Source organism: Rhododendron vialii, chromosome 12a, assembly GCF_030253575.1.
Source record: "Rhododendron vialii isolate Sample 1 chromosome 12a, ASM3025357v1".
Taxonomy (NCBI): domain Eukaryota; kingdom Viridiplantae; phylum Streptophyta; class Magnoliopsida; order Ericales; family Ericaceae; genus Rhododendron; species Rhododendron vialii.
Genome location: NC_080568.1, coordinates 28,810,439 through 28,945,000, shown reverse-complemented (window position 1 = coordinate 28,945,000; position 134,562 = coordinate 28,810,439). Strand labels below are relative to the sequence as shown.

The following is a 134,562-nucleotide window of genomic DNA, read 5'->3' as shown; positions in this document are numbered from 1 at the left end:
AATATGAGCTAACGGAAGGTTCAGAAACACCTGATACCGGAACGTAATCCACCAGTCCAATCTTGCTTGTAGCACAGCAGTCTTCCTTTGAGATCATTCTTGATTCCACGGAAAGGAACAAATGTCTCTTCCATGACAACTCAAAATAAGGCAAACAAGGAGGAATTCACAAAAACAAAACCAGGACAAGATGCGACTGACACAAACGACACTAAACTCAGGTAAAGGTTCAAGGGACTTGAGAGGCCTACAATGGTAACTAGATTTGCATAACCCAAACTTAAGAAAGAAAGTCTGGGGGCAGAAACACGACCACTAACTGAGGAGTTCAATGTTTATGAAGGATATTGACCCCAAATGAGGCTCATGAATTGATACGTATACAGTTAGCAAATTCACATTTCAATGGAGTTATGAGGTCAAAAAAATTCAGTTAGTTATCACTGTAAAACAGGTAAAGCCAATTTGATTCCCTGCAACATTTGTGACTACTTGATTTCCATTGTATAAGAAAATGAAACTAACGAACTGAATTCATTAGTTGATTAGTATAGTGAAACACTAACGGCATAAACAGACACTCTCCATTTGCTCAGATCTCTCAACTACAAGTTGGCTTAGCAAAGATCAGATCCATCACCTCTCCCCTTTTGCTTACATAATTGAAAGGCCTTCTACTCATGAACTAATTCCTACCAAAGGCACTAAAAAAAGAAGTAAATGCTAAAGAGGATAAAAATAACTACATGGTCTGAATTGATATGCCAAAATTCGAGGAAAATAAGAGCTGAAGATTCAGAAACCAAGAAAGCAAGAAATTAGCGGATACCCATTATCCCAAATAGGATTTCATCTGCTTCAGAACAAGTTCAAAGAAATGGGTATGAATGGAACACAAGAAAACCCTCCAATAAACTACATGAAAATGTGCACAAATATCTGTCCAGGATTAGAATCACAAAGTTCATGGATGGAACAAAGAGACTAGCGAGAACCCATTGATTAAAATCCAAGCGGAAATGTTTCAGATCAGTTGAGAACAAATGGGCATTGATCAAAATGGAGACAAACCTAATCCAAACTTACATTATTTAACAAAAGACCCTTTTTTGGGAAGCTAAAGGTTCGACTACTACATATATAACCTTGATGTATACGACAGAAATAAAGAGAAGTTTCAAATGTAGACGGAAGGTTGAACGAGACTCCAAGTGAGCCAAGCAAAGGAATGCAGAGAGAGAGAAAGAGAAAGAGAACCTCAAGAAAACAAACTGAGGAGTGGAGCGGAGGGATGCTACGCGTGAATGAGATAGTGTGTGCTGAGTAAGTATAAATAAAGTAAAGAAATTGATTTTGGTACTCCACTTTTAGTTATTAGCCCTCTACTTTTTGTCTTTTTTTACTATTTAAAATTACTTCAATATCTTTTAAAGTAGATGAAAATTAACAAAATAAAGGGTAATATGCTAATTTCATATAAGACTGAGACAAAAGGTAAAGTGTTAATGGCTGAATGTAGAGTGCCAAAATCACTCTCTATTAATTAATCTCAGGCTGATGACAAACAAACAAATAATGGACCAGAGAGAGAGAGAGTACGGACGATAAACTATTTATGGGTTCTTTGGAGTAGTTTAATTTATTTAGTTGAGTTTTATTAGCAGAAGGATTGATCCCCAGATAGAGATATTGGAAGGTGCAGAGAAATAGAGGTGTAAAAGTGTGTGATGCAACTGAAAGCTTTCTTTTCTGTTGTGTAACACAGAAAATGAGAGGGATCTGAAAAGGACTCCAAAGTGGTTAATGAACTTTATGAGCCAGTGAAATTTGGTTTTGCAACAACATTTTCCTTCTCAGTTGAGGTGTCCAATCCCCCATTGGTGCAGTATCTCAAAAAGAAAATGCTGCGTATCGCCATACCTAACATGTCATTTTCATTTCCTTGGTGATTATTAGTAGTAGCAAACGAAGAAGCAGATAAAGTCTGTGTAATTGATGGGAGATGGTAAATGTCTTTTTATCCCACTTTTAATTTTACATAAACCTAAGGATGATGTGAAAGATAAGGATGTTTCTGTTTTCATCCTCCATCAACCAACGACCCGCTCTATCACAATGTATTAGCGACACTTTCGTCGGGCGCCTTTCTCAGAGTAACAAGAAGAAGCGAACAATACCTGAATTACGATCGAACGAGACAATTTATGTGTTTGAGTTGCTATTACACTCGCAGATCGAGAGATCTCGCTTGTCAAGTCTAGGACAAAGTGTATGGATATCTTTGTGTGACCGTAATAAGAATTGACTCCATGATCAGCCGAGCGTGCATGGGTGGCGAGCTGAGCTAATGGATTATAACCTATTACTTGTGGACCATCAACATGTAAATGGTCGGCAAAATAGTCAAGCCAACTGATGATTGAAGGCTGAAACAGTCAATTACTCATTAAAATTTAACCACTTGGATGTTTCCACCAAGGAAAAAGGGTAAAAATTTAGGCCTTTTTTTTCAAGTCGTTCACACTGATCAACAAGTTTCAGCATTTTATTATCTCGTTTATACTAACAAAAAAGTTGTTAGCAACAACTTCTTTCTCAATAATTTTTTCACTCACATACACGTTTACAATTTATTTACTAGTGAAAACAACTCGGCATTTCTCAGCAACTTATTCACTACTGTAAAGTTTTTCATTAGTAGAAACACCCCAAGTCTATAATCATTTAACCATAGTCTAAACAGTCAATTATTACTCACTAATTTAACCACGTCTATAACCATTTGGACGGGTAAATCACAAAATTTATGGGTCGGCTTTGGTCCAGATAAAATTTCTCTAACCCACCTTAACTCGACCCAACATGCATGTTCATATGTAAAATAATAATGGCCACTATGATATTACCATATCAATGCTAAGGTGCGCCCAGAACCGAAAACCCTATTATTCAGGGTGCACTACAAAAGTGTGTAAGGTGTATCACAGTCGTAACTCTTCTTCGAAAAAATTTCATTTGAATTCAGATCGTTAAAAACACTGATGGACGACTGAGATTTGCCCTGCAGAATCTCCGAGTCCGGTGCGCCCTATCACACTTTATTACCCCCACCTATCAACAAGGGAAATTCCAAACCTTGTATGAACTGTATGTATGTGTGGTCTATGTTGGCTTCTTCTTCTTCTTCTTTTTATTGGGTCGACGTTGGCTATTAGCTACTGGTATAATACTATTGGGTTCATGATTTCTTCTACTAGCGAAATTTTTTTTTTATCAATTCGCTTAAACTGTCTAACCCGATGAATTGAAATTGCCAAAAAAATTCAATCAACCTATTGTTTTTTAAAGGCCGGTGAGTTGGCAACGAGTTTAAAAACAATCAACCCGCCAAATACAATTTGATTGAAAAAATACACGATTAACCCGTCTGACCAACCCACGCACACCTCAACGGACACGGAAATGGGGTGTGGACAGAATCACTCTGACGTCAATTGTCTTTATTTAGCGCAACGATTCTAGGTTCAATGTACTAATTTAACTTATTAGTAGTAATCTTTTGTAACAGCCTGACACCTTTTTGACGTATGAAAGGGAAAGATTTAGGTCAATGATCTTTTTGTCCGTGGTTAGTATAATAACTGATCCTCTAACGTGATGTAAGATCATCGGGGGTCAAGATGAGAGAGAGAGAGAGAGAGAGAGGAGAGAGAGAGCATATCCCAGCGCATATTAGATGAAGATAAAGATGGAGATGAAAAGGGTCTCTTTCGCTTTGAACCTTGAACTGTTAAATTCAATGCTTCCATCCGTACAGTCTTACTTTTGCCTGTGTTTTTCCGTTCCAAAAAGGGTAAGGCTGAGTTTTTACTGTTTACTCTATTTTTCATGATCATTTTTTTTAAACCTTTTGTTAGTTTTTCATCAATTCGTTTTTGTGTATTATTGCTTATCTCGACGAGAAAATTTTAAAAAGTAATATTATGAAAAAAAATTTAAAAATTCCATAATAGTACAGATTGTTGATTTCATGAGATACTTAATAAAGATTCAAGGAATTATTCTTGACCTAAATTTATACAAAGTGCTAGTGAATTTTAATACTCCAGTTACCGCGATACTCAATCTACATTGACTCAATTTAGGATATAATATTTTACGAGTGTGAATATAAATTGACTCGATTTAGAGTCGTGTTTTAATTTTTATTAACGCATGTTTGCTGTATACATAGACAGACGTGTCATTTTATGAACAAATGTGTTTTTTCCTCTCTGGTGACTATTCGGAAAGTCACCAATTAGTCAATGTATATCACATCTTTCATTCATTGTGAGAGTAGATTTTCTTAAGTTTTCAGTGAGTAAGAAAATTTTCATTTGAGAGAGTATGAACACAAATTTAGCTTGACAGAATTATCGATTATAATATTGCTTTTGTGGGCGTTCAATTAAATAATGCCTAAAAATATACGTCCATGCAAACCGTGAGCTAGTAGCACATAACAAACTTGGCATACATGCACACTACAAGATTCATACTAGTATTGTGGCACAAAAAAACATTTTTGTTTGCTAAGTCTTAACACACACAATTAAAACACTAGTTACTAAACCCTTTGTGGATGCGGCCCCGTTCCAATTTACCCCCTTAAAAAATAAGTATATATTTACAATTTTTAATTTTAAAAATAATAGGCTTACTAAAATAAAAAAAAATATACAATATGGATCTATCAAACTCTGCAAAAAAAAAATTGAAAATTTATTTTCCTAAACTCATTATTTTTAAATTTAAAAATAATTTTTTAAGTACTTATTATGAAATATGGAACGGGGTTAGTACACAATGCAACATTCGTCATGATCTTCAATTTGTTTTCTATCGATTTTCGGGTTTTCGATTCTAAAAAGAGTCTTTCGACTCTTTACGTTTCTTTACTTGATTAAGTTTCTAACCAATAACATGAGTGGCGGTTAACGCATCCAATATTTAAAATGGAAAATCAAAAGTACTACTACTCCATAAAATTGCCAAACGTGATGCAATATGCAATGTTCTTCCATGCATGCTCAAAGCCCAAGGCCAAAGGGGATAACAAACTTTATTATCATATTCTCATTGTCGGCTACTGCTTCTCTCATCCATAAATATAAAATGGTGGAATTATATCTCTTCGTGTGCCGACTTTTAGTGAGAGATTCTGCACGCTTTTTGCGTATAGACTTCTGTGATATATATCTCTAATTGCTCTACTTTTATTGTCAATTTTGTTTTCTTATTCTTCATATTCCATTTGGGGAAGGGAATTTTCAAGTTGACAATGTGAAGTACCTCATAACACAAGATTAGATTATAATTAATGCCCCAACTAAGCTTCCTTAAGTGAGAGAGAGAGGAAAAATACTACTATCTAGCTAAAAGTGAATTTTATGTCGGCCCAGTAAATTCTACAATGTAAATACTAAAATGAAAATAGTAAATTGCAGTATTTGTTCACGTAGCTTTACTGAGATTCCACGCGAGAATTTCATCAATTTTAACGCTTTTTTCATGTGAAATACATATGAGCTTATTTGGGCTGATGAACGAACCAAATAGCTCAAAGTCGAGCTCATGTTCACTCATTGAAAACTTGTTTGAGATCAAGTTGTTATATAAACAAATCAAGTTCGAAATTGTTTTGAAACTCGTTAATCTTTCAAACCACGCTTGAACATACTCATCTCGTTCGACTTACGATGTTTTCAAAATACAAGCTACTTGAGGTCGTTAAAGATTGACTTGCCTCGTAAGCAAACCACGGTTGAATATATTTTTATAGCTCACTCGTTGAGTTTTGAAACCAAGCTTAAAATATCAACTCGTTTGTCAGCCCTAAGCTAATTGAAGATGACAGAAGGACTATACTGAAAACGGAAAGAAATATACGATTTAAATTGATGAAATGAAAATGATGGTGACCAAAGGAAAATCTCACTAAAACTACAAGGGCCCAATATATAGTAGTGTACATTTTATTTTTAAATAAGGTCCGGAGGTGTGCATGCAATAGTTTATCCACTTTCGTCACAACCCATTAACTTGGTTATTTTCAAATTTTACAGTCTGTCTCGTTTGCCTTGTCTTGGCTTGGCTACCTAATTAAGATACCGATGCATTCCATTTGTTGCCATGTTGTTATATATTTTCTATTTGGATCCCAGCTTCTCTGCAATTAGACTGTAATCTCATCTCGACCGTTTATCTTAACAATCAATGGTTTGAATTAAAAAAAAGAAGAAGATTATTCTTTGAAAGAAACTACTCCTCCCGATAAGATCAGTCTTTCAACAAAATGTTGTTATTAAAAACACTATATTGAATGTCTGAGATTACATACGTTGCTCTCTGCAGGTCAAACATGGACGACATAGAAGCCAGACTTTGATCTATTCTAATGTGTGGCTTAAAAGTGATCTAAATGCTGGACTTTTTGTGAGTACGTTGTATCTTATTTTCTATTTGTTGCCCAAAGGGGCATGCGGGTATATCTTAACATATCCATATACTTATTTAATAGTATTTATATAGGTAAATAAATACATATACAGATATTATCTATCCACCTTCCTCCAACTTGAGATATTTTTTGCCACACTTTTTTGGCATGATGATGAGAGCAAAAAGCATAATATATATATGCTTTGGTTGGTTGGTTGTATTTGCTTTATACAATTATTGACTGGTTTAATAATCAAAGAAGGGGTGGGGGGGTGTGGGAGTTAAATAGATAAGAGGGTGTGTGGGAGTTAAATAGATAATGATTGAAACACATATTTATATATGTATTGATATGATCATAAAATTTAAAAGGTTTTAAAAGCCCTCTGCTTTGGTGCATAAGACAATTAGGTTAATTTCTCAATAAGGAATGTCCGTACATAATGCTTTTGCATTGTTAGGTTGTATTTAGAGAGCATCTCCAGTCATCCCAAGCCATTTTGCTTAGGAAAATGCCAATTTCTATTTGACTAGTCACCAAATGGATGAAGCACCCAACATCCTAGCCATTTAAGCTATACAATACACAAAACTATACTTATACACATTACACACATCTATATCAAGTCTGACATCCACTGATTGACATACACCCACCGTCGTTTGATTTTAAACCGCCGGTGAATGTGTGTATTTGACCTCGCCAAAAACCGGTCAATAATGATCAATTCTACGAAATTAAGGATTAAGGATCAATCTGGAAAATATAACAGTATGTGAATATAGAGGCCTTTTTACGTGAATGAGAGTTTTTAATTATTTAGCAATAGTGAAAGTAATTTGCGGATAAAAAAAAAAAAGTAGTAGTTTTGAGAAGTCAAAAGTTGCAGAAAGTTGCAGTGTATATACATGCATGAAAATAAAGGCCTCTCAAAATTGAAGGCCCTATTGCCTAGTGCTTGAGCCGGTCTGAATTCATGAGTTGCTATATGAATTGATTTGATGTTTATTTAATTTCTATAAACTGAGGAACCTTTTGTACTCATTAATTTCCAAGGTTACCTTTATTTATTGACAAAGAAACATTTTATCAAGAATATGAAAAAAGGGTACATCGAGGGAGTGGGAAGATCTCGAAAAATGCCTCTAGACAAACAAAAAGCCCACTAAAAGGTAAGGGAGATACTTACAATAATTTAGGTAAGGGAATCGAATTAATGATGTCCATGAATAAACAAAAAAGCCCACTAAAATAATATAGGGTCCATGTTTATGGATATGTTAGGTAGTAAATTATAAAAGTTTCTCCCTATATATTTAAAAAAAAAAAAGCAACAAGGAAAAAGAAAAGAAGTACTGGTATTTTTTTTGTAATTAGGACCCTACTAGCTATAAGATGAATTAATTATTTTGCATAGCAAAACAAAAGATGCAGTTATTAAGTTGCCTGAAAAGGCCTCGATCATCTATTTCCATATCTGAGTTCAGAAAAAGAAAAGGTCACTTTAATAAACTTATAAAAGAAACACTTCTACCTAAATCAGAGTAATTATACAATACTCCTACTCCAGGAGTATTGAATAATTTTCGCCTAAATCAAAACGCGCTCTCTCTCTCTCTCTCTCTTTGAGTTTGCTTGTTGGATTTAATTGCTGAAGCAAAAAGGTAAGGAGGAAAGACGAAAACTAAGGTGCAAATTTTCTGAAAAAATACAAATCAGTTTTCGTTTTGTTGGTTGTAAAATTTAAGTTGTACACCAATATATCAATTCTATTTTTCTCTCATTTTTCGTTTTCCTTTCCACTTTTTCCAAACAAGCATAATTTAAATCAGTAGAAGCAATATTTTCGAAGTTTAGATATAATTTTATGTCATTTTAAATAAATCTAGTAGTCAGTATATAGTAACATGCATGCACTCCTTGCACTGGACAATTCCAGCTCTTCATTGGTTGGATAATGAATTATTTTGAAACCTGCTCTGACTTACTATTTTGGAAACAAGAGCAAGATAGATTTGAATATTAATTGCATCCAACAAAAAAATTATGTGAATAATTGCAAGACCAAACTTTATATTATAAGCCTTCAAATGTTGATGTCCAGAAGATTATTGCTCAATTTTAGAAGAGATACATTGTGTTTGATTCCCTCTTTACTCAGACATGTAGAGTGGTTGACAGAGTTTATAATAACCCAACACTTGGCAATTTAAAAACTTATCTACTCTTATGTATATGTATGGGTTGTTAGTATAAAAGTATGGCCGGTAAACGAACCAAGGTAATCGAGTTTGCTCATTAAAAGATTCTCCGAGATTTGTAATTTATTATACATGAAACAATCCTGCTGGCGCGCGTGAATATGTTTTGAAGCAGCTTGTTAGCCTTCAAACCATGCTTACCACTCGGCTAATCATTTTCAGGTAGTGATGTCTATGAAATTTAAGCTACTCGATGTCAATCCCTGATTAGCTTGATTAAAGCTCATTTTAAATCAACTCATCTGATAAAACTTGTGAGCGTCCATATTTTTTAAGCTCTTTAAATTTGACGAGACTAGCATTCCCTTAATTACATAAGATCGATGAACTTAGCGAATGAGATGGTGTCTCCTATCTATACACGAGACCCACATCTCATATCTTTTTTAAAAAAATTATTTAGGTTTTTACGATTTTTGGTTGCCACAACATTGCTAAATAGTATCAAGGTTGGCCCTGACCACATTAGTTTCACCAGACACTAATTTTCACACAATTGCCCATTTAATGATGCTTCATCAAATTCTGTAGTAGGATACTTCAATGATGGTTACTTTATACAACCCGACATTTCTTGTACCAATTTGGGGTGGTCATGTCCTAGCTAGTAGCATGAGCATCTATTGTACACTTGCAAAGCCAAACAAATTGAAGTACCGGGAGAGAAAATAGAGCAATGTTCATTATGTGGTCTTCGGGTACCGTCAAGTAGTATTCCAACACCCTCAACACCGCATATTCTTGTGATTCATATACGTACGCGTACCTAGTGACGGATCTCACAAAAAATGTGATGGGGTATGGGCACTACAAATAGTGCCTCTCGTGAGGAGCACTCAATGATTTTTTTTTTTTTTTTTTTTTCTGTTTTGGAAACAAGATACGAGAAGACGTAAAGGACCCCCATTGCAAGTTGCATCAGTAGTTATGCAGACCTTGGAGAAGACATAAAGGGCTCTCCCATTGCAAGTTGCATCAGTAGTTTTCCAGACCTTGGAAAGTGACAGGGTACCAATTCTCCAAGGAAGAAACGCATGGAAAGTAACCCGGTCGGAGTTTAAAATTAGACGCAGAACAATTTTAGGATCGTGTTTTTCAATAAGTCAGTGCGTCCGAACTAACTTATGCACACCTCGATCAAATAAGTGTTTCATGCGTTTGTTTTCAAGTAATTATAAAATCCAGAGAGAAATTACTTTTGCTATATAGCTTGGTTCAGTTCCAAGAAGCTTTTCAATCCCCTTTTTTCGAGAGATTTTTCCAAAAACTCCCATGCGGCAAAAATTCAATATTCCGAGAAATTAAAATTCAAGAAAAATTAGTCTGGTCCTTAGGTAAAACTCCTTTGATTGACCTGGACGCGGGGGCTGCTGTCCCCAAGCCCAATTTTGGGGCCCACTCCGGTCTCGTTTCGATGATCTGAATCGTTTACTTTGTAGAGCTCATCGAGTAGAACTATTATGCAAAAAATCAGCTTAATTGGATATCATTAAGTACCTGATCGGAGCCCATATAACTTTTAATCCATGGGTTAGAGTGGATTTGATCCAGTGTTTCGGATCCATTGTTTTTAAGATTAAAAGGCTCCGATTAGGTACTTAATGATATCCAATTAAGCTGATTTTATGCAGAGTTGTTCTACTCGACGAGTTCTACAAAGTGAACAATTCAGATCATCGGAGCGAGACCGAGGTGGGTCCCAAAATGGAGTGCAGCAGCGCCCCTCCCTCCTATTGATCTATAGCGTTACCATCAAACTGGCTTGATCAAAGCAATTATAACCATAGTACAACAAATAATGAGATGTAGGTAAGGTGGCTAGAGGATAAGGTGTGCCAGCATAGGGTCGGTCAACTATTATTAATGTACTTTTTGAAATAATGCACACAATAGTTTTGATGTGATTGTGTCTTTTGCAATCATGCAGTGCAAGAATTCCTAAAATCAAACAAAATAGCTTTTCAAATTGCAAGATGCTAAGAACCATGCAACAATTCCTGAAAGATGTTATACTCTACTTGCTAGCGACCTAGATGATCTATGGCCATGGGAAAAATAGGGATAAAGACAAGACACTTAATGCAAACAAATTGACATACGCGATGGATTTTGTAAGAATGAGGATACACCTAGATCGTGAATTCAATAAACAAGGTAGAAACGAAAGTGTACTTTTGTGACAATATGACAGGGGTGGAGCCAGGATTCAGAAACGAGAGTAGCACCGTCATTTATTCATACAAGTATGTAAATAACATTTTTTTGAATTCAATTTTTATGTCAATACACACTCATTATAATCCATAAAGACATATGCAATAAAAATACTAAATTTGTTGAAAAAAATTTAATGTCCAAATGTGTTACGTTCCTCTTCATGTTAGTGGGAAAAAATACAGACCATGTGGGGAAAAATATAAAACTTTTGGGAAAAAAAATGTCACAAACGTGTTACGTTCCTCTCCAATTAGTGAAAAAAAGACCATGTGGGAATTTATGCAAAAAGAAACATGCAATAAAAATACAAAAAAAATGATGTCCAAATGAGTTAAATTTAATTCCTCTCAATTAGTGAGAAAAAAAATACAAACTATGAGGGAATTTATGTATAAAGTTCAAATATGAGAGAGAGAGGGGGGTTTGAAATGAGAAAAATTTTAAAGTGCAAACACCAAGTTTCAAACCCTTGTGGAACTGTACCCAAAGCCAAAGGTATGTGACATTGAGTACAATCTACATACTTTTTTATTTAATCCTTTCTTAGTATTTTATTTTATTTTATTTTTGTATTTTTGGAACGGGGGTGGCATGTGCCACCTCACCCCCATACTAGCTCCGCCCCTAACAATATGTTCGTAATAATATTCCTTTGTTTTATGTAGTATATCTTGTATACTCGCGCTTTCTCTTTACCTCTCTCGTGATGCGACGAGGTTATTTTTAAAGCTTGCATGATGCAGTCAAATAGGACGTTTGAAAGGAGCACAACATGAGGAAAACGTGAGCAGTGAGCTGAGAGAGGTGGGGGAAAGTTGAAACAAGAAAGAAACAGGGCTAATTGGAGCTCTGTTTTTTTTGTCTACAGATCATGGGCCTGGCCTTGAAAGGAAACTCACGGGCCATGATATTTGAAGGTGTTCTCTTTAAAATATGGGCCCAACAAGGTCAACCACTTCGAACTCTGTCTTCCCATGCCTTTGCAGCTCATTGGCTCAACCAGTTACGTTGGCACTCTGATAGACAGGCCCAAGGAGGAAGTTGCATTCCGTCCATTTCAAAATTACCGGCCCAGCAAGGACTGTGTTGTGGTCTATGTGGTAAGTTTGCTGAAGTTGCTGTATTCAGTCCACTGGTGCCGAAATTTATTGTCGGTGTGGATAGAGCTTGAAGCTCGTGTTTATGATTTTGGTATAAGATTGTCTCTTTGTGTATAAATGTTATGTACAAAGAAAATTTATCAAAAAAGTGTTCCGAAAAAAGCAATTAGTGATTGAGATTCCCTTTGATAATTGGATCCCACACATCAAAGGTGAATCTCAACCACTTGTTACTCTTTTCGGAGCATTTTTTGGGTAAGTTTTCTTTGTCCCTATCATTTCAGTATTGGATATCGTTAGGGTTTGAGTTTGGTTGTAGCTCTTTATCTCTATCCTTGGATGGAAATCTGTAAGTGCCGGATGATTTTTATTGAATGTAATATCTGCTTCTGTTAAAAATAAAAAAAATCCATTCGATGAGGGCTAAAGAATTTAATTCCAACATTAGAGGGAGGGGTGAGGAAAAAAAAAACTGTCAAACAGTCTATATAAAACAAGCAAAGGCCAAATTGGTTCGGATTTATAGTAGTATAATTTGGTCTTGGTTTGAAAAATGAAAAATAAAAAGTCGAATCAACTGTTATGGTTTGAGATTTTATACCGACGATTCGGGTTCTAATCCAATTCAAACTGCTATTTTATATACTACTATATACTACATTTAATGGAAAGCTTAGTTTTTACTAGTAGTTTTATGCAAATCTTTGTTGCTTCGAATGCTTTGTACTCATGTTATCTCAATTCGAAGTAAAACCGTGGTTGAAAATTAAAATCCAACAAGTCTAATCGTTTTGATTGATACGGTTTCGTGTTTTTTTTCCCAGATTAATTTCATTCTTAAGATCTTCCATCCATAAAGAGTTGTTTTTGGTTCTTGGTTTATCACGCAACCGAACCAATATTTTAGCGGTGCTATATTCACTGCTTTGTTTCATCGCTCTTTTTGCTGTAGCGCTAAATCTCACCGTTCGTCTTGACAATCAATAGTTTGATTTTAAAAAATTTTTCCAAAATAAATTTCTGGAGAAACTTTTTATAATTCGAATCATCCAAAACACTTTTTAAACAACGAAGTCGAGAGCAGGAACAACAGCGAGAACAGAGAGGTGGGCAGACTTTCTGTCCCGTTCTTGATCACCTTTATCTAAGGTATAATCCACATGCACGTGTCAACTCATTGCGCGCTCTCTCACTCTCTCTCTCTCCAACCGCCTTCGTCCTCCCATCACACACTGACACACGCACGCACACGACGGGGAGTCTATATATATCCACACGTACGCGTACACCCTCACAAAATACCCAAAACTCGTATCATCAACCGAAAATGCTGAGGCTCACCTCGAAGAAGCTCCTAGGATTAGGGGGGGCCCGATCCCCTGCATCAGCGTCGAAGCTCATCCTGCCGCGGCTCTACCACGAGAGGGTCGTCGACCACTACAACAACCCCCGCAACGTGGGGTCCTTCGACAAGAACGATCCCGCGGTCGGCACGGGCCTCGTCGGCGCCCCGGCGTGCGGCGACGTGATGAAGCTCCAGATTAGGATCGACGAGGAGACCGGGAAGATCATCGATGCCTGTTTCAAGACCTTCGGGTGTGGGTCCGCTATTGCATCTTCATCCGTAGGTCAGTTTCGTTTTTTTTAAGGGAAAACTGTGCTGTTATCTATTCGATGCGTTTGTGTGTTATGCGAATTTGTTTTTGGACTTGTTTGGTTGGGGGAGTAATAGTGAGGGAATTTAGAATTCTAATGGGGTGACGAATTTCATTGGACTAATGATGGTTTGATTATACGGTCAACCAAACATGCCCTTAGTAGGGAAAAGGTTTTTTTTTTTTTTCTTGTTGACAGCTAAGGTGTTCGGGCTAGCTTGCGCGCACCTCGACTAATCGTGGAGGCCAATCTCACCGCCCACTTACAGAAAGCCCAATTAAAGTCAGAGCAAAATTAAAGTCAGAGCAAAGCTTCATATGTACCGGTCCAAAGGAGTTTATAGCACCTCAAACATGAAATCTTAGCGAGGGAGCAAGCACTTAACTCTCAGGTCTTCACTAGGCCAAACCATTGGGGTTAATTTGGGGAAAAGTAAGTGAGCGTTTAAGCAATTATTATGTTTTACTTTTAATTTGGGGTTGGTGGGTTGGGTAGTCATTTCCAGGAAATTTTCTATCTTGAAATGTTGGGTTTTTGCAGTCTGGAATATGGTCAAGAAAAAGGTTTTTTTTTTTAATAAATGATAATGCCAAAACAATCTTGTTTGTGCCACAAAAGTTTTATGCACTACCGTTTTGGCATTAGCAACACTTTTTTTTTTTTTAATTTCCTAAATTTTGTGGAGAACGTCACCTGTGTTGTTTTGTTTTCTTGCCTTTGTATGTTGGGGTTTTTTCTCACCATTGTCGAAAGGTTTTCTAGAATTTGTTAGATTATCTATGGATGGTTTTCTTGGTTGTTTGCATGGGCATCATTATCAAGTTCAAGTAATTGTGGAGGAATGTAGTTTTTTCACAAATGTTACTCAAACCTGATCTCAAATTGCTGCGATGGCAGATTTAAAAGAACTGAGAAGGTTAAATGAATTGTTGGCTGCCATGGATTTTTTTCGGGGAAGCTATTTATTGTACATCGGATGTGCTAATTTGGCACACTGGGTAGTTTGTATGATGCATTGAAGCTAATAATATCTCAGGGGGTTGAATGCCCAGTTTATTATGGGATGCAGGCAGTCCTTAGGATGTCCTCCAGATACTGTAATCCACACATTTTCGTATTTGGTGTTGATTGTAAACCTCAGGGAGTTCAAAGCTAACTTGTGGTTGCTTATAAGAAGACACCTTACATTTTAAAATTGTGTATTCTCTTTCTATCATATAATAGTGCAATCCAGATTTGTTTGTGCCTATATATTTCGCAAGATGATATTGAATTGCTCTTGGTTGTTGATTGCGCTTGATCTGACATTTTTTTGGGCAAACTGAGGTTTACCCTGACAGAGAAACTGTGACGTTCCCAAGTTGCAATGATAATTATATTTACCTTATGTTTCTGATTTTCAGCTACTGAATGGGTGAAGGGGAAGCAGATGGAAGAGGTCCTGGATATTAAGAACACGTAAGTTTCATTCCCTACCTAATTTGCACACCCAGCTACCCCCTCACATAACAGAACACAGTTATTTAATTGTGTGATATGTTTGGAGCGGTTCCCAATACTGTGCTCGTAGAATTTATGTGCTTTAAATATGTGAAGCACCGTTTAAGGTTGAGAGAGAGAGAGAGAGATTCAACGGTCATACTTTTTTGTGAAATGATCCTTTTGTTTTAATTTTATTCTCTCTTTTTTTGTTCTAAAAGAAACACTTCTATATGTCCATACCTTTGGTTTTCTAAAATTTAGTTCCACGCATTGGTTTTCCAGAAACGGTTAAAATGCCTGCCATGCTTAAAGTATATAATAATATATGAAGTAACGAATGAACAGTGCATCGGCAAAGGGAGCGAGGCACTGTTGCAATTGGTCCTCTCACTGGCTACTTTAGCCAAAAGTGAAGTTTAGGGGAAGAGATTTTCTGAAGGAATTTCGGCTAAAGGACACGTGCTTCTTGATGGTTGCCCAGCTGGGGTCAACACCTATGCTATGAGGGTCCAGAGCAACCAACTGTCATAGGTCAAAGGCTACTTAAGGGCCTGAGGCTGAGGTCAGCTGGTAAGGGGATATGTGGAGGGTTATTAGAGCATCAACACCAGCATAGGCAAACATGCAAAATTAGCTACTTTGACTAGGAAAAGGCCTAAAAGGGAGCTGCACCAGATTTGCTTAAAGGGGCGGTAAAATACATCCGTGAATAGCACGTCGCTACCTTTACCGTAGCACTGTTCACTAGGTTCCCAATTTTCTATTTTTTTTCCTCCCCTTTTCTCTCCCTCTCTCCCAATTTGCAATCTGGATTCTAGTGAAAGGATTGGAAAAATGTATATTTTAATTGGTGTTAGGTAAAATAAATTGTGTTGGTGTAGTTGTGAAAGAAAAAATTGATAGCTAAAATAGAATTGTGAACTGTTTACGAGGTAGTATACCTACCGACCGGTAAACTTGCTCTTAGTGGTTACACAAAAGGGAAAGTATAGCCACGTGAGGTCTAGGCCCTAGTCCTGAGACCTGAGGGTCTAGTATCAAAGTCAGTGATATGTGGGGCTTCATATCATGCGACCTCGGGGACTGCATGAGTGTCATGTTCCTTCAATCTGAGGTTTTAGTGGGTTGGTATGATATGGGTCCCGATAAAGCTGAGCCCTTGGTCAGCAAGTCTTCCTCTCTCTCTAGACTTGATTGAAGGTTAACTCCTAACGGGAGTTTGGGCCTTCAGACGATCCCTTGGATACTAAGCCACTGACCTCAGGAGTGGTCGTCCTTCAGCAAAAGCCTTTGGGGCTATCCTTCAGCTGTGACGACCCTCGCTCCTGAGAACTCCTTTGATCATGATGACCTTCACTACTGAAGTCACCCTTTCTCCTTCAGCCCTTAAGATTTGGGCCATGTACACCGACAAAGAAATCCGTAAGTTATCGGATTGCTAAAGCTTTGACTAAATATCTTCGTGTTGAAACTAAATCCGTGATTTTATGGCTTGCCATAGTAGCACCGCTGAACCTTTTACAGAATGCATATTACACGAGTCTTGTGACCATTGTAGGTTGGATTGAGGTCCAATGATTTTCATCTCACAATACACGAGTCTTACGCACATTGGCTTTCCGAATATGATGTGATGTGATACGACTTATTGTTCATAGACGCATCTCTTGTGGAAAATATATGGTGGAATATTGGTTTTTTGTTGGACTGGAGTGATATTCCACAACTCTTACACTTTTAGATTGTAGCTGAAGGTGTGCCATCAGCTTAAATGGGCTTGTGTACCTTGAAGGTATCGTAAATAGCTGTATCAAATCAGAAATGAGGTATCATCTGTATTCCTGTGAAGAAAGAAACATGAGAAAGGTGATATGCCTTTAGCCTTGTCCATAAAAGTTCCAAATAGAAACCAGCACTCACTTATCGCATTTGTATGCTTGACCTGGTGGGCCAATGAACTACATATAATAGTATTGAAAATGTCAAAATTGAATAACATGTGGAACTGACTTGGGCATTCAAAGTAGAAAGATCGGCTAAGAAAGGAGGACAAATACTCAGTGTTTAGGCTGATAGCGTACTGTATAGATAAGTAGGGATAGATAATAATTACTAGACGAGGTAGAGTAAAGATCATGTGAATGACCTTGATCTACTTAGTAGGTTATATTGAATCCTAGAATGGCCAATTGGCCACTGGGATTACAACTAAACCACACTGGGCTAAGAATGTTTCGGTGTGCAAGTGAATGGGTGCACGTTCATATGTGATGAAAACTTTTTCAGATTTTCTTAAGAACTCAATATGGCAAATAAAAAGCTGAATTCGAGTTCTACTGGGGATTGTGCTATTCAACTTCTATGTGAAAAATGAGTTGGATTTCGGTTTTTTACTTGCCTGTTTTTTTTTTTTTTGCGCCTTCTGTTTAACAGAAACACCATTCTGGTAGAGTTAAAAATCCATTACTCTACACCATCTTTGATTTATGCAAGGACAAGAAGTCTCATTTGGAAATACGGGATTTCTTTTTCCGGTGATGCCATGGCTTTTGGAATAGCCATCGAGTCCCATATTGCAGTGGGGTTCGTTTGTGGAAGACTGGAAGTTCGTTAGTTTTTGCATCGTTTTAATTTTGATAAGTATACTGTTTGGAGGATGTTATCTGTTAAATGCTTGGAATCAGTGGTTTTGCTTCTCCGTTCGTCTGCTTCGAAACTGCAGTGATACTTGATTATACTGCAGGGAGATTGCAAAACATCTTTCTCTCCCACCGGTGAAGCTACACTGCAGCATGCTCGCCGAGGATGCAATTAAGGCTGCTGTCAAAGATTACAATTCCAAGCAAAAATCAGGTGCTAATACAGAGGCTACTACACCCGCTGAGAAGGTGGCTAATGCTTGATGATGTTTCTGATGATAATCCAGGGAGTGCGGTTGAAGCAAGTCTTTGACCTTGACACCTCGCGGTGTTAATAAAACGAAGTATTCTATGTAGAAGTACTGTGAATAACTTTTGGTTTTTTCTTTGCTGTAAGTTTGATTTGCCACTCTAAAGATGCTTTCCTATGTCATGTAAGTATATTAAAGCATCTTCAATGAGGGTGTCATCTTGTGTTGTACTATTTAGCTTTACTTTGTGGTATAAGTTTGGCTACATTTACTAAAATCGCGCACGAATAATTGCACATGTGAGTGGCGGGGGTGTGTATACCCACTCCATAGTGTATGTTTGCGAACTAAGTATATTTTGCAATGCTTTCAAAATATATTTTGTCGTCTATCCTTTCTTGCACAAATGTACTGTAAAATGAAGGAAAAATAATGGCCAATGACATGTTTTAATAATTAATATCCGTCAAGGACATTTTCAGCATTAACAAATGTTCTTAGTTTGTCCTTGACAGGTATTAATTATCAAAACACGTCGGCTATCATTTTCCCTAAAACGAAATCCTACAATAAAGAAAAACCATGTTTTATCAATGCACTGACTTTGGAACAAACAAAAAGTCTTACGTCCCGCAGGCTAAGGCACAGTGGCTCAGGATGTTGCGACCTTAATAAATGGATTTGGTTCTGAGTTTGAAATTGTGATTCTGATTGTTCATTGCGCAGGCTTTGACGTGCAAAAAAACTCTTGTGAAAACTAAAAATGATTTGCCATCTGTAAACTAACTAGTGAGCGAATCATACTAGTATTTGTTTTGAAGAAATGAAGGACAAGTGCGGTTTTAAAAATACATTGTTCAGATAATTTGGTTTCTCATTAAAAAAGTTATCTATATCCACTCAACTACTTGATTTTGATAGAGATATTTTACATCAAGATAAATGAAGTGAGTGGCACAAATTACATATTTAGAAGGCATCTTCTTTCTTCTCATAAAAGCCCAACAATTGGATTTAGATAATCATAAGCTTAATGCTTTCCTCCATTGAAGTATTGTTATTAGGACAATACTGATAGGATCCGTTCACTTATCGCCATATTAATACGTTAATGTACGTTAATCATGCATTAAAATAATATAATTGTCTAACAAAACATAGCTACACCAAACATCATCTTTAGTTTTTGAAAAAACAAACGAATGCGACGAAATTACGTGGCTATAATTAATGTGTCCATACCTTCTTTTTTCCTGTGAAAACCGTACTTATAAGGTTTAACGTAAATCATCGAAATGCAAAAAGGCTAACATTAAATCCGTCTAGGTTTTACAAGGATGAAACTGAATCGAAAAAAATTCCAGGGAGAGAACTTCTGGTATTTCATGAGGACAAAGGTAAACTTTACTAGTATTTCACACGAGTAGTATGATATTGAAACTACGATAAATTATTTCGTGTCACATGGTGTTCCAATACCCTGACCTACCACACATTTTTATGGGTCATGAGATCTCTTTGTGAGACTTGACCTCTCGCCCGGGCTTGTTACTTTCATCGCCTAACCTATTTGCAAATAGTCTTACTGTTGCTTCCAAGATTAAGTGTATGGATTCTACAAAAATGTGTGATAGAGAAGAGTATTGCAATACCGGTGCCCATGTGGTGGTGCTTAAAACCAGTTTTATTTGCATTGCTCGTTATGGAATGTGAATTGATATTTACACTCCCTTTTTTGTAATTCAAATTTTTTTAAAAATATTTAATTAGTGTTTGAAGTGTATGTATTTTTTTTTTGCTAAGAGACAAAAAAAAGGAACGCGGATAACAAAAAGAGGGTTGATAGGATATATGAAAATAGTCAATGAAAGGGAGTGAATTTGGGCCATTGATTTTCCACTCATGGACCATTTTCATGTATCCCTAACAAAAGTGTCTAGAAAGGAGTGAATTTGGGTCATTGATTTTCTTGGACACTTTCATAGACCATTTTCATATATCACATTTTCCAAACAAAAGTGTCCATGAAAGGGAGTGAACCTGGGCCATTAATTTTCTATTCATGGATACTTTCTTGGATCATTTTCTTCTATCATCACATTTTTCTTAAAAATAGGGAGCGTCAATGTTAATTTCCTACGCAATATGGACTATTCTTGTCACTTAATTTTTAGTATGAATCTAGACACAGTGACGTCTAAATTCAAGATAAAGCGGACAGAAAAAGATCATCAAAATACAGACCTTTTGGTAGAGTAGTACGTTCCAATAGCAGTAGTTCGTCTTCAGCAGTGCCATCTCCGTAAACTTCACGCTCGCCCACCGCGTCTCTCCCCATTCCGCCACCACACCCAGCAAACCACCAAAAAGTACTGCTAGTACTTGCACTCAAACCCATATCAATACATCAACATTGCAAATTCCCAAGCAAATCAATCATCTCCACCTCGAAATCCTCGCACTTTTACGTCGTAATTGTTGTTGGTTTCTTTTCTCGCTGCATTCAGTTCACCCAATTACGGAGCAACTCTTTTGTACCCTTTGTACAATCCACGGTTGATCTAAACACGTGGGTATTGTTTTCTTTCACTTTATTCTGTCTTCTGCGTAAATGGCGATCGTTTAAAGCCGATTTTGTTGGTGGGTTTTGGTTTACTCGACTGGAAAAACAACCAAAAGGGAAAAAATGTCAATTCTTTTGTTGTGAAGTACATAACTTCCATTCAATTTCGTTGAAATTCTTTTTGGATCTTGTTGGATTTTTTTCCTTTTCCAAAACCCCCCTAATTCCAATATTTTTTGGGGGTCCTAATAGGAGCTTTATTTTACAGTTTCTGGTTACTTGTTCTTGTTTATCATCTGGGTTATTTTATTACGAAATACTGTTTTTTTCAAACTGACCAAGTTGGACCTTTGACCGGGCAGAAAGAGATAGGGGTTTGGTAGAAATTTGGAGTAATGGCCAGTCTAACAGAGGGCCACCCACCAATTGGAATTGATGATATAAACGATGAAAGTAAGCACAAGAAATTGAACACGGATGTTGTAGAGAGAGAAAGTGGAGAGAGAGAGATGGGGCACTCGATTCACAGGTCTGGGTCTCGGCCGCAGCTGGACCTCAGCAAGGCAGCTATTCAAGGGAATTTTGAGGAGAAGGATCCCACAATTCTGTTGCCTAACCAGTCTGATGATATATCTCACTTGGCTTTGGATATTGGAGGTGAATTGAGCTTTTTCTGAATTTTGTTGTTAAGTTGTGGTACTGCTTGATGGGAATTGTGGTTGCTTCTTTCCTTTCCTATTTCAAATGATGCTGGTGGATTGCTCATTTAGTAATTCAGAATTCAGCTTTCTTAAATATATTCAGCATACATTTGTTTTGGTTTTTGATTGTTATGCCTGTAATTTACTATATGATGGGTTTGACTTTTGATCAATTGTTTCATTCATCTCATTCAATTAACTCTTTGAGAGCTTTTGTGAACTTTGTAATTCTTTTGATTTTGTTGTTAAGTTGTGGTACTGTGTGATGGGAATTGAGTTTGCTTCTTTCTTTTTGCTATTTCCACAAGATCCTGCTGGAGGATCATGTGATTTTCTTTGTTCATTCAGTGATGTAGAATTCAGCTTTCTTAAATTATTCAGCATGCATTTGTTTTTCTTTTTCTTTTTGGTTTTTATGCCTGTAATTAACTATATGATGGGGTTGACTTTTGATTAGCTGTTTCATTTGTTTCCTTAAATTGATTCTTGACACTATTGACACTATTTCCATATCTTTTGGGGAGGTGGAGAATTGGGAAGTGGTGATCTGATGTATGCATGTACTCGTTCTGGCCCCTTGGTCCATTTAAGTTATTACGAAGACATCATCATTAAATTTTGTACAATGTGACTTTTGTTTAGTACCCTTGAGAAAGAAAGGAGACATCATCGTCGCATTTTGGACTTTTTAAACCTCTATTAGTTTGAAAAGGAAAAAGAAAGAGTAAAACAGTAAAAAGTACCAACTTTTTTGCATTGACTCTTCGCGAGGGACATTCTTTCTGGACACCGTATAGTGCAAAAATGGACCAATAATTGGGGACAGAGGGAGTAAATTCTATTTATGCATGCCACCTCTGTCTGTATGTCGATGATCTTTTGTACCTTAAATCAGGTTTCATTTTGCCCAACTCACTCCCAGAGTCTTCATGTGATCAGCTATTTCTTCTGCTTGGCCATTTCAAGCACTATTGTGAATTCAATTTCCAATATGGATTATTAGGTTACCTTGTTCAGCATTTCACCGCCTGAAAGTGATTGAAATGTCCCGATTTTCAGATTTTGCCTCTTTCTTCTTCTTCTTATAAATGGAAGTGTCTGTTCTTGTTAATTGTCCTCGACCTGTGATGCAATCCTTGCAGCTTATGTTTGATTCTAGGTGGCCTCGACCTGTGACGCAATCCTTGCAGCTTATGTTTGATTCTAGGTGGATGACAAAGATATTAGTCTAATTTCTTTCCATTTTTAGAAGTTTCATCTTTGTCTTGAGGCCATTTATTTTCATTGGGAATGACTCATTACCTATTTATTACTTTGTGCTATATTGTTTGTCCTTTTTGATTTGGCAATTGCATTTTGATTACAGAGCGGCATTATATTAGAAGCAATGGGCATTTTCTTTCTATGGATGCATGATACTTTCGGACTAAGTTCTAACAGTCTTTCTTAGCTATTTGCTTTACTTTGGCTGTTTTCTTGTTAATGCCATGTAATCAACCCGGAATTGATTACTTATCTACTATTAGTCATATAGTGGATGCATAATGGGAGAAAAAAAAAGGGACATAGTAGTCCTTACAAATCAGAGAAATTGATAGCAAAATGATGCCGCTAGATTGTGTATGACAGTGGGGTTTGAAATGCTTGTGACTGAGAAGCATATAGCATGGGGAATGCACTGAGTAGTCCTTTAGAACAACCAGAAGAGCACGTCCACTCGTGTGCCCATAAAGAGTCATGTTGTGGGGACTTGGTAAACAAATCGTTGCCTCATAACAGGCGTGAACTCAGTTTACCACTGTTGTGACTTTGTTATCATCATGATCCACCAGTCTTCTTTGTGTTTTGTAGCTAAGAGTTGTCATTTTAAACTTAGAACGATAATTTGGAGCTAAGTCTTGTGATTATGGATGGTTTTTCAGGGTCGCTTATCAAGTTAGTTTATTTTTCAAGGCATGAGGACCGATCAGTTAATGACAGGAGAAAGAAGTCTATCAAGGAAATATTTGGTGTTTCTAATGGTAATAGGAGGAGCTACCCTATTCTAGGAGGAAGGCTGCATTTTGTGAAGTTTGAGACGGCCAAGATCAATGAGTGCTTGGACTTTATTTCTTCCAAGCAGCTTCACCGTGGCGGTATACCTATTTCCCAGTTTGACCGTTTTTGTTTAATTTCTGTGTTCTTGTTTGAGCACAATCCACTGTGTTGTCAAATCTTACTTATGGTTCTCCGATATTAATACGTTTTTGAGTTGAGAGTTCAGAGAAAAACAGATTTATTCTTGCCGAGTTTGTTGCTGATTTGGTCATGGGATGGACAGGGTTGGATGCACGCCATTGGAATTCTGATGCCCCAGACAATGAAAATGCAGTGATTAAGGTAAGTTTTGTCTTGCATTTTTGTGTGCAAGAGAGGCTTTGGGGTAATACTCACTCATTTATCTCAATGGAATTTTGTGTGCTCTGGTGCATTTCGTTATATTAATTAGTTAAAGTTTGTGAGAAGGCTACAGGTGGTGGAGCATTCAAATTTGCAGACCTCTTCAAAGAAAGGCTTGGGGTTAGTATAGATAAGGAAGATGAAATGGGTTGCCTCGTGTCTGGTGCAAATTTCTTGCTCAAGGTGCAATCCTCATACATGCTTTTTCTTGTTTTATGTTATAATTAGTGTTTGCATGTATTATGGAATGGACTTCTGGTGTAGTTAGCTACTTAATGTTCTCATTGTTTTTTTATGGACCTATGTTAACGGTGTTTCTCCCGTTGTATGATGATTTTCAAAAGCTTTGGACTTTTCAATTTTTCCGTTTGGTGTTGCTTCATTGGTCTCATTATGTATTCGTTTTTCATTTGAGAGCATGACGTGCTTCGCGATTAATTAATGTTTGTTTGGTTTGCTTTTTCATCTCATGTTAGATCTCCCACATTACTATGGTTGTGGATGTGGGAGTATGGGATTATAAAAAGAAAAAGGGTGTCTATTAGATTGTAAAATGATGGTATCATGAGAATGAGCTGAAAATGGTCATCTACCATGTGCACATGCATAAATGGGTACTGACCTTTTTTTCGCCATATAATATTGGTTTGTGTTGACAGGTTTTCGTCAGAATTTTGCCAGTCTGCTTCTCCTTAAAACTGGAATTCCAAATAGAAGCTAACTTAATTTTCCAATTGAATTTATGAATTCTGAATTGGGGAGATGGAGGAGAAAACCGATGCTTTTGATGCTGCTGCTACTACTCTCTCTAACCAAACCAAACCAAGCTTTGAGTCCCACTCAATTGGGATTGGCAACATGAATCCATTTTTTTCATTGAGCTCTCTCGAGGACATTGTGTTCCATGATATTTAAAAAACCTAGGTCCTTTAGAACTACTGCCTGTAAAGTCAATTTTGGTCCGCCCCTTCCCTCAGTGTTACCCTTTACCCCGTCCATATTAGTTCTCCTAGCTACCAAATCGGCCAATCTATGACACTTCCAGCCCACCTTACTCTATATTCTCTACAAATCATCTTATTCGCATGTTGAACTACTCTCTCTCTCTCTCTCTCTCTCTGTACGTGTGTGTGTGTAGATAAATAGATAGATACACGTGTTGTGGGTGTGTCCTGTCTGTCGATGTTTAAATTATAAATGTTGGTATATCTCGATGGGAAGTATCACAAGTTTTGTTTTGCTTGGTTTACCTGCTATGCTGGAAAGACAAAAACTAGGTTAGAAAAGGCAATATCTGCTTAATGTCATCAAGTTTTAAAAGAAAGTCTGTCTTTAAGCTTGATTTGGTGGTAGAGATTCAGCTTATACAGCATTGCCCTATTGATGTTGCATAAGAGAGTAGTAGGAACTGACAACTATTAACAAACTGTCATTATTTGCTTATAAAATTTGCAAATGTTTGGAAACACACGCTGATGTCATCAACTACCTTAGGAATTTTAATCTTCAATGTATCATGTGCAATTACTTCCTCCACTATATCACTATGCTTGCCAAAATCTTATGCTCTGGGGGTGCTTTGTGTAGGCAATTCGTCATGAAGCTTTTACTCACATGGAGGGTCAAAAAGAGTTTGTGCAGATTGACACAAATGATTTATTTCCGTATCTTCTGGTTAATATCGGATCTGGTGTTAGTATGATCAAGGTACCACCTCTCTTAATTTATTATGGCATTGTAATTTTTTCTGACCTATAGCAGATGTATCGTATTTTTTTCCCCCCTTATTGAGGAACTTCTAGATGTTTTAATTTTGCACTGGGATAGGTTGATGGGGACGGGAAGTTTCAGAGGGTCAGTGGGACTAATGTCGGTGGTGGTACATATTGGGGCTTGGGAAAACTGCTAACCAAATGCAAGAGGTTTGTTCTATTTTCGGTTTAATTTCTTATTGTTGCTCAATTTCTTAGTCTGAATGTAAGGTTTTAATAAAGGTTTCTGAGTTGCTTTTTTTGTTGTTGTTGTTGTTGTAATTATTATCTAGTTTTGATGAATTGCTGGAGCTTAGTCAACGAGGAGATAACAGAACCATAGACATGCTTGTTGGTGACATCTATGGCGGTATGGATTACTCCAAGGTATATGTTTTTGTATGTCAGAAGTCTCGGTTAGAAAGCAATCTACCAGTTTGGTATGTACCTTGGGGTTTTAGAATGACAGTTTTATAAGCACTGATTGTGTTCTTTACACGTTTTTGCCGCTTCCGTGTCTCACATTTGAAGTTAGCCACAAGTCTGTTTCTGACATTTCCTTAGAGTGATTGAATACCTTTTACCTGACAAATTATCACAGATTGGTCTCTCTGCATCGACAATTGCTTCTAGTTTTGGCAAAGCAATTTCTGAGAACAAGAATCTTGAAGACTACAGACCTGAAGATATTTCCCTGTCACTCTTGCGAATGATTTCATACAATATTGGACAGGTGAGTTGTTTGAAGATGCTATTTTCATCATGCAATATGCTGAGATGAATCGTCAGGATTGTTTGTTTGCAAAAATTTAGACAACCCCATTCAAATCATTTTTCGCTTCTTATTATTGTATTCTTGTATAGAGGCGAAGTTAGTCTGGGACAACATAATGTAGTTTTTGGAATGGGGAGAAGCTTAGAGAAAGAGTGGATGACTGGTATTGGGTAAATTAATCATGAATTTAATAAATGCACCGAGTATTGAATAAAGGTCATGAGACAGGGTTACAGACTGTGAATTCCCTAAAATTTGGTACTTGTCAGATTTCCAAAGGTCTGTGTTAGAACAAAGCTAGGAGTATGTTATTCATTGTAATTTTTTTAATCATCACATTGTCATGAATTGTTTCTCTGGGATTTTTATTAGTTATTTCAAATTAGAGTCTAGAGTACAGACTCTAATTTGTTCGTCTCTTTGTCAGCACTGGACATTCTCTGTTGTAATAGTTTGCCATTGTGGTAGGGCTGTAAATGAACTGAGCCGTTCGTGAACTGTTCGAGGCTCGACTCGGTAAAGGCTCGTTCGAGTTCGATTCGTCTACTAAATGAACCGAACCTGAACCTCAATTTTAGGCTCGTTTCATAAATGAGCCGACATGAACGCAGCAGTATTCGGCTCGATTAGGCTCGCGAACTTGAAGTATATGTGTATCATGGGGATTTTATATAGTTATATAGTAAAAATTTTAAAACTTGTACAAGTCTAAACGTTTACAATTACTAAAAATTTACTTATGTATATGTTTTTATCTTTTTATATGTATATGAGCATATTTATGTACATAATGAAAATTTTATTTGCAGTTTTAGACCTGTATAAGAACATAAAAATATGATATTATTGAATCGTTAAGGCTCGTAAACAAGCTCGAGTTCGACCCAAACGTGAGCAAGCTCGGTTCGAGTTCGGCTCGTCATAAATTTCATTGAGTTCGGCTTGAGCTCGAGTTCGCTAAAAAACTTAACGAATGAATCTGAGTATTCTAATATTCGGCTCGATTCGGCTCGTTTACAGCCCTACATTGTGGTAAGATACATATAGTACTAGGTCTGCCTCAGACATATTCTTATATCGATTTTGCGATCAGGCTCTAAGTTATTTTCTTAGTGATCTTGTGTTATTTTCTGCACAGGACATTATTCTAGAGACTAGTAAGTGTTGTTGCACTGTTGCCCTTTGTACTATGCCTGAAGCTCAATGTCTGATTTATGTATGCAATTTAATATACGTTCGGTGTAAATGAGCATGAAACTTTTCTAAGTTAGAGGACGACGTGGCAGGATTATATGCTTCAAATATCAGTCATGGCATTGTTATTACATTTTAACATTTTTGTCTCCACGTACAAAATTTTGTATGTAATATTACTTGTATTGATGATTCATTTATGAAAGGAGGAAAATTTGGCAGATTTACTGGAAGCTGCTTATATGATGCTTCTGACACAGGTTTTCTTTTTTGTAGATAGCTTACTTAAATGCTCTGCGTTTTGGGCTTAAGCGAATTTTTTTTGGAGGATTCTTTATAAGGGGTCATGCTTATACGATGGATACAATCTCTTTCGCTGTTCAATTCTGGTAGCAACTAAGAATCATAATAATTAAATAATTTTGGCTCAGACTCTCACTGTATTTTCAATGATTTATGATTTAGATAGTGACTCTGAATTTGAACTTCTTCTTTGTTCAGGTCGAAGGGAGATGCACAAGCAATGTTTTTAAGGCATGAAGGGTTTTTAGGAGCTTTAGGTGCATTCATGAGCTACGAAAAGCATGGTTTGGATGACTTGATGGTCCATCATTTGGTAGAAAGGTTTCCAATGGGTGCGCCATACACCGGAGGAAAGATTCATGGTCCACCACTGGGGGATTTAAATGAAAAGGCAAGTATAATGCTGAATGATTAAAAAATGAGGCTGACCTTAATTATTTACTCATTGGAATTATTAAGTTTGAATTGCTTTTATGCAACCCACAATTGGTCTTCGAGTATGAATACACGGGGATACCAGACAGCCGGTGTGAAAGGGAACAAAGAAAAGATATAGATGGGACTAAAAGGAATCCTATCAATCTTTGTTCAACTTAGTTTTTGTATTCAATATCAGAGTGCCTTTCCATAATACAACAACAACATAACATAACCCATCTAGTCCCCAATCATTGGGGGTATGGACGGGAGATGATTAGAGACCGACCTAACCTTTGGCAATATATGCACAAAGTGGCTGCTCTTAGAATACCACTAAAACAGTGGCCCCCCTAAACCTCCAAGAACCGAGAAGCTACAAGGACGTTTTGTTGTAAAACCATGCCCCCAAATCAAAGCCAAATGGCATTAGGAGGGCAGGCCTAGAGACCCAAATCAATTTATGTGCACATTACCATGCTTCCTTCATCGATAGTCCAGAGCATCGGTATGCACAATAGTGCCTTTCCATAATAGCTGGCCTAAAATCTATAGCCTATAGGCTAACTCTAAGTAGAGATACAAAAATCGAACTTTACGTTAATCATATCCTAATTAAGAAATATATCTAACTTAATCAATATATGTGATTGCTAAATGTAATTGCTGAACTAAACTCCTACTCCTTGAAAAATCTTCGGCCATATCCTTCCCAGTTCCCCTCACATGGTATTTGGGTTGAATGTTGACCCGACCAAATCTAGTCTAGTGAGGAGATTTGTTTTTCTTCATCTTTCAAAGTTTCTTGGTGCTTGATTTTTTTTTTTTTTATGTTTGTCAGGGTAATCATATTTGGGGTTCTCCTTTGTGTTGACTATTTAGCCGGAATGAATTAGTAGGAACTCGTTCTAGTTGGATATCAGACATGGCTGGTTCAAACTTGAGTCGAGATACTTGGGTCCAATACTCCAATTTCTCAAACATGATTAGGGTCAAACATGATTAGGGTCGATCCATTGCAAGCTCCATGAAATGTGCAGCAACTTGCTAGCTTTCAAGCAGTGGGGTTCAAACAGAAAGTATATGACCTATTAATTTGATTTTTGTTCAACTGATATAGAGAAGCCTTTCTCTTGTGTCAGCAGCATAGATCCATTCCTCCAGTTGATTCTATTCAAACTCGTAACCTCAGTTAAGTTGAAGGTTATGTAATCCTTATTTTTTCCACCTGTGTTCTCCTCGGTCATCTTCTATTTATTTCATGAGCCTCCACGCCGCTCAAATCACTCCTCTATTAATGATGTGGTTGAGGTGCATTCAACTCGAACAATTGGGCTTAACCAACTGGATAGTTCTCACATAGAAATACAATACAGTAGCTTCTTAATGGCAATATACTGACCATATTTAAGATTTTTTTGCTGGATTTTCAAATTTGGTGTCTTAGAAATTTCGTTAGGTAATCAACAATAATTCTATTTTGGGTTGAATTATATCTAATGATCTATCACTGAAGTCAAATGTTGGAGACTCATACAAAAATTGACAATAATTCCATTTCATGTTGAAACTTGTGTGTTGTGTCATTAATGTGGTTGAAGTGGAGTTGGAAGACGAGCTCAAAGATTTTTGTTTTCTTCCCTGAACCTGCAATTTTTTATTTCTCATCTCCAAAAATTCTTGCAGGAGACTGTGCTGAACGTACAGAATTTTTGTTTTTTTGTTTTTTTTTGTTTTTGGAGCAGGATGAAAGCAAATTTAAGACGTCACTTCTTATACGATACTGTTAGAAGTAAAAGCAAAACTGCTTCATATTAACGATTCTTTGGTAGGCATGCTTCATTATAATTCTTATTGACAATCGTTCATGCCTGAAAACAGAATATGTTCCTTAAGCACATGTTCTTAAAGCAACCATATTGGCATATATTCCATAAAGTGGGGATTGTGATAGCAACATATCATAGATGGAACTTTGAAACTTATTGACTGAAAGAACCCCAAAAGTTGGACCCTGCCATTAGAAAAATCGTCTTATGAGAGATAACTTAGTAGTTAGTACATATTGTCAAGGTGCGCAAGTCTTGTGCCTAAATTGTTTTGAGCGAGCTTTTTTGGTCAAATACCAAGCCAAATTTTATTTTCTACATCTGTAATGCAGTTTTGGTGTTTAATCTTTGTAAACTGATCCGTTGTATTGTTGTATAAGTATTTGTCTCAAGCAGTTTTAAATGTTCGCATGTTCCATTTTTTTCTAAGTTATACTCTTGTGCACCATTTTGATTTGAATGTTTTGCTAGTAAATTATGTTGTGTCGAAACCTATTAAAGAACCTTCGGTCAAATCACATAGGTGCATAATTGAGAAGGATATGTACCTATTGAGATTTTGGGTAGCTGGGTGATGCCCATAATAGTCCAGGTGTATTCCTCTCATATTTTCTAAGGTTTGCGGACAAGGAAGCAGATTAAGCTAATAACTACATATCATGCTTGAGAGTTACTCTCCGGTTCTGAAAACCCAAGAGTGTTCATTAACTTAATTCAGTGTGAGTTTGCACTACAAACTTAGTTTCCCCTAGGAAATGGCATCCTTTGTCTTTCCATGCATGTATTTCTAGAGTTATGATGCCCTCCTAAGGATAATCTTAGTGTAACTGCTGCACCTGATTGCAGATATCATGGATGGAAAAGTTTGTGCGGAAGGGAACTGAGATTACTGCACCTGTTCCAATGGCTCCACCAGGAACCACTGGCCTTGGTGGTTTTGAAGTCCCATCATCCAAGGGAGATACTTTGCGTTCCGATGCAAGTAACCTCAACGTCGGTGTTCTCCATCTTGTACCCACTTTGGAGGTGTTTCCATTATTGGCAGACCCAAAAACGTATGCAAAATTTTGAAACAGCGTTGTTTTCTTTTCCTCCATACGTGGTATTGTTCAATGTGTCATCTAGTGTTCCTTCTGCGTAAATCAGGTTGTTTGGAGTTTATATCCAATTTCTCGTGTCGAGTCACCTTTTCTCATTTTCTGATTATTGGATTAGTGGTGAGGCGTTAGTCTTAAAGGTTCTCATAAAGTTCTTGTTTCTCTTCATGATAGCAGTCATCTTCAAGTTGTTGAATCAGGTTTTTTGTTGCATTGCTGCATTTTCTGTGCATCTCTTTCTCTACGAAGAAGTGATAATCCTCCAGTCACTCGACCTACTGATACAATTCAATCACTAGCCAGAAACAAATGAATTTTTTTTCTCAAATTCTTTATTTATTCAGTGCTTATTATGGTGAGCTTAAGCGTGCTTTTAACTTTTTTGTTCTTTATTTTTGGAACTGTTTGCTGTAATAAACTTGAAATTGCTCATATCTGCGAAATGCTTGAATTTGCAATGATTGACTATACCTTGGTAAGCATTTCAATATGTAAAACAAAAGTCAATTATCAAATAGAGCTCATCATGCTATAGTCTAATGTCTATTGATCTCCTTTCTACAGATATGAACCCAACACTATAGATCTTGCTGATCACGGTGAGCTAGAGTGAGTTGATGGATGTTATTTTCGTTTAGTTTATGATATTTATATGTAGTTGTCAGTAAGAGCATCACAATTATAGTATTTCCGAATTTATTGCGGTTGTCCACTTCGTTGTAGGTATTGGTTCACTGTGCTGTCAGAGCATTTGCCAGACCTTGTTGATAAGGTAAACCATGAAATTTTTATTATCCTGGAACCACCCTTGCAGTTACAAGTTCTCTGTTCCTCATCATATCAATCAACATCAGTTTGTGATCAAAAAGTTATTAATGAGTGAACTCTCTGGTTTTAATCATGGACTACAATGGAACCTGATTGCATAATCAAGACATTCAAACTCGAGGAAAAAAAAAGTCAAGTGCAGCAGCAGTTGGCTTTGGAATTTTAAAGTCAAGATTCTTAGTTTCATCTCTTTCTAACAACTACTAGGCAATCAGGCTAAGCATAATGGTTTAATTGATTGTGTAGAATATATGGCAAGCAAACAAATGGAAGGCAACATAGTGATATGAAGTCGAGGTCCTAAATGCGCTAGCCATTTTTTCATGTCATCGTTGATTTATTATCAACATGCCATGCGTTTTTGAATTGTCACGTATTTGTTAACAAAATAAACAAGATATTTTTCAAGATTATAATGGTAAGAATTTTGATAATTATGTAGGCAGTAGCAAGTGAAGGTGGAACCGAAGATGCCAAACGGAGGGGTGATGCATTTGCTCGTGCATTTTCTGCTCACCTGGCAAGGTATCTACAAACTGATAAGCATTATTGCATATCCTTGGTTAGATTTGAGATCTTGCTTTTGTAGAAAATGCTAACCTGGGAAAAGTAGTGTACAAATTCACATGGGGGAGAGTAAGGGAAGTACATAAATGGAACGACTTTGAACTTTTCCTTCGCAAAGTGCCTAAATCTTTAGATGGGTCTGCAGCCTTCTGGGCAATTTCTAGCAGATAAATTCTATTACGTTGACTTTGCCATGAATTTGTTGGTTTGTCTTAGAGAATTGTCATACCTGTGATGTCTTTTAGTTTTGCATGGTGGTGATCTAGCCTAATTTGACTCATTTAACAATCTCCAAGTCTAGGTGCTTACTGCTTGCCTCGTTAGTGTTGTTTGTCAACCTTACTCAAGAAATCCTCATCATGGATGTTTTGTCATTTTGATGGTTTTAAAACTTTCACCTGTTATAGGTCATGATTTTGTGCTTAAATACTAACTTATAAAGCTATCTATTAAATACTGGTCGCTGGTGAAAAAGATTGGAACCACGAGACCCTTTCTGTTGCTTCCACTGGTGAATGGTGATAAGTCTGGAGAAATAGTTTTTGGACAACTCAAATGAGGTATAAAGTTGTTCACTTCCTCAAAAACTCTGTTTTGTGAAATAGGTTGATGGAGGAGCCTGCTGCATATGGAAAGTTGGGGCTGGCCAATCTGTTGGAACTAAGGGAAGAGTGCTTGAGGGAGTTCCAATTTGTTGATGCCTATAGAAGCATAAAACAAAGGTATCCACCTATAACCATATAACTATTTCTTTGTGTTTGTACCATCAGTAGTAACCACATGTAACTTGTCTCAGTAGACAACTGATCTTTTCTTTCTGTTTGTACTATCATTAGTAACCTCATATAACTTGTCTCAGCAGACAAACTGACATTATTTTTGGATCTAGCTTGGTTATTAAGTACTCAGACTGGAGCTTCTATAGAATCTATGCATTCAGTTACCCACTAACATGCACACATGTTTTTATTAACACCCTTTCACTGCTATTTTTCTCTTTTCCATGGCATGTGATAGGGAAAATGAGGCATCTCTTGCCGTACTACCTGACCTGCTAATGGAGCTTGATAGTATGAATGAGGTACATATAATGTTGCTGAGATCAATAAAAGATAGTTGCAGAAGTGCTCATTCGGGTTTTTTTTTCCATCCTTAGTTTGTACCCTTTGGCACTAAGGGTCATCATTTGGCCCGAAGGCCCGCGGCCCGCCCTAAGCCCGCCCGGCCCATCGGGCTTTTACCCGGCCCATAGTTTGTAATGGGCGGGCTCGGGCCTATAAATTTTTACTCGGCCCGCCTGTGGTACCCGTCCAAAAGCCCGCCCACGGGCCCGCGCATTAGCCCCAAATCCCACAAAATCCTTTCTTTTTTCCCTTTCTCAAGGAAATTTAAGCCCGCCCGGTGGCCCGCCCGGTTTTTGGCCCGCTAGCCCGTCAATTGGGCTAGCCCGCAGGCCGGGTTTGGGCTTCAATTTATAGTAGGTAGCCCGGCCCGCAAAAAAGAAAAAGCCCGATCGGCCCGGCCCGTGGGCGGGCTTGGGTAGTACATTGGCGGGCTGGCCCGGCCCGGCCCGATGATGACCCTTATTTGGCACCCTCTCCCTTATTCTGCTAATTGTCTTCAGCATTCCTTTATCTGCAGGAAGCAAGGCTGCTTACACTAATTGAAGGTGTTCTTGCTGCAAACATCTTTGATTGGGGGTCTCGTGCCTGTGTTGATCTCTACCATAAAGGAACAATTATTGAAATATATAGAATGAGTCGCAACAAGATGCAAAGACCTTGGCGGGTAGGTCAACTGGAAAGAAATCAATATAATTGGAGGATATTCTATTGTAAGAAACTAGCTATAAAGCTTTTGTTCGTGCATTTCAGGTCGATGATTTTGATCTTTTTAAAGAGAGAGTATTAGGGTCGGGGGAAAAGAAACCCCACCCACATAAAAGAGCATTGCTCTTTGTGGACAACGCTGGTGCTGACGTAGTCCTGGGAATGCTTCCGCTAGCACGGGAGCTCCTCCGACGGGGAACTGAAGTAAATTTTTTTTCCCACAGTGCTAATGAAATGGTTCTGAATCTTTCAATTAAAGTTTGACTTGTTACCAATTTGTTGATATCTGATTTGATGAAGTTGTATTGCTATGTGCAAAAGACTCATAGGAAAGAAGAGGATCTGACAGATGAATTATGATTGTTAAAAATTGTTAAAGGTTGATTATTATGCAATTGTTTTTTTAAATCTCAGTATCGAATGATTGATGCGCAATGACTGTGAAACATGGTGGTGTATTAATTGCCACATTCAAAGTCAGTGTGGAAGATATTGGGTCTAGTAGGCGCTAAACTCAACGCCCTTAGGATATTGGACACATTAGACGTCTTATACTTTATCATATGACATGACTTAGAATTATAGCACACAAGTAACGCTTCTTTGGGTAGTGTCCAGTAGATTTGGGTTTCCCTGAATAAAGGAGACTTCATAACGCTGAAGTCTTAACTACTCAGCGAAAAATATCTGTTCATAGAGGACTTTTCTGCGAACAGAAATTTGGAAGGGATTAAAAGGCGCAGGATTAATGAGGTTGTACTGCACTTTTTTAGTGTTTCTGTGGCCAAGGTGCACTCTTGTCACATGACTTCAAAAAAATCTTCCCACGGTGCTCCAATTCATTTCCATGTTTTTATGTGTGTATCTGGGTCCAAGTGCGGTGATGTGATACTTGTGTTTGAAGCTCTGAAGGCCTATTTTAGGTACAAGACTGAGACATACCTTTTGGGTCTAACGATATGTAAAGGAGCGAATGTGACAGGTTTTTTCTTTTCAATTGTTATGAGTAATGTGGTATTGGTACAATGCCAGACTCTGCACAATATTTTTTTTTGGTTACTTACCTATTTCATTCAACCTGTTTTTTTTAGAAGTATATAATGATTTGCTACACATGAGTGGTTGACAACTATGGATGTTCCTTTTGGCCTTACTTGGCTTTATCTGAAAGCCTTCCATGAGTAATGAGGATGTTTTGCAGGTTGTTCTGGTGGCGAACTCACTCCCTGCACTAAATGATGTTACTGCTATGGAGCTTCCTGATATTGTGGCCGAGGCTGCTAAGGTTCGTGTTGGATTATGCATAGTCGATGAAAAAGTATTTTCTTCCCTAGAATCCTTGTTCCAGGTTAGCATCATGCATTCTAGTACTTAGTAGCACGAAGCGGGAGCGGAAGCTGGTGCAGAGGAGCAGAGGCACCTAGAAGCTCCTAAGGTTGGGAGCGCCTAAGGAGCGTATCGAGAGTATACATGAATACGTGTATAAAATATCTTTAAATACTTAACCATTGTGGGAAAAGTGATACTTAATGAGAATTTTCCCGATCTTAAAGGGTAATTATTGGAAGTAAGATATTTTCAACTTTCAAAACTTCTTGACTGATTTTATTTTCATATTCTTATTTCCACAATGGCATAGCTCCCTTGAAAGTAAGAGAATAATTGCCTTAATGACCCGATAAGCTTCCATCTTAGTTAGGAGCAAGCTCCCATCTCGACGGGAGCTTCCGTCGAGCTCCCATCTTCGGAACGCCGATTCAAGCTCCCGTCTTGGGAGCGCGCCCATTTTAGAAGGATCCTGCTACTAAGTTCTAGTAAGATGGGCCGGCCCTTAGATTAGTGAGCCAAAGTTGACTCCTCAAGTGGGGCCCTCTATTCATTTTCTGTAAAAAAGTATTCCAAAAATAAAAGCCTTCATGAAAAATCATTATTAGGATTTAGAAACATAAATACCCCGCAAAATCCACGTAATCAGTAGCTGAAAACAACATAGAAAACCCACTTCCCAAATAAATAGCAGAAGTTATCCAAATCACCTTCACAATATATTCCTAGAATCTCGTTAAAAGGAATGGTATACCAAAAAAAGTTCATATAAATTGGTGGCTGAACAAAAAAACTTGGTACGCCTGCAAATATGACCGATCCTCTGTATCAGACTTCTGTGGATCTGTTCATGATTATGGTTTGAATGGGCGATTTGGTTCAGTGAGTGGATAATTTGGTTGGTTCAGTAATGAGAAGATTGGGGTTGTCTATCCATTAGGGCTTTAAAGTTTAATGTTGATGTGTTAGGGAAGGAATTAGGACAAAAAGTTTGTCTTTTTCAATTCGGACCTTTAAGTTTTATAATAACAGCTCCAGACCGAATGTAATCATGGACTTTTCAGTTTGGGCCTAACTTCGAATCGGGCCTTTTTAGTTTTCAGACGGGCTAAAGTCATGTTATATAGGCCCAGCTAGTGCACCGGTCTATAAAATTTGGGGACCCATAGCGATGGCATTCTGGGCTTTACTCCAGGGCCAGCCCTGCTAGTACGAGTATGAATAACTGAAGATAGAATGATATTGTGTTCAATTGCTAATTCAGCTCACGGTATTGTCAAATGTATAATGCGTTGCTGTGAAGGGCTGAAAGGAGTTGTGAACTAACTGATGGTTGTCATGAAATAAGTATCTTCTAATTGGTTATCAATCAAGGACTATGCCTATCAGTATCGCACCAAAATTTAGAACACGTAGTGTACCACTTCTCATTTCCATTCCTCATAGCGATATTGGGTGAAATATATTAAACCCCGAACCATATTAGCATTTTTTGAGGTTCCTATTCCATCATTTGTAACCTTGTGTGGATTTCCTTTACACAATCCCACGTTTTTTTTGCACAACATCTGCACAAGAAACTGATTCCTCTGGTCCACAGCATTGTGACATTCTTCGCAGGGCTGCTGAAGCAGGAGGCCTACTGGTGGATGTGATGATTAACGCCGCAGATGTTAACAAAGAAAATTTCTCTTCGGTTCCTTTGATGGTTGTTGAGAATGGTTGCGGAAGCCCTTGCATAGACTTGAGGCAGGTTAGCTCAGAGCTCGCTGCTGCTGCAAAAGATGCTGATTTGGTATGATGCTCTTTTTCTCTTCATATGGTGTAGTTCAACTTTGTTTTGCTTTCAAACTCGTTTTCTTTATACTCCCTCCGTCCCACTTCAATGGTTCCTTTTTTGGCTGTCGTGCCCTTTACTCAGGTCAACAGATAATGTGTTTCCGTGAAAATGAGTTCAATCATTTCCCATTAGTTCTTGTAAACAAAGTTTTCAAAACCATATGAAAAAGAATAAATTGACAATATCTCCATTTGAGATGTCTAGAATAGTGAAAAATAGACTATCGGGGTGGGACGCAAAGAGATTGTATTTTTCCTTTCATTTTGGGTAGGGGGTGGGGGTTATGGTTTCTCAAGTATGACAAATCAGTGTATAGGCACGTTGGGTTGATTATCGGACTTGGACATTTTTTTGCAGGTAATCTTGGAAGGGATGGGTCGATCTCTACACACTAACTATAATGCTCAGTTTAAGTGTGATGCATTGAAGGTAAGAGTACTTTTCTGTAATATGTTGGCCATTCTAGGAGATTCCAAGTCTGACCTATAAAACTAAGTAACTAACACCCTGCTGTGTTGAGTGATATGTCCGGATAAGATAAGAGATGTAGAAAAACGACTCTATTACTTTGCTGGGCCCATTTCTCACCATAAAATGTAAGATTCTGTGCGAAGTGGATTTATAATACCGAGTTGCCCATCAAAATACGATGAAGGGTAGTAAATCTCATCCATATTAATATCTTACATGGTGGTTTGCTTTCTTTCTCATTCAAACACGACAAATGACAATAAGAAAACACAACCATGTCTTCTCTTTCTCACCAAGATGAGAGACGGACCACGATTTTTTACCCAATGGACTACGAGGGTTTGTTGGTTTGCATCATCTGAAGTCGTCTTCCTCGGATGAGTACATTTTATGTAAGGTCATCAACCAAAGATAAGATGCGTTTATGCATTAGACAGATATGTTGCTCTCTTAATTTGTGAAACTATAGCTTGTTCGAGAAGCAATGGAAGAATGTGTTGGGTTTGGTTTGCTACTTGCAAACTATGACGGAGTGTGCCCTGAACTGGGGTATTGTGATAACTACTGTAATTGGTGATGTAAGATTCTAGGATCTATATTTTATCTATACGCAGCAACTGATATATTCTGTACTATCTTCTTCATTGGGCACATAGTGAAAAGTTTTTGTGAGTCGCGGATGTACCCAATTAGAGAACCACGTTAATCCCATCTTGTGCTTTCTTCGTGTGTTTTGAAGATTATTCTTTGTGCAATTGTGGCGCTGTGGTTTTGGGTCGGGTCCACGATACATTTGTAGATTCTTAGGCTTCTTTCAACTGTCTACATAACATGAAAATTTCTTTCTGCAGCTTGCAATGGTGAAGAATCAGCGGCTGGCGGAGAAGTTGATTAAAGGAAACATATATGATTGTGTTTGCAGATACGAACCTGCTAGTTCAGATCTTCAATCCTCAAGCTTGTGCTAGTCAACCCGGATGACATCATTTGTGTTGTGGATGTAACATCTGGGAGGGATTAAAACTCTCTTCTGCTCAACTAGATTGTAATTTTGTTGTTTATGCCACTTGGTTAAAGGGAAATGCTTTGGACACAGATGTCGGGACACAAATCCGAAGATGTTCGATGTGCATGGGTCCCATGGACATAGCGTGTAAACCACGTTCATCGGACGGTTTCAAAAACATCTGTGACTGACCGGTGCCCTTGCCATTTCTAAGAAAAAACACACCATAACATACGGGAATTATTAGTCTGCTTTTTTGAGCTTGACAACCGTAGCAAAAGAAAAAAAGAAAAAATCAAATCAAATTGACCATTGTCTTGCTTAGCATTGGTGTTTGCATGAGGTAAAACAATACAAATTGGTGGTGGGATTGGTTCCCGAGGATTAGAAGAGGTGCATGGAAATTAACTCAAATACCAAGTATTCAGAAAGAAAGAGAGAAAGATCTCTTCTGCGAGCAAATTCTTATGAATCAATTGACGGAAATTTCATGAGCACCAATTTTTGTTTTCCATAACGATTGTACATTACAATAATTGTGTTCGGGCAGAAAAATAAAGCACTTTGCTACATACTGTTTAATTTTTTTTCCCACAACAAAAAAAAATTAACCCAATATTCAAAGTATTGCAAAGATATTGAAAAATTTATGCACGGGACCGGCTTAATTATTCTTTATTCAGCTTTTGATCGTAATGGATTTTCATTACGAAACAGACCTACTTATGTCCCATGCCCACAAACTATTGTGACAGGTCGAGCAATGTTTCAGGAGCATAGAATAATTTTCCCTTTCCATACGTACGTAATACGCACACCTGGAACTTTTCTGGCAGCCCATGTAAATGGGTTAGGTGAATACCTAGATGGGTGATGTCATTTTATTTATTTATTAAAATACCTAATTATTATTATAATCTTGGGGGCCAAGAAATGTCTATTTATAACAATTGAAAGAAAATGACACAGCTTTCATATTTTCTTGAAGGCAAATCAAATGAGGAAAAGGCCGCAAGTGAACACACTTCCTCTATACTCTTTTGGACCTTACACGATCAGTATTTATTCTATCTTCGGCTCCAAGGCAATTTACTAACCAAACAGGGAAGGTGTGTGTGAATCAAGATCGATCTTTTCATGTCATGATTCTTTCATGCATGTGACCTTCATGTGACGTAAAATGAAACACACCACAATTTCGCATGACGATATGTAGTTGTTTGTTTTTTTTTGTCAATCTAGAGGTATAAATCATTCCTTCGAATTGATAAGATATTGGTAATAGCTTAATCTGATCGTATTGGTCATACGAGAAATATACGGTCGATGTCTGACTATGATTTATTTCTCTGGTGCCGTTTTAACTTCCTTCAGGTGGATGCTAATGTCCATTAATCTGATTTTTTTTGTACAGGTGATGAACATATTGAGGGTCTATAAAATGAACAGTTTTGGTTGCAAACAGCCGAGTCGAGCCTAGCTTTGTCGAGCTTGAGCTCGACTCGTTTACTAAACAAGTCAAAAACTTGAGCTCGAGTTCGGCTCGAGCCTTAACGAGCCGAGCTTAGTCATTTACTAAACAAGCCTCTTTAATCGAGCCGAGCCCCCCTTAACGAGTCGAGCTCCACTTGGCTCGTTTACTAAAATAGCCCAAAAACTCAAGCTAGCTCGAGCCCAGCTCGTTTACTAAACGAATTTAACCGAGCCGAGCGTTAACGAGCCAAACTCGCGAGCTATTTGGTTCATTTACGGCCCTACTTGGAGGAGATTACTGGCAAGCATTGGCTGATGCAGTGTGGATGGTGCAGTGATCATCTTGCCAAAACCATAGGCCTGTTTTTGTGTCAAACCAATGCAAGCAAAAAAATCTATTTATGCTGCTGTCCAATACCTACTTCGACGTAGGAAGACCACCACCATTTTCATGTTCAGGACACGTGTCGTAATATTAATGGGTTCATTCTTTAGTGCGTCAACAGGAAAATGATTATACGCAGCTTCTAGAAGCAAGGAAAAAACACACCTTTTTTTATTTATTTATAATGTAATTCATTTTTCGTCTCTTAACGAAGCTTTTGTATGTTTTTTTTTTTTTTACTAAAAGACAATAACAGGAGTGTGTTTATCAAAATATGAAGTTCGAAAACTATTACCCCTTCTAAAACTTCATGTAAGGACTTGGAAAAAGAATAAATCTTTTTATTTGGTGTCCAAAAGTTTGCACGCACCTCGACTGATCTCATGGTCTTGAAACTAGTGACCGTGGAAACCTTCTATGGCCCCAAAGCAACTGACATCACAAGATTGACGCACTGGTTTAGTTATTGGAATAGTTTAAGAACTAAACCAACTAAATTAAGAAATAATCTAAATGCTGTGGATAAAATACATGCACACACCAGACTGCCAGAGAGAGAGAGATGCAAAACCTCTTAAAGCTGTTTTATATCACTCCTACCACTGGGCCGTCTATTCGCACAATTAATGATTGAGATTCGTTTTCAATTCTTACCGGTAAGACAGTAAGAATTGATTTTCAATATGGACTGTCCAAAAACACTTTGGACGGTCGCGTTTGGGTTCTGTAACTTATTCTTTACGAAAACAACCATAAAAAAGTTTTGAGAAACTTACGGCTCAGGACGTGTTTTGATAATTAATACACGCCAATGACATGCTGAAAATATTTATTAATGCTAAAAATATCCTTGATAAGTATTAATTATCAAAATACGTCATTCACCCTCATTTTTCCAAAAGTTTTTCTGATATCTATAACTCCCACTCAGTTGGCAGGGCATGCACATAGTCATGAGGCCCTAAAAACTACTAGTATATTGGTCATGTTTATTAGGAAACTTATTTATCTAAAAAAGAAATAGTTTTATCCACAAATTAATAATCACCATGTGAATGAAAAGCTTGCGAGGCATGCATTCATTCATACTTCCTCTCATTAAGGCTCAACATATTCCGATTTTTAGTTAGTGGAGAGAGAAGAAAAGAAAAGGATACCAAGCGAAATAAATGTCGAGGAAGACAAAAAAAAAAAAACTTTCTACCCCAAATTATGGACTTGTCGAATAGAGTCATTATGATTTCTATTCAAATATTAAAAGTGGAACCTACTGTAAGGTCCAAAAAGCCGAGGTTCCTTTAGACAACTCCTCATATATATATGTATGCATAGATTGTGATAAATCTTTGTGTATGTAGCATTATTGCTACCAGGCATAAATGAATTGAGAATATAATTTTTAAGAAAGATCTATAGATTCTAGAAACCAAATTCAACTGCAATTGGAAACAATGTGTGTGTGTGAATAACTTTCTAGAGTGCATTGAAACCAAATTGAATGTGAATAACTTTCTATGCAATTTTAGGTCCCTCCTGGAAAATGCAAGGGTAAAATTAGAATTCCACCTCAATTCAAAGTTCGGGGGCTTAAATTAAGCATAATCGGGTGCACACATATCTTTGTAGGGCCAAGTCAGTACAGATGGTGTCAGACGCTGTGTTTTGCTCACTCTGAAGTTCCTCATAAATAATTCGGTCCGTTCAATAATTTTAAAATAATTTTTTGAGTGGTTCCAATAAAAATCTGCTCAATTCAATATAGTATGTGTAAGTATTTGATCGAATATCTTAATTTTAGATTTTTAAGTTCATTCAGAAGTTAGAATCTTGAATTCTGAATGACAAATTAAAATATCGGATCGAGTACTCACACATATTCAATCGAGCTGATTTTTTACGTAACCACTTAAAAAAACTTTAAAATCATTAAGCGGTTCAAGTCATTTGTATAAGACTCCAAAGTGGGCCCACCGTCCTTATAAACTTGGTCAACACTCAATACCCTTATTAGCATTTCTGGTTAATTTAGCCGCCCCCGGTAAACGTAAAACGACCGCCCAAACATACACTCTGCGTGCTGCACTCGAACAAGTAGTAGTACACAATTTTTCTTTAGAGAGAGAGAGAGAGAGAGGGAGAGGGAGAAACAGAGGCACATAAATCGTGAGGCGGTCGGAGTTTTCCGTTAGTTTTTTTGCAAACCACTTCTCCATTCCCACTTCCTCATTCTTCTTCCCCAATCCAAGTCCCAATTAATCAAATCCATATATAAATGACACACCATTCAAACACACACATATATATCGTACATACTCACAATTACACAAATTACTCTGTTCATGGATTTATCGCAGTTTCCCTCACTCGTGGCGGTTAGCGTAGATTCTCTTCATATTAGTGTGGTAAATATTCCCATTCTCGATCCTTTCCAATCCACTTCAACAAAATTAGAATACCATTCCGAATAGAATTCCTTTTTGTTCGTTGATAATTCGAACCCATGATCCCATTTCCTATCGCTTTAGTTGTTGTCGAAATTGATTTTATTCTCTTTTCATATGGGTTCTGATTTTCGGAGTGTTAATATGCAGATATTTGATCCCTTCTCCACAGCATAATTAAGCCAGTTTAACCCCTTTTAATGGAGTCTCCCTCTGTTCCATTGGAAGCTACAGATGGGTATGCAAATGGGTTATCTTCTCACAGAACAAAGACCCCTTCATTAGATAGTCATTTCAGCAATAGTGAAGATCGTGATCATGACAAAGAGTCGTCGATTTCTGATTGTGAAAGTGGGATATCTGGTCCCACAATTGAACTTGAACAACCCCAATTGTTCGGTCCCGGGTTAGTCGCAATCGACGAAGGGGACAGGCTGCACGAGATCATCAAACGGAAGTTCATTTCGGGTTTGGGTTCTCTTGGAATGGAAACCGCAGTGGTTGCCATCCACAGGAATTCTTGTTCCGGTTTTTTAGGACAAGCCAGGCTTCAATCGTTCCGTGTTTTTGCTAGGGCAATCGCGAACAAATGTGGTGGTAATGGAAACTTGAAGTACGCTTGGTTTGGTGGTTCCAAGGATGAGATTGAGAGGATTGTTTCTCATGGCTTTGGTCATTGCGAGAACAAGGGGTTGTTTGGCCGCGGCATCTATCTCTCTCCCGACGATTCCTCTATCGATAGGTAAGCAAAATCATTGCATTTTCCACGAACATATTTCAATTGTTTCTTGATACATCTAATAATGAGAATTGTCTATCATGCATAATTGTAATCTTCAGTGGTCCATTTGATCAAAAAGAACATAATAGTAGAAAGTCAAAAGTGTATACAGTGAAGTAAAAGAAAAGAAAATTTATTGTATCTCGTGTATTTGATTCACAGAGAATAATCTGACAACTTCCAATAGATAGTTTGGAACATCATCTTGCTTAGGAGTTGTGAATAAGTTGTAGCCTTGTAGGAAAGTGAGAGAGAATTTTGAGTGTCAAATTATCCATAACCACTTTAGTTAGAGAATTTCACTTGTGTGTTTTGCAAGAAAGTGAGAGAGAGATTTGAATAAATCTCACTTGTGGTTTACCAAAAAAAAAATCTCACTTGTGTGTTTTGCAAGAAAGTCTTCATGCACATGTGAGTTGCATAAGAATATTTGTTTTCTTGCATTTTTCACCGCTATTCTATCGCTAATCCATCGGATCAACCACAAAACAAGAGGCGTAACTTGTTAACTTATTCGTGCCATAGTGTGAAATCCTCAATCGCTGACGAAAACGGACTAAGCCACGTATTGCTGTGTCGCGTTATCCTGGGGAATGTGGAGCTTGTCCAGCCGGGTTCAGAACAGTTTCATTCGAGTTCCGAACAGTTTGATTCTGGTGTAGACAATCTAACGGCTCCTAAGAAGTATATAGTGTGGAGTGCCCACATGGATACTCACATATTGCCGGAGTATGTTATAAGTTTCAGAGCTCCCTGTTTAAATGGTGAGCACTGAGCACATTGGTTTACTCCCTAGTGTCAATCTGATTCATTGGTATAACGTGGGTTTTTATGATTCTTTCCTTTTCGTTTCTTGGGAATTAATTAGGTGTTCAAAGGGTAGGAGATCCAGTACTGAGGAAACCAAGTTCGCCGTGGATGCCATTTTCGACTCTGATTCCAGTGCTTTCGAAGCTCTTGCCTCCTCATAGCATCAGTTTAATCTCCAAGTATCATGCTCATCATAGAGTAAGTAACTACCGATCGCATACAGGGAAGTGCGTGATTGTTTCACATACTTTTCCAGATTTAGAACCTTTTGAAGGAATTTTGTATGTATTCTAGGAGAAGAAGATTTCGCGACATGAATTGGTGCGACGAGTAAGGCAGGTCGCCGGGGACAAATTGTTGACTGCAGTCATAAAATCTTTCGGAGATAAGGTGTGGCTTTCTTTCATAATAATATGGTGGTTTTCTGCGTTTAACATGAACTCAAATCACTTTGAAGGAGAAATTAATAGTACTGTATGCGTTAGTGTAGTGTGTGTTTATTTCCTTAACTCTCCTTTCCTCAGCCGTCTCTGATATTTTGGCCTGAGAGGGGGAGGTGGCACGTACCACCTTGGTTCGAGAACAGACGATACAGCTTATGTGCGGGACCCATCTCGAAGTCCCACATAAATCATTTCAATCGAATATCTGTAAAGACTTGATTTTTTAATTTCCTTTTTTGTCTTTAAATTCCTAGGGAGACCAAAACTTTAATGAATTGACCAAGTCTTTCCAGATATCAAATTGAGATAAAAATAAAAAAAAAATTTTGGAAAGGACCCTTAAAAGAATGTTTTAAACAAAATGAACTTCATGGCTCATTTATGTGAGACCCCAAGATGGATTCCTTAGTGAAATTGTATACTATTGGTGAAAAAAGGATAGGCACAAGATGAGTTTATTGTTGTTCTATGTTGATAAATAGTTAACCTTTGAAATTTTTTTTTTTAAATATTGTAATTGGCTAACCTTACGATATGTGTACTTTTTTGGGGTATTACTTACATTGACTCGGAGAAATCGATTCGATGCTGCAGCAATTCAAAGCACCAACCGGTTTTTTGCCAAGCACTTCAAACGCGTTTGCCCGAAAGAGCGGAAGGAACCCATAACGGAGGTAGAGCTGAAGAGTTTGACCGTTGTCGGAGATGTTCAGAATGCAAGTTGCTATTTTGAATGTGAACAACAAAGCATATGGGTAGACAGGTAGTGGCAATCTCAGGAAAAACTTGCATCTTTTTTATATGAGTTTTTCTTAGTATATTTTGACTTGGGGAGTATGTTGTTTTGTTTTCCATGTTCAAGTTTTCATCCTGACTTCAAGTTCGTTGTAGTAGCAGAAAGGATATGAGTTTTGACAATTGGGTGATAGATGACTATAATCTGTTCCCTTTTGGTTGATGAATTCTTCAATGGGTCAATTGCTCAAGGAGAAAGTTTTGGTACGAAAAGTGAAAACAAAACCAAGTATAGGGGAGCGCTAGCTCAGGGCGGAGCCAGGATTTTCGATAAATGGGATCAGAAATTTGAACTATGTGTAATTCACTTTTCTAGTTGCTAATTGAAAGAAACAATTAGGATTAAGTTGGGAAAATGACGGCCAATGACGTGTTTTCATAATTAATACTCGCCAAGGACATTTTCAGCATTAACAAATGTTCTTAACTTGTCATGGGCCGTTATTTTTCCTAACAAGTTAATCAAAAAGTAGATATATATTAATGACAAAATGTAGCTTCGATTTACAATTGACCTCGACGACTTTTCATACTCTGAAAACGATGGATGATAGTCTCGTTTGTAATATATAGTTTCAAAAACCCATAATTTGTTTTGAGGAACGAACAAACTAGCGCTACATTTGAGAATTTTGTGGGCGGAGATTCTATTTGGACTCTTTTTTCCTCAAGTATAAAACCCTTGTATGGGTTGGAGCAAAAATAAATTTTAAAGTGAGATCAAGTTAGTAAAAATTATACATATTTATTTGAAAATTTGGTAGCCAATGGGGTCCGCTGCCTACCCTTGTCTCTATATCCCTCCGCCTATGCTCATGGATCCCACGACTAGCCAACCTTGACTTTTCGGGGGCCTAAAACCATTGGCGGCTCTATAGCCAAACTTGGGTTGTCAATTGAACACCCAAAAATACATATTATATGTGTAGTAATTTCATTTTATGTTTTTTTTTTTTTTAACACTTAATCTGTTTTGGTATGAAAAGTGAAAACAGAACCAAGTATTGGGGAGGGCCGGCTCAAAACATTTTCCTCCAAGCCAATCTTCTCTCGCCACATCACCAAAGAAGTACAAAGCTCGGTAAAAAAAAAGTTTTTGTGTGTGTGTTCTAGGGGACCCGGGGCTCTGCTGCCCCAGGGGCGCAGGAGCCCTGCCCACACCTACAAAACTGTAACGTTTTGGTTAAATTAAAAATTTCAACCACCAATTTGCAATTCTATGAAACAGAAACGTGATTATGAGAGTTTTAGAGACAAAATTTGATTATGTCTCTTTAGAATAATATGATCAGAATAGTAAGATCTTCACACCCGTTCAAACAGATTAAAAATTGGACCACTTAATTTTTTAATCATATTTTTTAATATATAAACGGTCTCAAAAAATTAGTGCTCAAATTTTCACCCCGTTTGAATCGGTGCAAAAATCTTGTTATTCTTATCATATTATTCTGAAGGGTCGTAATTCATTTTTATCTCTAGAGCTCTTATAATCACATTTCTGCTCGATATGGTCCTAAATAAAGAATATATACTTAATATGAGAGCCCTAGAGATAAAAATGAATTACGACCCTTCAGAATAATATGATAAGAATAACAAGATTTTTGCACCGATTCAAACGGGGTGAAAATTTGAGCACTAATTTTTTGAGACCGTTTATATATTAAAAAATATGGTTAAAAAATTAAGTGGTTCAATTTTTAATTTGTTTGAACGGGTGTGGAGATCTTACTATTCTGATCATATTATTCTAAAGAGACATAATCAAATTTTGTCTCTAAAGCTCTCATAATCACGTTTCTGCTTCATAGGATTGCAAATCGGTGGTTGGAATTTTTAATTTAACCAAAACGTTGCCGTTTTGTGGGTGTGGGCAGGGGCTCCTGCGCCCCTGGGTCCGTGTTCTAGTGCTAACTTGTTAAACCACCGCTTTTTCCCAAACGTTCAACCAAAAATATTTACACACATTTTATATACACTCACATTTTTTGATGAGGCCCATACAAACAGGAGGTGTAGTGCGTATGGGTTCCAATATGAATGTGCGTGAATTTGTGTCAATATTTGGGATTGTAAAATGATTGTTTGTTGAATCGACATGGCATTCGCAGGGGAGAGAGTGGGAATCCCGTGTATCATGTTGGCATGTTGCTCATTAGTTCTGAAAAGTGTGGTCCATTTTTAAGGCCCAATTGACAAAGACGTGGGCCACCAAAGCTCATGTTTTGTGCAAAAGGAATATTACAATAGGGGAGCGTATGAATCCCCAAGAACGGGGAATTATCAAACCCAAGAGGGGGTGGGTAACCTTTGCCAATCCATTCAAACAAATTGCTCCCAGAGTACCGTGTGGTAATTTCGCATGATATTATTATGGTATAAAAAATCTTTAAATGCTTGAAAAAGTCAGGTTTTTGTAGTAAACATAGTAGCTAAAATAATCAAAGATTCACTACTCTCGACCAGGTTTTTAAACATAGTAGCTTTGAGTTTGGCTCTCTGTTTCCTTTTTATTCAGGGCGAAGCTAGGTTTTTCGATAAGTGGGGTCAGAACTTTAAACTATGTGTAATTCACTTTTCTAGTTGCTAATTGAAAGAAACACTTAGGATTAACAAGTTAATCAAAAAGTAGATATATATTAATAATAAAATGTAGCTTCGATTTACAATCTCGACGACTTTTCATACTTTGAAAACTATGGATGATAGCCTCGTTTGTAATGGTTTCAAAAACCCTTGATTTGTTTTGAGGAACGAACAAATTAGCACTATGTTTGGAAATTTTGTGGGTGAAGATTCTATTTGACTCTCTTTTTTCCTAACTACAAAACCCTTATATGGGCTGGAGCAAAAATAAATTTTAAAGTGGGATCAAAATTAGTAAAAATTGGGTAAAAATTATACCTATCTCTAAGAAAATTTGATAGCCAATGGAGTCGGCTGCCCACCCTTGTCTCTATGTCTCTCCACCTATGCTAAGAGATCCCACGAATAGCCAACCTTGACTTTTCGGGGACCTAAAACCATTGGCGGCTCTATAGCCAAAACTTGGGTTGTCAATTGAACACCCAAAAATACATATTATACGTGTAGTAATTTCATTTATGTTTTTTTTTTTTTGAACACTTAATTTGTTTTGGTATGAAAAGTGAAAACAGAATCAAGTATTGGGGAGGGCTGGCTCAAGGATCCCATGAATAGCCAGTCTTGACTTTTCGGGAGCCTAAAATCATTGGTGGCTCTACAGCCAAGCTTGGGTTGTCAATTGAACACCCGAAAATACATATTATACATGTAGTAATTTCATTTTATGTCTTCTTTGAACACTCTTAATAAAATAAAATAAAATAAAATCACAATTGAACACCTAATACATTAATCCGTATACTCTTAATAAAAAGTTCCTTACACCAGCTGTCCAAAAATCCACATTTTCCTCCAAGCCAATCTTCTCTCGCCACATCACCAAAGAAGTACAAAGCTGCGTAAGAAAAAGTTTGTGTGTGTGTTCTGGTGCTAACTTGTTAAACCACCGCGTTTTTCCAAAAGTTCAACCAAAAAATATTTACATACATTCACATCTTTTGGTGGAGTCCATATACATTTGAGGTATAATGTGTATGAATCCTAATGTAAATGTGCGTAAGTTTGTGTCAGTATTTATGATTATAAAATGATTGTTTGTTGAAAAAACTTGGCGTTCGCGGGGGAGAGAGAGTGGGAATCCCGTGTATCATGTTGGCATGTTGCTCATTAATTCTGAAAAGAGTGGTCCACTTTTAATTCTGAAAAGAGTGACCCACCAAAGCTCATGTTTTGTGCAAAAGGAATATTACAATAGGGGAGTGTATGAATCCCCAAGAACGGGGAATTATCAAACCCAAGGCCGGGGGGGCGGGGGTAACCTTTGCCAATCCACTCCAAATTTCAATCCATTCAAACAAATTACTCCCAAAGTACCGTGTGGTAATTTCGCATGATATTATTATGGTATAAAAAATCTTTAAATGCTTGAAAAAGTCAGGCTTTTGTAGTGAACATAGTAGCTAAAATAATCAAATATTCACTACTCTCGACCAATGACGCGGTGACAATTAATCTTTGCAGGTGGGATACCGACGCTAGCCACCTTTGTTGGTAGTTAAAGAAGCCAAAGGTAACACACATTATATATGTTGCCGTCCCTCGATGGAAATATCTCGTAGACAACGACACATAATATTTCTTGAGTATCCAATGATTTTCTCTTCATGTGATCACATGTGAGAAGGGTCTTGATCTTGAATGGATAATTCAAAAAAAAATTCTCAATAAGTCGAGAAACACAACTTCCGGACACAACTTTGTTTGGAGCCGTTTGATGCGTGTGGATCCACATGCATCGAATAGCTCTCGATGCAGTTGTGGTTGGAGCTGTGATTTAAAGCTAGCAACCTGTGTTCGTAGCACTGCCAAATTTTCTCCAAAAAGTTTCAGCCCACAGTGAACATCCAAAAGAACTACACTTTAAACACAGCATTTCCGATCCGAATCCAACATATAGAGAAAGGACCAAATCACCTTTCCTCCCCCATACCTTTCTCCGGACCAATGATTTTGTAGTGGAAAGGGAAAGATGGGTGACAATAAGAGAGAGAGAGAGAGAGAGAGAGAGAGAGAGAGAGAGAGAGAGAGGGGAAAAGGTAGCTCTATCATCATCAAGGCAAAAACTATTACTCGTACCAAAACATGAGGGAACTGAAAACCAAATAGCGTTGAATGCCCGGTGTAGCAGGGCAAAATGACAAGAGGTCAAGTACCCATTGCCATTCCCTTCTGTAGATGTTGTTCTTTTCTTGGAACAGAAAGACAAGTCCTTTTGCCTCATTTGTGATGAGAACTTTTTCACACATGCAGCTAGCTGAGCTGTAATGGGTACTCTGTGAGTGCGTAGCTGTAAAACTTTACCATGTCCCATTGCTTTACTTGGGACGTTATTTAGGATCGCTAGATTTCACCAAAGATTCCGGCCCCATCACTGATTTCTCATCCCGTCTCTCTCTCTGTTTGATCTCTTGAGGTGATGAGTGATTTGGCTCCATTCTACCGTACTTCTTTGTCTCAATTTTTTTTATTTTTTTTTTGTTACTCATCGTAACTTTTTGTTGAGTTTTTCATTGTAATTTTTTGAGTTAATCATTCGTCTAGACGAGAGAAATCAGAAAAATATAAAAATGTGAACCGCTATTGAAAAAAAATTTGTATAAGAGTATAAGATGACACGTTAAACAAAAAAGACAATTGTTTGGTATTTTTTCGTCTTTTTATTGAATTATTTTCTGCTTTAAGTTATAATTTTTTACTTTTCAGATTATTATGATGTGAATCTAACAAAAAGTGAAAAAGAATGGAAAATATACAAAGAGAAATTAAGGAGAATGACGCCAATTCAACATTGTATTCAGAAGAATTTTCATAATAACAGATTGAGGATTTTAATTTTGAGGGTCCGGTGATTGAGGGTAAACTGAAATAATTCGGTTGCGGATCAAAATTCTAGCTGCCACAAATATCTTTCTCCTCCCTTTCTCTCCCCCTAGAATTTCACACCCTTGTACGACGGTGAGAGGGGAAGGCATGGTATAGTTTTGTTTTTCGTCTCTTCAGATCAACAACTTGTCATGATTTGTGAGAGCTTTACGGAGTATCTCTCGTCTTTTCGAGAGTTAGTTTCGTCTATATATCATGTCCTTTCAGAGACGATATTGTTTCACAATGATATATGTGTCAACAGTGCTCTTACGCGGCCTACATGATATCTTTGGCGGGGCAACTTGTGGTGACTTAGCAGATCTGTAATTTTTTGGAGGTTCATAGGTGCGTTCATACTTGGTTGGAGTCATCGTCTGGGTATTTAATGGTGTTTTATTTTTTGTAGCACTTTATCCCTTTTGAGATCGCTGATTCTAGATATATGAATATACATCAGATTACGAGTGTCGTTGTTTGCGTCATGCTCAATATCTGGGTCGGGGTGAAAGACATCGCTGCCTTGTGTTTTTCTCGTCTTATAGTAGTTAGATGATTAGTTTGGCTTTGTCCTAAATATTTGTAATGAACTTCGTTATGTAAGTGTAGCTAGGCTATTATAAATATAACCTTCTCCATTTTTTGTATTAAAAAAACCCTATACCAAATTGAATTTTACCCAAATTTTTACTCAATTTGAATTAGACTAAAATTTGCAAGCATATTTCTCCCCTTCTTATTGCAACGATATCTTTAATGAAGCTTTTATCTTGAATTTGTTCATTAGGATGTTTCATAACAGAAGATGAAGTTCTAGAGTGATTTATGCACGTGCCCCAAATGATAACCTCACCTCTCACGTGTGTGATTTTGCACAAGATCATGATAAGTGAACCCCTTTGGCTCTTTGTTGTTCTGGCTTATACTCGGCCTTAAAGGTCCCTGTCTTCCTCAGATTTACATGACAAAAATGGTTAAGGATACTGTCTCTTCTTCTTACAAGCAAACAAATCCGAAAACCTCTATATTCGGATTTCTTTGTCAATTGATGGTACTCTCTCTTTAAGTCAAGACAAATATCATTTGAATAATTTCAAAAGGGTATGATTGTCTACCACAAGAATTCAAGCCATTGACAAAGTTATTAGAAAATTAAGAAAAGTTCGAAACGTGTGCAAGGAAAATTAGGGGTGATCGAGCATGGATCGGATTGGTCTGGTTTTATAGTAATCCAATAACCAAACTATTACTTACGGATTATGAATTTAGATAAACAAATCAACCCATAAAATTCATAAAACCAAACCAATCCAAACCATTCAAAGGCGGTTTGGTTTCGGCTTTGAACCACGGTTTGCTTAAAATTGAGCTATCATCACTATAAACTATTTTAAGTACTTAAAATTGCATAGATAACTTAGACTAAAAGTTATATTGAAATTAGTATATTAAAATCATTAAAACTCACTAACATCAACCAACTAAAATAAGAATGGAATGCATCAGAAAATAATTTACCAAGAAAAAAGAGTAGGAAATCACTTTACTAAGTCCAAATCGTGTATGTTTAGCGTAATGAAATTGTAGGAATAAGAAGTTGAGGAAATTAATATTGGAAGTGAAAGAAAAGAATAGGGTGGTGGAATAGAGTATTAGATAAGGAAATTAAGTTTATGAAGTATATCTAAACAAATTATATATATGCACATATATCACACGGTTCGGATCAGTTTGGAACCAGAACCATTAACGTAAATCCATAAACCAAATCATTTAACATGGTTTCAATTTTTTTTTAAACCGAGACCTAACCACATCATTTAAAAACCAAACCAAACTATTCGGTTTGGATTGGATTCACGGTTTCATGGTTATTTTGCTCACCCCTAAGGAAAATGATATTGACATTCCAAAAATTGATGGAGGCACTCCAAAAAAAAAAATGGCTTTGAAATTACACTGATTGTGGAGTGCCTGCATCAATTTTTGAAGTGTCAATATCATTTACCGTACAGAAAAATGGCCCCAAACATGTGTAGGACCGCTCTATTTGTATCCGAAATGTCACAATATTGCACAGGAAATACATGTTCTGAAATCAGGCTGTTGATAATCGGTTATTGACTACATTGGCAGCAACATAACGGGCAGGGTAGGTTGGTTGGTGTTCAACCCTTCCAGTGAGAATGGGCGTTCAATAGTAGCCTAATTATCGTTCCTCTACGGAAGGACTCGGGCAAATTCTGAACACGTGCACTCGCTCATACGCATAAAACAACCGGAAAAAGGCAACGAAATGAAGATTATATTGCAGAGAAGTAAAATGATGGCAAAGAATTTGGATTACAAGCCATGCCAAAACAAATTGTCCAGAGAATGTTGATCCAAGAGTTGAGTTAAAGTAGGAGCACTTAGATTACTCTCATCATTAGTAAACCAGAAAGGGTTTTCGTAACCCTCATTCGCTGTGATGGGCTCTTCTAATCCAAAGTACCCGACTTCACCCTGGGCGCCATCGTCGATGTACTTTTGGTCACCGGTTCTAACATTGTTGTTAGATGGTAGCTCAAAACATGTGTCGGCGGGGGCACTAACGTTCTCCACTCCTTTTCCTTTTGGTGGGAGTGGTTCTGATGGAGCTTTGAGTGTGGCTCTCTGTTTCCTTTTTATTCCGAGCTTCTTGCTCAAATGAGTGTTCCAGTGGTTTTTCACTTGGTTGTCCGTTCGTCCCGGCACTCGCCCAGCTATTAAAGACCACCTACAAGATTAGAATTCACTAATTCAATTTGATTAAACAAATATAATTAACGGTAATACTGTAGTAGGGGATATGGTCCCAAAAAAAAATATTGGAGCAGGGACTGTAATGAAAACTGAAGGACCTTCTGTGCAGAATTTGTGTACAACATTTTCTGTTTTACAATCATTTATTAATATATTCTTGGATAGTGTGGCATTTAATTTTATTATCATTTAATTTTCTGTTTTACTATCATTTAATTTACAAAAACCCAAAAAATAAAAAACTTATCTTGGATAGTGTGGCATCAAATTGACATTTAATGTAGGTGTTTTAAATTTAAAGGAAGATAAAAGAACCACAAAATCTATATCACCCCACTGTATATGCGGAAAGTTTAGCACTGTGCATAAATCCAGATACAGAAGTGTTTAATTAGAATCACATTCATTAGATCATTCCGACCATATTTTTAATCGAATCTGAATTTGTGCACCAAAGTCAGTACGCGTAGCATTAATTGCTCCTTTGGGCAAAAACTTACATGAGGTCCTAGGTTCCATTCTTACGGAGGTCAAACATTCCAAACATTGGGGCCACCGGAGATTATGCCTGGTCGTTACCTTCAGGACCCCGGAATTAGTCGAGGTACGCCCAAACTAACCCGGATATCCGGTTATTAAAAAAAAAAAATGCTACTACCACACAAACTAGTGAGTGTGTGTAATCCTACACAGGTATTTGAATGCCATGTACTATATGTTGTCAATCAACGATAACTACAAATGAATACATGTGAGTTGAAAGGAGACATGAATAGCAGAATAGGAATAGAAGTAGGAAAAAACAACAGTGATTGCCGTAACATCGAGCAATTAATCAGTGTCCCTAGAGCACCGTCTGGGGGCACCTACTACACCACACATTGGGTGTAGGCGTGTGGTGAAGAAGGCTCCTAGAGTACCACATGGGTGCTCTGATGACAAGTATTAATTTTCTCATAACTTCATTTCAGTGAAACAGCTAATGGGAAAGACACATTTCCTAAAGAAAACAGAGAAGACAAAAAAAAAAAAGAGAGGAAGATTTCTACTCTCTTATTGTGTTTTCAATTTCTTTCTTTATTCATGTACATTTATAAATTATAATATAGTTCTTGCTTCATTCTTGAGCGGGCAACATTATATATTCACGTGATTAGAAATAAACAAGCACGTGTTATGAAAGAAAAAAGAGTGTAAAATCAATCCCGAAAAAAAAAAAAAGGCGATAGGAAAACCGATATAGAATTGGTTTTCGCACTTTTCATTTGTACTATTGCACTCTTTTTTATTTGTTTGAATTTGCTGCATTATTCAATTTCTCAACTGGGTACCTAAGATGTAGAAATTAAATGCAACTAGTTGAATTAAGAAGATAAGGAGGAAAACCATAAAGATAAATACTCCATTCGTTCCTGAATAAGAGTCTACTTTTGTCAATGAAATACTCGAACAAAAGTGATTTTTTTTTGAACTAAATAAACTAGTCATTGTCTTCTCATTTCCATAACTCCAGCCCCCACCAAAGAAAATAAAAAGCCTCTTTTTTTCACCTAATCTTTCTTTAGGTCTTTAGTTTATCAATAATACTACGGACACGCTGACCGGCCACTCTCCAATCACTCATCTCTCACACATGTATGAGACCTATCTTACAATTAAATGTGTGAGACTGACTCATATGTAAAAGGAAAGTGGTCGGTAGAAGTGTAAGTAGCATTGTTATTCTAGCACGGGACATCCTGTATTTCCCAAAAAAAAAAAAAAAGGGAGTATTTATGCAAATTGGAAAAGAAGAAAACCTGTTTCCCAGTAGATTATGCAGCCGAATAATGAGATCGTCTTCTTCCTCTGAAAAATTGCCATGTTTAATGCTCGGACTCAGGTAATTGATCCACCTTAATCTGCAACTCTTTCCACACCTCTTCAATCCTATCCTCATAACAACAACAACAACAACAAAAACCCAATTGTAACCAAAGTATTTCCAGTTACTAAAAAAATTTGAACATAAATTCCTGTCGCAAATCCAAGAAATTCCCTGTTTTTTTTTTTTATAACTAAAATCCGTTTACTCCACTTTTGAATGGTCGACTTAAATTAAATAAACCTGTGACTTTAGCAACTCGATTCCACCGTCCTTTGCCGTGCAGCCTTATGTAGTCCATGAGAACTCTGTCTTCCTCCTCTGTCCACAACCCTTTTCTGTGTCCCTTCTCTCCTCTTTCCATTTTTCTTGGAAGCTAAGAACTACGGGGAGAGAGAGAGAGAGAGAGAGAGAGAGAGAGAGAGAGAGGGAGGAAGGGAAGGAGGGAGAGGTGTTCTAGAGAGAGAGAGGGTGTTGCAATGTTGGGGGATTGGAGTTTGATATTTGGGGAGTGTGTGTTGTGTATGCGTGGCCAATGGCGATTATATATACATGTGAATAGTAAGTGTGTAAAGTTGACCCAAAAATACCTCAATAAAACCCGCTTGTCTCCACAATTCTATTAGGCACGTATGTGTTTTTTTTTTTGTATTTTTTGTATTTTTGATATATACACTATTCATAGGGTCAACACCAATTTCTACACACCTTGAACAATCTTCGGAGACCAATCCTTTCGTCCCCTTGGCCGGGAACAATCTTTCGGCATATTTGGTCGACTCTGAAATCAATCTTTGAGAGGTAATTCTTGAATGAGGGAAAAAGATGAGATTGTGATAGGAAAATTATGTGGGAATTAAGAAGTGTTGGGTAATACTTGATTTGGCTTTATGGGAATAAAGAGTGGAATTCTTCCTTATCCAATTTAAGATTATTCCTCCCTTCTTCTTTGATCCGGATCCTCTACGGTTTATGTTTTGAACCAAAGAAGACAATCATAATCGTGACCGTCCATTAGTTGATTGGTAAGAAGGTCAAAGTTTAAAAATACATCTAAACTATTGAAAATACATCTAAACTATTAATTGCAACAGATAAACGGTCTCGATCAGGACTTTTTTCTCCAGTCCAAAACATGAACCGGAGAGGATCCGGATCTCCTCTTCTTTGTTCTCCCAATAACGAGCATGCCCCTTGGAGCAACTCCAACTTTGGCTTCAAATATTGGGACATGACATAAAATTTAAAGGTTTATGTGTGTGACATCTCTAAATTTTCAGCCACAAAACCCACTCTCCCCAACTGTAGTGTCAAATAATTTGTGGCTTACCTGATCTCGAGATAAATTTGAAGGCATTTAATTGCTAACCTCTCTCAGATTGTTTACTTGATCTCGTGATAAATTTGATTTACTTAATTATTCTGAAGATAAATTTAATAGCTTAATACTTAATTGATATCTGTTAGTGCTTTATGATTATTTTTGAAGTTAAATTTGATTTTAAAATAAAAAAACATACTCCCTTCGTCCCAAATTATTTGTCTGATCTGCAAAACAAGAACTCAAAAATAATACATTTCTCTCAAGGAAAAATTCAAAAATTTTCATAAATTGAAAGAACTCATCAATATCTAGTAAATTGTTGAAAAATCTTTTAATTATTCTTGCAAAAATTATATTATTTTTACGTACTTATTTGTGAATCGGACAAACATTATGGGACGGGGAGAGTAGTAGGTTAATGCTTATCTAAGTTCCATTTTAAAAAATATGCACTTTACCTCGTGAAAGAGCGTCGACATTATTTTCTTGACTTTTACATTCAGATGAAACACTAGGACCAAGATAGGACATGTATTTTTGCAAGTTGGACTAATTTTTGTTGTAAGAGCATCCGCAATGGAAATAATTAAAATTAATAACCAAAATGTGTAACGGCAGCATTTGATTATCCATTTAGTGCATAATCAAACTTAACAAACTTTACCTCCACATTGGTTATTTTTGCATCCCTATAAAAAAAAACCCCCACAATACGCAATGCACCTATGTCGAATTACAAACGAGTTCTAATCACGCACCCGACCACACCAAATTATTTTTCTCGATGAGACGATTCTAATGTGGGGTGTTTTTTAGTTTTTTAGTTTTGAATTTGGTTATTGGGTTTGATTATTGAGTTTTGGTTATTGGTAAAAGTTGTTAAGTTTGGTTATGGAATAGGTGGAATTTGGTTATTTGCTAAAAGATTTGTTGTAACTTTGATTATTACAATGTGAGGTATTTTTTTAGCATTGTTGTTAAGTTTATTTATCCATACCAATTTGCTTATTACAATGTGAATGCTCTAATATTATTAATGTTCGCTCACACTACCCTTGAATGCTGAGTCCGTTCCTGACAATAGAATCAAATAAGTTTGGTTTTTTTATCATTACACATAGATAGAACTGTAGTTTGGAACCGGAATCATTAGTGTAGGTAAATTCACAAATCAAATCCTATGAATTGTCTTTTAATTTTCTTTGAGACTTGAACCACCGAACCAAGCTACTCCATTTGAACTAAATTCGGGTTAGATTTGCAATCTGAGAGAGGCAGGCATTTAATGTAAATGTCTGCCTTCAAACCTGGGGACATGCCATGTACATTCGGGTCATCCGGTTCGGCAATCCAACAGTCTATATTTCATCTCGACAACGAACCTGGGGACATGCCGTGTACATTCGGGTCATCCGGTTCGGCAATCCAACAGTCTATATTTCATCTCGGCAACGAACACGACTCGGATGCTAGGGAGGGGCTGCATGGGGGCCACACTTTTCAAACTAGCTAGAGTGATCGCACCAACGATTCAGAGAAAGTGTCGGAGTAGAGTATACGTCTGCTACGATAGCATGTGGTGAAGCCTGTCGTTGTTGTACTCCTAGCTAGTTGCCAGTGAGAGCAGATCGATGCAATGAGGGGAGGCTTTGTTTTGTACGTATTGTATGGTGCCCTGTAAACCACGACGTTTACACTTCGTATGTTCATAAATGTTTGGGACCTACTATCATTAATGTTTGAGTGACCTGTCATCATTTGTCCCCCTGGGGTCGATCCCCCGTCCCAAAAATCTCCTCTTGGGATTTTCTCGCTGTTGAATTGAGTGAATTTTTGTTTTAATGTTTTAAATTTAATGGCTGAAAAATCCCTCGACACATGAGTTTTCGGCAAAGAGGTATGACCATGGCTTCTTATCTTCTCTCTCTTTCTACCGTACATCGGCCAACCAGTAGAATTAATTGGCCATCCATTAATTCTTGGGTTTCGCATCGGAGATAGGGTTGTAAACGAGTCGAGCTCAGCTCGCTTAATCATCATTTACTAAATAAGCCGCTTTAATTGAACCAGCCTCGCTTAATGAGCCTAGCTCGCAAGCTGCTCGGTTCGTTTACCGTCCTAAGATTCAGAGATTATCAGGATTTGTTGGCACTCAGAAGTGTGATTTGACGATGGCCTGATCCGTGAGTTTCTCTGGGCCACCACGTCCATAACCGTTTTTTATTAGTCCATATTCGTACAAAACTTTCTCTGCAAGTCCTCTATGGGAAAATGAAGGCCCAGCACGTATTTTAATAATTAATACCCGTCAATAATATTTTCAGCATTAATAAATATTCTCAGCATGTCCTTAGCGGGTATTAATTATCAAAACAGGTTATTGGCCGTCATTGTCCTGTCCTCTAATAGTTACTTTTATGAGTTATGACCACATGTGCAAAACTTCCGTCTGCTACCGTGCATCTCAATGCACTAAAGATATAGAATTCCCTGTTTTCGCTCTAAAAAATCATCTTACTACGCTCTCATTCTTAGCACTGGCTCTCGAGAATTTTAATAATTTGTGATGTTTCTGAAAAACAATAATATCATACTGACGCTCTTGTTCTTACTCACACACCTTTATAAGACAATAGTGCACAACAAGAAACTGGCTTTAGGTTTTATTCCATTGATCCAATTCGTTAATTTACATAGAACCTCAATGTGTTGATCTTAATGACATAATCATGTTGATCAGATATATAAGTGTCTCATTCAAGGTAATTTTTGTTTTGAATGTGAGTTTTGACCATTAGGACAAACATGTTCGATAAAATATATATCGTGCTGATCTAGATCATCATATGATTACCAGTATTGCATTGGAATACATATCACAATTCACTTTTAGGATACAATATACCAAAGCATTTTGGTGTACCATAGAAAAATTCCATTTGACATAGAAAGTTTTCAAGACAGAGAGAGGAAAGGGAAAACTAAAGAATAATGGTAAAGTATTCGAAGGTTGAAGAGGCTGGATTTCGTAGGGAAAATGCCCTAACATTTAAGGGTGTTGATAAAGAGAAATTGGGTTCCTACGGTGTATGTAATATATATACACACACTTAGGATCCAATGAGGGATCCCGCACGGGCTTACCGTGCGGGACTCCCCTTTCCCAAGCGAATTACAACGATCCGAGCTGCACAATGTGTTCAGAATGTGATTTTAAGGATACCCGCGAAAAATCAGCAAAAAAAAAGATCTGGAAGGGCTTGATTCGAGTAGTTTTTTACTGAACCGTTCAATAAAAAACTGTTCGGAACAAGCCCTTCCCGATTATTTTTTTTGCTAATTTCTCGCGGGTATCCTTAAAATCACGTTCTGATCACTTTGAGCTGCTCAAATCGTCGCAATTTGCTCGGGAAAGGGGAGTCCCGCACGGTAAGCCCATGCGGGATCCCTCAAGAGATCCGGACTCATATACACTTTTTTATATATATATATAATGTTGTAAAACTATGGGTACACCATTTGGTGTATACAAAATGTACACTAAGTTTCACAAGACCCACTTCAGGGTTCCATACAAATGATCGGAGTCGCTCAATATTTTTAACACTTTTTTAAGGGCCCCTGCAAAAAATCAGCTCATCCGGATATCAGTAAAGACTTCAACGATTCTATGCCCGATTTGCTAACAGGAAATTGAACAAGCCCTTACCAATATCCGGATGAACTAATTTTTTTCAGGAATCCTCAAAAAAAATATTTTAAAAAATTTAACGGCTCCAATTATTTGTGTAAAACCCAAAATGAATCCCACAAGATGCGGTGTACATTTAGCGTACGCCGAATGGTATACCCATAGCAGGGCTTGAACATTGAATGTGATTCAGACGGCTCATACAAATAGTCCATACAATTATGTACTTACCAGAGGCTAGATAATTGATTGGCTTTCTTATGTACGTTGTGTCATATCATCCTCAGTGGGGTAAAATAGATTTCAAACCTTCAATAAAACTATGGGCACAGGGTACATCATTTGGTGTACATTAAATTTACACCGACTCTTATGAGACCCATTTAGGAATTTAATACAAATGATTGGTGCCACTCAACTTTTTCGAAACATTTTTTAAATATTCTTGTAAAAAATTAGCTCCGTATAAGCTTAATCGATCCTACGCCCAAAAATAGGAGCTCTATGTTCAATCAAGTTAGTTTTTTATTTAAATAATCTACTTCATGAGCTTTAAAAAGAAAATTCGATCATAAATGACAAACCCTTGTCTTTCTCATTTGATGACATTAACAAACACTTCACATACACAATTACACACCCTAATCCCACCATCTTCTTGAAAGCAAATTAAAACAAAAACAAAGCCCCATATGAACTTATCCCAAGAACTAATATCCCCCAAATGCAAATCTAACCCAGACCAAAGACTTTTTGAGACCTCCACCTCTTAGGTCACTGCTATTGCGCCAACCCCGCAACCTGTAAGGGTTGAAAGGGATGAATTTACTGCCATTGCGCCAACCCCGCAACCCGAAAGGGTTGAAGGGATGAATTTATGGTCTGCTCCTAGTTCCATCCTTGCTTCTTAAAATTGAGACCGATCAACTTCAAGCTGTGAAGTAAATGACCTCCAAGAGTTTCATAGGCCCGGTTTGGCTCAATAGTTCAACAGGACTAGTTTTTTTTTTTAAAATCTTTATTCATAGTATTTTGACAAATTATGGAGTAAAATAAACTAAAGTTTCATAGATTAGAACTATATTTGACAAATTAGAAAACCGTGCAAAAAAATATATATATACAACTTCCCTCTGACAATATTTTTTTTATTTTGAAGAAGTTGCATACTTTAAGAGCTTTTTTATGCAAAGCAGAAAAGGGAATCAAACGAAAAGGCATTTCAAATAGAGCTGCTTAAAATCCATGAAAAACCAATAAAGAATCCCAGAAATACAAAATGCAAAACCACTACAATGAGTTCTAAAAATGTAAATATTGCATTGCCTGGAAAAACAGTTGTATTCATAAAGCCCAAGAAATTATAATAAAAAGAGAAACTCAGAAGACACCTATAAAAATTTGTGTTAGGACATACATTACCAAAATTCCCCAGAATGCTTCTGGAACTATACAACATTTCAGAGTGTTGCACATGAATTTTTAATTCTTTTTAAAAGAAATACTTTCCAATTCTTCAACTTCCTCTAACCAGCTTGAGTCGTTTCCAGACAGATAATAATGGTAGATTTCAAACCAGCAAGTAAATGCCCTGAGAAAAATATCAAATGTAGTCATAAGCAGTAAAGAGAAGAAAGAGGATTAAGACCGAAGAAATTAGCTGAAGACCCACTAATAGGACCCAAAGCTTTCTTTTTTGGGTGCCGAGTGAGTACCACGTGGCGGTGCCCATTGGCGATCCCAGCCATCCGAACGTGTTTTGGACGGCCCGTATTTATTCCCTCTCTCTCCCCTCACCCGACACTCTTTTTCTCTCTAAAATCCGGACCGTCCAAAACACATTAGGACGGCTGGAATCGTCGATGGAGTACCACATGTGTGGTACCGCCCAGCACCCAAAAACTTCTCATTTCACGGACAAACAGCCATTTTAAGAAAAAGAAGAATGTACCAATTGAGTAAAGCGTGCATAAGAAATGTGATGGACCAACTTGATCATTGCACTCTTTGGAGCAGTTTATCCACCATAATCTTTTGCTGCAACCCGCTCAAAGACTCTGAATTCATGATTGCATTCGATACAAGGATGACTGTAGATGGATCCTCTGCGTTAACCTACAAAGATAGAGAAAAATACGAAAGCAGCAGAATTAGCAAGTATTTTTAGCTTAAAACAAGGAGCCAAACTGAATTACAAAATAATAGGGGTAGCAAACGAAAACATGTCTCAATAGAGAAAAGTGTGTTGACAATTCCAATTTAAGAGCAAGGAACTGCTTTAACCCGACTGAAAGTAAGAAGGCAAGTCAAGCTCATACCCAAACACGGCCATTTAAACCAACTGCTATCTCAAAGGAGAGCTTCTTCCCAAGAGTTTCAAGAACCGGACATGTTGGGGAGTTGAGGAGCCTAGGAAAAAATAAAATCTCAGAACATGTCACAACTAAAAATATCTTTTTTCTTAGAAATCAAAAAATTAGAAGCAGACGAGAACTCACATTCGTGCAAGGCCGGTTGAGGACTCAAACATGTAGCCATCTTTAAGAGGGCCATACTCTGCTGCTTTACCAGTGGCTGTGACACATGAATAGTATTGCAGAAATGACAGATCAAATAAAATGCTTAATTGGCCAATCATTTCAGAAGTAACAAACAATATCTATGGGCGCCATATAGAATGGAGTTCGGAAGTCCAAAAAACCAACCATCAGTGCATGACAGTTCAGGATTCATGCCCGTGTTTGCCTTCACAACCCGAACATAGAGCAAAGTACCTACCTGCAAGATCAAGTCAAAACCAACTGGAACATTTACCAAAGAGGCAAAGATGCAATACAGCAGAAAGCACAAATTAATAGTGAATTTTAAAGGACATCAATGGTGCTAATAGGGCAAATATTATCACAAACGAAGAATTAAAAAAATCTCAAGGTTGAGGGTTGCAAATGTACATTATAAAGTATAAACAATCACCTACACAAGACGTAACCTCGGGGACACTCACAACCATTTGCATAAGAGAAAATCATAGGTACATTCCTTTCATTACAAATGATGCAACGTGATATATTTGAGTAGTGACAGCAATTTTGATAGGTTGTCGCAGAACAAAGTAATCCTCATGATATTGGTTATGCTGTTCTTCATGGAAGAGCAAGAAGAGGATATATTATATTACATCTCTCTTTATATTTTGATATATCCTTCCCAGAGTACAAGAGCAGATCAGCCAAATAACCTAAAGCCAAAGTTAGCATTCAGAGAGAAATTGTACGTCTCCACCTTCTGTGAAGCACTTAAATGTGTTGTCAATTAACTGGAAAAAGACAGAGACACGTGTAAGACCCATCTGGAAAAATTCATTCCAAAGACTAGAGTCACTAGACAAGTTCAAATTCAGATCGGTAGTCACAAAAGTAAGGTTTAAAGATGAGAAAACATAGGGGGGCAATGAAGGACAAATATCAAAGACATCAACTTATTTACAGTAACGGCTGTTCATTGAAAGATGATAGAGGACATGTCTATAAAACTCAATACAGCCATAACATCTTCCAAACCCATGGACAATATTTTCAATTTCAAGGACAATTGCTGAACTTAAAGGTACATATGGCCCATCGTTTTTTTCAAATCACATCCCATGGGAACCCCATATCCTCCTAGTGGATGTGATTTACCCCATCAAAAGTTTCCATTATCATGCGCTATGAATCATGGGTACTTCTAAAATCAAGTTGTAATCGTACCCTGTAACATACCGCATACTGCTACTTTGCATGGTACTTCTACATATATACCAGGTATATGAAACACATACCGAAATTTCTCTCCATGACTTTTGATGCACCCAAAAGTACACTGATATATCAAGCAATACCCCAGTATACATCAAGCAGTACCCAACACAAAGATGAAGCTAAGTTGATAAGACATCCTTTTTCTATGCTTAACATGATTGTAAATAAATATTTGGTCCACAAATTCATTATTACAATGGCATTAACTTCTGATTTGTACCTCAAAATTGGTGTTAAACTGTTATTTGATGTTGGATTCTTAATAGCCAAGTCATTTAGCTATTTCATTTTTTTGCAGTGTAATAATTACGGGTCATTCACTTCTGTAGATTATAAAAATGCATTTGTTATAGTCGTACCCTACAGTTTCAAGATTTTGCCGCATCGTACCCGTGCACGTGATTCTTAGATCATAAGCATGTTCATGTTAACTATCACAAGTAACTAGAACTCAAAATCTCCAGTATCAGTCAACAAAAAACACAATTGCGTATTGCAGTAGTTGAACATTAGGCATGCACCTCAAATTTAGGTATGTTTCTCCTTGTTCCTCCTTCAAATGCGAGTACAGGAAGATACGCCAATGCAGGCCCTTTAATGTCCACAAGGAAGTTCTGAAATTAACCAAATAGAGACTCTTAGTAACAGGTTATAGATGACGTACATAGATTTTAAATAAAAATACTGAACAGCAAAATATATTGGACACCAGTGACAATGCATTCTGAGCAAATCACAATGCATTCTGACCCAACAATCAAGAAAAAATTCCCAATGACTAGCCCATTAGTATCAACACAATTCAGCATTTTCAAACGAAGTCCACCCTCTTTATATCCAGCACAAAGATGCATTTAACCTGTACTTTATGCTCGATCCATATCAATTGTCCGAAGTTGGAATCGATAGACTCGATTCTAATGCTAACTTCTAACAATAACACAAACTACTCAAGTAGAGAAAGGAGGAGAAGCTTTCTGGATCATTAGCAGGTACTAGATTGATAAGCATAATGCTTGGACAGTGACTCAAGTCAGAGTCTGTGACATACATAAGTTTTTATTATTATTATCATTTTTTTTTTAAATTTGTCTACATCAGTTTTTGTGATGTCTGTCTACATCCCTTCTAAATCGCTTAGCAAAATCAAAAAGTACCTCAGAAATAGTAATCATAGTCAAGAAAGTCAAAAAGTAGACAAATTTTAGTGCGGTTTGAAGTTTTCCTTAAAAGAAAAAAATACTTGAAACATATGTACCAAAATGAAGTCTGGTATGCATGTTTCACACTTTTACAGGTGGATAAGATTTTGTATAACTCAAACTTAACAGAATGTGAGATTTGGTTATATTGATTTGTATTTTTTCACTGCTCTTCTTCCCCATGTTTAAGTTTCTGGTTCATAGACATATGCGACCTATGTAGCACGAATACGGACACAGACTCAGCAGAGGACATACATACAGCGGGTGACACAGACCAAAAAACGTGGGCACGTCAATTCTTAATAAATTGGGGACATGGACGTGGCAAGGGTCACGTCAATGTTTTTAGTATCTTTTTTATTTATGCAAACATGCATTGTAACCACTAAATATGTAGGTTAAAACTCCCATCGAATGCATTATCGACCGATGATGTGTGCCTATACACATACCCCTATGTTTCATATTACAAGTCTGGCCCAATACCTAAAAAGCTATAAATATTTCACCCCCAGAAAAGCTTTTAAAATTACAAAACTCATCTCATGTGTCCCCGGCATGTCCGCAGCGTATCCCACTATAAAAAAAAAAATTAGAATTTAAGGGGGTGTCAAGTGTCCCTAAATTGTCCGACAAAGATATGGCGATCTCTAGGAGTGTAGGTGCTTCAAAGTCTGTTACATATGCTTAAGTATCTACAACTGGGGAAGTTTCCCTCCACCGAATCTTCTTTTTTCTTTTTTTGGTAACCAAATCTTCTTTTTCTTCCCTCCAAATATTAATGTTGGAGTACCTCTAGCTAATAGCACTTAAGAACTTAACTTCTAAAGCATACACGGCAGTCAGATTTTTTTGATCTTTTGTCTCTCAAAAAAGAAGAGAGCGCACCCAACACTGTCTCTCCCCTTCACAGCCCTTCACGAGAGAAAGAGGGTGGGTGCCTTCAATTCATTTGATCTTCCCAACAGCAAAATGTCCTTAATCCACTTTATGATCTCACTTCTTCAAAACTTGCTCTCAGCAAAAAGGAGATGCGAGAGCTATGGAGCCTCCAAGGGTTGCTTTCTACTTAATTTGTCATGTCCTTTGTCATAATACCAGATGATTTTCAAACCGTTCATCCTTATAAGTAGAAATATACTCCTTTGTTTCTTATTATGGAAAATTGCAAAACTGCACAGATAACAAAAAAACATTCTTCCAAACATTTCTAGGATGAACCCTCGTAAAGTATTTGAAGGCCACCCACACTAGGAATTGCCAAGCCATGTTACATGGACTTCTACACGTGTAAGGTATCTGTGTAGGACATTCGAGACTTGGGTACGAGTATGAAATATGTGTCTCGCATTTTAAGTTGGACAGTCATCTAGTATGTGTAACAAATAAACATATTGTGTCATGTCCCTTATCCTTGCAATGAGAATTATATGAATCCAACCCTTAAACACATATTTGCGCCAATACCCATACCTGAGTCCATGTAACATAGCTGGCTAGTGATTGGGAAGGAACTAATAGCTTAAGTTTTGGCTAGTTTGACGTGTCTTCACATGTTTAATCAGATTTGGGCTTCAACAAGTTTTGGGACTCAAACTGGTACCATACCCCTAATGGTTCTTCAAGACACCTTCAAACACAATATTTGCATTAAAACATCACGGTTGAATGAAGGCTAGCATCCTCCTTTCATGCTCAACCAACTAAAGACAAAAAGACAGTTTCTTTTCCAAGCACCATGGTATGTACTTCTTATACTTACCCAAGTTTCCCTTGCTCTCAGTTCTCTATATTGCTACTGGATAGAGCCTTACTTTCTCTCAGTTCTCTATATTGCTACTGGATAGAGCCTTACTTTCTAAATGACTCAAAGTCATGGACTTCTTCCATAATACAAAAGCAGAACCATTTCGCTTTATGAAAAAAAAAAAAATTAACTAGCATGGCTTTAAAAATAAATTCATTGCACATAGTGGAGGACCAAACCAAAATATTTCTACTTTCGACAAGCCTCTAATCAGAAAGTTTGACCATATCTGAAATTAATAGACCATCAACATGCACATCATTTGAGTGCTTACATCTGCTTTAGAGTCCACCATAATTCCAAGAATATTATCCCCCACAGAAGGTGCATACTGTATAGAAGAATGTTCAAACACAAATTAGAACATCTCTGTAAGAGAAAAAGACACAGAATAATTAAATGTAATAAATGCACTAAAACTGATAACTAGATAGTGCAATAGACAGCAAAACCCAACACATTCAGTTTTGAGAGAAGAATTATAAAACATGAAAAATCATTCAAACTGTGATGTAGATTGGAGTGTCCATTAATAAGCCTAGTATATAAGACCAAACCAATCAAAAAATATTGAAAACATAGATGAACATTTAGCTACTAAGGCAAAGCAAATGTCACAAACAAATGCAGAGTAAGAGCAACATAACTTAATGCTGAGACTCCATCCAAAAAGATACTCCCTTACTCCCAAAAAGATTGTCTTGTCCGCAAAACGAGAAATTAAAAAAATGCATTTTGGTTCGAAACATTTTAAACTTTTTCCTGCAAGATCAACGAGTTCCTTTTTAATTTCTGAAAAAAATCTGCACTTGTTCGAATAGAAGCATATTGTTTTTAAGTTCTTGGTTTGCTGATCGAACATTCTTTTTGGGATGGAGGGAGTATATTGATCTTTTTGAGTGCCACTTCCAAGTTCAAATCTTAGCTCCGCCATTGCTTCTTACCTTGTTGGCTTCTAATCTCTACCACTATCCTTGTACTGAAGAAAGTAGGAATTCATCTCAGTCCTCCACTCCTTTTTCTCGTCTCTCCTGCACTCCCCTTCTTTTCTCATGATTAAGTCGCTAAAGAAGCATACACGTTCGCCTGCTTTCCTCCTCGTGAATCAGAAACTATATGGGGTACTAATTTTTGTCAACTCATTCTCTTTCATTCTTGTCTTTCTCCTCCCTTTCAACAGGATATATCAGAAATGCATATTTGCCAACCTCATGTTTGAAAAGAGTCTTTTGGAAGGTTGTTTGCATCACCTAACTTCAAGCATTATGCTATCATAAGCAAGGTTAACAGAACGAGGTGAATCCACTGTAAAATCAATGTACAATAACTCATTGATCATTTAAAGCTTGACAATTCAGCAGCAGACAATAATCCAAGATGCATACATAGAATGAACACATAAAATGTACAGATTTCCCAAGCGATTTACTTGGACAAAAACCAACACACTGTGTAGTTCCTACAGCATCAAAAAGGACAAAGGCAAACTTTCACATAATACCATATTGCCATACAATTTAATGCCATACTCACTCTTTTCTGGGAGCTCTCAACCCAATACTTGTTTGGCTTTAGAAACCTCAACTTCCCAGACTTCATGACCGAAAGGGCATCACAGTCCTGAAATTTTTCGTACACACGAAGAATGTCGAGAGTCAAGTGACAGAGAAAATAATTGATGAGCAATTTATTTGAGTCACACAGACAGCAATAAAGCAGAAGTTGAGGAATAAAGTGTGCATCGGATTGTGGGACTCCACACTTCAGCATTGACAAAAAAAAAAAAAAAAAGTTCAAACATTACAAATGGGAAAACTGCTACCCGGAGCGAAAACCAAGTGTTTAAGAGCAATACCTAAGAAACAAAAGAATTATGAAGAGTTACAAATAGTCTATTTGAGAAGGCCCAGTAACCATATACGCAGTCTTCATACCACTTTCTTTACCGTTGTCAAAATCCACAAGGCGATTCATAATAAACCAGACTGAGGGATAGTGAATGAAATAAGCTTGTGAATTGAAGAACAAACAAGAAAGAAGAACAAGACCTGACGAAGACCGCCCCCAAGCTTGATTGTTTGATTGGCCATGCTAGAGAGATCCAGAACCACATCCCCTGGAACCTAAACTCATTATGGCAAAAACACTTACATTCACAGTAGATTTATGCATTGAAACATAATGTGTACATAAAACAGGGAATGTCTTTTTCTTGTTAAGAAATAGTTGATGTTAACACTCACGACAGGTTGGTCAATGAAGCTCTTTGGCAGATTTGAGGGCTTAGCTTCCATCATTTTCCTGTCGAGGCAAACAGTGGCACAATCACTTTCAAAAACCAGGATAGAAAAGAAAGTGATAATTACTCAAAAGGAAAGTACGTTTTTTCCTCTCCATCCCAGTTGGATGTGCTGGAGTGAACCAAGAGTGGTCTATCTCCCATTGTGTTTTGCTAGACTAAACGGGAGAAAGAGGGAAAACCTAATGTAACTTTACCATTTAGCTTTTCCTATCAAATTTTCTCACAATAAAAAGTGACAATTTAGCTGCATTAATCAATCGTAAACAACTCAGTACCGTTTCACTTTCAGGTGGTGTTTGCTTACCAAAAGAAGCCAGACTAAACTTTTGCACAACCCTTTATAACCTAACTTCTTCACCTCCTATCGATTACATATGGCTTTTATTGAGAAGTCATCCGCCCAGAGCGGCCTCTATCCGCTAAGCACCCTCACTTTTTCGGACACTATGGTTTCAGAATTTGTGGGCGTGGTGCCACATAATGTAGCCTAAGATTCATATGCACACATGTGTATACTTGGTCGGAGTGATATTCGCACTCCATTTTCAGTACAATTTTACGCAACCATTCAATGATATTATATTAAAAAAAATTCACCAAGTTGAGAAAATTCTTACCAACTTAAAAGGACCTTGTTTAGATGAACAAAGAACAAGGTGTTCATTTATACAAAACCTGAGTTTGAAACTGTTTTCTTTATGCTTTAGGTCAAAAAATTTCCACATTAACATAGGAATAGGAATTCATGAAAGGAAGCAACGATAAAAGGGCGGTTGCCTAAGGCTCTGTTTGGTTTTGTGGGAGGTTTTTTTTTAGTGGAGTAATGATTGAAGAGAAAACTTATTAGAGATCGTGAGCAGAAAGAGGGGTTGAGTCTAGAAACCCAAAGCGAATACAGTCTAAATGCTTACTACTTCTGTTCACAAGACCACAAGTATAATGTTTAAACATCACCCATGAAAAAATAACCGAGAGTGAGAGAGACGGCGACGACGAAGAACATAAAGAGAGGAGAGAGAAAGATAGGAACCTTTCTCGTCGCCGGAGCCGCCTGTCGTAGCCGGAGCTGCTGAACTTCGGTCGACTTTGGGGAGGGTTCTGATTTTGGGGAGTACTCGCTTTTTAGGGCCGACACTAGATACGGAGTACATCATTAGTCTCTCAAATTTAACCCATGAGTTTTAAATTTCACAATTTTACCCCCTAAAAAATTATACTTCTACATCATTGACCACACATTGTCCCACTCTGTCTCCTGGCGCAAATGTGTCCGGGAAGGCCTGAGATTCTCTGTGCAGAAAAATAATAGTATGCGTTTGTACCGAGTGTATTTGGGTTGTTAGATTGTGTGAATTTTCTTTATGTTTTTAAAATTTGTGTGTGATCCAACAGTCAAAAATTCACTTGATACAGAGGCACGCCATTTTTTGGCACAGAGAATCTCGGATCGTCCGGGAGCAACTTCACCCTATCTCACGATTTGGATTCAACGGATCGTAAAGACCTCGTATTTTTCATCAAACTCATTCACTTATGATAGTAGTTTCTGATTTCTCCATGGGACTCAATGAGATTTTGGCAAATCCAAATCATTGAATTAAACTCATTTTACTTTATAACCTACAGGGTGCTCACTACAGTCCCCGGATTTGAGGCTGACGTGCATTAACTTAAACACGAGGAAGAGCTTTTTTGGATTTTTCCCTTCTAGTTTTGGACCCAAAAACAGGAACAACGGTAGAAGGAAAATCCAAAACAAAATGACAGCTGTGGGATTTGAACCCACGCCCTTTCGGACCAGAGCCTAAATCTGGCGCCTTAGACCACTCGGCCAAACTGTCTTTCTGTAACGCTGAAGGATCAAAAATCATATAGACCCTTTACTATAACTTTAGTCAATTTCTAATACGAATTATTGAAAAAAGAAAAAAGATCTAATAAGAGCGTTTATGCAGAAACCCATTCCATATTCCTTTATCCCAAAAAAAAGAAAAAGAAAAAGGTAATTGATTTTCATACTTTCTTTTTTGTCCTCTTGTGATGTGAATTTTCAAAACTAACATTTTATTTGTATATACTTTTACACTTGGAAGAACAACATTGTAAATTCACACCACAAAAAGATAAAAAGGACACGTGGTTATTAAAAATGGGAGAGGGAAAGTAAGTACCCAAAAAAAAAGGTACTATTGGTATCCAAGTTTCATGTAATTTGACAATACTGAAGGAATAATATTAACGGACATAAAACCCAACACGCCTGGATGAGAGCATCCTTCGCTACGATGTCTGCGCATTTGTTGGCCTTGCGGAATTCGTGCTTGAGCTGCATAGTTGTGAACCTCTCCAATAGGAACCTGCAATCAGATTATCAAGTTACTCAATGGATGTGATCATGTGAGCCTATTTGATGGCTCTTGAACGGCCTTGATGGCTGAGCTTGAATCGGTGCAAACAATAATACTGTGGCAATTCAGAACTTTAGCTAAATTGAGGAAATCGATCCCCGCAATCCCCACAATTCTGCCGCCAAGATCAATTGATCAAACATACACCAACATGTCTTTGGAAAAACATTGACAAATTTACCATGGTGATCTCTAATCAAGCCCCCCGCCGCAGAGTTAACAAAATCCGTCCACAGCTACGTACGTGTTGATCGTCACCTGAACCAGAAGGGGGAGGTCCCCAACCAATCAATTTCTCAACAGGTTGGTTACCCCACTTGGCCGTGAGCACTGTGAAATACCATTCGGATGCCCGGGCCAAAATGTCATGGCGGGTGAAATGTTTTCGATCCAGTGGATTATTAGGAGTTAAGAGACCGAAAATGGAACCTATTCCGGTTGACCCAAATGCTCCAACAATCGATAGGAAAAATTAACGACCAAGGAATGCCAGAGGGGTGCGTGTGCCTAGACTGGCATTTGGCTTTAAGCCACTCGGGGGTGGACTCAAGGAAGAACTGAGAACTAATCGAGGGAGGGAGGAGAAGGGCAATCACGAGTAACGTGCAAATTATCCTCAATCGTGTACGGGCAATGCATGCAAAAAGGGTTCGTCGCGATTTTTCTAGTGAACAAATTATCCTTGGTAGCTAAGCGCCCATGAGCAGTTAACTACTATAAATAATGGACAACGCGAGGATTAGCACTGATTTTCCTCAACCAACTCCAATCCTCACAAGGCACACAACTGAACCCATCCAAGCAAAAGGAATAAAAGCCTCCTTGCTGCTAAAACAGCCCGAAGTGGAGTTCCAACAAACGCCACCAGGGTCATTACTGAACCATTGCACGGTTTTGGCTCACAACCAAACTCCTAATTGAAAGAACCAAGGTCCCAATATCACGGAGAGGCCCGATGCCAAGCCAATTATCAAACCGAAAACTAGTGTTAGCAGTTAGCACCACTGCGAATAATAACCCTCTCACCTCTTTTTGAGTAACTCATTGCCTTTGCAAACACTCCTCCAAAGAGGAGACAGTTTAAAGGAGTGTGTCTATCTATGCTCCCATATTTACCTTTGAGAACCCTGTACCAAAGGGAGTTAGGCTCGTTATGGAACCTCCAATTAAGCTTAGCTAATGCCACTTTGTTAGCTTCATGGGAGCTACGGATACCAAGACCACTTATGTGTTCGGGTTTGACAACGTTCTTCCAGGTTTCTCTGCAACCATGTTCCTAACTTCCTATCTGTTTTTAGCCGTAACGTTGTGTGTCTCGAAATTCTGGTGTCTTAAAATTCTTATGTGATTCAATGACTAAAACGCACATGAGACTAGAGGTACAGGTACAAATTACTTGCTTTCTGGGTATGGGTATTGATCGAAGGAACAGTATTGGGATTTATCCCACATCGGTTAAACATCTCCTCCAAAACTAGTATATGAGCTTAGGCGGCCTCTCCACTCTTTGCCAATTGGTTTGAAGTTGGATGTTTTAACAAGCGACTGTTCTTGCATATTTCACCGAAAAGAGAAAGGGGAATATATGAGAAAAGCATATGTAATCCTTACTGAACAGTGATACAAGGCAAAGGAAAGTGCTTCTGTTAACACCTAAAGAAGCTAATTTTTTACAGCAATACATTTTGGGAGCCATCGCGGAAGAGTATGATCATTGGAAGGGGTGTGGGATATCAAGAATTCTGGATCCTGCTCGAGAGAAGCCGCAAAATTTTCAAGATTATCCACTATCTCCTCGAAATGGGGACGTCTGTTGGGATTACTTGACCAGCATCGGTTGATGAGACGTCTAAATGCAACCGGGCATGTGGATGGCAATGGTGGTCTAGCATTCTGCACAAAAATCACCATTATGGTTAAACGACGGCTAAATCTAACCAACAAAATAGAGTAAGTTTTAATAGTCAACTACACCTAGCTACACCTAGCTGAAGAGCTCCGAAAATAAGTTTTTCATAGTATTTAACTAGTGTCATGCACTACAAAAAAAAAAAATCCAAAATCATCATAGGGTGCCATGATCATAGGCTAGGATACAGATGCTCCCACGGCCTATCATTCTCACAAGCATTTTAGCATCATAATGGGGGTAAAATGGCCAAAACGAATAAAAACTGTAACCCAACAAAAGGAGAAGGTGGGCAAATTAGACGGTATCCCTTTTGGGACGGTGGGGTGGTTGCAATGTTATAAAAACCAGGAAAGTTTTGCCTCCAAATGATTCAGGTTTCTGTTTCCAAACTGAAAATCAGAAAGTCGCATGTAGTAAACTAACAACTTGGAACATCAAGCCGCTCCATAGGTATCCACCCAACTAACTTAACAGTTCCTAAATTGCATTGTAAATCACAATTAACTATATTGCTTCTTTTCCCCTATTTCAGCAAAACTTAATACAGTTGATTATGAGTACAAAGCAGTTCACCCTAGTTTGATATTCTAACCTCGAAGTACTTTTTCTTCAACTAAACTAGAATTACCAAACATGAGAGCTATATTATCTCTTCTTAGTACCAATTAATTCCTTCTTTAACAAATTAAGTGGTAAAATTACAGAAAGCCAAAGAACGTGCAACTTTAGGCGGTGTGGTATTTTAGGTACAGGAAATTTCTCCTGCTGTCAAATTAGCCAAACTCAAACTAGACAAACTCGAACAATTATTATGATTCCAGAAGTTCAAACTTCAACCATGACCTTTGTCTTACCATGCTTCAAATTACAGTGCTGAGAAAGATCCTCATGTTTGAAGCTTAAACTCGGTGATCCACGTAAACTCAGTGATGCACGTAAACATTGTCTATCCATCCACCCCTATGTGAGAAATTTAGGTTGCCTTTGATATTGGTACCTAACCAACTTATGTGAACAAATCATTTACTGATATCAATGTCAACAACTAATTGATTTCAATATAGACATTTTTCATCAGCAATTTATCCATCTTTCAGGAGCAGCAGTTGTTGGCTGGTTGTAATTTGAACATTGAGTTGAGATTGAGTGTTTGGGTTAGGAAAGATAGGCAGAACAGCGCTGAACCCAATGCTGTTGGGATTTCCATGAACACTACTTTCAAAGGTCAAACCCTCTCATGCAAAAGTTATGGGACATTAGCAAAAAGTGAATCTGGCAATGATTCTACCACTAGTGATAAAGAATAATTTTAAAAAAATTACGATCATTCAATTCCAACGAAGACCCAAACCCAAGTTCCGTGGCTAATGGTTTGCTATCCTGATCATGATTTTCCCACCCCCAGAGACAAAGGTTCTTCCCTTTTGGGCAGATTGAAGGCAAGGAGGAACTGAACCCCCAAGATCATTATTCGTAGCCAAGTGCCATAATACTCTAGCTAAGGTTAAACAAGGCTTTTATAATGAAGCTTCTTATCAAGGAAAATAATATCTGAGAGTAAAATGCAGGCTATCCAATATCTTATGAAAAATGCCAGACAAGAGGAAGGGTATCACATTCATGGGATTGCATAAAGAAACCACAAATGCAAACCATAATGCAGGCAAATTACCTTTTGGCAGACTGCAAATGCAGCCTGTTCAGGAGTCATATTGTCAAAAGGTGTCAATGCAGTTAAAAGCTCCCAGAAGACTATGCCAAAGCTATAAACATCAACTTTCCTTGTATGATGTTTTTCTTTGATCATTTCTGGTGCCATCCAACGGTAAGTACCCGTGAATCCCTTTGCACTGCCACATTGAGATTCTAAGCATGAGATTCCAAAATCTGCAACCTTCACGCACATATCTTCCCCAAGCAATAAATTTTCTGATTTGAGATCCCTGTGAAGTATACCCTGGGAATGAAGATATAGCATCCCATGTGCAATGTCAAGGGCCAACTTCAGAACTAGGTTGAGAGGAAGTGAATAAGGCTCCTGCTGATGAAGGTATTTTCTCAGGGAGCCCCCAGCCAAGTACTCAGTGATGATACAAAACACAGGAGGCTTTTTACATGCTCCAACAAACTGCATGGACGAAGTGGAGAAATACAAGGGTCCAATAAGTTTCGGATGGGAAGGCGCAGCTCTGTATAATGCAGATGTAATTATCAAATGGAGTGGGCTCGTGGATCCACCAATTTTTTGAGTATTTCCAGCTATTGCCAATAGGATTTTTGTGTGCTTATGTGAATGTGTACATTATCAATGTCATGTCCCCACAGCATAGCAAAGGTTGTATTTGGATCAAGGATTTGTGAAGGGATTTAATACCAGAAAGGGATAGGGAATGCATATAAAGAAATTCAGATTCGTCCCTTAATATATTCTCATTTAGATTCGTTCCTTAATCTATTCCAATCGTTTCTTTAACCCATTCCTTTCCTTTCATAAATCCCTACACAAATTCTTGGACCAATGCAGCCTAAAGAATCAAAAATGAAGTTGGAACAAGAAATAAAAGTTAGGATGTGCTAGTCTTTAATAACTGCACTAGTACCACGATGCAAGCAAAGGTAAGAAATAGTAATCACTTCTATTGACACTATTTTTGTCCAGCTGCCAAGGCCCAAACCCTCACAGAAAGAAGAAGTCTTAAAAGGCTGAATATAGAATAATGCTTACAGCCTCACAGGTAGTCCATGGGAATAAGAAACAAGGGAATAAGTAGCTTCACTGAGAAAACACTTCATTATTTGGATAACATGTGCGGAAAAGGGGCATTTCTACATATTTAAAAGTAGTGTGGACCGCCTGGTCCCTCCCCCCCCCCCCCCCCACAACATCCCAATTGAAATCACCAATTACGAACCCAACACAAATTCTGTATCGGGTATAAAATGCTCTCAAATTACACAAGAATAGAAACAAAGGGGAGATTCTAAAATCCCATGGAATATTCCCAATTGTAAACCCATAGGAAACAAATCACAACAATGCTCAAGTTATTAGTCTAGCTTCTTTGTACAAGAACAACATGGTCACTCAATTATATCTGACCCAGGCACAATAATTATACACAAAGGGCATGTTTCGGATTAGACTGCATAACTAAGGGACCACATCTCGGTTTTAGTTCAAAGTTCTACTGTCCTGATTATCCCGCAAAAGTTGGGATGTATAATCACATGGGGTGCGGTATTATTAACCCCTCATTGTCAGTACTCAGTTTCTTGAGTTTTATATAATCTATAGGCAATAAGCCAATAAGATTACATATACCAAAAAATTATGTACTTCATTCTTAGTTCAGTCAAACAAACCGGACAAAGTAAAAACGAAAAATGTTAGGATCTAAGAAAAGTTTTCCCGAGAATGTCCAGGAAAGGAAAGTAAAATTAATAATTGAGATTTACTTTGATGTGTAAGAGCCAAACATCAAAGTGAATCCGAACCATTCGTTTCTCTTTCCCGGACATTTTCGGGTAAACTTTTCATGTACCCTAACATTGCCCAAGTAAAAAATCTACTACACATTAATTCTGATAACTCAGGTGTTGCAGTAAACTTCTACTGATCGGGTCCAATTACAGCCAAGGCAACACTCCGTATAGATATAGACGATATTAAAAACTTCCACTTGAGGCGGAGAAAAATTAAACACTTACAGTGATGATATTAGGATGGCACAACCGAAACAGCAGAGCGACCTCGGAAGTGAACTGCTTCTCCAGCAAGGCAGCCAAGTCTCCGTCCTCCTCGGGCTGACTGACGAGCTTAATCGCCACATCCCTCTGCTTGTACACCCCTCTGTAAATCCTACTGTGCCGTCCCGACGCGAATTTGTTACCGATCAACAGCTGCGACATGTCCGCGCTCCATTCCTCCTCCTCTTCCCCTTTAATCTCCGCGCCAGACGAGACCAGGTACTTGGACCACGAAACGGCTCGCTTGTACTCTCCCAGAGAGAGACGCCTCTTGAGCTTTGTACCGTCGTTGGAGATTTGCTTGAACCAGTGGAACTTCTTCATGGATCAGAGTTCAGAACGAGTGCTTGACCAAATTCATCGGAAGTCACATGATGCGCGCGTGTGAGCGTAAGCGCTGTAAAAAAATATATCCTGAACTACTAAAATTTGCCCCAGCGCGTGCGAGAATCGAGAGCGGAAAGCGGAAGGTCAAAGATTATGTATGTGACTAGGATCAGATCACACAAGCGATTTCTTTTCTGAGAAAGAGTAAAAACTTCGTTGATAAAAGAAATTACAACAAACCGTGTGCATCGTATGCAATTGGAAAAAGACTAATTGCAAACATGATCGACAAATAACACATTCAATTATTCAAATGAAGGATACATGCAGTAATAAATTGATTAAACGGTTAGCTGTCAGAGAAGCGCATACAGATTGCCGTTTCGACAGGAAGATCCTGTTTGTTTTGGGTTTTGTGGAAGATTTTTGAAAATAATGAGCGAAGAAAAATAAGTAGAGAAAATTTATTGAAGACCGCGTTCAGAAGTTTTGAGTCTCCCTGACGAACAAGGCCGAAGTTTCAAAAGCCCCAAATTAGACATGAAGTTTCGTTAAAAACAAAGAATCAACATTAACCTTTCCTCATTGCATCAGAAATCCAACTCCATGAGCGTTGCCGGAGCTACGTTCAGAGAGAGAGAGAGAGGGTTTGAAACGGAAACGAGGATTAAAGAGAGATGGGGAGGGGTTCGGTTGGGAGAAGGTATGGTTTCTGGTGATGCAGTGAAAGCACATGCAGGAGCTCTCTCGCTCTAGAAACACGCACTCTCTCTCTCTAGCTATACATATCTGTCTTGTAGATACGTACAACCATAACGTGCGAAAATCAACTCCTGAGGAGGCAAACGGGGTATACCGATAATGACCCCAACCTTTTTCCTCTACGCAATTCTGCCCAGTGCCCACCCACATGGGAAAACAATTTTATAATATATATACTTCCTTTCTCCAAAATTTATCGATCCTATTTTTTTTCACTTAAATAATGATTTATATGTTACAATTTATAATTTTTTTTATGATTTTAAAGATTTTGTTTGAGATCGATCAAATAAGATTTATATTTGAGATAAAAAAAACATTACTCCATATGTCCCAAATTGTTGTGTCTATTTTATTTTTGGGACCTTACAAAAAATTATTTATATCTCACAATTTATAATATTTTTCAAGATTCAATTTTTTTTTCAAACATTTCAAAAAACAAACACAATATTTTGGGACAGAAGGAAGGTCCCAAATGATAAATAGGACTAACAATTTGGAACGAGAGAGTACCAAAAATTGACAACATCCTTCTAGTGCACAACTACCAGTTTACTGCTCTCTCCATTCTATGTTCATTGTCAATTATTCTGTTTGTCTCTTTTATGTCTTTTGTCTATATCTTTCAATATGAATCTTGTTTGATAGATCTCGATTAATTCTATAATACAAAATTTTTAAAATTATGAAAATATTATAAATTGAAAGATAAAAATAATAAAAAAAATTACACGCAACTCAAAAATAAATAATGAAAATGGGATGGAGGGAGTGTATCTGATAAACTTAATAAAAATCTATCCAAATGAACAACCGAATCGGTTGCTTACCGCTTTATAAAAATACCGCTCTGCAGTCTGCAGCATTCCTTGTCGGTCCAAACTTCATGTTAGGAAACTAGGGAAACCACGTGATGGACCCATTGTTGTTCGTGAAGTTGCAGGTGATGGGACCCTGAAATGTGGTAACAAGAAGGAAGAAGGCAATGCATGCATGTGGTTCGGTAAACATAGGAGCAAATTAATTAAGCATTTAGGTGAGGCCAAGACAGAAGGGCATTATGGTAAAGGCCGAAACGGAAGGGCAACAGTGGTGGGGACCACGCAGCCCGGGTGGGAGTGTCCTATGGTTTGCAGGACAATGCCGTCCTTCCGTATACGGTCTCTCTCTCTCTCTATCTCTCTCTCTCTCTCTCCATTTACAGTTCGACCAAGTTATGGTTCAGTTTGGTTTCTAGATTGTCCAGTTTGCTTAAGCCTTAAGTTGTGGGCCATTGCATGTGGACCTACTCTGGGTCCACAATAATAATTTGAGCAGTTGACATTTTCAAGGAGATGCCTAAGGTGCGCCCTTTGTGGATTTATGGATCGTAACATGTTATGCTTTCGAGTGAATAATGTTATGTCTTCGAGCGATTCAGTATTATGATAGAAAACACTAAAATTAAAAATTAATCATATTAAAAATGTTATGCAATTTTTTGAAAAACGTTATGCCTACGAGAGGTGAAATGTCATGTCTTTCGGTGATAAAATGTTATGCCTTCGGATGGTTAATGTTATGCCTTCGAGTGGTTGTATTATAAAGGGATACGGTATCTATCTATGACAAGAGCGAGGATACCGTAGCATTATCCTTTCAATCGCTCAAATAAGCACGATCCTTTAAAACTTGGTTTGTTAGACTATTTTTTTTTTTGGTCAAGCGGAATACGTTAGACTATTGATATCTATGTAAACAGATTCAACAGATTATATATGTTTGTTGATGATAAAATAATCCTTCCGAATTTTGTTCATGTGCACAAATATGAATTGTTTACGTAGCTAACTAAGTCCAATAACACTGTGCTCGTTGAAAATATGAACACTTCCAATCATTGTTGCAGTTCTGAGATAAGCTCACAATATATAACTTAAAACCGGACCAAACCTAATGATCATAATAGAAACTGGACCGGAACTGCTTGGATTACAAAGAAGCAAATCACAGATCATTGTGTTGAAATGTCATCTCTATCTCATCCCTTGTGGTGGCGCGTGAAGACATGCTTCGCGCGATCTTGGCGTTGGTTTTGGGCTGGTGAGTGGCGGAGCTAGGAAGAATTGGTTGGCCTCTCGACTCTTTTGCAAGAAGAGAACCAAAATCCAAAAATGTTATTTCTTTATCCCATAAGAAAACTTCAACGACCGTTTTACGAGATTATTAGTTTTAGCATAGTATCTTTAAAAAATTATTTGGTAACATGTTGTCATGTATGTATGCATAATAAATCTCACTATTCAGATGTGACAATTAGTGAAATGAATTGGATTAATTAGCTACATTTACCGTGTAGAATTCACCTTACACATGAATTGGAGTAATTATTATTTTCACATCAAGTCAAGGCGAGGGTGTAGTGAAAAACAAAACGAGTCCATTTTTCTTTTTTCGAATCGTGTTGACATTGTGTTTTTTTTCTTTTCAATTATGTATCTTTTAAGTTGGACACAACAACGCCAATACAAAAATAAAAATAAAAAAATTTAAGAAAAACACTAGAGATAAAAGAAAGCTACAAAAAGTTGGGGAAACCAATTTTTCTTTGTTTAGAAAATTTCTTTAATTCCAAGTATGATCCACTTGTTGTTCATTTACTGATTCCTTTTATTCCGATCGAATTGTACAACAAACTATAGTGGACGAAAAGCTAAAAATATTTACTCAAGAAAGGGAGAGCGCTTTAGATAAATCAAACGTGCAACTATATTTCATATTTCTAAACGCGAATTGGATTATATAACTTCCATATTACGGTGCAACGCCAAATTCAATAATCTCAAGCTTACGACCTCTAGACTAGATTTATAATTTCATTGGCTAAAACTCAATTATTAAAGAGTACAATAATTGACAAACAATATATATCAGGACCCCAGTAAGGTGGCTTTCGTACACTAAAGTGTGATGATAAGATTCAATTATTCTTGATAAGTTTAAGGAATGAAAAGACCCATAGTTTTATCTCTTTTCTTTAGACCACTACAGAAAGTGGAACCACAGCCTTTTTTGATGAAATAGACATTTGGATTTCAATCTTTCCTTTTTACCGGGTCGCACTCGTTTTTGTCATGCCCGGAAATTTTAGAACAACAATGCTCTTTCATGTATACAAAATTGAAAAGGACAATATTGTAACTTTACTCGAATAAAGACAAAAACGCAAAGATAAAGAAGGCATGTCAATATATAGCCCGTAGGAGTGTGAAATCGATATTTCGGAGGTGAACGAAATTCTTCTCACGAATGAGATATGGCTACGCATTTCAATTCGTCCGCAACATGTATGGGAGGGAATGGAAACATTTTCTAGCGAATCCTATATCTCGATTGGATCTATTCAATTAGAAATCATCACATCTAGCCAATCCAATACCTCGTTTGTAGTGACAGAAGTAATTAACAATATATTAATTAAAAACGAGTTATCTAAATAGACTAATTATGGGAAATGATATTGGCACTCAAAAAATTGTTGCAGGCACTCCAAAATCAGTGTAATTCCAAAGCCATTTTATTTTGTTTTTGGAGTGTCTGCATCAATTTTGGGAGTGCCAATATCATTTCCCTTAATTATCTTAAGATTACAAGTTCAAGACCTTTGTCGACTATATGTAAGTATAAAAGAAATCAGTTGCTATTTTTCTAATGCATAGGATTAGATAACATGTGATTGAGGGCCTCAATGATTAATCAATTAATTAACTGTCAACTTATCATGTTGACTGTGAACTAATTGTCTCATTTAGATATAAAAATAATAATACTACTAATAATTATGTCCCTATTTGTCCGCATACGTGAAGGTACGGACTAATAAGTTGTCGTAATTTTTTTGTTGTTGAAAAAGTATTAATATTCTTTAAAACGTATAACATAAAGAATAAAGAAGCCATGATATGGTTCGATGTTGATATTGTGTCTTATTCACCTTTTTCATAAGTTTTGAAAGTCGCGACTTATGTAGTCCAAGCCGCATTGGCCAAATCTCTGCCCGTGGAGACTACGTATGCAAACCCTATATGAAGCGATTGTTGATAATCTTCGTATAAGTTTCTTAAATCTAAACTAAGTATGTTCCATGTAGGTTTGAGAATTCTTTTTGAAATGATTTAATCTATAAAGATATGGAATATTAAACAACATTCGAAACTAACTTAATCGACATGTCAGTAGTCATGAAACATGAGAGAAAAGAAAGGAAAAAGTCATTATTTTTCTTTCTTCCTTTTTTCTCGGTATAAATTTGATATGGAAATGAAATATCGGAAACCACGTGTTAGAATAAATGCATATACAAAATAATATCGCCTAAGCATCGCTTTCGTCCCCCTGGCACTTAGTTACTTTGTCAATCTCATCCATGCTTTCTGGTTGCTTTCACCCACCAGAACGTCTCTTCATCTCCAGCGCACGTCTTCACAACCAACGCTCGTGGCTTCTTGATTCATGGCTTCTTCGTTTCTTTTCTTTCAAACTCTAATTAGTAGACCTACTTGAGTTTGGCTTGGCTTGGCATGACATGGCGGCTCCTGGTTTCTTTTTGCTTGAATGTTCCTAGTTTCTCTCGTCTTTTTCAAACTCAAGTTGTTAAACCTACTTGAGTTTGAGGGGGGTGTTAGAATAAATGCATATATAAAATAATATCGTGATCTTGAGATTGTGATTTGATTGTAATTAGAATGATTTTATTCCATAGTTAATCAGTATGATTTTCTTTCCATAGTTAGGCTCTCTCTCCTCTTGTATAAATAAAAGCCTCATCGTATAGTTTCAACAATCGAATTCAATATTTCTTATCTTTTCTTCACACCCGAATGATAAACTATTTCTTGTCTCTTGCTTGATGGAAGTCGAACTCTAATTCAAATTTGGCATTGACTTTAATTACGAGATCGAGGAGTTCTCGTCTTTTTCTTTAGTAGCTTGACTCTAAAGGCTTCATGCGCCAGAGATTCCATCTCTCTCTCTATATAAGTCGTGCCGAAAGATGGCCTTGCTCTCTTCTTTCCAATTTTCCATCCTACATTTTGTAGTGCGTTAGGTACCTCATTATTTTACTTTAACTCTTCCTTCATCAAACAACTATAGTCATTTTCTTCTCACTTTCCTACCCATTTTCCTTGCAAAGCTAAACAAAGAAAACTACAATTAATTTTCTCTAGAATTACTTCTTCTTCTTCTTTTTTTATCATTCTCTAGAATTACTTCCCCAGTCATTTTATCTTCCTTAATTTCTACTAGATCCGGACACATTATAAGAGCAAGGTTGTACACCTGCTATATCTGAGACCCTGCTATAAACAAAAGAGAAAACCGGGATGCGCCCGGGGCGCAATTCAAATGTGCCTGAGGCGCATTACATAAAGAGATTGAGAAAATTAGAATGCGCCCAAGGTGCAATTTAAATGCACCTGAGGCGCACTACATCAAAAGAGAACTTTGATGTGCCCGGAGTGTACTCTATTTGCGCCCGAAGCGCATGTGATGAAGCAACTCTTTCTAATTCCTTATTTAGCGAGTTTTCTAGTCCTAATTGGCTGGAGTCTTTAAAATGCAAACCTTTAAAAAATATTTTGATTGTTCAAGCATAATAGAGGCGGCACAAGAAGCCAGTACGTACGACGGGATTCCAAGAATTGCACAAATGAAAATTTCATTGAACAATTCGGGTCTCCGACCAAATTATATATCTCATTGAAGATTTCATATGTATTGTAAAATTAGCCATCTTCAAATTATTTCTTGTCAATATCGGTGTTATGAAGAAATAATTATATGCGCGCAACATCATTCTTGTTTATGAACAACAATAATTATCTGTTGTATTTAATCATGGTTTCAAAGACCGGATGCACAACAATGACACCAAATTTAGGTGTAAGGTCACACCATACTGGTTTATGCAGAGGTTGTTCAAGAAAAGGCCATTCAAAAATCTCAGGTTGGCCCGATAGGCAAGGTCTACGACTTAGGCATCTCAATTATCCTCTAACAAAACTTTAATAAACATAAACAAAGAAGTAAACTCAATGCACACCGAAACTAGATTTTCTTCTGAACTATCATCTAGATTTTTGTGGAACGTTCCAACAAAAGTTTAATAAATAAAGAAGTAAACTCAATACCCATCGAAACTCGATTTTCTTACATATTATCATCTACAACATTCTTGTTGAACTCTGATAAAGATTTAATAAACAAAAAAGAAGTATATCCACTGAGCAGCTGGAGAGAAAATTTAACCCAAATTAAGGCTCCATTACTACTACTACTATTACTTAGCTTGAACAATATATGAGTGCAGAACGGCTGTGGGATGTGTTGTAAGGATTAGTTCGAGGTACACGCAAGTTAACTCGGGACATTTGACATTATAAAATAAAAAATAAAAACATATGAGTGCAGTTTTAAGTTCATTAAATTGGCTTAGCTCGACCACATAGTTCAAAAAGCGAGTCAACACTCTTTCTCAAAGTATATGAGACCATGTGGAATGTCAGAGAGGGGCTCAACAACATCATCATCTAATTTAATTGACGATCATAAATATTGGCTCTCCCAAGGAACTGAATATTTTTTTTCCCAATAAATAAAATGAGGAACATCCATGTCTCAAAGCCCCTCGGGCTTGTTTGATTGGAGGGATTGTAAAATCAGTAATAAATTAATACCATGGGATTAGTCCACCTGTGTTTTTTTTTATCTCACGTGAATAAGGGTGAAGATTATATAGCTTTATACTGTATTTGGTTAAGATGTGATAAAAATGATGAGATAAGATTTTGAATAGTAATATTGGCCATTGGATCGAATTGGCAAGATAATCTGAATGTTGGCTTGTCCCAGGATTAATAATCCTTGGGTCGGCTTACGAGGTGGGCCCCATATGTTTTTTCCTAATCCAATTCCATTGTCAATCATTCCAATCAAACAAGCTCCTCAAGTATTATCAATTCTTTTCGGGCTAATTCATACAACAAATTTCTCTAGTTGGGATCCTTGCAAATATACGATGAGATTCTAAAAAAATAATCGAGGCGGCCGTAAACTGATCCAGTCACTTGAGTTATCAAAAATCCATGTTTCTCCTTTGACTAGGTCCGTCTGTGTATGTTATGGCCCAATTCAAAATAGTGCAAGATTGAGACTGGGCTAGAATTTGGGGCCTAGAAGGGATTTAGCGGCCTTAGCTCACAGCAGATGAAAGGATTTATTTGCCCTTTGGGCTGGATTACAAAAGGATTAATAACATCATTTACTGAACCATGACAAATGAACGAGGAGTACTCTCTCAAAATTGACAACCTTATCAAATTTTCAGCATTCATTAATCAATCATTCTGCAAAAGATTAATTAATGAAATTGATTTTCTCCTGGTAATGCTGTACTGTAATAATATATCTGCATGACAGAACTCACGAAATAACTTGACGGACTATTTGAAGAGGGACGCTACCCATGGTAGGCTTAAAAGCCCAAATCATACCGTGCACAATGAAACAATATAGATCTTGTTTGATAGATTTCATTGAGATCTTTTGAAACAGTACAAAAATATAATAAATTATTTTTTATTTACATTATTTTTGAGTTTGAAAATGTGAAACAAATACTTATTTTTTTAAAAAGTGTTCTGGAATGAGGCCTAGAAAGGATTTTTTGTTTTTTTGCCTAGACCAAACTGGTCTGGAGCGACTGGACAGGATTCATATACAAAATGTTGTCTGCAATGAAAAAAAAGGCCGTTTTATTATTCAAACACAGTGGAACTATTTCATTTACAAAAGCGATCGGATCAACCTAATAAACTTTGCCCCAAAAGTGTAACATGCCCAAAAACAAAAAATATATCGTCTGTACAATACACAATTTGTTTACGCCACTTTCTAGTTCCCTCATGGCCATAAAGCCTACGAATGCGTGGATGGTGATCGGCGGAGACTAAGTAGTACTGCGGTTGCAAAGGTTGTAGCCAGATATGAGAGAGCTAAGGGAAAAGGCAACAAAAGCCAAGAACGACATCCCAATAGAAGCGCTGGCCATCTCTGTGAACTCGTCTTTCCCCCAGTTCAGTACCCAGTCGTCTACCCTGGTGGCTGCCGATGATGATGCAGATATTAGAAGGTACGCCAGAATCTGCCAGTAAAATGAAAAAAGAAATCAATAACATGATTCCTTCTATTAAAGCGAAACAAAAATGGAGCGGAAACTTTTATTGTTTTTGGATTTATCTGAAGATCAAATAAACAGATTTAGCTCGTTGACTGGATCATCTTTCTTATATTTTCCTTTCACAAACGGTTCCACCAATACATGAACTAAACACAGCTTCAAAAGTGCCAGTTTATACCGCAGGCAGCGAAAAATGCAGTGAGACAAGCCGATGGTATAACTAAGGGTTTTCAAATTCATGCAGTTGCAGGCACATATCCAAGGAAGGTGGGGCGTCTTATCCACAAATTGGTTTACAGACACAACGAAAGGAGGAGAGAAATATTAAAAGATTCAACCATCTGAACAAGCTTCTACTAATGGAAAGTATGGCCCTAGAATAACAAAATAAACTATATCTTTGAACATGCTCCGGGAACAAGAACAAACACAACAAACTGATCATCAACCCTCATGTGCTAAACTCTCGCAAGTGCCAACCCAAGCTGTGAAACAGGAAGCTCAAACCAAAAGAATAAGGTTTGCTTCATCAGAAAAACTATTCTGGACACAATCAACCTCATCACTAAATTTAAAATATCACAAACAAGGAGGTCCCGAAGAAGAGAAACAGAGCTAAAAAATTCAGAAGGAATCCCATAAATAAGATGGTTCAGCAAAGTCTTATAAGTAGAGCTTGGTAACTGAGAAGGTAAATATATTTGATATGATTTATTGTCTTTGCTGCCAACCTCAACGTAGAAGGGGCTGGATTCCACTCAAACAGGCGTTTAAGTTAATTTAACGTCACAGATTACCCCAGACAGAGCAGAAACCAGCTAACAGTGCAGGGGTCAGATTGACCAAACTGGTCCCTAGATTCTTTCATCGTTTTGAAAATAAAAAAATCATTACAGAGAAGTGAACCTTGGAGCCTCGAATCAAAAGGGTACCACCCCAATTACTAGTAAAGCTAAATTATGACAAACTGGTACATCCATGTCATAAGAAGTAACAATCAGCAGCAGTATAATAAAAATGGGGAATACGGATATAAAACTCTTGCCTGATCCATTGCAAAATCAAAGTAACACCGGAGGGGGTGAAAGAAAAGGTGTTTCCCAGTGGCCAAATGGTAGGATAGATTGCATGCTTGAAACGCTGCATATACGAACCCAATAACAGTCACAGCAACACAGTACCTGTCATGAATTAGGTCTGTCATCACCTTTACAAAGAATGAATGGGGGAATACCAAAAAACTTTGAAAAACTAAAAGAATATTGTTAGTCACTTGCATGCAATCGAGAATCCACAGTTTGGAAGTAAACATTTCTGTAGATCGTAGAGCTGGAGTGCAGTTGTTTTGCAGTAACTGTTATGTAGTTCCAATAATTCCTTAGAGATGCATGAATTTTTTGATTTCGATCCTCAAGACTTCAACTTTAGGCTCTATTCACTTGTCAAGAAATTGATGCAGGAAAATTGTTCTGAATAAAATTTTGTAGTGAAGTGAAGACTCTGAACTCTGAAGTAAAAGAAAATGTAAAGTATTTTCCTACATGAGTTCTTTTGATAAAAAGAAATTTGTGGGAAAGACAAAAACAAGATTCCTGCAAATCTTGTGTTTCTTGTAGGATGAGTTTTGATGGAAAACTAATCTCAGTAGGATAGTTAGAGATGTGGGTCACACAACTTTCTTAGTAACTGAACACCCAAAAAAATGCAGGAAAGTCAGACATTCCTATACTTTCCTTTCCTTTCCTTGCAACTTAACAGGGCCTTATGAGCCAGTGCAAAAGACCAAAGGTACCTCTCTACACCTTTAGAGACCAAAAAAAAAAAAAACACTGTTGTTGGGCAAAAGACTACAAGACATGCTTTTAGGATAACCTTCTATTCTAGATAACAAAAGGAATTCTAAATTGGAAGTCTGTTCCAGCAATAACCTTACCAAACAAGTTATCTCAAAAGAATGGAAGCCAAATCCCCGTCTAGGAATATAAAACCTATGGGGAACAAAACAAAATGGTTACATAACCCACTAGCTATGAAGCACAGACATCCCTAGAGACCGGTGTGTCCCCGTGTCCGACACGGAGACACGCCGGGGACACCACAAAAATCTTACCAAGTGGCTTCCCTAACTGCAGAACCTTGCTATTCCCAGATGTAATAGAAACAACAAAGGTAGCTAGTGGTGTAGAAAATCATCAAAATTTGACAATTTACCTACCAATTGATATTCTCTAATTTCTTCAGCATATGAGGTGTTCAAATATATTGCAGCTCTCAGACATAGCTTCAAATTTGCAAATAGATTGGGTGATCCTTACCCATAATTAACAACCCAAAATAATGGAATTCCACAAGTAACCTACTCGAACATTATATCTCAAACGTGTTCAGAAGAGTTCCAAAAAGCAATTTCAAACAAACTTCACCCATATCTATATTTGGCCACCCACTAAGCAGTCTGATTTTCACAATTATTGACTTTGTTTTCTACACCAAAAATTTCAACTCTCTTTTTCAATCTTCTTTTTACCAATATCCCAGCAATATTCAGCAAAATCAAATAATGAAAATTGAAAATCAAACACTCAGTACAAAATTGAGCACTGTTAACTTCACATGGGAAGGAAAAAGAAAAACGATGTAACAAAAACACAAGTCTACTAATCTTAATTCCAGAAAACTACACCACATGTAGAGGTAACACGGAACTATTTAGTACTCTACGCACAAATACCTATATGCATACACACAATTATACATTTCACTGATAATCTAGTTTGAGGTAACCATACATGACTGATTATCCAGTGTGAGGGGACATGGACTTTCTTATTCGATTGATTGTCGAGTTACCGCCAAGGTGCCAGCCGAGATGGCCAAGTAGCTGGGATTCCCTCCCTCCCACACAGTCTTGGGTCCAAATCCCGCTTGCGGGTTGTTGAGCTTTTGAACCAGATGCTGTGGGGGGCCCTTGGTCCTGCTCGCACCTTGGTGGAGCTATGGTGACATGCTGTCCTCCTCCAGCTCCAGGCAATGGTTAATTTGCAAGAACGTGCTGTGGCGATGACCTTAATTGGGACAGTTAGCTAAACATTCCATAGTGGGTGGGAACCCCATTGGTTATGGCTGATAAATGTACCAAACCGCTCAAGTTCAAGCTCGTGTTTGTTCATTTAAGATCAGTTTATTACATAAACTATGCATGTTTGAACATCTTTTCGAAGTTCGTGAAGCTTTAGAACGATCAAACAAACTACTGCTCAGCTTGTTCGAGTTCTGATGTTTGAAAATTCCCAGCTACTCATATCGGTTTATGATTGGCTCGATTAAAGCTCATTTAAGATTGGTTCGTCTCGTAAACAACCCAAACTCAAACATATTTTTAGAACTTGCTATCATGCTCTTTCGGGGTTTTTTTTTTTTTTTTTTTAATCATGCTCTTTCCGGGTGTTTATCAGCCCTACCGTTGGTCACGCCATGGGGCATGGGAAGAAGCTACACTGGTCGCCCCTTCCCATCTTTTTTACTCGGCCACAAAAGATTGATTATCTAGTTTGAATTAATTTTTCACGATACTAGCAAATAATCTCCTACAAATTGAAAACATGATTTTGCTTAATTCACACACACACACACACACACACACACACACACAGAAACTAACCTGTACTCCTTGTACCGATCAAAGGAGTCACCACTCCACCCCTGAGTCTTATCTGCCGCCATAACCGAGAACGAAACCAAACACAACGCCACCTCGCAAACCCTAAACCCCAACTCCCCCCTCTTCACCACCACCTCCCTTTCCGTCCTCCTCACTATCCCCCTCACCACCCCATCCCCCCTCCCCTCTCCCTCCTCCCCCACCACTCCATCCTCCAAATCCCCCTCCCCTACTCCTCCCAACCCCGCAGCAACCTTCTTCGTCACCGCCTCCTCCCTCCCCGCCCTGTTATTATACAACACCACCGTCGACGACGGCGCCTCGAAATTCTTCTTCTTCTGCTGCTTCTGGTTGTGGTTGTGGTTTTCGAGGGGAGATCGGAGGGGGGAGAAGAATTTATCGATTGCTTTGGAGGGGGACTTGGTCGAGGCGGGCGGCGGATCCGGGTCGTCGGAGCGGAGGGGGGAGTCGGAGCGGAGCGGGGACTGGTACTGGGACTCGGTGTCGGACATCGATAAGGATCGGTTGTTGCTCCTCACGCTGTTTCCTCGGCTGTCCATTGGGGGTTTCGGCTCTCTCTCTTGGTTTTCTGTGCTGTTTGTGTTTGGGAGGAGAGAGAAGAAAGTGGAAGGAAAAGAGAGGGAAGGCATCGGCTTTTGTTTGCTTTGCTTTTTGTTGGGGGACTTTGGAGGAAAAAGAGGAAGAAAGTGGACTTGAACTAGTAGTGGAAACGGCTTTTACGTGTTACTAATAAGTTACATGCCGGGGCGGGTATGCGAGCGCGAGTGTAAATATGAAAGCGTATTTTAAAAATGAGTGGCTCTGATGTCCGAGGTTGTGCTGTCCCTCGGGGAAAGCATACATGTTGGGTCGATTCGGATTGTTCATGCTCGACAATAGACGACTCAGATTGCATCTTAGCCAAACAATAATGGACGATCAAGATGTGTCGGCAGAGATGCAAAGTCATTCATTGACGAGTATGGATGGCTCGAATCAGCCCAACACAAGACACTCCCAAGAGACTGATCACAAGTACAACCCGACGTGAATTTGGTGTCACACCAAATAATGTATCAATAGTTTTATTGTTTTAAGTACGAACGGTTTGGATCATTTACGTGTGTGTGGGACGAAGATTGTTTTTGTTGGGGACTTTGGAGGAAACAGAGTGAAAGCGGACTTGAGCTTTAGTTTATACAGGTCGGTAGTGATAATGACTTTTACGTGTAGAAGCAACTAATCAGGGATTGACAAGTTGGATGTGAATTTAATAATTGTAGTTGTTGTTAACGTGGCGCGCATATGTGTGGACGTAAGTCACGTAATGTGCGAGCGGGTGCGGGAGCATGAGCGCAAGTGTAAAAAAATCTTTCAGAAACATTTTGAACAAGTAAAATTTGTTAGCGCTAGAATTAAGAGCGCAAGCGTAGAGCGACGATAAAGAGCGAAAGCAAATGCCATTTTAGAAAACTATATGAAGGTTTGGAAAGGGGGTCCATTGTGGATCGTCACACGTATTACTAAGAATATATCCCCCAGAGACGTCGACTGATAGGTTAAAAAAAATAAAGAATATGATTGATTTATCGCCAACTTCGTTTTATTTATTTTTTATTTTGCCATTCGTTAAAATCTACTTTATCCTAGTGCTACAAATTATTGAGGTCCTTCTAGGCTGACAGCGCAAACAGTATTATCCAAAATCATAAGATTAATAACAAGGAGATACATGCAATTATTGCCTTCATTTTAAATGAGTGAGAGCAAAAGTTTTTTATTTTAAAATGTGGTAAGAGAGAAGAAGCTTTGGAACCAAATGACTGGAAATATGGTAGGTAGCTTGTTCTATAATTAATAGTGGCAGATCAAATGTCACCATAGTGTTGCTTTCAAAAGAAAATTGATAACTACGTGCATAATTTCCATGCTGTCTACAAAGTAGGAACTAGTACTTATCCTCCCATCCACTTTGAGCGAACCCGGGGACCCTGCTGTCCCCTTAAGGAACAGCATGGGTGCTAGGCCCATTCGGGCCATTCATGCTCGGCATTTCCTTTGAGGCACCACCAGCCATACTTGTCACGGCTCTCTGCTAATAATAAGTGTGGTCAAGTCAAGCATAAATACTCAACTCAACTCAACTTAATTAGCTGGTTCATAAAGCAAGCTAGCTAGAACAGAAAAAACAAAAAGGAAAAGCCAAGTCCAAGGTGTCTAATTTACTCAAAAGGAAAAGTGAACACCCTGTCGAAAATTATGCATACCAGTGGAGGCTTAATCATGAACCAACTAGGGATAGCTTTCTGCCTTTCTCTACCAAAGTAAAGGCACACAAAATTCTCTCTCAACTTTGTTTTCTCTTGCCAATTAAACAAATTCCTCTAAATCCAAATGTGGAGTACAAATGAGGGCACCTTTCAAAACATGAAGCCATGGGTTGTGACCCTTTTGCCTTTTCCAACATGAGATACTTGTCTTTTTACTTTAGCATCCGATGGTCCTAGTATTTTGCAAAAGAATAATCCTCCAATCTCTAAAGTACAGAGAAAAGTATCTCATTCGCTAGCTGCCATTACTCCATTCCCGAGTATTATTCATTGGTTTTGAACCACAACTCTCGGTGTATTGAACTATTGATTGATATGGTACTTTTACTGATCGGATGAAGCAATCTAATCCACTTTGATTGATTAATTTAATTGCGCAGGAGATAAAGTCAGCTCAATCTATCTATTTCTTAGAGCATCCACACCCATGAATGTCACTTTTCCATTGTTATTCTCATTTATTACCAATGAATATGTTACTAAGTTGTAAAAATAACAAGAGTGGTACATCCATGTATGCCATTTTGCCATTACCATTCTCTCTCTCTCTCTCTCTCTCTCTCTCTAAAATGTCAATTTTGCCAAATTTGAATTTTTTTTTGAGTTTGTGGGTGTAGAGTGCTATTTGCCATTTCTTTTGTCATTTTTGAGAAATGGCAACAAATTATACCAAATTTAGCAATTGATGTGGTTGTTCTTACCGACACAGATCCCTACACGTATATGGCCCATACAAGTTGATGCACATGACTCCAAACGGTTCTAGACACATCTGTGTCCAAATTTTTGTAAAAAACTACATTTGTATCTCTATTACCAATTTACAACAGGAACGCCTTAGCAACCACCAAAAATTTTTGCTTTCCACTTCATCAAAGCTCAAATAAGTTCTCTCAACATTAATTTGCAGTCGATGCCTAAATAACAAGCACGAGAAGGCAAAGAAACTTTTCCTTAGCCCCCAAGCTTAGTCCGGGTGGTCGGCCGGTTTACTCCCCACACAATTGACCAGGGTCAGACACCAAGAAAGTAGTTTTTTGTAAATTCCCTAGCCCTAGCATGAGATGGCCTACTTTTGACCGGACTGGGAAGGAGATTAGTTGAGGTGTCCGTAAACTGACCTGAACACCCTGATCATCAAACAAAAAAAAACAAAGAAGGAAAAACAGAACTTTTCCTCGTGGAGCTTCACGAAAAGCCACTTTCCAGTCGGCTTCTTTTGAACTTTATTTGTGTAGCCACATGCACATCTTTATCACCTTTATTGCTACACTAATTATTTGACCATTTAAGTAAACTTATCTTCTTCTTTTTTGGTTAAACATTTAACTAAACTTGTCACTCAATATGATACCTGATGCACACTTGCATAGCAATGCCTAACAAATTCTAAAGACCATATTGCCCCAAAAGTATCCACTTAACCTGCTGGTCACCACATCCTATATATTTGCACACAAAAAAAAACAAAAAAACAAGAAAACTAAACGATATACAATTAAGGAAACGATCAGTTAACAGAGTTTTCAGATCAAAAAATTTTGTCAACAAAACAAAGCACAATGGACACACCTCATTTTACGCCTCTTAAGCACACACTGGTTAGAATACGAATCAACAAAATATTAGTAGTCGCAAACTCTACCGTTGAGGAGCGTTTGGATGCACAACAAGCTGACGTTCCACCGGCACACTTCCATTCTCAGCAGTTTCCAAGGCAACATCGGCATCGCTAACGGGGCCCGCATTTTCTAAACGAACGGGTCGGAGCAAACCTTGCAATCTCAGAAGGTAACTCTGGCTGGGCGGCTGGGTTCTTACGTAACGGGTCACCGTTGTCAGGACACTTATGGGTGACCGTTCGGAATCGGGCCGCATGTTGGATAATGCACTGAGGTCAAGGTTTGGAAAGACCGAACAACGGCACCGGGGGCATTTCACGTTCAGACGAAGCCACTCGTCGATGCATTCTACATGGAAATTGTGAGCGCAAGGAAGCCCACGAACCTGCACCACCATAATTGAAAAGCTTAGCTCAAGTTTCCATGGGTTGTCCGATTAAAAAAAAAGTTCCTATGGTTGTATTTGGGTTGTATTTGGATCACGGTTTTGGGTAAGGAAATGCCAAAAAGTTGAAAGAACTTGAGCTAAATACAACTTGAGCTAAATACGGCCTTAGAGCATCTAATTAAAGGTTTCTTTTGCTTAAAATACAGCTTTAGAGAGTCTAATTACAGGTTTCATATTCGATTACCTTCTTATTTTCCTTATCCAAATCCCTGATCCAAATATAGCCTTAGAGCATCTCTAAGGATGACCTATTTGAGCTGCCAATGCCAAAAACTGTTGCAAGAGCTCACTGAAAAAGCTGTCCACAGTCTCTCTGTCACACACACATAATGAGGCCCACAAGAAACATTTCCATTTGGTTTTTTGTGAGAGGCAAATAGAAGAAACAGAATTTGCACCATTGGAGCAAGAGTTCCTTGTATTAGTATTTTAGTTAGGGTCTAGCATGCCAAAACAACAAAAGCTACAAAACCACATGAGATACTCTAAGTAGACCAACTGATCCGTAATAATGCATGTATATGCGTTTTCTGGGGATTATGGGGATGCCCTCTGCCCTTCTGAATGAGCTAGAGTTGAATTGTAAACAGAAAAATGCACTGCAAGGATGACTGCAGCTCTATACAGATGCTTTAAATCCTAGGAACTTGTAACTTAACTTCAGCAGGCTTATTACGGGAAATGACAACATGCAAGCAAATAAAACTCTCTCTATATACAATTGGTTCAAGATATAATGAATCATGTAACTGAGGTTATTCACTCATAACATTTTGAACCAAGGATATAATTACCTCATTTCCAACATGAAACTCTTCTAGGCAGATGGGGCATTCGCTGCAATCAGTGGGAACTGCCTTCAACCTGAACTTTGGAAGATCCTGAATGAGTGCTTCGACTGCTTCTGTCTGCATGCATTTTGGTTTTATCAAACTTCCTAAGCGATAAACTGTAATCCTCATTATGACAGAATATAGATCAAAGCATATACCTAAAAACAAAAATATCTACCTATGATGATAAAAAAATTTGACAAAAATTAAATGAAGAGATTGAAAACCTAAAGTACATTATATAATAGCGGCTTCATATTACAAGTAGCTAGGTCAGATACTAAAACGTTAAAATCACTAAAAAATGTACCTGACAAACTGGCTCCAGACCTAGTAATTTACTAAATTGGTACCTGTGCTGGTGTCAAGTATATTCCGAATTGGTATGCAGCAGCTTCTTGGCCCATGACTCTCAACTCTTGGCCCGCAGCTTCAAATGCCCAATCCGGTACTCGAACCATGTCAACCAACACCTGAAAGAGAGCATGATCGTTACAGCATTTTGAACGGCAGAAAAAAAGTTGCTTTGACCTCTTGAACAATCATTTGCCAAAGGAGAGATCATGTAGAAAACTAACAACAACCAGAATCATTATGGGACTAGATAATAGACTAGTTTGAGCTGACACAACAAAACATCAAAGAACCTCAACAAACATGATGTATGACATGGAATGGTAACACCTCTTTCATTGAGAATGGTTCTAAGAATCCTAAAGCAATGCATTTGCATGTTAGAGTCTTAGTGACTTATGTATGCAGTATGTTCTTATTTTTAAGCTCTCTTCTGTTTGAATGCTTTAGGTATTCTTCTTTTAGTTTTAACTTTTCATTGTCATAATGAATAATCTTGTCCAAGCACTCGAAATTTTAACAAATTCTTAATTTATTATCTGCCACCAAGTCTTGGGATAACAAATATCCACCAGAAGGGTCAAAAATAAGAAGAAAAAGTTCAACAAGTCCCAGCAAATGGTTAAAACTTCAAACACATGTTTCTTGTAGCCAGCCATTCACCAGCCTGCAGCATTTTCTCTGCAACACCAAAAGTGCAAGCTTAACTCCTTCAGCGAATACAAAACTGCTAAATGTACTCTGTTGGTTATGAAAGGTGATTGGAAGACCTTTGGTGGGATTCCGGAGGCGTGTAATGCCCATAGATCAAGCACAACAAAATGATGCACATGGATTCATCAAGAGCTACATTAAGTATTAGAGTGTGCAATCAGCATTTGATTGTAAGGAAAGGAACCCTTGTAGTGGCTCATTTATAGTGCTTGGAATTCTGGACTAGGTCCCATTATTTTACATCCCACTTGGGGAATTCCACATTAGAATCACTTGCCTCCTTTGCTGGTTGACTTACTGTAATTGCTCATGATTTCCGTGAGACCTAATCGTTTATTTTTGGGTGTGTTGATAATCTTGGAAATCATGTTTTTGATAAATTGCCGAGTAAAGATCATCGAAAATCAACTCAAGGGGTTTTTTAGGTAGTCATACTACTTTACTTGCATGACCCCAAAGGAGACTTGATTTTTTTCCTTTTATTGTCGTATAAACAAGCAATCAGAGTCCTTCAAACCAACCCTGCAATTAAATTACACATAAAAAGCAGAGAACTCAAAATTGTTATGATCAGAACTTACCCCATATTCTGAAATAGGAATCCCCTGTTGAGCACGTAATAAATGTGCTTGTCTTCGCGTTAACCACTGCAAAGATAGATCCTTTAGTAAGACCAGTGTGCAAGTATTGTGATTCCGTGAATATAGAGAGGAACATCATTGGAGTATCAGCAGGTGCAAAGTTCAATAAAAAGTGTGTAGCAAAAAGCTAACTAAACTCCCCCATAGATATACAGGCAAACAAGTCATTAAATTGAGGTACCTAAGAGTATAACTTACCTTTCCCGCAGACATGCAGGCAATGCAAAAGAGTCCACAGTAGCTAAAAAGCAACCAAATAAGGAACCCCCATTTCTGACCTTCTTCAGGCAACTGAAAAATTGAAAAACATGTCCTCATTTTGAGCAAATACTCCCCACAAACAGAACGGGCGGGCGGGCGGGCTGTGAAGGGACACAAAACTTACACAGTTTTTTGCACTAGAGAACCACAGTGTACCAATAACTGTCCAAACCCAGAGAAACGGATAGAGTAGCACAGAAAGAATTGAAAGAACCACCATTCTTCCACAGAAACGTGCATACCTCTGCTGCCATCCAAAATCCCTAAAATCGATAAAAGTTGCCAAATGAGAACTCTGTTGAGAATTTTCAGCATAAATAAGATGCCTCCAGGGTTCAGGTGCTTGGTAAAGGAACATTCTACAACACCTCTGTAACCTCTTTAGAAGAAGATTTGGAAAACAAAATTCTTCGAGGAACACAGTGAACAACTTCTAGAAAAAAATGGACAAAAACCAGTGTTTTTAACTGGAGCAATATGGAAACATCACTTTGCAATATCAGGGGAAAAAGCTTCGAAATCATATTTGACTTTTTCAAAAATGGGTTGCATTCAGAACGTATAAGATCATGTTCACCATGTTTACTGCATATAACACGGTGAAAAAAAACCTTCCACTTAAAATAAGATCTTTATAACATAAACTAAAAACCTCAAAGTCCAAGATTAGGGGCCTTACAATCCCATGCCAGCAGCAAGCCCATTATCTACAAACATCAAGAGCCGAAAAACAAAAACTGCAGTGTAGTCAACCTAAGCCAAGAAATCAATTAGACCAACAAATTCATCAAATATCACCAGAAACAAGACCAACTAGATCCAGTTTTGTTACTGAAGGATTAAAGAAACCCACCACGATCCATATGTGCAGAGGGTATGTACAGAAATGGTACCGCTTCCAATTGATTGCCACAATGATTCTAATTGTCAACTCGTCAAAGAATCAACACAAAGACTCCACCCAAGAAACATGTATTAAAATATCAATGTAGAATTATGGTAGAGTCCTATTGTCATGAGTTATTTACCAGAAGCAAAAAATATTGTGCCACAAAGTATGTTTCATGTGAGAGTGAGAAATTTCTGAGGGTAAAACTGGTAAATTCTTGAAGTCCTCAATATTTTTATACAACTAGAAGTTTTCAACCTAAACATTGAGATTACTGATTCAATGTTTGGTTAGACTGGGATAAAAGGAATATGATTATTTCTTGCAGTTGGATGATGAAGGAAGTGAATGCTGAGGATAGGGACTACTTAATACTAGTTAATACCAACCTCGCCATCGTATTAACTAATACTACCCAAGATGAATAAGGCTCCAATTATAGTACGGGGCTATGTTACATGGATCCTTCATTTTGGCTCAAGTACCCGTATCGATGTGTCCGACACCCGTATCCTTTTGGACACTCGGATCCTCTAATTGTTAAGATACTTTCAGAAAAGGAATATCAAATTAGCTAGAACAACAATACTTCGAGTATTTTACATAGACAAGAAATAGGGAAATAGCAAAAACATAATTTTCTTAACCTTTTTTTGTTTGAATACATTTGTAAACAGAGTTATGGTACATAATCTGTGAAAATTATGCAATATATAATACAAACAAGAGTTCAAGACGTGTCCCCATACCGGTACCCAAGTTGGGAACACATATCCACGTATCCTAAGATTTAAGTTTACGAAGGTCCGACACTTGGACTTGCACCCACACCCGATACTCGCACCTGAGTCCATGTAACATAGGTACCGGGAACCACAATCAACTGCCGGACTAAGTAATTCCAGCAGGGGCGGTCGGCAAGGGGGGATCCGGGCCCCTGCCCAACTCCAAATGTTCTCGCTTATTATTCTAATTTCCAGGTTGATTAAGAAAAACAATATGGGAATGGCCCCTTCAAGTCTCTTGAGTGAAAAAAAAAATCTTAAAATTTCTACATGCATGGGGTAAAAATTCCTAAAATTTCAAAAAAAATTGGATGGCTGTATAAAATTAAACGGTGGCTATGCAAATATACACAATATTGTCTTTTCTTTGGACCTTGCAAGTAACAATTTTATATAAAATGTTTTTTATTATGAATATGAAAATACACGTGATTCGGGACACTACTAGACACAAATCCTAAGTCCGCCACTGAATTCTAGGGAACATGTAGATTCCACAAGTTCCCAATTCCTAATTCCTCGTTTTAGTACCTGAATCAAACATGCCATAAGGTGCATTGAGAAATTTCTTAGACCAATTTACTAATGGTTCTTGAAATTTATTGAAAATAAGTTCTGAAAATCGGACCGGACAGCAAATCCCCGGATAATCTAGTGCGATCCAGAACTGTACAACCCACAATTACGAGACAGCAGGGTAGAACTCCCCGGTTAACCTTACTCACAACAAGAGATCAAACTCCAAACATTAAAACATCCAAAAGGATACATACTTGTCGCCAACATTGACAAGAAAAACCCATCGTACCTGAAAATATTGGAATCAAGAACTCATTCGATTGAACAGAATACAAGAAGTGGAAAAAACCAAAATTAAGTCCAATAAAAAAGATTACTTTTAATTAAATACTATCAAACTCACCACTTGAAATCCACGCCTCGAATCGCCATAGAGTAGTAACGGTATGGAAACCCTAGGATTTGTCACTCCAAGATTCAATCTTCATTTCAATCTGTTGCGTATCTGTGTCGATTGAGTCAGAGAATTAAATGGGCTGAATCTAGAGTGAGAAAAGGGAAAAGGGAGGAATAAAGAAGTGAAGCCAGAGAGAGAGAGAGAGAGAGAGAGAGAGAGCTTTGGAAGCTTTTTTGGCAAACAGAACAAAATTGTGAACTAAACCTGTAGAACTGGAACTTAAACTTCATTCGGACGGACGTTGCTCCTTTTCTTTACGCCGTTATCTGACGGCGTTTCCGTCTGGCCCAATATGTACACGTGCGATAGGGTTTCAAATGAGCTGACTTGAGCGTCGGGCTCAAGCTCGACTCGTTTACTAAACGAACCAAAAATTTGAGTTTAAGTTCGGCTCAAAGCTTAACAAGCAAAGCTTAATCATTTGCTCATTTACTAAACAAGCCTCTCCGAACTCACAAACTACTTGGTTCATTTGCAAAGAAAAATCAACAACCTAAGGATATCGATTACTGGATGAGCATGATATATTTGAGCAAAGAAAAACAAACAAAAAATTACATCTGCAACTTAAACTGTCGGCACAAATCTGTTGTGTTCACATGGCAATAGATGTTCAATTTCGTTGATTTTATACAAGATTTATGCGTTTGACGAGCTCTACAAAATGAATGATTCCGATCAATATTGCGAACCCGTCTTTAGTGCATAACAGCCTAAACTAGACCAGACTAGATGTTAATAATAAAACTGTACAGGAACTTTCTCCATACACTTGCGTGCAAATTAGAGGCAACCTCATTGAAATATTCTCGAATTATATACGTTTCGTAATCCCTTGAATAAATGCCAAAAGAATCAAGCAGATATGTGGGGCTTTCTTTCTTATATTTTGTTCTTTATACTGTATTTATATTGGTAAATCGTACTCCCTCCGTCCTCAATTAGATGGCAATTTTTGATATTTATGTCAATTTTAATTCCTTATATATTTCAATATGAATCTCAAAAAATATGCAATATGGATCTTGTTTGATAGTTTTCGATTAGTTCTATCATATAAAGTTTTCAAACTCGTGAAAATATTATATATTGAAAGATATAAGTAATGAAAAATGACACAAATTTCAAAAAATGTTATCCAATTTGGGATGGAGTGAGTACGTAACTTTAGAATAGTTTAGTACTGGCTTTGTTTGGTTGGGAGTTTAGTTTAGTTTTGATAGTAGGTGGTGAGCGAAATAAGATAATAATCGAAGAGATGGGTAATGATTGGAGAGAGTAGAGAGAGATGAGAAAGTAATAATTGAAAAAATAGGATAATGATTGAAGAAAGAAGTAATATAACGATTGAAAAACTAAACTAAAATGTGAACCGAACACAACGTTTATTGTTCGAGTTTTTCTCTTTTTTGACACTCGCAAATCCGTAATCGTTGTGCGTACGGAATGGTGTGGGTTTAAACTTCTGACAAATTAGAGGTCTCCGATGGGCTACCAAACACATTCTTATTGAGAGTTACTAACACATTCTTATTGAGAGTTACTAAGGCTCCGTTCCAGAACATCCTCTTAAAAAATAAGTACTTATTTTACATTTTAAAACTCTAAAATAATGTAAATGAAAAATAATTTTTTAATTTTTTTTGCACCGTATTAAAGATCTCAATGAGATCTATCAAATAAGATCCATAGTGGTAGGAAAATTATTTGCGTAAGCATATGATTTTTTAGCTTGAAATTGACTTCTTAAAAAATAAGTATTTATTTATCTTTCTGGAACGGGGCCTAATTTGTTTAGAGAGTAAATGTCATTTTTATACTCCATTAATAGTCTCCCTAAATAGGCTTTTTTTTAATTTTATTTTTACGTAACTAAAGACAATAGGATTGCCTCCTAAATCTAGCAATTCACATGGGAGCCAAGAGTGAGAAAGAAAATGACACAATATATAATTACTTTTATTAGTATCTTGAAAATGACACAACGTGCATGTACTAGTAATTTCATTGGAGAGGAGCACCCTTCACTCCTAAATTAGCAAATTCTTAGCACGCAAAAATTCGGTCATACTTACTAATTATTATGTGTCCAACTTATGAATCATTTTATGGGAGTGCACTAGGGATTAGTGCACTAGAGATGCTTTTAGACTATTTTACTATTATAAAACAACTTTAGGAAAATCACAATTCCATCAAACATGGAAAAACATATTAGAACTAGTAAAGATTAAGACTCTTTATTCAAATTTTTTCGCATTTGTAAATTTTGCGTTAATCTTTTGTGAATTATCGATTCATTTCGACGAGAGAATTCAAAAAAGTAAAAATTACAGTATAAAATAATTTAATTTTTTTTGAATAAATACAAAAAAACCCAAAAAAGACAGATCAATAATCCACATATTTTTTTGGCTTTTTTTTTTAATTCAAAAATTTACGAGTTTCGATAATAATTTTTTACTTTTACGATTCATTTTGTTGAGACGAATTAATAATTTACAAAAAAAATTGATGCGAAGCTAACTAATACCGAAAAAAATTTAAAAGTTGAACAGAGAATAAGCCAAGCGATTGCCAAAATAGGCCTCAATTGAGAAACCCTTTCTTTTGTCCTTTTATCCTTTTTGGTTTGGATGGATGTCTTAGAATATGGGGTACAAAGTGGACACCACGTAAGTACAACATGTTCTGCTGACGTGTTGGAATTAGGTTGGCTTGGTGGGAGTTTTGCTGGATCTGTTTACCTATATCCTCTTGCATTTTCATAAGTTTAGGAATATACTACTAATCGACAAGGTTTGACCCAAAACAATGAAAATGATAAATAAAAAGGTGGAGTAAATTTGTTTCTCTTTTTAACTTTGTTTTCTAATTATTATCTTATTTTTCTCTTCAATTATTATCTTATTTCTTCAATTATCCATTTCATATCTTTCTTTACTCATTAACCATCTCTCTAATCATTATTCTATTTTTCTCTCCATCCACCATCAAAATTAAAATACTCAAAACTAGCAAACGAACAAAGCTATTTTTTTTAAAATTTTTTAAGAACAAATTATATGTATATCTTATCTTCACTTTTAATAAATCGGCCCTGCCCGATTTGAACAGAGCATGATGAGCACCTCCTTATAACCCAAAAAAACTCGGGGCCGAGGAGTCGGGAATAAACTTACAAGTAGGGTTGTAAATGAACCGAGTAGTTCGAGAGCTTGGCTCGGCTTAGCTCATTTACTAAACAAAAGTATATAAAGTCCACATAAATGCATAGTGAACGAATGTACGATTAAAAAAGAGATTGGAGCACCACGTGTCCTTGCTGTTGGCCGGGGGCATTTTTCCAAGGATGCAACCCAACAGGGCAAAATGCCCTTCAAAGCGGTGAAGATTTTGATCCAAAGCGATGACGTCCATTCCGGAATTATTTGGGCCCTGCAAGCCTACTGGGCTTTGCGCATCGCCGAGGCATATCTCACGCGCGTGACTGCACGTGACACGAACCTAGATCTCTCCAGGGTTTTGCCGCTTCACTCTTCTCTCTCTGTATTCAGCCATTTGCATTCTCCTCACGACAGAGCTATTCGAAAAACAGATCCAAGAACCCGATCGTCATTGAGCTAGGGTTCATATCTGTCCACCTCGGAGCCATGCACTCACCTGTAGTCGTTCTCAGTAAGCTCTCGTTTGATCACCTGTTGTCTGTTTTTCTTCTTCTTCTTTGAATTCCATTAATTTGTTCTGAAAAGCTCGATAAACGCATCCTCAAGTACTAGGGAATCGGGTAATGTGATCTCTGGAAATGTTGGGACTAGGGCTAAGAATGTCACTTTATATTGCAATTTCCCCTTCTACAGGTTTTAGAATGTTTACTTGGGCCTGTTGTAGGTATGCTAGGGAATGAGAGTATAGAAAGGTTGATTCTTGATGCCGTTTTACTTAACTTGGTGGTGTTTCGAGCTGAGTTTTGGGATTGCTTTGGTGTTACTGTCAGTGTGTCTGTGGGTGAATAGAGTTTGATGTATTACAGTGTTAGTAGGACTTAGGAGGGACTGAAGAGTGCTAGATGAAGTTTGACTTGTCAGACACCGCTGTCGGCTCCATAGTTTGCTGTTTGTTCTGGTAATAAGACATATCCCTCTCTCTCCTTCTCTGGGATGGAAATTAAGGGTAGATTTCATAGAGAATGCGAGAAGGATTTTGGAAAAGATCATTTTTTTGCAGCTAAGGGAGGCTGGTGGAATTTTTTGTAGGATAGTCCTGAGAGGCATGTGGGTTTATCATTTTCAAGTAGTAACTTGTGCTTGTTCAAAGACCCTTGGTTTCCCTCCTCTTCAATTTAAAATAAGCAAGAAGCAAAGGACCTGTTTGATATGCTTTTAATGTTTTCTTTTGTATTTGTAGAAAAAATAAGGTTCTTGGTTCTGTTTCTTCCTTTTGAATTTATGATCTTTCTGTTTTTTTCTTTGCAAACTACGAACTTTGAAAAAGAAGACGTGAGAGTTAGAAGACATTGGAAGACGTCGACGAGTCTGAAAGTACATTGGTTTCTAATCAGTTTAATTTTCTGATTGATGGTCCTTTGACTCCTTTTTCAAGGAAATTTTATGGAGATTAGTCTTCCAAAACTCATTTCCCAAATTGGAAAGATTGACATAAATATAAAATTGGGAGGGAGGGAGTATATTCTACAGAACTAGCCTCCTTTGATGATTGATCAATGTCTTGCACTTAATAGTTGATGTGTGGGTAGTTAATATCAACAACGTTGTTTGAGATATCATTCTATGCTCTTGATGTTGTTGAAGTACATGGGATGGGACTAGTCTTGGGATTATCTTCTTGTGTTAATGAGTATGCCGCTGCTTTTAAGTTTTAACCAAAATGAGAGTTTTAGTATCACATAGCAACCTGGAATTTTGGATGTGTATCATCACCACTGACTCATTTCATGGAAGATCATTGTTGCAAGTTTATTGTAGCATTAGAAATTCCATCATAACTTTGGATGGCTCCATAATTTGTGGTTTTTTCTGGTAATAAGACATATCCCTCTCTCGCCTTCTCTGGGATGAAAATTAAGGGTAGATTTCATGGAGAATGCAAGAAGGATTTTGGAAAAGAGTACTTTTTTGTAGCTAAGGGAGGCTGGTGGAATTGTTTGTAGGATAGTCCTGAGAGGCATGTGGGTTTGTCATTTTCAAGTAGCTTAACTTGTGCTTGTTCAAAGACCCTTGGTTTCCCTCTTCAATTGAAAATAAGCAGGAAGCAAAGGACCTATTTGGTATGCTTTTAATGTTTTCTTTTGTATTTGTAGAAAAAATAAGGTTCTTGGTTCTGTTTTTTCCTTTTAAATTTACGATCTTTCTGTTTTTCCTTGCAAATTACGAATTTTGGAAAAGAAGACATGTGAGACTTGGAAGACATTGGAAGACGTTGAAGAGTCTGAAAGTAGATTGGTTTCTAATCAGTTTAATTTTCTGATTGATGGTCCTTTTTCAAGGAAATTTTATGGAGACTAGTCTTCCAAAACTCATTTCCCAAATTGGGAAGATGGACAAAAATATGAAATTGGGAGGTAGGGAGGGAGTATATTCTACAGAACTAGCCTCCTTCGATGATTGATCAATGTATTGCACTTAATCGTTGATGTGTGGGTAGTTAATATGAACAAGGTTGTTTGAGATATCATTCTTTTCTCTTGATGTTGTTGAAGTACATGGGATGGGACTAGGTTTGGGATTATCTTCTTGTGTTAATGAGTATACCGTTGCTTTTAAGTTTTAACCAAAATGATAGTTTTTAATATCACATGGCAACCTGGAATTTTGGCTGTGTATCATCACCATGGACTCATTTTGTGGAAGATCATTGTTGCAAGCTTATTGTAGCATGAGCAATTCCATCATAACTCTGGATGGCTGTTCAATGTTGTTGTTGTTAGTTAGTTGTTTTTTTTTTTTTTCTGTTGTGAAACTAATGTAGCATATGGTGTCTGAATACACTTACACCCACAAAAGGTTTCTCAACATTTCGTCCAATGTTATGAATACCGTACCGGCCAGGGTACCGGTTTTCCTACTGGTACGGTACGTACCAGTACCGATCAGATACCGGGTACCGTTTCGGATTTACCGCAACTACAATATATATAATAATTATATATAATCATAATCCAAAAAAATCCCCCATACTATGCAATTTATCATAAAATACCTATGTGTTTACATCTTGTCCCACATTGCCTAGTTACAAAACTCTTTTCCATCTTAAATGACTTTGCACACTAGTGGACTTGTAAATGAGGACCCAAAGAGAGGCCTCCCGCGCTCGGCAAAATGGGCTATGGCCGACGGCAATTTGGAAAAACTGATTCGGAAACCAATTAACCGGGTGCGCGTCACGGGTTATTCGCGAGCAGGGGGGGTGCAAATCCGGGATTTGAGCCTCGCGCACGTACTATGTTATGCCCATGTTTTGCTAAAATTCTGAAAAACTTTTTTTTTGGGGTTAAGATAACCCAAAAAATATTCTGATAACGTTTTTTTTTTTTTTTTTTGGACCAGAATGATTAAATTACAGTAAAAAAAAAAAAAAATCTGCAAAATCTCGGCCGGAATTCCCGGTACTCCGGTACCGGCTGGTATTTCCCGAGATGGTCGGTACCGGGTGGTACCGACCGGTATTTGGTCCGGAACGGTATTGGGGGGTTAGGGTACTGGTTTCTCTCAAATCCGGTACGTACCGGCCGGTACGGTACGGGATTGATATCATTGATTTCGTCCAATGTTAGTATGTTTACCAATTTACTTAGGCATTCTAAATGTGAAATAGCTGATCTGTATATGTGAATTGGAATATGCAGATGATTCTTTGAATCGTGAATCTGGCAGCAGGGTGCACCATGCCAATATCCAAGCTTCGAAGGTGAATTTAGTTCCAATGACATGTTTCATTTGAAGTTCTTTTACTTTCTTTTGTGAATTTGTCCATTTCCGTTGCATTACTGGGGGATAACCTCTGTTGGTTCAAAGATTATTAACCGAATATTTTTCTTCACATTTTGAGTGATTATTAACTGGAAATATGCGGTTTGTTTTATTTGCCTACTCAAAGTTACAGCATTTAAAATTATTAGAATCCACTTCAAAATTGGTGACACGACATTATGCACGTGTTTAGTATATTTTGGATTGCCCTGAGATGATATTTTTTGTTTATTTATTTCTGTGCAGGCTGTGGCTGACATAATTCGCACTACCTTGGGTCCACGATCCATGTTAAAGATGCTTCTTGATGCTGCAGGAGGTACTTTCCTTTTGGTTATGTGATACCATTAGTTTTCCCAGTTTACTAATCAAAAAAAAAAAAAACAGTTAGTTGTCCCACTGCTCTAAATAAAAAAATGTTTGATTTGTTTTCTCTTACTAAAATTTTATGATATTTATCGAACAATGAGGGGGAGGGAGATTTTTGGCAAGTACCTTGTTATGCTGTATTGCTGTATGTAATATATGTATGAGAACAAAGAGCAGATTTACCGAATTAGCGTTGACCACATTTGTTGACCACACGGTATCAAATACATTAAGGACAACCCATATGGTTTCCAATCATAAGGAAAACATGTGGTTTTTAAGATGACAGAGTAGAGTCCTTGATTCAGTTGAGGTCACCATCCTTCTGTGATTTTGGCTAAGGGGGTTCCAATTTTGCATACATCTCATGATCCATTTTCGTTCAAGTAATACAAAGCACTTCCCTCTGTTCCTTCAAACTTTGAGTACCACTATCAAGGAGCTCATTACTAGCATTCTGTGGGGGTTGGTATAGAGGTAGTCATCTTTGAACGACGGACCTTTTGGAGGCTTTTGGTCTGGGTTCGATTCCCATTTGCGAGTTATCAATTCCTTTGTCGGGCCTGTCTCTAAGGGGGCTTTGCCCCAATTTTCATTAACCCCACTAATGGACAATGGCTTTGGTACCCTGGATTAGTTGTTCCTTTGGGATGGATATCGAGTTATCAAAAAAGGAGCTCATTACTTGCAAAGTATTGAGGCATTTAAACACTGGTGGATCAACAGACCATTTGAAAGGAAAAATGAGTTTCCATATGGTTAATGGGAAGTTGCTACAAACGACAGAACTTTTATGAACCAAACAATCAATTGTTGTGACTATTTGGAAATGTAAGTTCACCATGGCCAGTCATATAATGAAGAAATATGCATTTCCAATTGAAGGAAATGAACTACTTAAGTATTGACTTTTTTCTTATTTGTCATGGTAGTTTCTGTTTGAACTTGCTGATTTCTGGTTGTGGTTATAGCTTTTAGTTATATATTCAGTTTCATGTGGAGCATGCTTTTGGAAATTTTTTTAATTATCTTTTTTAGGGTTGGTTTGAGTCTAACTTTAAAGTAGTAAGGGTATATTTAGGCTAATTTTGGTCGGTCCTGATGGAGTTTGGAGTGTCAGCACTCTGCAGTCCTATGTTACACCGTACACGGATTCGGTCACGATTATCGGGTTCGAGTGCCTGTCCAAGCTTCGGACCTTCATGAGTGTAAATCTAAGGTTAGGTATAGTATGGAGACATGTTCTTAATGGCTGAACCCTTATTTGCATTGTGTTTTGTATTGTCGGATAGCACGCTGTAAGTTTTTTAGAAATCTACTCAAAAATCAAGTAGGATTAAGAAAAATCACTTGAATTTTCTGTCGTCCACGTGAAAGAATAGAATGTCAAGTGTCTAGCGCGAGGTTGTTTTCCTTCAAATATCATAAACAAATAAAGAATCCAAGCATCTAAATTGGGTATGAGCATTGGACACATTCCACACACCCATACCCTTGTGATATCCGTTGAACGTGGTACTATGAGGAAAATAAACAGTCCATATAACACTGCAACAACCTATAATATATTTTTGATATTATCCTATTCTATGTGACTCAAATTGTGTTGCTGTGAATTAGCTTATGTCTTGTAAGGTTGAAGACGCTCTGTCCTTCTCCATATATGACCCTAACCTTACTAATTTTCCATTTAGATAACCACCACGAGTTCAATGTATCTTTGGCCAAGTTTCCTAAAGTTGACTTTTGTTAATGGTGGTACGGGTTATGTTGGCAGGAATTGTAGTGACTAATGATGGGAATGCCATCCTCAGAGAGCTAGATCTTGCTCATCCAGCTGCTAAGGTACGGTATACCTTGTTACTCGCTATTACTAAAAATTTGACTCTGGTATTTCTTGTTTGTTAATTTGGTTATGTTGTTTAATAATGTATTTCTAACAAGACGTGTTGGAAAGATTATACGTTCAGTGTATCTGATGAAGCACTCTAGTTTTTTCTATTTCATTTGTTATCCTCTCTCTCTTTGCTTGCTTGCTTGAAGCTCTTTGTTTTTCTGACTGTTTTTCTCCTTCTAATCGTTGCCTTTGTGTATGACATGACAGTCCATGATCGAACTGAGCCGCACACAAGATGAAGAAGTAGGTGATGGGACAACGTCAGTCATAGTTCTTGGTATGCTATTGTGTAGGACTTGTTTCCTTTTTAGGTGCATTAGATTTTGCAGTGCTTTTTGGTGTACTTTAAAGTAGGTAGAAGTTTGGTGTACATGATTCTTTGAATAGCTTGCTGATTTGTTGTCGTAGTTTGTTGATCTTGTAGAAGAAATCCTATCAGTTTCAAACAGGTTGTCTAATCAAACGGTGTTGGATGGAGTGTAGCAAGGAGAGTTTCGAATGTTCTGATTCATGAGGACAGATGCACTGGGTTTTTGGATATAACCTTTGCTTAGGAATTCATTACATACTTATGCAATCATTGTGTTGTGTGTTCCTTAATGAACGTTTTGTAATCATTCTTGTCTGGGAGTTGACTGCTGTTCTTAATCCTATTGAAGAACTTTGCTGTCTGGTTTAATTTATATATGTGATCATGTCCTTACCTATGTAACTGATTGTGGAACTGGAATTTTTCAAGCTGGTGAAATGCTTCATGTTGCCGAGGCTTTCATTGACAAGAGCTTTCACCCTACAGTTATTTGTCGAGGTAATGTGGCAATGATCTGTTTTTGTGTTTTTGTTTTTTTTATTAGCGAAATAGGTTTTCTTTCATGTATTTATTTTGACAAGCGTCATTTAATTTGCTTTTGCAGCCTACAGCAAGGCTCTTGAGGATGCTATTGCAGTTCTTGACAAGATTGCTATGCCTATCGATGTGAATGACCGTAAGCTCCTGCAGGATTTTAAGCTATTTCTCTTCGATCCTTATTTTTTAATGTATCAATTGCCATGCAATTAGACACGGCCTCTTTTTGGTATTTTTTCCCTTTTATGGCACCAAATTTTACTTGGGGTGCTATAGATGCAAAGATATAATGCTGAAATTGTGTTTTGCTTTCTGATTGCAGATTATAATATGGTAATGAACTCTTGAGATCTAAAAGACTGCTTACGTTAACTTTATGCCATGAATAACCTGAAAAATAGGAATTTGGGTTATATTTGTTGCACCAAATTATCAGAAAATGTGTAGGATTCTCATAAACCAAAACCTGTGGAAAAAGTATTAACTTCCCTCATAGTGTCATATGATCTTCCCGCTTGCTGTTCTAATAAATTAATAATTTGCTGTGGAATAATGCCCACTTTTTTTGGCAGGTGTCACAATGATGGAGTTGGTGAAGAGTTGTATAGGCACAAAATTTACCAGTCAATTTGGGGATCTGATTGCTGTAAGTATTCTCTAAATCAGCTACAAGTCTACTATTAAGACAACTTAAATTCTCTTTATCATAATAATGAAACAAATCCACTTTGGATTGGAAGTTCCAACGAAGAAAACTATGTATGTGTATAAACGTACAGGCATTGTAACCTTATATCTTTGTCTTTTGTGGTCATGTGTGAGATTTATGTGTCTTGAAACTGTTTCATCTGTGTACGTAGCTTGCTTGATTGTACTAGTTGTTTCACGATTTCCAGTCTTTTAGGAGTTATTTAGGTTTATTTTTACGAGCTTCCGTTTCCAACTGTCATACCTATGTCTTCTCCTATTGGTCTTTACTTTCTTCAACTTTTAGGATTTGGCGCTCGATGCTACTACGACTATCGGCGTGGACCTCGGTCAAGGACTCCGGGAAGTTGACATTAAGAAGTACATAAAGGTTGAGAAAGTTCCTGGCGGACAGTTGGAGGATTCCAAGGTTCTTAAAGGAGTTATGTTTAACAAAGACGTTGTTGCGCCTGGGAAAATGAGAAGAAAAATAATTAACCCACGTATCATTTTACTTGATTGCCCTCTTGAGTATAAGAAAGGGGAGAATCAAACAAATGCGGAGTTGGTTAGAGAAGAAGACTGGGCAGTCCTCCTGAAAATGGAGGAAGAATATATTGAGAGTATTTGTTTGCAAATACTGAAGTTCAAACCCGACTTGGTCATAACAGAAAAAGGACTTAGTGACTTAGCTTGCCATTACTTTAGTAAAGCTGGAGTGAGTGCAATAAGGAGACTGAGGAAAACAGATAACAACAGAATTGCAAAAGCTTGTGGTGCGACCATTGTGAACAGACCGGATGAACTTCAGGAATCAGATGTAGGAACTGGGGCTGGACTTTTTGAGGTTAAGAAGATCGGAGATGAGTTCTTTGCTTTTGTTGATAACTGCAAAGACCCTAAAGCATGTACAGTTCTTTTACGAGGTGCTAGCAAGGATCTCTTGAATGAGGTCGAGAGAAATTTGCAGGTATTTTGTTGTTTCACTCGAGAGTTCCTTTTAGATTGGGAATTTGGGGTTCTGAAGCATTTTATTTTTCTCAGGACGCTTTGTCTGTGGCGAGGAATATCTTAAAGAATCCAAAACTTCTTCCTGGTGGTGGTGCGACAGAGTTAACTGTGTCTGCTACTCTGAAGCAGAAGAGTCAATCTATTGAAGGCATTGAGAAGGTACAAATTTCCTAAGCATGCATCATTTTTGTTTATCCTGATCCTTTACTTGCCATCTCTGAATTTTTGGAACTGTATGCTTTTTTTTTTTGCGGGGGGATGACTCTGAAACAGTGGCCTTACGAAGCTGCTGCAATTGCTTTCGAAGCTATACCACGGACTTTGGCGCAGAATTGTGGTGTCAATGTGATAAGGACTATGACTGCGCTGCAGGGGAAGGTAAGGAATCTGTAGACCGATTTTCTTTCATCTTATATTGTTCATCACTATCGTGGTATGATAGCCACTCCCCTATAGCCAACTGTTCAAGTGATAACTACTGTAGGAGCGTCCACCTATCTGGGAGGGAACGGCCCAACAAATTTTCCTCCAAACCATGGAGTGCTAACATGGACTTCGCCCAACTCTTTGAATCCTAGATTAAAATTGAGATTCAGACTTTTTTTTTTAAATGCCATTTGAGTATATTAACAGCATAATTTGTTTTTCTAACTAGTTAATCATTTTTTTGTAGCATGCAAATGGAGAAAATTCATGGATTGGTATAGATGGAAATACTGGTGCAATTTCGGACATGAGAGAGCGAAAGGTACAGGCCCCCCCCCCCCCCCCCCCCCCCCCCCCCGCCCCCCTCCCTTTTTTTGGTCTTCTATTTACTTTTTGGATCTTGTTAGAGCATCCACATTGTAATAAGTAAATTGGTATGGATAAACAAACTTAACAACAATGCTAAAAAAATACATCACATTGTAAGAAGCAAAGTTACAAGTCTTTTAGTAAATAACCAAATTCCATCCATTCCGTAATCAAACTTAACAACTTTTACCAATAACCAAAACTCAATAATCAAACCCAATAACCAAATTCAAAACTAAAAAACACCCCATATTAGAATCGTCTCATCGAGAAGAATAATTTGGTGTGGTCGGGTGCGTGATTAGAACTCGTTTGTAATTGGACATAGGTGCATTGCATATTGCGTATTGTGGGCGGTTTTTTTTATAGGGATGCAAAAATAACCAATGTGGAGGTAAAGTTTGTTAAGTTTGATTATGAACTAAATGGATAATCAAATGCTGACGTGGCATATTTTGATTATTGATTTTGATTATTCCCATTGCAGATGCTCTTAGTGACCAACTCGTACATACGTTGTGTAGTTGGGTGTTGTGTACCATGTACAATTGACTTTGAATGCTTGTATGCTACAGATTTGGGATGCTTATAATGTGAAAGCACAGACCTTTAAGACGGCCATTGAGGCAGCTTCCATGCTTCTTAGGATTGATGATATTGTTAGCGGAATCAAAAAGAAGCAAACGCCAGGGTCAACTCCATCGAAACCAACAATCGAGCAAGAAGGGGAGGCTGATAATGAGCAAATGATCCCCGAGTAAAAAAACCTCAGCTAACTAAAACCAGAGAAAATCTGACGTATTTGAAGACCCTATCATCGTGCTCGAAGAAGGAACTTTTTGTTTCCCTAGGGTTCAATTCCTTTTTCGGGCCATTGGTTCACGGAATTTTGTTGTTGCGCAAACCTGATTTTGTTACCTCCTTCGCTTTTCACTGGGTTGTCTTACTTTTCGTTTTATTGAAGAAACTGTTATGTGATCATTGACATGATCGCATAACAAGTTGGAACTGTGGTGAGGAGGCTTCTGTTTTGGCTTCACATTTGGATATGGAATTGTGAAGGAAAGAATCACTACTTGAATTTGTGGAGGAAAATCTTTCAAATTTTGCTTCACAAGCCCCTCCACAAAAAGGATCAAGAGTTTTAGGGCTTCTGAATTTCGCTTCATAAACTGAGGCGGTTACGGAAACGCGATTGAATATTAGTAGGAATAAAAATAATAATGGTAACAAATCCACTTCTTGTTGCATGCACAGGTCGCAACTTTTTTCAATTCACTGTTTTTTCTTCTTTTCTTTCTACATTAGGAAGCAGAAGCAGAAGCACATGGTAATAACTAATAACAACCAAGGTATACAAGTAAACCAATTACCCAAAAAAAAAAAGGGTCTACAAGTAAACCCAGTTTTGTATACTCCCTCCGTCTCAGAGAGTTTGTTTCCTGTGGATTACGTGTTATTTTTAATCGTAAAAATAATATACTTACCAAAATATTTTTTTGTGTGTGCAATGTAGTTTTGTTTGATAGATTTCGATAGGAAAAAATTGAAAAATTACTTTAGTAGGGCACTAACTTTAATTGCGGGTTGCTCTAACTAGATTATGAGCATCACGTATGGTACTACTGAGGAGGCTTTCCAGTTCCCTAGGAAATGGTTATGAGATGTATCACGATTCCCTCGTTTCCTGACACCAAGAGACGTCTTGTCTGCTGTTTTCGGGCTGGACTGTAACCGTGTTTCGTCCTCATTTCAGTACAATTTCGATAATCGGATTTGTTCACGTAAGAGAGCCTGTTGTGTACAATATGTCACGAAAAAAAATTCACGTCAATCGAGTACCAAGTAATATCTGATCGGAGAACATTTAAATTTAAATTTAAATTTAAAAATATATGCTCTTCAAATTGTGCTCCAAATGCCGAACTCATTTCGAACCTTACCCGAAATAAGGGCGAAACTGGCGGCACTGACCCAACATTTCAGAACACATTTTACCCCATGAAATACGTCGTACGTGCAACGACCACAGGCCCACGTGGTTCTTGCGATTCTTAAAGTCAAGGCCTAAGGTTACGTCCACTGAGGCGGCCCTGAGCTAAAATTTGAGGTGTGTCCGCTTTAGGTTATCGAAAATTTATAGATTTTAGAGGCCCCTTCTACTTCGATTCCGATTCCCGTTATAATCGTTCAACATAAAAAATAAAAAAAAACCCTCATCTTTAATCTTTGCTTTAGATTTGAAAATTTTGGGCCGGCTTGTATGTCCATAGGAGCATGAGAATGCTTTATAGAAAAAAGGGAATGATTTTGCCACTCTCTTTTTTGTTAATGCTACTCCTCTGCAAGTGTATTTTTGTTAACGCCACTCCCCTGTAAGTGTGTTTTGCAGGGGAGTGGCGCTAACAGAAAAAAAAGACAAATTCAGCAGCTTAGAAAAATGTTAAAACAATGTGAGCAAACAAACGTCCGGCTTGAGATGCTTATGACATACGACCTCACTTTTCTTTAGTGCTAAATGAATGAAACATCAAATTTGATTCAAAAAAGAAAATTGAATTTAGCACTCCTAGTCATGACACTCCACTTTGTGTGTTGATCATGTGAGATTGCAAAATAAAAAGTGGAATGCTACTAGTTAAAACTGGAGTACTAAAATCACAGTCCTTACAAAAAATGTAACATCAAATTCAAACCATAGTGTCAACCCTTGCTAGATTTTTGCAAACAAAAATGATAGGATACATGACACTCGATCCATGAAACGGTCCATGAATGCGATGTGAATCTGGATCATTCATTTCTTCTTATAGACCATTTCATGAATGTGATGTGAATTTGGAGTATTTATTTCTTTTCATGAACCATTTCATGAATTGAGTGTCATGTATTGTACCACTTCTCCTCAAGGTTCTAATCACTATGCATAAGTCATCTAATTAGAAAACTCAATCAATCAAATGCAGCTAAATCCCTGATGAACTTACAAAAGGGTCATCTTAAGCACCGCTCATTAGGCGGTGAATAATATGCATATGATGTCAAATAAATTAGAATTTCAACACCATATCTTACTGACCTCTATATACTCTTCACAAATATCAACAAGTGGAATTGCATGATTTTTCTAGTTTTCTTAGGAAATTGAGGAAGTGACCTACAACTCTTTAGAATATTTGTTTACTCCTAAATTTAAGGAAAAATAGCCAAATAATGGAATAGATACCATAGTCGCACGGATACTGACGATTCTTGCGCGTGCCAATTTACGCGCATGCACCTCGAACGATCCTCTTTCCGGTCTGGTAAAAAACAAACCATCCGCACCGAAATCAGAAAATTCATACTCAAAACTAGTCAATTGTGGGATTGCAGCATATCTGGCTCGTTGAAAAAGAGGAATGGTCGGAGCAAAACAAAACAAAAGGGACACAGACAGTCGCTCCAACGTCGTTCAGCATCACTGGTCAAAAGTCGTTTCCCCTCCAGTTTTGTTTACACTTATGTACTCCAATATCCTTAATTAATTCGTCTCTGTTTCCTAGCGGAAAACCCTTTTTTTTTTTTTTCTTCGAACTAATTAAATTCTGAAAGCTTGTCATTGTCCTTTTGCACACCTGTCCAACTGTTAGGACCCCTCGTTTGACAAAAGCACCATCCGCGTTGAAGACAAATGGAAAGAGAAGTAAGATAATGATTGAAGAGATGTGTAATGATTGGAGAGAGATAGAGAGAGAGATGAGAAAGTGATAATTGGAGAAATAGGGTAATGATTGGAGAAAGAAATAGAGTAATGATTGAAAAACTAAACTAAAACTAAACTAAAATGGTAACCAAACACAACCCACGGTTATCAGAAAGCTTGTCACTGTACGTCAAAGACAAATAGTGAAGTGTGACTATCAAAAAATAGAATGCGAAAATCATTTCCCAAGTAATAATCGAAGAGAAAATTTTATTAGGGACCGAAGATAATTTTATTAGGGACCGTACGTATGAAGAGAATTTGAGTCTAGAGACCCAAAGCAAACACAATCTCCACCACGCGTTGCTTCATGCTTTCTTCTCCTTGTAAATTCGGCTGAAACTTAGAAATTTTAGTTTCTGGTTCTCCATAAATATGTGATGGCGATATCCCAAAGTAGTACTAAATAATTGCAATAGCCATTCATATGGGGAGTGTTTACTATTGTAAATTCGGCTGAAACTTAGAAACTTTTCTTTTTCAAATCCAGACTGTTAGAATAAATGTATATACAAAATAATATAGCGATCAAATCGTGATCTTAAGATTGTGATTTGATTGTAATTAAAATGATTTTATTCCATAGTCAGACTCTTTCCTCTCGTATAAATAGAAGTCTCATTGTATGGTTTCAATAATCGAATAAAACATTTCTTCTCTCATATTTCAACACAAACCATGAATGATAACGGCCGAAATCGATGATGCACTACAGGGTCTCGGGGAATCAGTGGGGTTCTACTAAGAGACGCTTCGTCGGATGGGTGCCTACAAATTAAGAGACCCTTATACGACGACATGAAAAAAAAAATCTATTCCTCCAAATTTTAATTTGGCCTTAGGAATCATCAGAACACGAGCCACCGCCTGGAGAAGATTAGGCCATTAATTCAGATTCTAGAAAGATCATGGTAAGCGTTTTTCTTGAATGTCTTTTTCTGCTGAAAATGATAGGAGTACTACATAACACAGTATTTATTAGTATCTATTTCGTCCCCTCTCTCCTTAGTCGTTGTACCTCTGTTTTGTTCGTTGACGAGTACTAGGGGGGTTTTGGCAACACTTTAATATAGCGACAAACTTTCACAAGTCCTGTTGACACATCCGTTCACTAGTACTGCTTGCCCGTGCCTTCAGTTTTGGCAACACTTTAATATAGCGACAAACTTCCACAAGCCCTGTTGACACATCCGTTCACTAGTACTGCTTGCCCGTGCCGGAAGGCACGGGTCAATGAATTTGTTAGTATTCAGTATGATTTTGAGTAAGCTTAGCTAACAGAATGCCCGTACTTGTAGCCCACTTGCAAACAGAAACCCAATTGTCTTCACAAAATCCGCTCCATAAGTTTGAAAGAAGATTGACATTTGTTTATTTTGGGTGTTATAAGAGATTCTTAACCAGAAAAAGAACACGTTGTCTCTTTGTTTTCTAGGGTTTTAAGATATTTTTTTTTTAAGATGGGTGTTTATACAAAGCATGTCTTATCTGATCGTCCGGGTTTAGACTGTTAGAAACAATTGCATCTCGGTTATTGTACCAGTAAGATGCTTGAATCTATCAGCAAATTTGAATAATTTAAAACACTTTTGGCTGTCACGATTGCATGAACCGCAAAAAAATTGGCTAAAAAATCTTCCTGTCGAAACAACAAATCTAGACAAAACAACACTTTTTGGCCGCTGCAATTGCACAAACTGTCCTTTCAAATCTGTTTTTGGACCGTAGAAAAACCGGATTCTATATAATTTTTTTTTTACTAAAATTTGCTTGCATAGATAAAAATGTGACAAAATGAAGAAGATTATACTAATATTGGTCCATCAACACTTCCATAGCGGAGTTCATTATAAATATCTAGGACAAATCCAAACTAATAATCTAAATGTAAAACGAGACCCAGTTGCTTTTTGAAAACAACGACACTCACTATCTGCCGTATGTTCATACCAAGAATCATCAATCTCAAAAGAAATAAAGTTATAGCCAAAGATTAAGATGTGAAGATATTATATAAAGCTCCATATGAAATATATATTTTTTAAGTTTAGTGTACCAATTAACAAAACACGCATAAAACAAAAACAAAATTAATCTAATTAAACGTATGGATTTGGATTTGAATTGGGCCCTCTATTCGAACGTGGCATGGTAGAATATGTCAATTTTTTAAATTTTTCTTAAGTGGAGTGGTAACCCATTGGTAGACACTGTGCAGTTGACTTGGGGTTCAAAACCTTAACTACAATTAACACTACTAACTTTTGCTGAGGAAAAAAAAAAGAGTCAATTTCTTAAATTTTTCTTAAGTAGATCGAGTGGTAGCCGAGCGGTAGGCTGGTGTACTCTCGTGCATTTGACTTGGGTTAAAATCTCACTAACTACAACTAACGTACACCACTGACTTTTACCTAGAAAAAGAAGAAGAAAAGAATATGTCAATTTCTAATGGTTGACAAAAGAATATGAAAGGAAGAAGGAGAGAGTTTTGCATTGAAAAAACTTAATTAAGGCTTACACACTACATTTTCTAATTTGTCCATTTCACAAAGAGAGACCGCCGACCCATTGAGTGAGGCGTTTCCAGAGAGAAACATATGGCTTAATTACTGCTTACACTTTTGATTTTTCCTGAAGTACCTAGTACTGCATGTACTAGCTAGAGTAGTTAGAATGCGATGAGATTGTCTTAAATGCTGTTCGATGAAATTTGAATCTTAAATACTACTAAAGAATTGAATGTTTGAATTCCTTACCGAATAAACCTAATTTGATACAAACTCAGAACAAATATATATATTTTTTTTCCGGTCAAACGGAAATTCAAACAATTGATTTCATACTAACTAGCAAGACCTTCCATCCCGTTTTAAGTGAATCCAACTTTTTATAGAGAGATATCATCCTTACCAATTAAAATTTTTACAATTAATTTATAATCACAAACACACACACAAACACTTTACACACTCGCATCTTTTGGTGGGGCCCACACACATTGGAGGCGTAGTGTGTGTGGGCTCCAATGTGAATGTAAGTGAGTTTGTGGTTGTAAAATGATTGAAAATTTTAACTATAATTGCCTTTTTTGGAGACATTATTATTGGACTTTCTACGGAATTCGTTGGAATTCACTTGGGAAAAAATGAGAAATGTACCAACTTTAACCACTAACTATTAAAAATGAACACATACTAAGAGATCGCCTACAATAAAATACTGGACCGTGAAAAAGGGATGGGGAGTACTTCATCATATAGTTATAGTCATGAGAATGTGAATTTAACATTTTTTTTAAAAAAAATTCAATGGTTCTCCTATAAAGTTTCTTGTTTTGTTGATGGAATTGTAATGATAGCGGTGACAGTGCTGGTTATGTTTGTAGTGGCTCATGCACAAACGTGGGTGGAAAGGTGGTGGTGGTGTATGTGGTGAAGGGGGCGGTGGTCATGTTGAGGCGGCGGCGTGGTGGTGTTGCTGCGGTAGAGGCCTAGAGGTACGTTGAGAGTGATAATGGTGGCGCGTGGTTGTGGTCAAAGACGTAATCGAAGGTTGACTACTGGCCGGGGGCCACGGCCACCCCAATTTCACTCTCACAATTTCTCTGCATACATAATGTGTCATATACAAAAGAATTAATTAAATAGGAGTAACAAACTTGGACCACTTTCTCACACGTTTCATTCTCCTTTGGGACAACGGGCCCACCACTCAGCTCTCTTAGACTTGGCCACTTGGGTAACTGGTCGTGGCAAGTCGTGTTCGTGTCGTGTTAATCGGGTTTGTGTCACAAATCATTCAACCCGAACCCAACTCATTTAGAATTCGTATTTCTCGAGTCGTGTCATTTTCGTGTTTCGTGTCAGAAATGCTCAACCTTAACCCGTTAACTTCGTGTCCGGTTCGTGTTGTGTTATCGTGTCCGTTGCCCAACTCTATTTAGAATTACAAATATACCATATATTTTATATATATGTTCGTATAAATGGGTGACACAGATTAGTAACCGTGTTGGTCGTGTAAATTTCGTGTCTCGCGTGTTCAACCTGAACCTGACCCATTTATAATTCGTGTTTTTGAGTTGTGTCATTTTCGTGTTAGAAATGTTCAACCCTAACTCGCTAACTTTGTGTCCGGTTCGTATCGTGTTATTGTGTTTCATGTCCATTGCCCAGCTCTAATCTCTCTCATACTGTTAAAAATAAAACTCACCAATCACCTCGATTTTCTCTCAATCGGGTATTAATTTAACATTTACAGTAACTTTTTTTTTAATACTCTTAGAGCGTAAAATTTTACTCCTGCATATTTTTATTATTACGTTATGACCCCTGCATACGTATATGAATCCTGGCTTTGTTGGCAGTGTGGTAGAGGGGAATGATGGGAGGTGGTAGTATTTCAGGGGTTATGGTAGCACCTTACTCACATAATCTTTTAAAACACCATGTGTTCGATCATGAGCTCGCTATCACAAATTTTAATAGATGAGATGAGTTTCAAAAATGCTTTTCACGCTTGTGCTTATGCTCTCGTTCACGCACGTTAATTATGTGACTTAGGGTAGTTGCCCCCAACGGGGGCTAAAAACATGTTATTGTGATGAAGGTGCACATAGAAGCTTAATTATGCATAAACAGTTGCGAATTCAAACAGTAATTTTTTAAAAACCTACTCCATATATATGAGCTGCTAGAAAATGCGTTTAAGTACATGGTTAACTATATATATATGAACTACAGGGTTTCTCTTTTTATCGTTTTTAAATGGTATAGAAACATTTCTTCGCCGATAAAAGAAAAATACGGTAAGTACTTTTAAGTGACACAAACTGCACTGTCCGTTCCAGAAAGGGAAAAATGTAATTATTTTTTAAGAAGGTAATTTTAAGTTTAAAAATTACGAGTTTATCGAAATCTAAAAATACGTAATATGGATCTTATTTGAAAGATCTCGATGAGATCTTTTATACGATGCAAAAAAATATTTTTTATTTACATTATTTTTGAATTTAAAAATGTGAAATAAACTGCTTAACGGGCTCTTAACAATTATCTTAATCTACGTTCATTTAATGCATTCAATTCGAAGTAAACGGAATTTTTTTTTTGATGCAGAACGGGTAGCATACGTGATAATATCTGTCGGCGATCCGGACCGTCCAAAATTTTCCCCCTCTCTCCTTTCTCACGTATCGTCAACGGGGTACTAGCGTGGTACCCTACCACAAGCCAAACTGTACGGTTCAGTGATATACAGGACCACACTTCCTTAAAACCAAAACCACTTATGTGCTAGTAAAAAAACCTCCCTGTATTTGGGACCTGTCTACCCCAGCGTACAAAATTGGGTGGAACTGACTTCATCGTTTCTTTCTAATGTTTAGTTTGGATTTTGAAGAAGGTTTTTAAGAATAATGAATGTAGAGAAATAAATAGATAAAATTTATCGAAGATTGTGCGCAAAAATTTTGAGTACCTCAAACGAACAAGGTCTGTCTTGGAATTATATATCCAATTAACACAAGTACGTAGAGGTAGGGCTGCAAACGATCCGAGCCGCTCGCGAGCGGCTCGGAGCTCGGCTCGATAACGGCTCGGCTCGGCTCGGTTCAAGACAAAAACGAGCCGAGCTCGAGCTCGAGTCCTGAGCTCGTTTCATAAACGAGCCGAGCTCGAGCTAGTCGAAACTCGGCTCGAATTGACTCGCGAGCTCGATTATATAATATATTTATATATATATTTATATATATATATTTTTACATATTTATATTTATTTATATATATATTTATATATATTTGTTTCATAAACGAGCCGAACGAGCCGAGCTCGAGCTCCGAAAATACCTATCGAGCCGAGCTCGAGCTCGAGTTCTGCAGCTCGTCACGAGCTCGAGCCGAGCTCGAGCTCATTGTTTTTGAGGCGAGCCGAGCCCGAACATGCCGAAACTCGGCTCGGCTCGGCTCGATTGCACCCCTACGTAGAGGTGTCAAATATACCCAATGAGTGTTTCTGTGTTCGTTTTGAGTCTTTAGACTCTATCATTTCTTTCTGCTCGCATGCAGTTCATAATGAATTTTTTTTTTAATTATTATTCTCATTTTTTTCCGAACAAAGTCGCAAGTCGTCCGAATCCAAGGCGGAAATTGGCCAAAGTAGAGAAGAAGCCTTTATTTATCTGTGACAAACCAAAAATTGGATTAAGAGAGAGAATTGAAGTGCTGGTAGTTATTCCATCCGTTCTAGATGCTGAATTTTCACAAAAAGACGTGCAAATTTGAAAACAAATAATAAAGTACGTCCTTGTACAAATAAAATTTTTTAATCAAAAAGTTACTTTTTGAACAGGTCAAAAAGTTACTAGAAGGCATAAAATAATGCCTTGGAGGGGAAATGACGTGTAAACACATGCATAATGACGTGTAAACACATGCACTGTTCAAATCTCTATTAATTATTATACGGTGCAAAAAAATTTAATTTTTTTGGTACATTTACATTATTTTTGAATTTAAAAATATAAAATAAATATTTATTTTTTAAAAAGATGTTTTGAAATGGGACCAAAATTCCTGCTTAACTCTCGCCAACGTATACTGCTCCACAATATTGGGAAAAGAAAAAAAACTAAACATAATTACATGCAAACGTATCTATAAAGTGGCCGGTGAGGTGTGGATGCAAATATAAAGAGTCAAGGGTCAGCCCCTGACACATCAGTAGCCAATACTGGTAGCCCACCTTACTGGACGACGTTCACCATTATGATACACATTAATCTCATAGGATTTGTAGAATAGTTGGCCCCACGACAATAGTAGTACTCCGTACTAGTTTTTTTTGGAGTATTTTTTATTTTTATTTTTTATATATATTCGGATCAATTTGCATACCTCTCGACTAATTTTGAGACTCTAGATATAACGGCTAGACAAATCCTCCAGTGTTCCTGAGGTTTGCAATGTCTAGTCTCCATTCGATTCAAACATGGAGAATGGATACGCATTTATTTTTTCACACCCAATCACGGAAGGCTTCATTCTTTTGAACTTTTTCGTATAAAACTACTTTTCGGTAATTTTTTATTTTAGTAACTTTTTGTTTAGTTCTTTTATCGTAATTTTCGGTGTTAAGCATTCGTCTCAACAAGATAAATCAAAAAATTATACTCCCTCCGTCCCAATTTATTTGTCACTTTTTGGAGTTCGTATTACTTTTCAATTAATTATATATCGTAATTTATAATGTTTTAGGCGATTTCAAAAATATTGAATTATAGAACAAATCGAGATCTATCAAATAATATCCATATTGGATATAAAATTCATTACCACTTTAAAGATATAACTAATTTTTTAATTCAGTTAGAATAGAACTGGGACAAATAAATTGGGACGGATAGAGTAATAATATGGATTGATGCTGAAAAAAAGTTCCTATACGACGACACTTTAGATAAAAAGACAATTGTTTCGTTTGGTCATAAATTTTAACTCTTTAGACTCTTACCGTTGAGACATATGATTAATTTAAAAAATATAATGCAAATGTAACAAAAATTTAGAGAAAAAGAAAAACTAGACCCAATGTCCTGTTTCACAAACCTTCTTGCAAAATTAAGGACGGAGGGTAATGGAGCAGTACTAGTTTCTGTTGACCCATTGATTTCGTCAAAAAATTATCTGCTCCATGTGGCTATCAAATGACCCACGCAACCATAGAGTTGACAACCGATGATTCCCCCTTCCTTCCTTAATTTTCCCTCTCTCTCTCTCTCTCTCTCTCTCTCTCTCTCTCTCTCTCTCCTCCCTCCCTCTCTCCTCCCCCGCTCTCCTCTCTCTCACTATATAAAGGACTTGGGAAGTCGTGAGATTCTTCCAAGTTCTTCAGAGTATCAGACTTCTCACTTCGATCCCTTTCCTTTCAACATAAAATCTGTTGTTTTAAATTTGTGGTGCAATATATATATATATATGCTATAGTCAATATTAATTGATATGAACAGCAAAAGTAATAGGACTCCTACGAGTAGTAATTCACCTGAAAAGCTGGATAGGAAGACGGTGGAGAGGAATCGGAGGATACATATGAAAGGCCTCTGCTTCAAGCTCACCTCTCTCGTCCCTCCCCACCATTTTCAACCCTCCAAGGTACTACTGCTACTCCTACTCTCTCTCTCTCTCTCTCTCTCTCTCTCTCTCTCTCTCTTCTTAGTCGTATTTTTCATTCCCAAACTAACAAGATTTTTCAGGACATGTTATCACAGCAAGAGCAGCTGGACCAGGTGGCCACGTACGTAAAGCAATTGAAAGAGAGAGTCGATGAGTTGAAGGCAAGGAAGGCAATAGCAATGGGCAACAACAACAATGTCACCGGAACCAAAAACCATAACAAGGAAACGTCGTCGTCGATGTCCGAATATTTCAGATCACCGGTGTTTGAGTTGCGAGATTTGGGTTCGAGTTTAGAAGTAAACCTAGTAACAGGTTTGGAGAAGAACTTCAAGCTTTGTGAAGTCATTGGTATTTTACACGAGGAAGGAACTGAAGTTGTGAGTGCTGTCTTTTCTACATTCGGGGATAGGGTTTTCCACACCCTCCATGCTCAGGTGATTCTGCTGCCAGCAGGCTTTAGTTACCGGATCGAAAAATGTTTTCGGAACACGAATTTCATACAGAAAAGTCATTCAGAATTAAAATGCATTTTCTCAACGATCATAAAATAGGATCTATTTCGAATCATTACAGTTTGCGCATTTTTCTTAGTTCATATCCCGATCGATTAACGACTTTCATAGATTGGTTGTAGGTACATGTCAAAAACAGTTTGTATAATAAAAAACAGTACAATAATAACGTGGCAGTGATAATGATAATTTAATTTGAATTCAAGAACCTCAACAATGGATGTTTAAATTTGATATGAAAGGCCATATATGTTTCCATATTAAAGTTATGTAGATCACGCCATTCGAGGTGGCCCAACCCAGCATTCATTCGAAATCGTGTAGTGAAAATTTGTTCGTTTTGGGCCTAAAAATCTCTGCGCACGGTTTCTAATAAATTTTTTCTGTCTATCTCTCTCCGCTCACTACTCTAAAAAACCTCCCTCAAAATTCAAACCGAACAAGTTCTAATTTTCTCCTTCTAAATCTGATCGTAATTTTTAGCAAACTGGGCTGATGAAACTTGTTTTCCTATTTTGATGAACTTGGCAGGTGAGAGTTTCTAGAGTTGGTGTGGAGACTTCAAGGGTATGCCAGAGATTGCAGGAATTGGTTTGCTCATGATTATTTTCTTCCCCTTTTCAAGTTTTTGGGAAGATTTTCTGTAGCCGTAGGAGCATGGTGTTAGTTGTTCTCATGCCCTGTTAGTTGAAAGTATTGATTAGTATTAGAAAGTGTGACAGAAGCCACTTTTTTTTTTCGCCTTTCGCCTAGTTATATAATATTCCGAAAAAAGAAGAAATATTAGAAATTCCTCCTCTTTTTGTGCTCAATTTTTGTATACTGAGTGCTGCTATACGGTTTTTTTTTTTTTTTTACGTAAATTATTTTGTTATCTCATGTAAACATGGCAACACATGATCTTCACCGAGTTCATTATGACCCATGCTCAAGAGCTTATGAAAAGTTAAGCTCTTGAACATCCTCTTTTTATAAATAGCTTAAAGGGGGAGTGACATCCAAAATTTAGTACCATTTTTTTCTATAAAGTGAGCAAAAACGTCGGACTCGGTCTATGTGTGTATGGGTCGTTGGGTTGTGGCTTTGCAACCCAACAGAAGGCAGGGCAAACAAGTGGCCAGATGAAGATATCCCGATACGTACTATTGATAGGTGAGTGGGGAGTTGCTAAGAATAACTGCCATATGATCGAACCGAGTAGGCCCCCGCTTGGCAATATCCTGGGTCCTGTGAGAATTGGGACATGATATATTTCGATCACACATATCTAAAAAATCTCCATGGACATATAGATAAGCTTTTGAACACCCTACCCTTGAAGTTGGTTCTCTCTTTTGACCATAGATCAGCATCTCCAACGGGAGATGTCAAAGTTGAGGTGGACAATTAAACGACTAGTTTTGGCATTAAGTTGTCATCCAACCATGATGCCTTCTATCATGTCAAAAGTGATATGGCTTTGAAGGGAGGTGACGTGGCTTTGAAGCGAAGTCTCAACATGTCAAAGCCAAGTCTCAACATGTCAACTTTGACATCAACCTCTAGATTGTCAATTTTCAAAAATTGACCATAAGCTTTCAAAATAATTTGACATAAGGGTTGAAGAGGAGGAGCGTGATGTCAAATTGCCATACAAGCCTTCAAAATAATTTGACATCTCTACTTTTGACCTCTCCTGTTGGAGATGCTCTTATAAACATCTAACTAACTGGTAAAATAAAATAAAACAGCTATAGAAATCCTATGGTTCGTAGAATTAATTTCCTTGTTTTCGTGGCTGCCTAAGTTCTTTGAGTGAGGGTCTCACCACTAACACACCAGGGGCCAATGTGGAAGTTGCGTAACAAAAACTGATGGCCAAAATCTGTGACTTAGGGATTTGCTCCATTTTAATATTTCAGCTTTGAAATCATCCATGTGCAATCATGAAATTCTTTGCGTCAACTCATATGAAACTTTACTCCCATTTTAATAGGGCTCTTCGCAAGTGGACAGTTGAATTAGACTTCCAAGATTACTAGTTCATGAGGTGCATATAAGCTTGATCGCCGAATTTTAAAAGCACCTTAATTCATTCTCCTTTAGTTAATCAAAGAGAAAAAAAATTTTATGGCGCTCCATCTCGTGAGTCCAAAAGTTTTTTGGACAGTTCGGACTAAAAACATACTATTACCGTTAATAGATATTTATTACTGGTAATAATTTTAAAAAAGTATCTCAATCATCAATTGCCGAAATAGACGGTTGATATTGAGCAGAACTGTGATTAACTTTTTCTCTCTCAAAATTTACCCAGTACACCCATCATTCATTTGAAGAGCAAGTGCATCAATTGAGTTAAAATGGCTTTTGAGCTATTTTGGAGAGAAAAAACACAAAAAGTAGGCTGCACCAACTGATGTAAAAAGGGAGGTAAAAAGGATTTATGAATAGTAGTTAGGTACTTTTAACTAAGCACGGTTCAAAAGCCAACATTTATTTTATTGTTTCTTTCTCACTCCTCCCTCTCTGTTCTTGATTTGTGGGGTTTTAAGTTTAAAAATAAAGGATAAAGAAAAAGAGTGAAAAATATATATTTTAATGGGTGTTAGGTAAAATAAATAGTGCTGGAGTAGTTGTAAAAGAAAAAGTTAATAGATAAATTAAAATTGTGAACTATTTACAAGATAGTTTAGCTACCTATTGGTGTACATGCTCGAAGTGAATGTAGCGAACCTTACCAACAATAAAAAATAAAGAAAAAACAAGGGACCTTTCCTCTTTTTCCTGCCACCATCATTTATTAAGGAATTTAATAATCACAACACCACTGTTTAATTAAATAAATTGGGGAATTTACACACGAGCCCACGTGCCAAATGGTTTTTATTTAGAAAACTTAGTTTATTGTTTATTTAGCCGAGAATATCGAATAGTATTGTGTTTCGTCAAACCAATTATCTAAAGAGTAGTTCTACCTCCACACCCAAAATACACACCCACATACACACCCACACACACAAGTGTGTGGGCCCCACACACACTAGAGTGTGCAGTGTGTGTGGGACCCGTACACTTGTGTGTGTGGATGTGTATTTGGGTGTGTGTTTGTGTGTGGTCCTAGAATAATTGTTATCTAAATTTCAACAATCCTTTTCTCTGGTAAATTAAAAATAAAAAACCCGTCTTATCGATCAATTGCCTTCCTCCTGGCAAAGATATATAAATTGAACGAATAACTTCTTAACAAAAAAATTCCTTGAGATACTTTGTATTCTCATCTTTAGGCACGCGAGCGTGTATATATATATATAGACATACAGTAATTTTCAAATGAAGAGGTCTTTATTTTAGTTAAAATACTAAAATAAAGACCTCTCAATTTCTCCCATTTTTCGTTCAAATTTCGATGATCCGAGCCGCTTAATATATTCAGAACTTGATTTTAAGAGTACTCGCGAGGAATCAGCAAAAAAAATGACCAGTAAGGGCTTCATCCAAGTAGTTTTTATTTGAACCGTTCGATAAAAAATAAACAAAAACTGCTCGGATGAAGCCTTTCCGGTCATTTTTTTGCTGATTTCTCACTAGTATCTTTAAAATCACATTTTGAACACATTGAGCTACTTGGATCATCGAAATTCTATCGGGAAAGTGAGGTCCTTATTTTATTAAGTTAAGGTGGTCATTGGGAGAAAGTGACTATATATATATATATATATATATATCCATACCTCTTTCCGTCCGCACCTCCCAATGTGATTTTAAGGGTACTCGCGAGCAATTGGCAAAAAAAAACACCGGGAAGAGCTTGATTTGAGCAGTTTTTTATTGAACCGTTCAATAAAATACAAACAAAAACTGTTTGTATGAAGTCCTTCCTAATCATTTTTTTCGCCGATTTCTCATAGGTATTCTTAAAATAACGTTCTGATCACATTGAGCGGCTCGGATCATCGAATTTCGATCGAAAAGGGGAGGTGCAGACGGTGCGGATGGAAAGAGGTGTAGACTTAATCCGAACTATACATAACTAGAGAAACTGGTCGGGAACATGCTCGATCATTTTTACATTCGTTCTTGTATATTCATTTACGAGTGGTCGATAGTGGGATACATGTATCACAAGACTACTGCAATTGGACTCGGACAGGCACATAGCCGCAAAATTTTCGAGAAAACAAAAGAGTTAAGTAGGTCGGTTTGGTTCCTTTCCTATATAATTTAATTAAATTTGTATTCAAAATTCATACTAATTAATGTATTAAGATTTTTTGAATTACTGTGAGGGCGTCGTTAAGAACCAAAGAAAAAGCTTCGACTAGAAAAACTTCAATGACTGGCTTTTCCGGACATCTTTGAACCCATTTCGACTTCACTTTAATGACCAGACTCGTTTATACTGTAGTATTTGTCGAGTAGAACAATCATGTAAAAAATTAAGTTAATCGATTGGACATCCAAGAATAGTTGCACGGCCCCATACTGTGGAAAAGCCATTTCCAAAAAACTACAGCAAAAAAGCCAAAAAAATGAAAAGAAGCAAAAACAAAAAACAAAAAACAAAAACAAAACAAAACAAAGGAGCACGAGGGAAAAATGAAGCAGTCCTAGATTGACTCGTCAAAAGTCAACAAAGCACTTTTATTTGGATTTCAAAAAAAAAAAAACGTGCCGAACAAGGACGCGTTAAAACTTAAAAGTACTAATAAAAGTGATCTTTTTTTATTGAGAGGGCAGTACCCCGTAGCTTTGGATGCAATCTAGAGTTCTGCTAAGGGTTTTTTTGGACTTTTTTTTTATTTATTTTTTATTTAAATTTTTTTGGCATTTGTTCATTTTCTGAGAAATCTTTTATCCTTATTAATCTGTGAAATTGAAAAAGTAAAAAATTATGAATTTATCTTTTTGTTTTTTTGGAAATGTAGAAAAAGAGCTCATTCAGGATTCAAGAATGAAAAAAGTACTACTACTACTTTATTTCTACTTTTAGCCAATTTGAGAAACTATTGTCCATTGTTGGAACAAATGAAGCAAGTGCCCCTCACATCCAGGAAGCTTCAATTTTCTGCCATATGCTAAACATGCCGCCCAACTATTAATATCAACGGTTCTCATGTTCACTCTTTTGAAGATGCTAAAAATTCACCAGCCCGTTCGTTTTGGAATTTTGGATTTGGATTTGTCGGTAATGAGTATAGTGAAAAATAGAGTAATAATTGAAAATATGGTTAATGATAATAGTCTAATTATGTACCAAAATAGAGTGGAAAATAAGATTTCTGCAAACCCTTGTGTGATTTTTTTGTTTGATAACTCAGGTGTTTAGGTTAGTTTATACGCACATCGCCTAATTCTAAAGACCCAATCTCATTGCCTACTTGTACAGATCCCAATTAACAAACCCTTGTGTTCTAACGGAATATGTTTATGGAAAAAAGTAATCCCTATGAGAAAGTTGGATACATGAGTCTGATTAACGATCATAACAAACTTTCTCGTCATCCGAAGAATAAATATCAACGGTTCTCATGTTCGTTCTTTCGAAGACACTATAAACTCCTCTGGTTGCAAGAAATTTTGTTTTTAAAAGTTCAAAAAATGTGGGTAAAGAGTATTAGGATATCCACGGTGGTATAATTAAAAGTCAATTGTTTTTAAAGTTAAAAATGTTTGTGCAAGAGATTGCTTACAATGGTATAATTAAACTTAGCAACATCCTTAGAAATAATCAAATTTTAGGTTTTGAATAACCAAAACTAGCAACATTTTTCAATAATCAAAATTGGTTGACCTCACATCACACAAGTTAACTAGTTCTCTTATTGTTGAGGGGGAGAGAGAAAGTGAAATTGTTGTGGACCCATTATTTCGGTTATGGACTAGAAACGACCATTGTGAACCTCAACATTGGTAAACTTAGCAAACCTCTTAAATGCATAATCAAAAGTTGATGTGTCAACTTTTGGTTATCTATTTTTGATTATACCACTGTGGATGGCCTTACCGGCATTTGTCAAGTATTACCGGCATTTATCACAAAATGCCGTCTAGAAGTGTGACGGTAAAGGTACAAATGCTGGGAAAAGTCTCTATAAACACTGGTAATACTCTTACTCATTTGTGCTTTTTACAAATGCCGAGAAAAATTGTACCAATTAAATAAAATGCCACATGGCACTTGCGTGGCATCCACGTGGTGCGCAAATTTTGTGGAGAAATTGCTCACCCCAGGATCCGAACTCGTGACATTTGCCTCGCGCGCGCGTGAAGATATTAATTGGGCTAGCCATCATATTGGGTCACCTTGCACAATGAAAAATATTTATATTATACGAAGATTTTTTCCGGCGTTTTTTCAACAAATGCCGATAATAGTTTGGCGGTATTTTTTTGACAGAAAACTTGACTTTTGCCAGCATTTTTTTAAACAAACACCGGTAATATTTTTTTTTTCCGGCATTTTTTTAAAATGCTGGTAATAGTGGCTTTTCTGGCATTAATTAAAATGCCGAGAATAAAAATGCCAGGAATAACCATTTTTCTTGTAGTGAGTGTTCATTATCATTCCGCATGCTATTTTCAATTGTTTATATTGCTTAATGTATACTGCAAAAAATATGTACTATGTATCTTGTTTGATAGATTTCAATTATTTCTATAAAACAATGATTTTAAAAACATAAAGCATAACATACGTCGAGAGATATAAGTCATATTGAAAATAACACGTAGAACCGATGTGGACACTTAAAAAGGGACGGATGGAGTAGTAAGATTTCTGCAAAACCTTGTGCGACTTTTTTTTTTTTGATAACTCAAGGTGTTCGGGTCGATTTATGCGCACATCGACTAATTCTAGGGACTCAATTTCACTGCCTATTTGCGTAGAGCCCAATTAACAAACCCTCGTGTTTTTACGGAATATGTTTACAGAAAAAACTAATCCTTATAAGCAGGGACGGAACCCGAATTTTAGTCTAGCAGTGGTGAAATGTATACTTAAAAAATAAAAAGATACATTATAATATTAATAGTCATCGGTTACACAAAAAATTAAAATAACATAACAAAAACTATAGTAAATGATGTTTTTGCACATGGAGTATGAAAAAGGATTAATTTTAATTTTGGGCATCGATAATGACGCTCCCCAAATTTATAATGTCACTCCCCAGATCCCTATATGGAAGATGACTATATGAATTTTTCAAATTGATAACAGCACTACCTTTTTGGGAGTGACATTATAAGTTTGGGGAGTGGCTTTATAATTAAATTCCCTTAATTTTTTAGGTTAAGTTGTTTTAGGGTTAGAGTGTGGAATTTTTTTTTAAATTACACATCATCATTTATATTATTTTACTTTGGCCCATAATTTAGTTTTGGAATAGTTTTTTGGGTCTCATTTCTTGAAGAAGAAGAAGATTTATGATTAGTATATAATAAAAAATAAGGAAAAAAAACCTAGTAGTAACGAGACTATATAAGTTGGGGATAAAATTATTTTTTTACATATAATAATTGCATTTTCTAAAATTCTTGTTGTGGCGGCCGCCGCCACTAGACTCCCCCTGGTTTAATCCTTGTGATTGACATGGGAAAATGAGGAGAAAAGTGTTCCCATGTACGCGAAAATGTGTCACGCAGTGTTCAAAGGTCTGATTTTTGATTTCAGAAAATTTCGAGAATTTAGCTGTAGACTAAAAAAAACATTTTGAGACTAACTGCGGTCTCGGTTTATGGGGAAAAAAATCTCATCAATTAAAAATAATTTTTACGCGAAGATTGATACACCCGAATTAAATTAAAAAGCACGTTAACTAATAAATCAAATAAATTATCTAAAAATCGTATAATAACGAAAATAATCTTTTTGAAATAATATCATGAAATTTTTATTTATTAAAATTATTGGGATATTACACCTATAGATAAATATAGCTTGTTTTTACCTCAGCATTGGAGAAGGGAATTTATAATTTCATGCTACATAGTTCTATAACATACTCCCTCCGTCCCATTTTGTTGTGTCTATTTTCTTTTTTGGACGTCTCAAAAAATTGTCTATATCTCTTAATTATTTATACTCCCTCCGTCCCCTTTTTAATGTCCAGTATTCTATTTTGGGCTGTCCCTTAATAAGTGTTCATTTTGTAAAATTAGTGGGTAAAAGTGGATACATTTCCCATTTTGCCCCTAAAAGTAGATTTCATTTTAA

General features: G+C 37.3%; 11 protein-coding genes, 1 long non-coding RNA gene and 2 other non-coding genes across 16 annotated transcripts in view; 5 read left to right on the top strand and 9 right to left on the bottom strand.

Moving 5' to 3' along the window:
- LOC131310201 (probable boron transporter 2) overlaps positions 1-1,314 on the bottom strand; it is a 6,086-nt gene extending 4,772 nt beyond the window's left edge. The window contains exon 1 of the mRNA XM_058337107.1: positions 31-1,314. Coding sequence (XP_058193090.1) covers positions 31-134 — 104 coding nt within the window. The 5' untranslated portion in view covers positions 135-1,314. The remainder of the gene's footprint in view (positions 1-30) is intronic.
- An 11,845-nt stretch (positions 1,315-13,159) lies between these two features.
- LOC131310833 (uncharacterized) lies at positions 13,160-18,367 on the top strand. Its single transcript, XM_058338052.1, has 3 exons — positions 13,160-13,690; positions 15,122-15,176; positions 17,944-18,367. Exons 1-3 carry the CDS (start codon positions 13,390-13,392, stop codon positions 18,101-18,103), a joined length of 516 nt encoding a protein of 171 aa, XP_058194035.1. The 5' UTR covers positions 13,160-13,389; the 3' UTR covers positions 18,104-18,367.
- Positions 18,368-20,240: 1,873 nt separating this feature from the next.
- Positions 20,241-21,145, bottom strand: LOC131309919 (uncharacterized). The gene is made up of 2 exons (XR_009195044.1): positions 21,009-21,145; positions 20,241-20,651 (listed from the first exon to the last, which is right to left on the bottom strand). It is a non-coding gene; the product is annotated as an uncharacterized LOC131309919 (long non-coding RNA).
- On the top strand, positions 21,049-39,331 carry LOC131309918 (pantothenate kinase 2). Its single transcript, XM_058336630.1, has 22 exons — positions 21,049-21,310; positions 23,277-23,489; positions 23,675-23,733; positions 23,860-23,976; positions 25,381-25,500; positions 25,621-25,715; positions 25,838-25,931; positions 26,146-26,277; positions 27,790-27,902; positions 28,015-28,207; positions 30,909-31,117; positions 31,724-31,768; positions 31,883-31,931; positions 32,430-32,512; positions 33,160-33,276; positions 33,572-33,635; positions 34,196-34,342; positions 34,429-34,587; positions 35,585-35,668; positions 37,310-37,504; positions 37,907-37,978; positions 38,872-39,331. Exons 1-22 carry the CDS (start codon positions 21,049-21,051, stop codon positions 38,986-38,988), a joined length of 2,739 nt encoding a protein of 912 aa, XP_058192613.1. The 3' UTR covers positions 38,989-39,331.
- LOC131312255 (small nucleolar RNA snoR100) lies at positions 28,619-28,725 on the bottom strand. The gene has a single exon (XR_009195822.1). It is a non-coding gene; the product is annotated as a small nucleolar RNA snoR100 (small nucleolar RNA).
- Positions 39,332-43,006: 3,675 nt separating the features above from the next.
- Positions 43,007-46,407, top strand: LOC131310911 (probable inactive poly [ADP-ribose] polymerase SRO2). Its single transcript, XM_058338177.1, has 6 exons — positions 43,007-43,286; positions 43,476-44,067; positions 44,632-44,870; positions 44,975-45,114; positions 45,211-45,306; positions 45,954-46,407. Exons 2-6 carry the CDS (start codon positions 43,526-43,528, stop codon positions 46,026-46,028), a joined length of 1,092 nt encoding a protein of 363 aa, XP_058194160.1. The 5' UTR covers positions 43,007-43,286; positions 43,476-43,525; the 3' UTR covers positions 46,029-46,407.
- Positions 46,408-53,952: 7,545 nt separating this feature from the next.
- Positions 53,953-56,828, bottom strand: LOC131311730 (transcription factor WER-like). Its single transcript, XM_058339291.1, has 3 exons — positions 56,557-56,828; positions 56,249-56,378; positions 53,953-54,423 (listed from the first exon to the last, which is right to left on the bottom strand). Exons 1-3 carry the CDS (start codon positions 56,675-56,677, stop codon positions 54,009-54,011), a joined length of 666 nt encoding a protein of 221 aa, XP_058195274.1. The 5' UTR covers positions 56,678-56,828; the 3' UTR covers positions 53,953-54,008.
- A 5,796-nt stretch (positions 56,829-62,624) lies between these two features.
- Positions 62,625-71,606, bottom strand: LOC131311482 (uncharacterized). 2 transcript variants are annotated; one of them, XM_058338971.1, is made up of 11 exons: positions 71,473-71,606; positions 70,384-70,441; positions 70,189-70,263; positions 69,674-69,760; positions 68,415-68,471; positions 65,650-65,742; positions 64,034-64,106; positions 63,827-63,902; positions 63,647-63,737; positions 63,280-63,443; positions 62,625-62,919 (listed from the first exon to the last, which is right to left on the bottom strand). In XM_058338971.1, the coding sequence occupies exons 2-10, from the start codon at positions 70,435-70,437 to the stop codon at positions 63,324-63,326; spliced, it is 726 nt and encodes a 241-aa protein (XP_058194954.1). In that variant the 5' UTR covers positions 70,438-70,441; positions 71,473-71,606; the 3' UTR covers positions 62,625-62,919; positions 63,280-63,323. The 2 variants fall into 2 exon arrangements, with proteins under 2 accessions (XP_058194954.1, XP_058194955.1); XM_058338972.1 differs by having other exon boundaries at positions 63,320-63,443.
- Positions 71,607-72,203: 597 nt separating this feature from the next.
- Positions 72,204-72,283, bottom strand: TRNAL-UAG (transfer RNA leucine (anticodon UAG)). Its single transcript has one exon. It is a non-coding gene; the product is annotated as a tRNA-Leu (tRNA).
- A 2,151-nt stretch (positions 72,284-74,434) lies between these two features.
- LOC131311408 (serine/threonine/tyrosine-protein kinase HT1-like) lies at positions 74,435-79,666 on the bottom strand. Of its 2 annotated transcripts, none has more exons than XM_058338859.1 (4): positions 79,413-79,666; positions 78,471-79,030; positions 76,435-76,890; positions 74,435-74,743 (listed from the first exon to the last, which is right to left on the bottom strand). In XM_058338859.1, exons 2-4 carry the CDS (start codon positions 78,831-78,833, stop codon positions 74,513-74,515), a joined length of 1,050 nt encoding a protein of 349 aa, XP_058194842.1. In that variant the 5' UTR covers positions 78,834-79,030; positions 79,413-79,666; the 3' UTR covers positions 74,435-74,512. The 2 variants fall into 2 exon arrangements, with proteins under 2 accessions (XP_058194842.1, XP_058194843.1); XM_058338860.1 differs by having other exon boundaries at positions 78,471-79,025; positions 79,407-79,622.
- A 7,708-nt stretch (positions 79,667-87,374) lies between these two features.
- On the bottom strand, positions 87,375-92,270 carry LOC131311206 (CASP-like protein 4A3). The gene is made up of 3 exons (XM_058338549.1): positions 91,481-92,270; positions 88,865-89,000; positions 87,375-87,783 (listed from the first exon to the last, which is right to left on the bottom strand). The coding sequence occupies exons 1-3, from the start codon at positions 92,128-92,130 to the stop codon at positions 87,589-87,591; spliced, it is 981 nt and encodes a 326-aa protein (XP_058194532.1). The 5' UTR covers positions 92,131-92,270; the 3' UTR covers positions 87,375-87,588.
- Positions 92,271-95,308: 3,038 nt separating this feature from the next.
- On the bottom strand, positions 95,309-101,530 carry LOC131311238 (E3 ubiquitin-protein ligase SIS3). The gene is made up of 10 exons (XM_058338598.1): positions 101,280-101,530; positions 101,127-101,165; positions 99,537-99,603; positions 99,363-99,436; positions 98,808-98,946; positions 98,621-98,713; positions 98,363-98,428; positions 97,067-97,186; positions 96,675-96,788; positions 95,309-95,817 (listed from the first exon to the last, which is right to left on the bottom strand). The coding sequence occupies exons 1-10, from the start codon at positions 101,306-101,308 to the stop codon at positions 95,452-95,454; spliced, it is 1,107 nt and encodes a 368-aa protein (XP_058194581.1). The 5' UTR covers positions 101,309-101,530; the 3' UTR covers positions 95,309-95,451.
- Positions 101,531-104,712: 3,182 nt separating this feature from the next.
- LOC131310960 (T-complex protein 1 subunit gamma) lies at positions 104,713-115,026 on the top strand. Its single transcript, XM_058338240.1, has 13 exons — positions 104,713-105,011; positions 108,202-108,263; positions 108,572-108,644; positions 110,472-110,539; positions 110,799-110,868; positions 111,331-111,399; positions 111,506-111,577; positions 112,011-112,084; positions 112,433-113,095; positions 113,170-113,295; positions 113,410-113,514; positions 113,810-113,884; positions 114,507-115,026. The coding sequence occupies exons 1-13, from the start codon at positions 104,987-104,989 to the stop codon at positions 114,690-114,692; spliced, it is 1,668 nt and encodes a 555-aa protein (XP_058194223.1). The 5' UTR covers positions 104,713-104,986; the 3' UTR covers positions 114,693-115,026.
- A 10,552-nt stretch (positions 115,027-125,578) lies between these two features.
- On the top strand, positions 125,579-127,088 carry LOC131310976 (transcription factor bHLH162-like). Its single transcript, XM_058338269.1, has 3 exons — positions 125,579-125,826; positions 125,928-126,284; positions 126,894-127,088. Exons 1-3 carry the CDS (start codon positions 125,674-125,676, stop codon positions 126,963-126,965), a joined length of 582 nt encoding a protein of 193 aa, XP_058194252.1. The 5' UTR covers positions 125,579-125,673; the 3' UTR covers positions 126,966-127,088.
- The last annotated feature ends 7,474 nt before the right edge of the window (positions 127,089-134,562 follow it).

Bases quoted from the DNA above. Each gene is read 5' to 3' on its own strand.
- LOC131310911 (XM_058338177.1), top strand. From the start codon at position 43,526: ATGGAGTCTCCCTCTGTTCCATTGGAAGCTACAGATGGGTATGCAAAT. The intron at 44,871-44,974 runs GTGAGCACTGAG...GGAATTAATTAG, and splicing joins CAGAGCTCCCTGTTTAAATG to GTGTTCAAAGGGTAGGAGAT. The intron at 45,307-45,953 runs GTGTGGCTTTCT...TCGATGCTGCAG, and splicing joins TAAAATCTTTCGGAGATAAG to CAATTCAAAGCACCAACCGG.
- LOC131311206 (XM_058338549.1), bottom strand. From the start codon at position 92,130: ATGCCTTCCCTCTCTTTTCCTTCCACTTTCTTCTCTCTCCTCCCAAAC. The intron at 89,001-91,480 runs GTTAGTTTCTGT...AATTCATGACAG, and splicing joins GATCGGTACAAGGAGTACAG to GTACTGTGTTGCTGTGACTG. The intron at 87,784-88,864 runs GCAAGAGTTTTA...TTTTACTGGCAG, and splicing joins TTGATTTTGCAATGGATCAG to ATTCTGGCGTACCTTCTAAT.
- LOC131310960 (XM_058338240.1), top strand. From the start codon at position 104,987: ATGCACTCACCTGTAGTCGTTCTCA. The intron at 110,869-111,330 runs GTATGCTATTGT...GAATTTTTCAAG, and splicing joins AACGTCAGTCATAGTTCTTG to CTGGTGAAATGCTTCATGTT. The intron at 113,296-113,409 runs GTACAAATTTCC...ACTCTGAAACAG, and splicing joins CTATTGAAGGCATTGAGAAG to TGGCCTTACGAAGCTGCTGC.
- LOC131311408 (XM_058338859.1), bottom strand. From the start codon at position 78,833: ATGAAGAAGTTCCACTGGTTCAAGCAAATCTCCAACGACGGTACAAAG. The intron at 76,891-78,470 runs GTAAGTGTTTAA...TCGTCCATGCAG, and splicing joins GCCATCCTAATATCATCACT to TTTGTTGGAGCATGTAAAAA. The intron at 74,744-76,434 runs GTAATTTGCCTG...ATTTTTGTGCAG, and splicing joins CATTTGCAGTCTGCCAAAAG to AATGCTAGACCACCATTGCC.
- LOC131311238 (XM_058338598.1), bottom strand. From the start codon at position 101,308: ATGGCGATTCGAGGCGTGGATTTCAAGTG. The intron at 97,187-98,362 runs GTAAGTTCTGAT...GCTCTCTTTCAG, and splicing joins TTCCTATTTCAGAATATGGG to GTGTTGGTTGACATGGTTCG. The intron at 96,789-97,066 runs GTACCAATTTAG...AAATGCATGCAG, and splicing joins TATACTTGACACCAGCACAG to ACAGAAGCAGTCGAAGCACT.
- LOC131311730 (XM_058339291.1), bottom strand. From the start codon at position 56,677: ATGGAAAGAGGAGAGAAGGGACACAGAAAAGGGTTGTGGACAGAGGAG. The intron at 56,379-56,556 runs GTTTATTTAATT...TTATGAGGATAG, and splicing joins TCGAGTTGCTAAAGTCACAG to GATTGAAGAGGTGTGGAAAG. The intron at 54,424-56,248 runs GTTTTCTTCTTT...CTAATCTTGTAG, and splicing joins CATAATCTACTGGGAAACAG to GTGGTCTTTAATAGCTGGGC.
- LOC131310976 (XM_058338269.1), top strand. From the start codon at position 125,674: ATGAACAGCAAAAGTAATAGGACTCCTACGAGTAGTAATTCACCTGAA. The intron at 125,827-125,927 runs GTACTACTGCTA...AAGATTTTTCAG, and splicing joins ACCATTTTCAACCCTCCAAG to GACATGTTATCACAGCAAGA. The intron at 126,285-126,893 runs GTGATTCTGCTG...TGAACTTGGCAG, and splicing joins TCCACACCCTCCATGCTCAG to GTGAGAGTTTCTAGAGTTGG.
- LOC131309918 (XM_058336630.1), top strand. From the start codon at position 21,049: ATGGCCAGTCTAACAGAGGGCCACCCACCAATTGGAATTGATGATATA. The intron at 31,118-31,723 runs GTATGCAAAATT...TCCTTTCTACAG, and splicing joins TTATTGGCAGACCCAAAAAC to ATATGAACCCAACACTATAG. The intron at 32,513-33,159 runs GTATCTACAAAC...TTTGTGAAATAG, and splicing joins TTTTCTGCTCACCTGGCAAG to GTTGATGGAGGAGCCTGCTG.
- LOC131310833 (XM_058338052.1), top strand. From the start codon at position 13,390: ATGCTGAGGCTCACCTCGAAGAAGCTCCTAGGATTAGGGGGGGCCCGA. The intron at 13,691-15,121 runs GTCAGTTTCGTT...TCTGATTTTCAG, and splicing joins TATTGCATCTTCATCCGTAG to CTACTGAATGGGTGAAGGGG. The intron at 15,177-17,943 runs GTAAGTTTCATT...ATTATACTGCAG, and splicing joins GTCCTGGATATTAAGAACAC to GGAGATTGCAAAACATCTTT.
- LOC131311482 (XM_058338971.1), bottom strand. From the start codon at position 70,437: ATGATGGAAGCTAAGCCCTCAAATCTGCCAAAGAGCTTCATTGACCAA. The intron at 65,743-68,414 runs GTAAGCACTCAA...GGTTAATTTCAG, and splicing joins TGGTGGACTCTAAAGCAGAT to AACTTCCTTGTGGACATTAA. The intron at 63,903-64,033 runs GTTGGTTTTTTG...CATGTGTCACAG, and splicing joins TGAACTGTCATGCACTGATG to CCACTGGTAAAGCAGCAGAG.